The sequence below is a fragment of the Sceloporus occidentalis genome, unplaced genomic scaffold, assembly GCF_023333645.1.
Source record: "Sceloporus occidentalis isolate IW3139 unplaced genomic scaffold, rSceOcc1.0.p SCAF_4, whole genome shotgun sequence".
Lineage (NCBI taxonomy): Eukaryota > Metazoa > Chordata > Lepidosauria > Squamata > Phrynosomatidae > Sceloporus > Sceloporus occidentalis.
The window spans coordinates 93,994,864-94,139,042 of NW_028316984.1; the positions used below are offsets into that span (position 1 = coordinate 93,994,864).

Here is a 144,179-nt window from a genome sequence, read left to right on the forward strand (position 1 = left end):
TCATTGGCTAGGGGCTTGAAAGAAATTTAACTGAAATTGGATTATAAAATTAGACCTCTGCTTCAAGACTCATTCCCTTCTGTGAGACTTTAAGACAATTTAAATCTTTCTTCCTTAACCTGTCACTATCCAAGTGTGTTGGCCTATAGCTCTCATCATTCCCAACCAGCAGGGTTGTCTACCACCTGTGCTGTGTGCCTGGTTGGGAAAGGTTGGATTAGATGTTCATAACATAAAAATAATGACTCCCTTTGGCATACCAATTTAGACATTGAGGGGAAGAGGATAGAGTATCTTTCAAGGTGCCATGTGCCCCTGGAAGAGAACCAGTAGACACCTGATCAAACAGCCAAAGAACAAACAGGCTGCTCTTTTGTTAGGCAAGTCAGTTCAGAATCTGAAAGAAGAAAAGCCACCCAACCATTAAGAAAACAAAAATAATGAGCATGGCGAATTTACGTAAATTCATCCCAGATGACGAGGGAATTGAAACAAATATCCCCCATACCTCGGATCAATCACTGATCTGAAAGGAGATTACAGTCAAGACTGGGGAGGGCAGCTATGAAAGAACTAAAAAAGATCCTAAAGTGCAAAAATATAAAACTGAACACTAAAGTTAAGATCATCCAACCTATAGCATTTCCCATCACTGTGTAAGGATGCAAAAGCTGGACAGTGATGATGCTGATAGAAAGAAAATCAACTCTTGAAATATGGTGCTGGAAAAGAGTGCTGAGGATACTGTGTTCAGTGAAAAACACAATCAAATGGGTCCTAGAACAGATCAAGCCTGAGCTCTTCCTGAAAGCTAAAATGACTAAATTGAGGCTGCCATACTTCAGCCACATCATGAGAAAATATCACTCACTAGAAAAGACAATAATGCTAGGAAAATCACTGTAAAAAAAATCTCATTGTACTCTCATCCAGTAATGAGCCTGATTGCAAGAGGATGTATCTTTCTGCACTTATGAAAGCTTTATTGTTGTGTACCTTCAAGTTGTTTCCAACCTATGGTGACCCTAAAGCAACCTTATCATGGGATTTTCTTGGCAAGATATTGCCTTACTCTGATGCTGAGAGAGTGGGACTTGCAGAAATCACCCAATTCATTTTCATGGCTGAGTGGGATTCAAACTCTGTTTTTTCACAATCCAATACTCAAAACCAGATTGGCTCACCATGAAAGGTATGTTTAGTAAAATCTTAATTGCTACACAACTATTCAAGGCATGGGAGAGCCCCATGCTTTTGGATCTTGTTGTCCTACTTAGGATTGGGTGTATCAAAGAGGAAATTTAACAAATATACTAAACAACATACTAAACAACCAAGGTATCACTGGGGTTTTGCTGTTGTTCTTAACCACCCTCAAGTCAGTCTTGACCCATGGCAACCGTGTGAATGAGACATCTTCAAGACATCTTGTCCTCCACAGCTCAGCTTAGTTCATGAAAAGTCATACCTGTGACCTCGTTAATAGTATCCATCCATCTAGCCTGCGTCCTTCCTCTCTTTCTACTTCCCACCACCTTTTCTAGCATTATTGGGTGTTTTTTTCCAATGAGTCATGCCTTCTCATGATGACTCAGAAGTACAACAGCCTCAGTTTTGTCATCTTGGCTTCCAGGGATATTTCTGGCTTGATCTACTCTAGAAGAATCCTCAGCATTCTTCTCCAGCATCACATCCTGAATGAATTGATTTTCTTTTTTTTTCTTAACAGTCCAGCTCTCATATCCATACATGGTAACAGGGAATACAATGGCTTGTATGATTCGACCTTTGTGTAGATTCTCTGTGGTCATTATTTTTGTTTTCTTTATGTTCAACAGTCAGCCTGCCTTTGCACTTTTTTCTTTGATCTTCCTTAGCAGTTATTCCAGGTCTGGGAGGTTTTCTGCTAGTATTATGGTGTCATCTGCGTATCGTAGATTGTTGATATTCCTTCTTCCGATTGTCACTCCTCCTTCTTCTATGTCCAAACCTGCTTTACTTACAATATGTTCTGCATATAAATTGAACAGATAGGGTGATAAGATGCAGCCTTATGTGACTCCTATGCCAATTGGGAACCTTCTGTTTCTGTGTGTTCTGTTCTGGCAGTAGCCTCTTGTCCTGAGTACAGATTTCTCATCAGGACTATCAGATGTGTTGAAGCTCCCATGTCATTAAGGGCATTCCATAGTCTTTCATGCTCTATGCAATCAAAGGCTTTTCTATAGTCTATAATGCACATGCTGATTTTCTTTTGGAATTCCCTAGTGTGCTTCATTATCCATTGTATGTTTGCAATGTAGTCCCTAGTGCCTCTTCCTTTCCTGAACTCTGCTTGTACCTCTGAGATTTCTCACTCCATGTATGATTGGAGTCTATGGATGTTATCATACAGAGAAAGTTGGAGATGTAAACAGCGATTAACCCAGGCAAAACACGAATTCGCAATTAACATTTTCAGTCACATTGCTATCAAAGAGGCAATAAACAGCAACAAATCATTATCTGGATTTCCCTGTGAATGATTTGTTGCTGTTTATTGCCTTTTTATTACCTCTTTAAGAGTGACATCATCTGAAAATCTTAATTGCAAATTCACATTTTGTCTGGGATGATTGCTATTTAAATCCCTGATTTTGCCCAATTTTCCCTATGTTATAAAGTCCTATGTTGCAGAATTTTGAGCAGAATTTTACTTGTGTGGGAGATAACTGCTATGATCCTATACTTGCTGCAATCTTTTGTGTCTTCCTTTTTGTGGATAGGTATGTTAACAACAAAATAAGAGGACAAAGAGGGAAAGTATAGGGAGAGAAACTGGAACCTTTTAAGAGTAGCTGAAAACATGGGATGGCAGAGGATTAAATGGTGCTATTCTTGACAACTTGGGACAGTTGGAGAGTATGTAATAGCCTGTATGGTAGGAAATACCTTCCACCAGCTGTGATTTTGATAACACTTATGGATTTTTTTGTTATTCAGTTTGGGCAACTTCTTGAGGATTGGTGCCACAGATACACAAATGTACAGGAGTTAGGAAGTCTACAACTCCCCCTCTACCTATCCATTTACAATGTGAGAAAGGCCCTCATGCCTTCTAGGGACCATGTGTGGGGAGAGTTTTTGGCTGAGTTTCAGGTCCTCATGACAGATGTCATTTATAGGTTTGTAATAAATCTCCAGTTCAAGACTCCTCCACATAATGAATAAATATCCGAGGGTATGCTATTTTTCTGATTACACCAGGCCTCTAAACAAGTTTGACTTTTTGAGTTTCAGTAGCTTAAATTTATCCTCCCTGAGCCATGAAACCCACTGGGTGACCTAGAAGAAGTCACACACTCTCAGCCTCAGAGGAAGACAATGGCAAACATCCTATGAAGAATCTTGCCAAGAAAACTCTATGAAGGGTTCACCTTAGGGTTGCCCATAAATCAGAAATGACTTGAAGGCCACTACCCCAACAAGTGCTACCGGGGAGTCCTTCTAACACTGCATTTATGGCTTCCTTACTTTAATGAAAGGAATGCATCATGCCTGGGATTCTACTTGACTTATACTGGCAGTCCAGGAAGGCAAATGACTGTGCAAAAGCAGCTGGACTGTACCTAGGAACACTTCATAGCCAATCAGCTGTTGTTTGGGTCAGGAGGCCAAGCTTCACCTTGATACCCTCCAGTTCCTGTTTCAATGCTGAGGGTCAGGGTGGTGTATTGCGCAGGGAGCATCTGGATACCTTCTTGCACAGTATCTGAGAAAGAATAAATTATGCCAATGTAAATTGCCAAGAGGATTTCAGCCTTTGTTGTCAAAGACTCAGTTGTTCTCATGCTCCAGCATATATCCAGTGTGGGGGGAAAAAGAGTCTTTATGTTTAAGGATGTTTCAGTGATAATGGATAGGGAAAGCAGTTTACCTTCCCTTTGAAAGTACCTTCAGGTAGGTAAAATTAATACCAACTTTTCTGCCATGTTGAATTCCTCCTTTAAAAAACAGTTTTGCTCTCATTGAAGAAATTCTGAATAATGGCATTCTCTGATTCAGTTGCATTCACTCCTTAGTCTCCACTACTACAAAGCCAAGAGTCCTGTCTGTGATCCGTTGTAAGAAGTCAGGATAGCTGTCCTACCCAGACAAGTACCACCCTTCACTAATCTGGGTGCCTCATCAACAAGTCATTGTCATAGCAATGGCTCAGGATGATGGAATAACTAGGAGGGAGTTTTTGCCAATGTCCCCCTGAAGCCCCTCCTCTACATCTGAGGTGGCTCAATGCCCAATAATAGGTCTATCCTTAGGAAGGAGTTGCTTCTTGAGACAGTTTTGAGGGACGCTGCTCAGACTGTGCTTTGCTGTTAAACTCTTACAAAACATTTTCCTAAATGTACAACAAACGTTCTCAAATTAATTTCTCAAATGTTCAGTACTAACAAGGAAAGAAGGGTTCCCCCCCCCCCCTAGATAAAATGGGCATCATTTAACAATAACCAGAATTCTAAACAGTGACTTGTCTGTCACTCACAAAACCACATACTGACTCAAAAGATCCTTGACTAATTTTTTTCCAGGATCTTCAATGACTTTTTTGCTGGGGAAGAAATCTTACCTTTTTGCTATTCATTTCTAATTTCCTTTATTAGATGGAACCTTGACAAAAAAAAATACACCTCCCCAAAGACAAACATGCTTGGCTGCTCACCAAGGAACTGGAAGAGCATCCTCTATTTACCTCTGTATCGACGAAGATCCTCATAGCCCCACCTTGTTAGACCCTGTCAAACAAGCTAGGAAAACTGCCAAGATTGCCTGCTATATAAACCTCTGAAAGTCCAGGTGAGCTAATCCTTCTGGCCAGAATCTGGCTGAGCATTGTCCCACCAGACTCCATTCAAGATGGGGTTTGGCACAGAGCTGAGGGTCCCCTTGTGGGCCTTCGTATTAACCATCTGCTGTATCCAACAGAAAGGTAAAATCTCCCTTGTTCTTTTGTTTGATTTCTAACAACCAATCAATTAGATGTCTTAATTCACTTTCAAAAATATAACTCATTCTATATGCTGCAAGTCATACAAATGTTTGGATTTTAATTACTTCTGTCCTCCAACCCTGGAAGCTTTTCTATTCTTTCAGCTAAATATGTAAATTTTCTGCCTTGACTGGGTTGTTTTAATTTTGTACTGCCTGGAGCCAAAAACAATTAGTGACATCTTGAAGGTGATAGTTTTGAGGAGTGTGTAAGAATATATAATAACCCTTTTCCTTGAAAAATTGCTAGTCTACTAGAAACATAAGCTTCTTAACAAAATAATTTGTTTGCACTATAGAAATACATGTATCCTATTCAGAAGTCTGTCAGAACAAAAACTAGATTGTGTTCAATTATTACACTGTCATCTCAGGTTTTAAAATATTGTATTGTACATCCAAAGGAGACACAATGCAATATCCAGTGTCTGTATGATGTCAGCAAGTGCCACAAACCAATGCATAGTGCTGCAACTGTAGGAGAAGTCGGATGTCATCATGCTGTTATAGTCTTTTTTTTTTTAAATCTGGTAAATAAATGTTCACTTTTGTAGCTGCGTAGAAGATAAACGTTGTGGTTATTCACAGCTATAAAGCTCCACAAGATGGGGAGAGTGCCATTTTGGGGTGTATCAATACTATAGCATTATAACAATTTTATATCATTTTCATTGTAATCCATCCATCCCATGGAATCCTGGAAGTTATAGACTTGAGCTGTTGAACAGAAACTATGAAGCACTTCATTCAGCTGCAAATGCAAGGATTCTACAAGACATCACCATGCTATTAAAATGGCATCAAACTAGTATAATTGTGTAGTGCACATGTAGCTATAGTTCTTGATAACATGCTACTGTAATTTTCATTCTATTTCTTTTAATACATTGGCCAAGAGAAAGTAGAGGAAAGACACACAAAAGCCTTCCATATTATAGACCATGACAGAAGAATGTGATCCCTTGCTCAGCCCCCAACGTTCTCCATACTACTGTATTTTGAAAGATTCTTGTAGGGCTGGCCCAGGTTAGCTAGATGCCTGATGAAGAATACTAAAAGACACCTTTACCCTCGCTCAGTTAAATTAAGCTGTAATATTCTTGGTGGACAAGATCCTGCATCATGCAGGCAGAGCCTAACTCTCTTCTAACATGTTTACTTGAATTGGCACAGAAGGTGGAAGCTGATCTCTCTGCCAGACTACTTCTCCAGATGCACAATAACAACTAAAGAGAGGACTGCCAGACAGAGCTCTGTCTCCCCAACTGCTTTAATCACCAGTGGCTGGTGAGGGGACACAGAGAGTTGTGACTGGCGCGCGCATACACACACTCACACACGGCTGTTGTTGAGTGGCAGAGAGAGGACCTTGTCAAAAGGGTTACTAGGTACTTTCTCCAGCAAGGTCTGCAAAAGTATACATGCAGATTTAATCACCCCTAGTTATGCCTGCATATGTCACCAACAGGACACTGACCAAAGCCAGTTAAATTATTTTGGCAGGTGAAGCAGGAAATTCCATAAGTACTTTTCCCTATCCTAGCAGTAAAAAGGCAATAATAGCAACGTATATAATTAACCGCTAATTACGCATCTGTGGTACTCATATTGCTTCTGGAGGTGGCTGGCTCACCCTACCAAACCCCCGAGCTGGCCAGGGGTACTAGGCCCGCATTTTGATCAGAAACTGTTAATGATGTATGCAGAATTCTCATAAGTGCATGAGAGGTAAGAAAAGTCCTTTTGTTACTAATCTAAAATGATTCCTCAACAACACTTTTTCCAAAGTAGGTTTCATTAAAATTGATGTGACTTCTTCTCAGTAGGGTTGTGCCTGCTTCACTTTTGTTGTGTGACTTCAAATAATTTTCCTTGACACTAAAGTGTTTTAGAAGGTTTAGCATTTACTTTTAATATTTACTTTTTCTTTTGTTTGAGAAATACAATACATATAATATTTCCCTTAAACAACTGGTTGGCTATAGTGGTTGGGGAAATGGCAGAGAGGACTGGGTAAATAATGGAAACAGAATGCTAGACTATATAGTCCTTTCTATGTTTTTATGCTCTTTTTACTTGAAATCACGCAGAACAAAATTGTGTTAGATCCTGTTAGCATTTTGAAAGATGCTCATCTTTCCCCATTCATATCAGAGCTAGTATAAAATGCTTAACTTGAGCTGGATTGTTATGATTAAAAATGCCTGTTTACTGAAATATAGGCTGAAGGGGAAAGTATATTGACAGTTCCATTACATTAACTCAGGAAGAAGCAATCAGTGAGCTCAAATCATATAGAGGCTTGGAAGATCACCCATATTTCGAGAGAAATTAGTTAATACAGATAAATGTACAAATAAACATCCTTACAATCTTTATTTATTTTTTTTATTCTCCCTTTGTTTGTAGTCTCTAGCGCAAAAGGCATATCTGGAAAGGTGACCATCATTCCACAACTTACACAAACACCAATTATCACATGTAAGTTAATAAAATGAACTATTTCATTTATTCCCTCATATCCATCAAATAGACCTATAAGAACAGCAAAAAGGATAAAGCCATATCATCATCACTGGGTGCCTCATTCTGACCTCAAAGTGAAGCACCCACAGTGGTGGTGGAGTGCGAACAGTCACCTGGCATCAGAACAGAAGGCCTTTGCAATGAGGGAGGATTGAGGCCACTCTGGGACAAAGATAATCCAAACTGTCCCTGGAGTATCCTGTCCAGAGCAGACAGGACCTAGATTATTTTGAAGAGCATAGGTTTTTGTTTTGTTTTTTGTGATAATACTGGTAGAGTTGGGATGTGACCACAAGCATGTAGATCAAGCATGCTCTATTCTTTCCAATTCTGGAGGCCTTTTATATTGAACACATTGTCACAATAAGTAGGATTGTCATTTTTATTTTTATTTTTTGCCTTTACACATTTCAGTCCCCTCTGGGTATTAATCAGCACACCCCACCGTTTTATGTTGTATAATCTGCATTAACATGTTCTATAGCACAATTAAATCTCATTCCAGAGGATACAGGTCTTTCCAAGAGGAAAGATAATAGCAGATTTGGTGTGATTTTAAGCTGAATGCACAGAAAATAGAAGCCTATTATTAATACAACAAATAATACTACTTCACACACAAGTGTATGAGATGGCCCTAATAAATCAAGCCTACAAAAAACAAAACAAAAAAGATGTAGGTGATGGTTTTCGCATCAGAACAGGACATGTACAACATACCTTACAATCTCTTGTGAATTCACAGCCTTCAATAAAGCTCACAATGGGCAAGTGTGTAGCACATGGGGCAACTTCCATTTCAAGACATTTGATGGAGACATCTTTCATTTCCCTGGGCTCTGCAACTATATCTTTGCCTCCCATTGCAACACCGCCTTTGAGGACTTCAACATTCAGATAAGGCGCACAGTGGCAGGGGAAACCGTGTCTGTCACTTATGTAACCATGAGGCTGGATGGAGTAGATGTTCAATTGGAACCAGATGCCATTATGGTGAATGGTGAAAGGTAACTACATAGCACTGTGTACCAAACCTTAAATTAAATACTTTGGAGGGTCACACCCAGGATTTACACCTTTGCATTTGTCTCTTGCATTTTGTGTGTGTGTACAAAATGTTTACAAAGCTAATGCAATCAAAAGGCCAAACAGACATATTCATTTATTTCTGTATTGTCAGAAAAAGCCCAAATGAATCCAAGTCGTCTCCCATCTTGGGAGAAAGGTGGGATATAAATTCAATCCATCAATCAATAAAATAAATAAATATCACTAGTCAGAGAAATGGTATGAGTGTAAAATCACTGTGACATGGACGACATTCAATATTTCTTATGTTTTCTCATTAGGATTGAACTGCCTTACAGTGGAGCTGGATTCATTATTGAAAAATCTGCCATCTACACTAAAGTTTCTGTCAAGCTGGGCCTAAACTTAATGTGGAATGAAAAAGACAATCTAATGGTAAGTGTTAGGTGATAAAAGAACTGACAAGAATCTGCAGTAAAATGTTGCAAAATGGAGTGCTGATGTTCAATGTTCCATCCAAATATGCCTTCCTTTATTATTCTCCATAGTTTTCTTATCTATCTATTTTCCATTCCTCAGCCCCAGCTAAATCCATAGAGCATGCTAAGTCCCTTTTTTCTATGACCTTCTACATTCTTTAGCATTATTGTCTTTTCTAATGAATTGTGTCTTCTTGCGATGTGGGCAAAGCATGATAGCCTCAGTTTCATCACCTTGGCTTCCACGGAGAGTTCAGGCTTGAGCTGCTCTCTGATGCATTTGTTTGTCTTTTTGGCTGTCCACAGTATCCTTCTCCAGCACCACATCTCAAATGAGTTGTTTTTCCTCCCATCCACTTTTTTCACTGAGCAGCTCTCACATCCATAGGTGGTGATGAGGAATGAAATGGTTTGGATGATTCTAACTTTACTGTTTAGTTGTATGTTTTTACACTTTAGGATCTTATCTAGTTGTCTCATGGCAGCCCTTACCATTCCTAGTCTTCATATTTCTTGACTGCAATCTCTTTTCTGACTAATGGCTGATCCAAGGTATGGGAACTCTTATACTGTTTTGATTCTCTCATTATGTGGGTTGGACTTTTGTAGATCCTCCATGAGCATTATTTTGTTTTCTTTATCTTCAGCAGCAATCCTGCTTTTACAATTTCTTCTTTTGTCTTCCTTAGTAAATTTTCCATTTCCTCATTCCCTTCTAAATATTTTGTGTGCTTTTGCAAATCATTAATTTTATCCATGCCGCCTGCCCCTCCCATTAATTCTTCCAAATGAGATGGTACTTCTTAACTATTTCACTGAGAGCAAGGAAGCTTTAGTCCACCAGATGTTTTGGACTATGGCTCTCTTAATCTTATACTAGTGGCAAAAGCTTGATGTGGCTGATAAGAATTGTAGTCCACAACAGACAGGTGGGGTGATGTTTTCCCTCCTCTGTATTATAAAATTCTTTGGTTTCTTGGATCAGGATGTTTGCACTATATTCTATAAGATCACTTTCTTCATGGAAGATGGCATAGGCCATAATGCTCCATAACCACTGAACTGAAACAGAAATGTTCTAGGTAACTGCTTCTAATTTGAAATCCCCAGACTCAGCATGAAGATGTGAAAAGTTCCTTAGTATGCTAGTTCCTGTTACACTGTGTGTGCATTGTATGGGTTGCATAAGTGAAGTCACTCATATGTGTCATTTGTTTTTTATTCTCAATAAAGTGCCTATTTCCAACAGATAACTTATTTGTAGCTGGGATATAAGTGAAGATGGCTACCAAGATATGTGTCCCTCCCCCCTTTGACATTTGACCTCCATTTTTAAGGATGAAAACACATTTGGATTACATATTTAACATATTCATGTGGTTTTTTTTGCTGAAGGTGCCACTTGTTATCTCAATTTCTCACTTTCTCATAAAAATTCTATTTTATAAGCAATAACCTTATTATAGATTTGCAGTGTTTTGCTCTTTCTAAAGAACAGAAAGTGCAAGGCAAAGAGAGGCTGATGCTTCTGTTTTGAATATTACAGTGAAAACAAGGTTGTTATGAATAGCATATAGGTAGTGACTCACAAACAAAACCCCAATTTTCTGTCCACCAAGTTTTACATTAAGTTATTAAAACACAACACTGATGGAAACTATTTTGATGTCTCTAGTGCAGCTGTTGTCTTAGATTTTCAATATATATTGTGGTGTGCCTATCTATTAACTTTTATCAACTGTCTTCTATATAATTTCAGCTGGAACTGGATGAAAAATATATCAATCAAACCTGTGGGCTTTGTGGGGATTTTAATGGCATTCGAACTTACAATGAATTCATTTCAAATGGTAAGTATAAAAAACATTGTTTATTGAATTTGGTTAGCCATGGTTTGGGGGGCATTATTCACTGAGACCTGTGGAAGCACAGTTTCTTCAGCATTTCAGTTCTTCAGCCACTGAGGGGGGGCTTTAAAAAACAGGATAGTTCAAGCATTGTTGTTGTTGTTGTTGCTGTTGTTTTAAAGAAAAGGAAAGCAAGTAGTTTTGCTTCATGTGTGTCATTTTTTACTTTTTAAAACTCCTTTCTCCTGAATATTTCAATCTCTGGCTCTCCAGATTGTGCTGGACTATAGTATGTCTCCACATCCCTGATCTTAAGCCATGTTGGCTGAGGCTTATGGGAGTCAGAGTCCAACATTGCCAGGAGGGCCACACATTCACCACCTGTAGAATATTTAAAAATTTGGTGACTTTCCATTTCTATGTTTATCAGCAATAGACCTAGTCCAATACCCTTTGCCGCCTGTAGCAGAACTGGAAACAGCCCCTTAATGTTCAGAATACCCATGGAATTCTTGAAAAGAAACCTCTGTACTTTCTCTATACAAATCTCTTGATAACTTGTTGCTTCCTCTTAACAAATATCTTCTGCCTTGATTTATAACAGGTGCCCACTTAACCAACCTAGAGTTTGGGAATATGCAGAAGCTGAATGGGCCAACAGAAGACTGTGAGGATCCTATACCATTTCCTCTGAACAACTGCACTGATGTATACGTAAGAACTTAAATACTTATTTTTGTGTTTTAGATTCTTTTGCTTTCCAAATTAGGCTAGAAGCATAAGGAAGGGTTACCAAATATCATATCAGGGGAAAACAACTGTGTCTTTCCCACACAGAGAGTATCACACTGAGTATTATGTTCCAAAGAGCAATACATGCTGTCCTCCAAGACAAATATATGAGCATTCAGAATAGGCCTTCTTGAAGTTACAGAATGTATTGGCTTAATGAAGTTTTTTGCTTTTGTTTTTCCAACTAGGATTTCTGCCGAGAAGTACTAACTGGCTCTGCATTCTCTCAATGTAATGAAATTGTGTGGGTGGAGGACTACATTGATATCTGTGTACAGGACCTGTGCTTCTGCAATGAGTCTAATTCCTTTTCCTGTGCCTGTGATACTTTTGCTGAATACTCCCGGCAGTGTGATCATGCTGGTGGGCACCCTGAAAACTGGAGAACCCCAGAACTGTGTCGTAAGTACTGTAAATCATAATTATTCAGTAGCCAAAGTGGATATATCCACATATAATTGGTCTTGACTTCAGCACGTCAGTTTCCACTGATGTTCAGTTAAGTCATCATGTGGTAAAATAAGAATTACATGATAATAGAAACAGTGCAAAACACACACAATGGGTTGCAAAGTTGCAAGGTTGTGTGTAAATTATAAATTGATAGATTAGTGCTTGACTGTATAGAGCTGATGTTGTGTCCCACAGGTCCCTGTTCTGTATCTATCATGTTAATCAGCTTCATTCATGGTTTCCATGAACAGGTATGGAAAATACAGTACGTTTTACAACTGCATTAAATCAGGATAGGCAATCTGATGCCTTTCAGGTTGGCTCTTCCTACTGGAATGGAATTGCGTTGTCATTTTTTGAGGCTAAAACTCCTAAGAGCCCAAGCCAGCATGGATCAGGGATTATAGGAGTTGTAACTTGTAGCATCTGGAAAGCACCAGCTTGTGTACCTCTGGTGTAGGTGATATAATCATAGGAATAAATCTGAGCATTGCCTCTTAATCTGTAAAGTAAAATAAAGAGTTTAATAAACTGGGACATTTGGGGTGTTTGGATATGCATCCCTGTTCAGCTAAGACTGATCCTTTACTTATCTGTTATGGACACCAGCTAAGCAAAGAACAGGAGCTGTGATCAGACAGAGGAATGAAGTTGATGCAGAGAGATCCCATCTCATATTCTCCCTGCATTTGAAAAGATGACTTTCTGAAGTTCCAGTTGAAATGACTCAAAGAAAAGCGAGAAAATGGCACTGATATACATTTATTATAAGTTTTGTTAAAGAAGGCTGACAGTCTGTAAATTAATTATCTTTTATTTAGTTTACATAGTTTGGAATTAAAAGTAGTTTGCTGAAAATAAAAGACTATTTGGCATGCCCCAGCTAAATCTCAGAATATTTCTCCTCTCATCAATGTTGTTAGTATTTCACAAATGAAAAATGGGACACTTGTAGCTGAGCAACATCATAGTGTGTTCAAAATGGCAAGCATTATCAGTGGTGAAGAACAGACTGCAGTAGTTTGCTTTTGCCTGATCCTGCAGGGAAGGGCAAGATTTTGTCCTATCCTGTCCTTTCCTCTACTTTCCTTCTAAACGTTGCATACTGAGATGCAAAATATGCATTTTTGCAGTAATTGAAGTAAGCTGAGGTTAAAGGGGGGAGTGGGAGAAGAAGAGGAAGAGAGAGACTGGGACATTTTAAAAGCATCTGAAAAAGTGGAGCAACAGAGAATTAACTGGGACTGTCCCTGTCAAATCCAGAAAATTGGAGGGTATGTAAGTGTAACTGGGTGTAAATGCCTGGGATCAGACTGTTACTTTCACTGAAAATGTAAGGCTGAATATAGGCTCACACATGGAGATTTTTATGCTACTTTGTATTTTGTATACACATGTGCACAGAGGGAGCCTAGTTTGGGAACCCCAACTACTTTGATCTAGCTGTGGGCAGGATTTAAATGTAATTAATTAGAGAATAACTGATAAAGGCAAATAACATTTAAGGTAGCACGTTATTGGTATTTAACAATTAATAATAATAATATTTATATTTCCCCACCTCTCCCTGCGGATCGAGGTGGGGTTACAACCCGATAAAAACATACAAAGGCAACCAATAAAATCCAATGCAGTACATTATCTCAGCAATAATAGTATCCAATAAAAGCTAATTTATCATAGTGCGACAGTTTTATAACAGTAGAATTGTTCATTATATAGCTTTATTTACCTAAAGCAGATTATGCTGCATGCATCCAAAGTAGAACTCAGTTTGAATTTTCTCCCTGTTAGCAATGACATGTCCTTTCAACATGCAATACCAAGAGTGTGGATTACCCTGTATGGACACTTGCACCAACCCTGAAAGATCTCAGCTCTGTGAAGAACACTGTGTGGATGGTTGCTTCTGTCCACCAGGTAAGTTTTCTTCCTCAGGTGTTTCCAAATGATGAGTGGGAGGCTTCCACTTATCTCCACCTCTGCCATCATTGTGTGTGCTTCCTCCTGTACCAGTGCTGAGACTACCAACTGTGGGGGCTCCTACATATAGAGTTGGTAAGGGCTGTCTGACAGTGGAACACACTACCTCATAGTTTAGTGGAGTGTCCTTCCTTGGAGGTCTTTAAACAGAGGCTGGATGGTCATCTGTTGGGGATGGTTCGATTGAGAGTGCCTGCATGGCAGAGGGTTGGACTGGATGGCCCTTGTGGTCTCTTCCAACTCTACAATTTTATGATTCTATGTCTTCATGGTTCCTGCACAAGACCTTATTCACTTCATCCTTACCAAACACCACCACCCTTGATTAACTGCTGCCACCACAGACACTGCGGGTTTGAATTTAAACTTTCCAACTTCCCTTTTGTAGCATTCTCAGAGACAGTGTAATGTTAGAGCATTGGGCTATGACTCTGGAGAATAGGGTTTGAATGCTTTGTTGTTGTTGCTGTTGACCTTGGGCAAGTCACACTCTCTCAGTCACAAAGGATGGCAATGACAAACCCGTTCTGAAGAAACTTACTAAGAAAACCCCTTGATAGATTTGCCTTAGGGTTGCCATAAGTCAGAAATGATTTGAAGGCATACAACAACAACAACAACAACAACAACAACAACAACCGGCCATGGTCACCTTAGTCGATGACCTCCGTCTGGGCATCAACAGGGGAAGTGTAACCCTGTTGGTGCTCTTGGACATCTCAGCGACCTTCAATACCATAGACCATTGTATCCTTCTGGAATGCCTGAGGGAGTTAGGTATCGGGGGCACTGCGCTCCAGTGGTTCCGATCCTTCTTCTTGGGTAGATTCCCTCAGGGCGCCATCCTGTCCCCCATGCTGTTTAACATTTACATGAAACCGCTGGGAGAGATCATATGCTGATGACACCCAAGTATACTTCTCTATGTGTCCGATGGATGTAGTGACTAGGGATGGCATCTCTCCTCTGGATGCCTGCCTTGGGTCGCTAATAGGCTGGATGAGGGGGAAAAAAACTCAAATTGAATCCAGGGAAAATGGAGGTACTAGTGATAGGTTCCCCAAGTCCAGGGACGGAGATTTGTCAACCAGTCCTGGACGGGGTCACACTTCCTCTAAAGGACGAAGTTCACAGTTTGGGGGTACTTCTGGATCCATCTCTACAGTTATCATCTCAAGTAGATGCGATGGCCAGAAGTGCCTGGTATCAACTTCTGCTGATATGCCAACTGAGTCCCTACCTGGACTGAAAGGACCTTGAAGCACTGGTACATGACCTGGTAATCTTTCGTCTTGATTTCTGTAATGCGCTCTACATGGGGCTATCTCTGTAACAAGTTCAGAAGCTTCAACTGGTGCAAAATGCAGCAGCCAGATTGGTCACAGGAACACCTAGGTCAGGAACACCTGTACTAAAATCTCTTCACTGGCTACCAATTAGCTTCCAGGCGCAGTTCAAAGTGGTGGTTATTACCTTTAAAGCCCTACATGGCTTGGGCCCGAGTTACTTGAAGGAACACCTCTCCCTACATAATCCTCCTCGCACTCTCAGAACATATGGGAAGAATCTATTGGATTATCCAAATACCAGATTGATATCAACTTCCCACAAAGCATTCACTGTCATGGCCCCTAAATTGTGGAATAGCCTATCGAAAGAGATCTGACTTATCACTACCTTAGAAGCCTTTAGGAAAGTGATTAAGACAGATCTCTTCTGGCGGGCTTATCCCCCAGATCTTTTGTAAATAAATATAAAGGGAATCTCACTCTGAGCATGTTAAGTGGACCAGATGATGATATACTGATTTTAATGTGATGTCATGATTTTATGCTGTATTTTATATGAAATTGTATTTTTATTTTTATAATTGTAAGCCCGCCTCGATCCGTAGGGAGAGGCGGGAAATACAAATAAACTATATTATTATTATTATTATTATTATTATTAAAGTATTCTCAGAGGCAAAGAGTATAATAATAAGAAGAGGAAGAAGAAGAAGAAGAAAGATTTGTTAAGCAGAAATTAAGCATAGCATCAGATTATTTATTCAATACATCCAAATCACATCTCTCATTCTCTCACACACTGATATCCTAACTAACTCTGACCCTGACTCTATCTCTGACCCTGACTACCTGCCAGGAGAGACCAGCAAAAAGAGCTGGCTTCCTTGTGGTTTGGGAGCATGGCGTACTCATGACGCATGCTATCAAGATGCCGAGAACATGCTATGAACCCACCCCATGCAACCACATGGCGGTGGCATGAGGCGGCACAGCGTTTAGATTCTGCATACTGCCAAAATAGAGGAAAACCACCACCACAGCAGCAAGGGCACCTTTTTTTCAGGTGCAAAAAGGAGCGGCTTTCTGCCACTTCTTTCTGCATTGGGAAAATGACGGATTGTGGCTGCAGCATGCAGTTGCCACAGCAATGATCCGGTCCTCAAAAGGTCGGCTAGAAGCCGCTCCTTTGGGGTGGACTGTTTCGCCCCTAACTCTCCTAACCACTCAGACTTCTAAACCCAACTCTCAGAGAATCAACTCTCACTCTAACTGCCATACACATCTGCCCTTTTAAAATCCCCTCTGACATTCAGCCTGTATCGGGTCAGTCCAAACATTCTGTGCTCTTGCCCCTCCGAACAGATCCTAACCCTTAGTACATCTACTATATATTATTTACATTACCATACTGGGTGTAATTAATGGAACAACATTTCCATCCAAAACGTCCGTAACATAGCATTGGGCTCTTATCCTATCACTACCAATCAAAAAGCATTGGGCAACTAGTCCATTTTTTCTTCTTTAACTAGTATTGTCTAATGAGAGGAAAAACCACACTGGAAGTGAAAGAAAAACGTGAAAGGTTGACACCAGATATCCCATAAGCATCTTTGAATGAGACTGTGTGATCGTGTTATAAAAATTTAGCCTGGAAATACCCAATTTCTCTAAGTCTTTGATTGCTAAATGATTGCAATGGTAGAAACTTTTCATATCACATGCTTCCTCCAGAGTAAATGTCATTCATCTCACTGGGGCACTTGTATTATGGCAAAAATTTCAACAGTGGAAGAGGATCAGGAATCTGTGTTAATTTTTTGCAGTTAAAACAACAGAGTTCTGCACCACCTTAAGGACTAAAACATTTAATTTGGTATATGCATTCACAGTTTTCAACTAAATTCATCAGATGCACAAATCTGTTGAAATTAGCTGGAGTCTATGAAAGTTTATGCAAGATAAAACTTGTTAGTCTATAAAAGGCCAGAAAGCTGATGTTCCCCTCTTATGGTATTCACTATATGGGCAAGAAAATATTTTGCAGAAAGTGTGTGCCCTTTAAAATAAAAAAGAGTGTAGAATTAGCTACTGGCTCAGGGAAGTTGTGCACATTTTCTATCACCTGCAAAGCAAGAGAGGTGAAGAAGATCTATATCATGCTTGTTTCCCACAACTGAGACTGAAAGTATCTTATCAAATTTAAAAGCATGTAAAATGTAGGCGTGGAGATACAAAAAAAAACCCCACGTATTGTAAAAACATATTGTCCACTTCCTACTCTGAGATTTTCATGTGAGCTATTTTCTGTTGTAATACATTAAATATCCAGTAAGCTCTGTTTTCTCGTCAGAAGACATAAATCTATTACCTTTTACTAAAAATATATAATGTGCATATTTTTCATTCCTTTAGGAACTGTGCATGATGACATCAGCGGCTCTGGCTGTGTCCCCCTTGAACAGTGTTCCTGCATTTACAATGGCAAATCCTATGCTCCAGGGGCCACCTATTCAGAACCTTGCCGATCCTGGTAATATATGTGTGTGTGTGTGTGTGTGTGTGTGTGTGTGCACGCGTCTTCAAGTCGCCTGTTGATTTATGGTGAATCCATGAATTTCATAGGATTTTCTTAGGCAAGGAATAATCAGGGTGGTTTTGCCAGTTTCTTCCTCTGAGATATATAGCCTACAGCACCTGCTATTCCTTGGAAGTCTCCCATCCAAGTACTAACCAGAGTTGACCCTGCTTAGCTTCCAAAATCAGATGGAATATGGTGTTTTTAGGGTATTTAGGCCTTCCAAGTAATTTACCTCCTTTGATAAGATGAACCTCCTGTTTTCATCTATGATTTCAGTATTTGAAAGTGTTGGCAGGTCTTTCAAATCTTCTGTTACCTAATCATTTTCAACAGAGGTTCCAAACATGGAAGGGGGGAACCTGCTCACTTTACAATGGTCCCTTCCTTAACTGTCTTGTGGCAAAATGCTGATTTACTAAATTGAACAAAAGGATTTATGTCTTTACTTTTAAAATGTTTGTATCAACATACGATATAAATCACAGAGATGTAGCAAAAAATAGAACTTAATATTAGTCAAAATTGTTGTCTTACAAATGCACACATTTTCATTTGATTTTTTGCCAGTTCCTGCACTGGAGGCCAATGGGACTGCACAGATGTTCCATGTCCTGGCATTTGCTCAGTAGAAGGTGGATCACACATCTCCACTTATGATGAAAAACATTATGATGTCCATGGAGACTGTACTTATGTTCTGTCTAAGGCAAGTTTGCTATTGATAATATTAGCAAAGAATGTCTATCTGCTTCCTCTCTCTCACTTTCTCATATACACATATACTTACATTTACGGATCACACCTTCTTTTTCTAAGATTATAAAATCAGAGTCTTTGTTGCTCGGGCAAATCCCTGGCTTGGATATCTTATTACATTGTTTATATAGTTCTTTCTTTCTGAGTTTTAAATCCATCTCATGTGAAGTAGTGGCATTCTTGTAAATTTGCAAAGACATGGGCTCAGAAGTGACATGGTGCTGGTGGGGGTGAAGAGAGAAGAATATATGCAGTAAGTTTTCCATTTTGCCCTGATTTAATTAAACACTCCATTGAATATTTTTTTTAAAAAAATGAATAGAGCACTCTGACTACAACACCCTGTCACCTGGGATGATTTGACAATGAAAGCAAAATTAGGCACTATTAGGAGGATTCCAGACTTCAAACTGAAGATCTATGGGACTACTTCAAAAGAACTAGGTTTGCTTGCTTCCCCATATTTAAGAAGCCTGGCATGTTCAGTATTCTCAAAATGGAGATATGCAAGAAGTGTCATCCTTCTGACAATTTTGATTCAAAGTAGTCCCAGTCTCCATAAAAAGATCCAAATTTTGTTTCTATATCCAAAACAATCTCTGGTAGATGTTAAGCCAAATCCTAAATCCTCAATACTTCTGATTTAAGGAAGATTAGTTGGTATATCTACAATAACCTCTCAACACAATTGTACATTTCATAACCACTTGAAATAAATTAATGATACAGAAGGTAATTCCTATTTTCACCCCTTAGACTTGTGATGACAACCTATTTACTGTTCTTGGAGAACTCCGCAGATGTGGCCTAACAGAGAGTGAAACATGCTTAAAGATGGTAACCCTCAACATCAATGGAGGAGAAACTGTAAGTATTCAAATCAATTTGTGGAGAGTACCTAGTAAGCCAATATGACTCTAATGATGACAGTAATATAGAAATCTGTGTGTAAAATAAACATTTTTATTCCATTTTGTGGAAGAAATATCTCCTGTGGCCCATAGGACCACAGGACATCCTTCTTTTCCAGGACATGTCCTACATTTCACCCTTCTGTCCAGGAGGAATTTCAAAATATCCTCCATTTTGAGCATGACTAAGAAGCATGAATTTATATTGATACGGGTGTTTTGAGGTTTCATTTTGTAATATCCTATGTTTTTCTTGGATGTCCTACATTTTGTGGTGTCTTGTCCTTTGAGGTTAGGACATCTATTCACCCTGCTGTGGCCAGATACAGGCCCAATACAGCACGGCCACGACAATGATCCACCCCCAAAAGGAGCTCCAAGATGGAGCTCCTTGCCATAACACTGCCAAGGTGTCATTTGTGCCCTGGGGCATCGCAGTGATGTCATGCATGCACCATGCTGTTTGGACGTGGCATGCGCATCACATCATCAATACGCGTGCTGTGTGGATGGCACTGCGTAACAATGGTGCTGTCCACATGAACTGGGGCTTGGGAGTGTGCGGTTACTGTGCATTCCTAAGCCCTAGTTTTGGCCCAAGGGCACAACAAATCGAGCCATAGTTACCTTTATCTAATCTCAGGTAAAAAAGGCAATAGGCTGGAGCAGAGGTTCAGTTTGTTTGTTTGTTTGTTTGTTTGTTTGTTTGTTTGTTTATAGCACACACACACACTGCCCATGGCTTAAAAATCATTAATTTGCCCTCAGCCTTGCAATAACACATAAGGAAACCGGGATGGCAATAGGGGAGGGAATTAAGTCCAGCAGATGCTGGCTGCTCTTCTCTCACTCAGAAGTCAAAGAAGTTGCAACTGGGATGGCAGGAGGGCTTCTCACCAGCCCCTTGAACTATGCTTGTCTCTCCTTCAAAGGCCACAGGGGGGACATTTGGTATGGAGGGAGAGCTTCTCACCAGCCACTCTGTGATGTGGCCGATGGAGCTGTGCCTGGCTGCTGTTCTCTCCTTCAAAAGTCAGAGCAGGGTCGGCTGGAATGAAGGGAGAGCCTCCCATCAGATTCTGGGACTAAGGCATGATATTTTCCCCCTTAGAGGCCACCACAGTGTTTGTTCCATGTGTGGAACTTTGCCATCCTTCTATACCCTTCAGTACCACCTTAATTCTGTTCCACAGTTCTGGCAGATCCATTTGGACAGCACAAAAAATGGCTCAGGAGGCTGTGAAAGCTATAGGTGACAATTTCTGCCCCTCATTCCTTCTATGACTGGAAGTCTTCCACTGAGTGGAAGGGCCATGTGTTGATCTATTCAAACTAAAGATATTCACATGCCAGAGGACACCATACCTAATAAGGATATACATTCACATCTGGATCTAGGAGCATATGTAATGGGGGAAATGAATTACCCTGTAGAAGATAACATTAACATAACAGAAATAAAACAAGAGATGAAAGCTTGGAAACATGATTGCATTGTAGAAGACAGGAAATATGAAGTGACACATATTAAGGGGAACACTTTAGAAGTGTACTTTCTCTTTGGGATCAGTTAAAAGCAGTGCTGGGAAATGTTACTTTTTGGACTATAAGTCCCATAAACTTCTAGCCACAATAGCCACTGATAGTTCTGGGAGTTGTAGTGCAAAAAGGTAGCTTTTCCAAGCTCTGTTTGAAAGCGTCAAAGAGTTAAGACAATTATTTATTTATATTACCAGTTTGTATTCTCTCTGATCTTTTAACATCAAAGTACAGGGATGTTATTAGAATTATTTTAGACAGCAGAATAAATTACCCTGCTGTGGAGACTGTTGTTATATAAAAGTCTGTAAACAAACAAAAAGTTGCCATCTTTGGCTGAAGAGTCTGCAAAGACAAGTCTTTATAAGGGGTCAGGGGGAGGAAGAGATAAAAGGCTGAGGCTTTAAAAACAAACATTGACAGTGGAATTGTTCAGAACCGAAATGAGGATATCATATTTCTGTCTTTAATGGTTTATGAGTGTATGATGTAATTTCTAATCACCCTGATGAGTATGCTTTTTCTCTTTCTCACCAGACGGTTGTAATCAAGCCTAATGGTGATGTATTCCTAAACTGGATCTATACCCAACTACCTATCTCAGCAGGTACGTTGCATACCAGAAATGATTAGCTTTCACCAAATGTTCCACTCTCAGAGACAAACTCAGAAGAGTAGCTCACTATTACCACAAGCTAGCAAGATTTGATTTAGTTATCATTTACTGATCACTTTTCCCCAACTAAACTGGGTCTTCTGATAATGGAACTTAGGACTGGAGAAGAGAAGGATTACTTTTTTATGGAGAAAAAAATCTTGTTATGCTTTGGGAATGTCCAGCCTAAGTTGCTATAATGAACTGTTTGAAAGACTGACTAAAATCTTTGTAACTTTTAACTAGTTCAGACTGGAGAGGCAAGTTAACTTGGACTCACTATAATAAGTATTGTATATTTCACCTAATTTGAACTGGAGTAGTTCCTTTCCAGCTATAGTCTACTAGTGTAAGACAGTCTTGAGAGCAGTGTATGAGAAAAACTGTGATCTTCCATATGAAATTGCTTAGACTTAATGTCTTTTTTTGAAGCTCTTCACTAGGTGAGGTTATGTAAGTGACCGCCAGATACAAAAAAAATTTCTTTTGTGCAATCTATTTGTGAGACTCACACCTGAGAGATCCCTGGTACCGTCTATGTCACTTTTAGGTGCCACACAAAGTCTGTTGTGACCTCTCAAGCTTTCAGTGGTTAAACCATTCCAAAGGACATTGCCAGTTGTGTACTGTATATTTCTTATAAGGAAGCAAATAACAAATGATTTGCCAGATGCGTGCAATATATGACTGTAGCAGCTCACAGCACAGGAATATCAAAAGTGGAATGGGAAGCAGGATGGTCAGTGTGGATTGATATGATGACTAAGTCCACACTGAAAGTAATCATACAGATATTGCACCTTATACCAAGCCCTGTGCACATTCTCAATACATCTATGAATTTGTATGAATTAGTCTTCACAGAATGTGGCCCCTCCTCTTCTGAGGATCTGGCAGTAATTGCAGCTATGAACCTCAAAAAATATGTGCATTTGTTTAAATCCATAGCCAATGTGACCATCTTCAGACCTTCATCTTTCTTCATCATGGTGAAAACCAGCTTTGGCGTTCAGGTAGACATCCAACTCATACCCATAATGCAATTGTACATTCATCTGGATCCATCTTTTAAAGAGAGGATGTGTGGTAAGAATTATTTATAAACTTTTTTTTTACATATTTGGTTCCAAATGTGTTGTGAATTTCCTGAGTCATTCAAATGCTTTGGTTTTCTTTTAAAGGCCTGTGTGGAAACTTTGACAACCGCGAGACAGATGACTTCAGAGTCCTAAGTGGAGTGGTAGAAGGAACAGCCGCTGCATTTGCTAACACCTGGAAAACACAGTCTTCATGCCCTGACATCAAACATAAATTTGAGGATCCTTGCTCACTTAGCATAGAAAATGGTATGCGTATGTTGAGAGCTGTAAGAAAAATACACAAATTTTGTTACACTATAATTTTCAATTATAGGGGGCTTTTTATTTTTAAGAGTGAAAGATGCTATACTGAAATGGGTATCCCTCATTCTTTTTAAGATTGTACCTGTAACTTTTGCTAATAATCATAAACTGCCACATCTATGCAGAATTATTTGTCTCTGTGTACACATATGTAGACTATTTTCAATACTTAACCAGGTCCTTCCATCAAATTAGGCAAATACTGCCTATTGTTGTAGCACATTGTTCAAGTACCGAAATATCCCAATTAAAGTCAGGGATATAAGCTGTGTTAACATTTGTATCTACAACAGTTTTCAAAGTGATATGAATGGGTTTCTTCTCTTTATAGAGAGATATGCCAATCACTGGTGTGGACTGCTGACTGACAGTAATGGACCTTTTGCTAAATGTCATTCCTCAGTGAATCCAGCTCCCTATCATAAGGTATAATGCTAGCTATTTCATCCAGTTTAAAAAGATTCTATGAGAAATCTATGTATTTATCAGGAAAAGATTGTTACACAGTCAAAAAGATGGATCTAAACAGGTATGTTTTAAAAGGCCTTGGTTTAGCAGACTTCTTACCTTTGCTCTATTCAGGGAGGGGACAAGGTATGCTTATAATCCCAAAGAATCTTTTGCTGAATATTGTGTAAAACAAGAAACTTTCTTATCTCTACAGAAGCCCAAATATGAGACTATCTGTGGGGAAAACCAGAGATCAGTGTCATGAGAGGCTGTTAGAAGGGAGGATAAGTGTGGCAAATGAAAGAGTGCTAAGTGGTAGACAAGAAGAATAGTCCTATTGAGACAGATGTCCTATCTTGCTGGTCAGAGATGATTAAAATAAGGCCCAAGAGTGAGACTGACATGAAAATATTTAGATAGGGCTTCCAGATATTTTGAAGGCTGGCAACATAGCCAATCACAGTTTGAGCAGAAAACAGAAGGTAGTTCTAAGCATTAGCTCACACATGTGTGTTTATCACTTGGATGACTACAGTAGCTCATAAAGGCCTCTACAGGTATGAATGGGTCATCACCGATCAAACACTATAGGCAGGGATTTCTTTCCCTGACTCTTTTTCCGTGACACTGTTCAATAAAGTCAGTTCACATATTCCCCAGCAAATTGTCAACAGGTGATAAATTATGCTATGTATCCATGTGTGAACTGGTTCAAAGTTTTCAGTGCTAGATGAATATTCGAAACATCAGCTTCTGCACCTGAAGACAAATAAACTTTTCTGTTTTCTGATATACAGCATGAGACCTAGTTTCGTTTTCCTGATTAATGTTTATAATCCCAAATTCTTTATTCTGAACATTAGACAATGCAAGAAATCTATTTTAGTTTCTCTAATGAAACTCAAAGACAAGAGTATCAATAGGGATAATCAAGACATAGAAACATATTTGCATCATCAATTGTGACACTCTCTAAATGGTTTGAAGGTACATAATATGGTCCTACTGATGGAGCCAAGTATGCTTGTTGGATGGGAAACCATACTTTGCTGAGCTACACAAGGATGCAATTGAATTCTAGTGAAAGACTTTAGTCTGAATAGTAGGCAAACTTTTAAAAGAGATTATTTGGAATTAATACATTTTAACAAGAACATTTTCCTTCTTTCTTAGAATTGCATGTTTGACACTTGCAACTGTGAGAAAAGTGAAGACTGCATGTGTGCTGCTCTCTCTTCTTATGTAAGGGCCTGTGCAGCCAAGGACATTGAACTTCCAGGATGGAGAACCACCGTATGTTGTAAGTGCTTTGAACAGCTAATCCAGGACTTTCCCAGAAGAAATCATTCTGCCAGTGTTTTCTATCAATTTCTGCACCCTGCAAGTTTCCTCCAGTGTAGGGTTGCCATATTCCCTTTATCTGAACATCTAATTTGCATATTATACAAATTATTATAACCATGCATGTTAATAATTTGCATTGCCACAGAAACAATCACCACACAACACAAGGCCATCTCTGCTTGCCTCATTTCCTTTCCCTCCTTCTGGCCTGTCAGGGGAAGCAGGGAGAGAATGGAAAGATAAGGTGGCAATGCTACACCTGTGCAGTAGCAACTGGAGCCTGCAAGGCAGGATGAGGCTCTTGCCAGTGCCCACCTTTTGCATGGTTTTCTGCTTCATCACCACTGCCACAATTTAACCTACTCATTGGCTTGTGGTGAGGGAGAAATTCTGAATTTGCTGCTTCAGCTGGCCCTGCTGGCTGAGACATTTTTTTAGTCTCTTCAATCTGGTATTTTCCAGGGTTTTTGAGACAAATAGCAACCCCACTCTAGTGGCACTTCAAAGGAATGGATTACATGACCCATATTTCAATAATAATTTCCAGTAATCCTTATTCTTTGAAAAAGACATACCTAGGAGCTTATCACTTGGTGTTTTAAATCGGCTCCAGCTTCCTGAGCTGCAGCAGGATGGAGGCGGGGATTATCACACACTAAATCACCACAGAATCACCAGCTGCCATCAGCCCAGGTCCAAGCCACACTCTGCCAGCACTTTTTAGAAGTTGGAAAGCTTTCTGACATCTAAAAAGTGCTGGCGGAGCATGGCTTGGCCCTGGCTGGGATCCGCGCTGATGGCAGCCGGTGATTTGGTGGGGATTTAGTGTGAGATAATCCCCACCTCCATCCCGTGTTCTGGCTGCAGCCCAGGAGTCTGGAGTTGATTTAAAATGCCAAGTGATAAGCTCCCTAGTCGTAGACATTCATGCTAGATTTTAGCCATGTACTGTGTATGTTGAATATGTATCTCATGAGAAGCACCCCAAAGCTGCAAATGTTTGGCAGCAGCCATATTATTAACCAGGACACATTATGGAACGCATCATTGATTTATTCTGTTTTCAATAGATGTCCATTTACTTCTGATCTCACTTCAAAGTTCTGGTCTTAAATCGTCAGAGATTTTGATAATGATCACTATTCACCATGCATTGAGATCAGGGCTGGACAACTTCAGAGGGCAATTTCCCACATCCTGGACCCAGCACAGCATACTGCACCCCAAAACTGCAATGGAAATGATTGGAAGTCCATTTCTGGTTTCATGAAAATGGTGTTTGGGAACAAAGCAAGGCACATGAGGAAGCTGTGCATTGTTTTAATGAAGAACAGTTGCTCCTTGAAGGGTTCAGAACCATACATTCTCTGTGTGTGTTTTTTTTATACCAGCCATGGGAAGTCTAGGTGGGTAGAAGGAGGCACAAAATTAACAGGAGAGTATTTGATCCATGTGGTATCTTTTGCCCACCCTGATTCAGTTTAACAACTGAAGCACTTCTCTGAGGCAGGCAAATGCTAAGGATAGAGTCTTAGGAGTCATGGTACTTTAATGCTTCTCTGAGGCAGTACTGCTTGCATTCTTAGGTTTTGCTTTATCAGGTATTTGGCTGACATTGGGTGTGCTGGAAGTAATAGTGCCACTCTATTCTGCTTTGGTCAGGTTTCACCTGAAATACTGTGTCCAGTTCTGGACACCACAATTTAAAAAGGATGTTGAGAAGCTGGAGTATGTCCAGAGGAGAGCAACCAAAATGATGAAGGGTCTAGAAACCATGCTTTATGAAGAGAGACTTAGGCCTGTTACAGACTGCCAAAGTAAAGCTGCTTCGGGTCTCTTTGGAGGTATGCTGTTTAAATGATGCATGCATCCTAAGAATCCGGAAGCTGCACCAAATCTCCACTCCAGTGCTTAGGAATGGAGCGTGGCTTTGGTGCGACCTCCGGACTCTTAGGACCCATGCATCATTTAAATAGCATACCTCCAAAGAGACCCGAAGCAGCTTTATTTTGGCAGTCTGTAACAGGCCTTAGGGAGCTGGACATGTTTAGCCTGGAGAAGAGATGGTTAAGAGGTGATATGATAGCCTTGCTTAAGTATTTGAAGATGGAGCAAGCTTGTTTAACAATGGATGCAAGCTACAGGAAAAGAAATTCCACCTAAAAATTACGAAGAACCCCCTGACAGTATGCTGTTCAACAGTGCAAAACACTCCCTCAGAGAGTGGTGGAGTCTCCTTCTTTGGAGGTTTTTAAACAGATACTGGATGGCCATCTTTCGGGGGTGCTTTGATAGTGAGTTCCTGCATGGCAGGGGGTTGGACTGGATGGCCCTTGTGGTCTCTTCCAGCTCTATGATTCTATGGTTTACACTACAGTTATATCAGTTTGATAAACTTTTAAATGTCATGGCTCTGTCTTAAGGAATCCTGAGATTTGTAGTTAGTCGGGGTACCTTTAAATCTTCTCCTATATTTCAAGGGATTGTTCTTGAGCTCTCTAGCAGAGAATTCTAAAGATCTTGCCAAATTGCAAGTCCTAGAATTCTTTGGGACAGAACTACAACTGTTGAACATGTATCAAATTGAAATAACTGTGTAGCACAAATATGCCCATTTACCTAATTCTCTTGTTGTATTCTTACTTTGCTATTTTAAGTGATTGTTTCTATCAGCTACCTTGAGTGTAGGGTCTTAAGGCCAAACCATCACAGGTATGTATGTTAATTAAATAAATAATTGCATTTTATTTCTTTTCCTCCTTCAAGCCAAATACATCACTTCCTGCCCCCAATCCCAGAATTACAGCTATGTCATCAGTACCTGTCAACCTACCTGCCGATCACTGAGTGAACCTGATGTCACCTGCAATGTCAAGTTTGTGCCAGTTGATGGATGCACATGCCAAAGTGGCACCTACTTGGATGATTCTAGAAAGTGTGTGCCTGCTAACAAATGCCCCTGTTATTACAAAGGAAATCCTATACCCTCTGGCGAAGTTCTCCATGATCTTGGTGCTGTATGGTAAGAAAAAAAAAACCATCATAGTCTAAATATCAGTATTTAAATATATCATACATCATGTTAGACCTGAAAATGCAGGCAGGTCGCAATTTGCATCAGGGTTATGTTCCTGGACATGTGATGTAAATTGAGAATAATGGGGGAAGCCAATTCCATAAGGAATCACTGGAAAGTAGGGGGATGTGTTCTAGTACACTAAGCCACAAGACTAGTGAAAAATCAGAACTCATCCTAGAGAAATTGTGCAGATGCTCTTCAAAAGGACAAGAAGGGACAGAAGCTGCTGATCTCAAGACTATTTGGCTAGCATAAACTGGCTTGCTGTTAGACAATACAGGCCTTGTATCTGCTGAGATTTGGTTCCAGGACCCCATGTAGATACTGAAATCTGTGGATACTCAAGTCCTTTTAAATATAATGGCATAGTAAAATGGTATCCATTGTGTAAAATGGCAAGAAACAAGGTTTGCCTTTTGGAACATATATAAAGAGAGAGAGAGAATGTTTTCAAACTGTGGGTGTTTGAATCTGTGGATAAAAAATCAGTGGATATGGAGGGCTGACTGTAGTTTTTATTTTAGAGGAGCACACAGACAGAGAGTGACTGTGGTCTGCTGTGCCTTCTCCACCAAAGTTACCGTGTTGAGAAGGCACATCAGGAGAGACAGATGCAGCACATCTCTACACTTCTGTTCTGCTGCATTAAAAAAAAAAAAGGAGGGGGGGGTCCTTAGATAAAATGCCAGTGATTCCTCCCTTCCCAATGAGTCCTTGATGATAAGCAGGCCACAAAGTTCTTTGCCATTTTTACTGCATCACACTTAGCAGAGTACACCTTTCTGCACTGGTACGCTTACTCACTTACTCTCTCTCCACCATGGCTTTCCTACCTAAGCAGGCAGAGGAAACCCTTCTCTCCAGCCACACCAAAAATCCTAGATTCAAATTTCTTCCTCCCTATCACATACCCCTTTCTAAGCAGGCAAAGGAAACCCTTTCCTTTTGGGAACACCAAGACTGCACTTGCGTTCTTCTCTTCCTCACTCCTCCAATCTAGGTAAGTAAACCCAATCTAGGCTGCATCCATACTGCAGAAATAATCCAGTTTGACACCACTTTAACTTCCATGGCTCAATGCTATAGAATTCTGGGAATTGTGGTTTTGTGAGGGACCTCTAGTGCCAAAACAAACTATGATTCCCAGAATTCCATACTATTGAGCCACGGCAGTTAAAGTGGAGTCAATTTGAATTATTTCTCCAGTGCTGATGCAGCCTAGATTGAGTTTGCCTGCCTTCTACGGTGTGGATGAAGCCCTGGTCAGTTTTTCTTATGGCAAAACACACACTCCTCATCCTCTTGGCCTTTTTGTCCGTCCACCACACTCAACTGCACAGCCATGCTGGGAGAGAGATGCATTGTGCGAGATATATTTATTTATTTATTTATTTATTTATTTATTTCTGGAGAATTGTAAATGTCATCTGTTTTAAACAGTGGTAATGTAAATTGAGACTTGCCTGTAGTTGCATTGTAGCCGAGTGATTGCTTTTTCCACATTCTAGTAATGTAAACTAAAATGCCTATATATGTATAAGTACCAGAATTTTTGTGGGGGGAAGGGGGATTAGAATTAGTAACAGATAAGGTCCCATTTTCAGATTCTAAATGTCCCTAAATCATAGGTATAGCTGCATTACAAGCTATACTATGCTATCAGCTACTCTTTTGTACTGATTTTTTTTCATGGTTAGATTATAAATTTTCAACTTCTAGGTCCAGGATTTCAAATCACAAGATTATTATTATTATTATTATTATTATTATTATTATTTAAATGATAATTAAAAAACATACTCCCTTTTTATTCCATGCAGTACTTGTAGCAAAGGAAAGCTGAATTGCATTGGTGGAGGAGATTCAAAGCCAGGTAAGAAATATATATGTATCTGTATACAGGCAGCCTACATATTACATGAGGGGTCCATTTCTGGACCCTTCACGTTATATGATTTTCACATAAAATCTAGAACCCTTTTTTTTTACCCAAAATGAACAACAAAGTGTTCTCTCTAGGCATTTTGTGGGTCCTCCAGCATGACCCTGTGGTCATCTTCCAGTGGAAGCATACCACAGAATCGTGCTGGAAGATCTAGAAAATATGCAGAGAGAACATATCTTTTCCAGTGTGTTTGCTTGAACCTGTGTTATATGAGCCCGCATAATACACAGCCCAGTTGTATTTATATACTTTAAATCCATTTTGCTCTTTAATTCTAACCTACTGAGTCCAGTTAAAAACTATGAAAAAAAGTCAGTTCTTTACAATAAATAAATTAATAAAAACATCAGTCTGAAATCTTGTACTCAGTTCCATTGAACAATGTAGATTTACTTTTCAATAAAGATGAATAGAACCAGGCTATAGAATTATTTATTTATTTTGGATCCACGCACTTTATTGTGTCGACAGGTATGAAAAGACCAAAAATCCCAAACTCTATAGTGGAAATATTGTACCTGTATTTATTATAGAAAACCATATCGCACATTGATGGAGAGTACACTGCAGGCCATTAAAGATAGTTCCAGAAACCACAGCACCCCGAGTTCACCCCATTTCTTTTTCCCGTTGTAGTCAATGCTTGCAATTTCACCCCTTATTTATGGCATGTTTTATCTCTCTCCCTTCCAGCATGTGCTGCCCCCATGGTATACTTTGACTGCAAAAATGCCACTGCAGGCATCACTGGAGCTGAATGTCAGAAGAGTTGTCAGACACTTGATATGCACTGTGTAAGTATGCAGGACCTAGACTTTAACATGGTTGTGCAGTAAGTCTGCAAGCCTTTCATGTGAATCCATTAGATAAGTTTTTTGCATCCACTCTCTAACAGCCCTGCCCCATTCCCACAACTTACAGGATTCTGTATCAGGGAACCGTTGTTGTTGCTGTTGTTGTGTTATTTATTGTTGCTGTGTGCCTTCAAGTTGTTTCTGATTTATGGAGAGCCTAAGGCAAACATATCGTGGGGTTTTCTTGGCAGGTGTGTTCAAGGGATTGCCAATCTCTAGGGCTGAGATAGTGTGACTTGCCCAAGGTCACCCAGTGGGTTTCCATGGCTGAGTTCGGATTCAAACCCTGGTCTTCAGAGTCATAGTCCAGTGCTCAAATCACTGAGCCACACTGGCTCTTCATGCTGGCTGTGAGGGGACTATCTGCCTTCATTAATGAACCTGCCATTGGTCATCCCAATTAATAGATCAACCATTGGTCATTCAGATCTTTGTATATACATTACCCATCCCCCTACCCAGGAACCCTCTAACATTACATAAATATAGCGCTTGTTATTCAATTTTAAATGCCTTGGTACTGGCTTATAAAATCCTGGGACCTGTAGTTTTGTGCAGTACTTAGTATTCTCTGCCAGAAAGCTCTAGTTTTGCACCAAACTACAAATCCCAAGATTCCATAGGATGTAGTCGTGGCAATTAAAATGGAACGGTAATATTATAATTTGAAGTTGGAAATGGACCTCGAATCTCTTAGGTATACATTGGAACTGCTGAATTAAGTAGACATTCATTATTTAACAGTTCCAGGCTCAATCATTTGAGCCAACTCAATTTTGGTTGGATTAGAAAGGAGTAAAACCATATGGTTAGGGGTATTATTATCTCTCTTCTGAAGCTGTGTTTTGTTCTTGACTCTTACAGTACAGCACACAATGTGTCTCTGGCTGCATGTGCCCTAGTGGGCTAGTGTCAGATGGCAAAGGTGACTGTATCCCTATGGACGAGTGTCCATGCATCCACAATGATGTCGCTTATAAGGCAGGAGAAAAGATCAAAATTGACTGTAACACCTGGTAAGTATTCACCCAGAAAGATCTAGATGTTTGTGAGCATTTTCTTAAAAATAGATGGCCTACATTACAAAAGAAGATTATCAAGTTGGATAACAGTTAGAAGATAAAATGGGGCCATCCCCATTACTTTTTTTCATGTTGATTTACTCTTCCGCTCCAATAAATACCTAAAAATCTGTCCATATTCAGTCACATATAAGCATTTAACACTATAATGTAAATGTGATACTCTGTGTGTGTGCGTGAGAGAAAGAGAGAGAGAGAGAGAGATACAGCCTACAGTAGCTGGTTCCTGGTATTTATTGCTGATCTGACATACAAGAATTAACAAGGGCTGACTCTGCTTAGCTTCCAAGATCAGACAGGATCTGATGCCTTTAGAGTGTTCAGGCAGATAGACTATAGTGTGTGTGTGTGTGTTAATAAATATATTTCCCATTCTTCAAATAAAAATTTCCAAGATGATGCAAATAAAAACCATATCAAATAATTAACAATAGAAAATACAACAGACGAACAACAGTATTACCCTTTAGGAATTGCAGAAAACTAGGAAATTCAAAGGTATTCCAAGATGATGCAAATAAAATCTGTATCACATAATTAACATTATAACATAACAATAGAAGGACAACAATATTGCTCTTTAGGAACAGCAGAAAACCAGGAAATTCAGAGGTGTTCTTTGAAAGTTATGGTAAAATAAATTTCTCCCTATTGTACACTGTTATTTTTGTCTAATAACTTCTGTAACAATTTTCTTTATAAAGATAAATTCAAATATCCCTCTGGTTTAAAATGACAATAAATGATAGTGTCCTAGATTTAGAAAACAGTGCCCCGTCATTTCAGAACAAATCAGGGAAGTGTTATGAAAGGATATTTTGGCCATTCCACAATAGAAGTTTCAGAAGCTTTAATATGCCTGAATGGCCTAAACATTACATTGTCTGTGGTAGAAACAATAAAATTAATTGGTTTGGATTTCTGGTTTTCCAGCTGTCCCAAAATTATGAAAAAGAATGCTACAACCTGGGCTTTTTCCTACACTTCTTTTTCCTCACACACAACCCCATATTATTTCTTTCTTCTTGTCTGCATATGTTATCTATATATCTGTTCTAGATATATTTCATTTAACCATGTTTCACAAGGCTACAACATGCTGTGTTAAATGTATATATGGCAGTTTATAGTTGAGCAAACACTTTCAAATGCCATTTTTTTTCTCTCTCTTTTTTTAGTGTATGTAAGAACAGAATGTGGAAATGCACCAAAAACAAGTGCTTAGGTACCTGTGCTGTTTATGGAGATGGGCATTATATCACTTTTGATGACAAGCGTTACATTTTCAATGGGAAGTGTGAATATACCTTAGTCCAGGTACTATGAAACTGACTTGGTATTATCATTAGTGAAATTATCTTTATCCACTACAGAAAAAAAAAATCAACTGTTCCTTCATGTCCTCTCCCCCAACCAAACCTGTTTTTTCTTAGGATCACTGTGGACAGAACAGCTCCACTCCAGGAACTTTCCGAATCATCACTGAAAATGTTCCTTGTGGCACAACTGGAACTACTTGCTCTAAGACTATTAAAATCTTTTTGGGGGTAAGTAGCATTCCTGGTTTGCTAAGACTAAGAGAGCACTATCAACAATTCGTTTCTGAAAGGGGATATTATTTCCTCTGCACATTAAGCTCCAAAGAACACTCTACCAAACAAACAACTCTGGAACAGGCAACTTAAGTAAGTGTACGTTGTGACCTTTGTTAAGGATTCAAAAATCCATGCAGCTTGTTTCACCCACCTCATGGCAGAGTGCTTGTGATTCTCAAACAAGAGTGCAATGTGAGAGATAGTAACGCAATTTGAAAGCAGAGTAATTAGTATTCTAAAGAATAAGGTGAACAACAACCAGTCCCACATCATTGTGGAAAAGAGATTCAAGAAAAGAGATTTCCTGCATCATTACAGGAAAAGAGATTCCACTTCAGCATTAGGAGGAACTTCCTGACAGTAAGGGCTGTTCGACAGTGGAGCACACTTCCTCAGAGAGTGGAGGAGTTCCTTTCTTGGAAATCTTTAAACAGAGGCTGGATGGCCATCTGTCGGGGATGCTTTGATTGAGAATTCCTGCATGGCAGGGGGTTGGACTGGATGGCCCTTGTGGTCTCTTCCCTCCAACTCTATGAAGTTTATCGCACTGGGGTAAAAACGTTCCCCAGTGCATTCTAACGGGCACGAGCGGGGCCGTGCACGGAACGTGATGAGAACCAGATGGGGCCCAGAACACGAGTTCACCGCACAGGGAACGCCGCTGCCGCCGCGCATTCCCATCACGTTCCAATCAGGTTCCAGAGGGCGCCATTTCTGGGAATGCTTTGAAACAGTTCCCAGAAATGGCGCCCTCTGGAACCCGATTGGAACCCAATGGGAACGTGGGGCGGCGGCGGCGGCCCCCGTGTGGTAAACTCGCGTTCTGGGCCCCATCCGGTTCTCATCACATTCCGTGCACGGCCTCGCTCGTGCCCGTTAGAACACACTGGGGAACGTTTTTACCCCAGTGCGATAAAGTCCTATGATTCTGTGATTGCTATCTATGCATCTGGAGTTCGAAACACTGCAGAAATAGTCCAGCTTGAGGCCACTTTAACTGCCCTGGGTCAGTGCTAGGGAATCCTGTGAATTGTAGTTTATTGTGCCACCAGAGCTTTCTGACAGAGAAAGCTAAATGTCTTAGATAACTACAGTTCCCAGAATTCCCTAGCATTGAGCCAGGGCAGTTGAAGTAGTCTCAAACTGGATTATTTCTACAATGTGTTTTGGACTGAGTTCAGCAGAGAAAATAAAGGTGGTTTCATCTTCTCTATAAAAACATATGAAATAGGTTTGCTTACATATATTAAAAGTTTCACATTATCTCATGGTGAGAATCTCGAACATGCTCTTCAGACTCAAGGGAGAAAAGTGCAGACTACAAAATACAAGGCAAACAAATTCAGGCTAGCTGATGTAGGAAGAAAGAGAATGAAGGTGACCAAAGTGCCCGTTCAGCCACAGATTTCAGGTACTTTACAATCCACATATAAGACCAACAAACAGGAGAGGGCATGAATACAAGCTATGCCTAAATTCTTAGAGAGATGTGCAAACTAGCAATTACAGAGTAAAGGCATGTTAAGGCTGTTACTTCAAAGACTCCTGTTCCAAGCTGTTTTTTTACATGAATGTTTAAAAATATATATATTAATGTTAATATTTCCATAGATAAACATGTTTCAAGTTTTTTGTCAAGACAGATTAACTAATAAAGTGGGGAATGGTACACTTGAAATGATTCTTGTTTACATGTTGTTGTTTTAAAACTCATCATACTTCAGTTTTTAATATTGTAATTGTTTTCCCATTATTTGTTTTCCTTGCCAGACCTTTGAGCTGATACTCAGTGAGGAACACCATGAACTGATACAAAGGGGAGAAGGAGGTCATCCACCCTACAGGATTCGCTACATGGGCATCTACTTGGTTATTGAAGCCTACAATGGGCTGATTATCTTATGGGACAGGGAAACAAGCATTTTTATCAAACTAAGTGCTGATTTTAAGGTGAGACATCCTTTATAACAGGGATGAGAAAGTGTGGCCTATAGGGATCGTGTGCCCCAAATGCTGTTTTTCAGGCCTTCTGCTGGGGGAAATGGGAAAATGTTTTTTCTATGTTTTTGCTCGCTCCCCTCTCCAGCTGATTTAGGCGTCTGGTTGATCTCCAGGTTTGAAGAAGGTCTCTTCCTGGTTTAAATAAGGCCTTATCTGTAATTAAAACTGATAGGGCAGAAATAATAATAATAATAATAATAATAATAATAATAATAATAGCAAATTGCTCACACACTTGCTAGATGGTGGGGGGTAAGTTTTTAAAAGAGATGTTCAGAAAGATTATAAATAGTTAAGAATTGTTGGGGAACATGGCTGGGGTATGCAGCCCTCAGATTTCAGGTACTTGTCCATCCTATTTTACAGTCCACATATATTATTGCCCAGTATTGTACATTGTTTACTTCCAGATCTCTTTCTTTTACATCTTGATTTTTAAGGCCCAGTAATTGGGCTATAAATCCATGTTCATCTTGTAAGTTGGCTTGGGTCGCTTACTGGGAGAAAGACAGCATAGAAATGAAATGAAATGAAATGAAATGAAATGAAATGAAATGAAATGATAGATAAATAAATAAATAAATAAATAAATAAATAAATAAATAGTTCTGTTGGAAATTGTCACTATGTAAATGAGTTTAGGATCATAGCGGGTCTAGGAGATCCATGGGCCTTCATTGTAATGACAATAGTTTTATTTCCTCCTCTATACAGGGCCAAGTCTGTGGCTTATGTGGGAACTATGATGGCAATGGAATTAATGATTTTACAACTCGAAGTCAGTCTGTAGTAGGTGATGTGCTGGAGTTTGGAAACAGTTGGAAGGTATCACCCACATGTCCAGATGCCAAATGCACAAAGAATCCCTGCTCCAAGAACCCATACAGAAAGTCATGGTCCCAGAAACAATGCAGCATCATCAACAGCAAGGTCTTTGCTGCCTGCCACTCTCAGGTACATCAGACTTCTTGGACAGAATATTCCTGAAGATCAGAATTCATTCAAGTGCTCCTGAGAATTTCCAGGTCTAGTAGCTTGTGGTGGTATCACTGGATTTTTATGCTTAGTTGATTTCAGCCAGGGCCAGGAAAAATTGCTGTTTTGGACTACAGTTCTCAGAATCTTCCAGCAATCATATCTGTGTATTCTAGGAAATACATTCCCTAAAAGTAACTTTTTCAAGTTTTAATTCCAGTATGGTCATTATAAACCAAGTTACTTTCAAGATGATATCCAACCTGACATTCATCCTTGCCTAGTAGCGGGTGTTATCACAAGGAGCCGTGGCTGGGTGAATGCAACTCTTATGCAGCCCAGACCCCAGTCACACTCATCCAGTAGCTTTTCAAAAATGGGAGCTTGCGGTTTTTGAAAAGCTGCAGATTAAGCATGGCTAGGGTCCAGGCTGCATATAGGTAGCACTCGTCCAGCCGTGGCTGTGTTCAATAATGCCTGTGTTTGACTTTTGAATCCCACGTCTGTCTTGGCAGGATTTCTGGGTGCGATAATCTCCTATGTGCTCACTCATCATTCAATAGATGGTTCACTCTAGTTGTGATTGACCAACAGACCAGCCAAAGACTTACACAGATCTTCCACCTTGCCACTCTAATAATGTGTAAATAAAGACCACTTTATATAAAGCAGTTAGTTGCCTTCCCACCTGCCATTATCAGATTAGTTAAATTTGTCAACTTTACAGCCAGTGTTTCATGCCTCGTATATCTATCTCTTATTTTTACACTTATTATTATTATTATCATTATTATTATGTTTATTTATATCCTACCTTCCTCCCTGTACAGGGACACAATTGAAGAAATTGTCACTAGTAAAATATGCTTAGGAAATACATATAGCAGCTCCTTTAATTTTTTAATAGGTCGACCCAGCTAAATATTATGAAGCTTGTGTGACTGACTCCTGTGCTTGTGACGCTGGAGGAGATTGTGAATGCTTCTGTACAGCAGTAGCTGCCTATGCTCAAGCATGTAGTGAATTTGGAGTGTGCATATCCTGGAGGTCTCCATCCATCTGTCGTGAGTACTTCTCTCATACCTCAATGGACAGTGAAAATAGAATGAACAAGTAGCTTCAAGATCACCACCAATTGTTGGCACCAACTGGATATAAAACTCTTTTGATATCTTGCCTTACAATGAATGGCACCTTGAAGAAAACTGTGCCAATTACATTGCTGTGAGCTCATTTTGAATCAGTAATTGCCCAATACAGGATTCCAAATGGATGGTAGATATCACTCCATCACAGTGATTGGAAATAGCAATAGCAATAGCATTTACATTACTATACTGCTTAATAATTAACTCAAATATTTGTACAGATTTGTATATTAAGAATCTTCTTGTTAAAAGAATTTTCTTGTTAAAAGATAAGCAGTTAAAGATAACGAGAATGAAACGGCTAGGGTTTGAACCAAGGAAGTCATGTTTTTGTTTGTTAGTATGTAAGATAGAAGAATGAATGAGAAGACTGAAGATAAAAGTATAGAAAAAAGGTTTTTATGTTACTTGGTAGTGTTTTGGGGTTGGGAGGGAGGGGAGGGGGGTATATGGCTTGTGTTTGTTATTATTATTGGTATGGTTGTTTGTAATTGTTTCATATAAAAAATAAAAATAAATAAAATAAAATAAAATAAAAAGATCACCACCAATTGTTGCCACCAACTGGATATAAAACTATTTTGATATCTTGCCTTACAATGAATGACACCTTGAAGAAAACTGTGCCAATTACATTGCTGTGAGCTCATTTTGAATCAGCAATTGCCCAATACAGGATTCCAAATGGATGGTAGATATCACTCCATCACAGTGATTGGAAATAGCAATAGCAATAGCATTTACATTACTATACTGCTTAATAGTGAACTCAGCACTGTCTAAGTGGTTTACAATCTGTAAGCCATTTGCCCCCAACAAGCAGGTTATTGATTTTACCGACCTACGAAAGGATGGAAGGTTGAGTCAACCTTGGAGCCCTGGGATCAAAACCACAACATTGTGCCTGCAGTACCGGCATTTAACAACTGTGCCACGAGGGCTCCATACTTTACCATTTGAATACTCTCTACCATTTGAATCATGTTGAATTTATGTACAGGCACATGTCATAGAATCCACAGTTATTTTAATGACAAAAGCATTAAATTGTTCACTGTTTCACATTGTTTTACATTGATGTTATGCATACACAGCTCTAGGAGCTTGTGATATAGGTTAGGATGTAGATATTTTGTTTGCTTGTTTGTTTGCTTATGTGTATCCATACAAGAATATTTGGTTTTTAATCATTTCTCTATCCTGTTTCTTTTAGCACTGTTCTGTGACTATTACAATGCTGATGGTGAATGTGACTGGCACTACAAGCCTTGTGGAGCCCCATGCATGAAGACATGTAGAAACCCAAGTGGGAGATGCCTTCATCATTTACCAGGCTTGGAGGGTAAGGTGGCCACTGAATTATCCCACTGACTACACCAGATGCAATAGGTTGAAGGTTTCTCACACACACACGCAAACAGTAGTATACAACTCATCATTTGACTCATTATGCAACCCATCAAAGTGGTACACAACTCATCATCAGGGGAAATGGAACTCATGGGCTGCATGTGACTCCCAAACCCCACTCATGCTTTCTATTTGTCAGTTAGTTTCAAAGATGCTACAAGATCCCTTTATATACTGATCTTCCAGACTAACACAGCTATGTCTTTGTATCTAAAGTACATTGGGAACAGAAAAAGAGAAGAAAAAGAGCAGATTCCAAGAAAAGTATAAAATCCACGAGTTTCTGATGCCATTAAGTACCAGAAAGCAAACAGTACTTTTTATGCATTATCTACAAGTAGCTGCTAGATATGGAAAGAGAGATACAGAAATGGCAACCCACCATACAAAAGTCCCTGTTTCTGATAGCCATACACAATAAGGCTGCCAGAACCCACTCTATGCCTCAGTGGATGGCAATGGCAACCCCTCTCTGAAGAAACTTGCCAAGAAAACTCAATGATAGATTTGCCTCAGGGTCACCATAAATTGGAAATGACTTGAAGGCACACAACAACAACAAACCAGAATCCCCATGGCTATTGGCCATGTATGCATTCCACTTCTCTCCCTCAACTAACTTTTCCTTTCTCTTAGGCTGCTACCCATACTGTCCTCGTGATAAGCCCTATTTCAGTGAGGATGAAATGCGTTGTGTTGACGTTTGTGGCTGCTATGATGATCAGGGTCACTATCACCCACCAGGAAAAATTTTTCACTCAAGGGAGACTTGTCAGTCATGGTAAGTAATGTATATAGAGTTTGACTATATTGGGAGCAAATAATTTTACCAGAGTTTGGCAGCCAAATGCTTCCATTCATTTATTATATTTACTCATTCTTATTGATTAAAAAATGGCACTTTATGCCAACTATCAGGTACCTACCACAATGTGATAGAGTTCAGCAAGAGCAAACTCAAGTGGGCAGAATATAGAGTTCAAATTTGGTATGGACTATGCAAAAAAACCCTGGAGATTAAAAACATGGAAAATGTTAAATTATTCTTATTTACAGTTCTCTATCAGGGCAGTCAGTGTGGTAACCTTTGTTGTGCCCAAACATATTTGGTACTAAAAATAACTATTCATATGTACAGTATACTTATTTAGCATACAAGGTATGCAGGCCTCCTTTTCCCCTGAAGATCAGAAAAGCAATAATGAAACTTATATATTGTGTTCCTGCAAATTGTCATGTACAGATGATTCATTCCAGTTGAGGCAATGAAAAAAGTTGGTATTACAGCAGAGGGAGAACACCCACTCACAACATTGAACAACAACAGCAAGAGTGAATTCTAAGTCTAGCACCTACTGAGTCCAGCTAGTATAAAAAGAAGAACAATGAAAAAGAGCAAAAGGAGAAAGAAGAGGAAGAGGCTGGATGAACCATGATAGGAAGATTCCAAATCTTCATTAGTTGACTAGGGAATGCATTAACAGCAATACTGTATGAGAACTAGATGAGAAAATAGTTCAGCTGTGATTACAGGTTGAGTATCCTTTATCCAAAAATGCTTGGGACCAGAAGTGTTTTGGATTTTTTGGATTTTGGAATGTCTGTGTTTGCATATACATACTTAATGTAATATCTTGGAGATGGGACCTAAGTCTAAACCCAAATTCATTTATGTTTGTATACACCTTATACATATAGCATGAATGTAATTTTATACAAGATTTCAATAAATTACACATTAAACAACGTGTGTGTACATTAAACCATCAGAAACTATATTAACTATTTTAGCCACCCATGAAAAACATTTTGATATTTGAAGTACGATATTTCAGACTGGAATTCTGGATAAGGGACACTCAATCTGTAATATATACTACTTTTCCTTGCTTTCTATCTCTCTATAACTATCTATCCATATAGCAAATGTTGCAAGCTAAAAATGTTGGAGAGGCATTTAAAAATAAATCTGTTCAAATAAATTGCCTTCAGCTATGTGCAGCATTAAAGGGAGGATGTTCAGGTTCTAAAGTTGGAAACACAAGTGTTACAGAGGCATCAGCACTCACCTATGAAGTGTTGAGAAGTATGTTCTGTAAAAATTATTTATCAGCTAATATTATTTTTGTATCATATATTATTTTTAATCAAAATTAACATTTAGGTACAAGTAAATAGAAAATAAGCATCAATATATGAAGTTATGAAATTTTATTCTTACATTTTACTGTTGTTTCTTTCAGTCAGTGCACCAATAGAGGCATAGAGTGTAGCTACAACCCTAAAGGTACAGTATAGAGATTTGTGATAGACATTTTAAGAACTATTTCATATGACTTTGCTTAACCACAAGTCATTCTTATTCCAAATTTCAGCATGCTACTGCTATTATGAAGGAAAGACCTATGACTACAAGGATGTCATCTACAATACCACAGATGGCTTGGGCTGGTGCATGATTGCAACCTGTGATGTCAATGGAACCATCAACAGAGAGCTTTACAAATGTGCAGGATCTACGCCAACAACACCATTTACATTTACCACTGTTTCAGCTACAACACAAAGTGAAGCAGGTATACCAACTGGGGCTGAAGGGATGGGTACATGGGATTAAGCACCAGTCAATTCAGTCGCAGACCTTCTTCAAAGTAAATTTGAGTAAGGTTGTGTGTATATATATATATATATATATGTGTGTATATATATATATATATATATATATATATATATATATATATATAGTTCTAATAAATCCTTTAGTCTAGCTTCAGATCTTCATCCCAAAGTAGTTTAATAAATACTGAGGTGAGTGGGGAAACAACTTCCTCTCAAAAGGACAAATGGCATAATGGTGGACTTCGTAGAACCTATTGGATATTCTTCTGAACAGTAAGTAGTCAAGAGTTACCAGTGAAAACTGAAAATCAGTGGTTGGTCATAAAGCATAGGAGTAGCTATCTTTCAGATAAGATGGTGAGTGGTGGCTTCCAAGTCAGTAGGATAATAGATTCACTCTGGTTTTTAATCTAAATTTTAAAGGTGTTTTTCTACTTACTGAACTTATTTTATGGATATGTTTTAGCACCCTTGGTGCTCTTCTCAAATTTAGATTAAAATCCAGAATAGATTCACCACTTCACCATCATGGAAACTGTCAGCTGCTACAAGCAAAATGCCACAAAAACAAGGAAATCTTATTCATTTCTTTTCACTTCTTCAGAGCATGGAAGGAGCATGATACAAATAACAATATCAAGTGTAAATAGTACACTTTCTTCTTTCTCAGAATGCTATAAAGATAGTCATTTTCCAAAATAGAATAACAATTGCCAAAGTTGTTGGGTTTTCCCTTCTGATGAATAGTGCTTTTACTTACTTCAAATTTTGGAGGGATGCTGTGCAGATTTGATCTTTTACTTTAATGATACAAAATGCTTGGAGTTCATTGGGGGATATTTTGTTTGTTTAATGTTTATATCATCATCATCATCACCATCATCATTCTATGCTTGGAAAAATATAAGACCCTAATTCATCAACTTGTTGTTTCTGCATTTCAAATCCATAGGCAGAACAATCATAGAATCATAGAGTTGGAAGAGATCCAGCCCAGTCCCCTGCCTTACAGGAATTCACAATCAAAGCACCCCTGACAGATGGCCATTCAGCCTCTGTTTAAAAACCTCCAAAGGAGGAGACTCCACCATACTCTGAGGGAGTGTGTTCCAACTGTTGAACTGCAGAGATGGAGAACATAATGGCTGGGTGCCAGCAATTCTTCTTGAAGAATCTAGTGCAGTAATGGGAAAGCTATGGACCCAAAGCTATTTCTTAGAGCCCTAAGACCCCAAAGTATTGTTATTGTTAAGTGCCATCAAGTTGACACCTACTCATGGCGAGCCCATAAATGTGACATCTCCAAGACCCCCTACTGTCTGGCTCTGCAAACTCAGGCCTGTGACCTCCCTCACTGGGTCTGTCTATCTGGTGTGTGATCTTCCTATCTGCTATCCTCTACCTTTTCTAGAATTATTGCCTTTTTTAATGAAACGTGCCTTCTCATAATGTGGCCAAAGTACAACAGCTTCTGTTTGATCATCTTTGCTTCCAGGGAGATTTCAGGCTTAATCTGTTCAAGGACCCGTTTGTTTGTCTTGTTGGCTGTTCATGGTATCCTAAGCACTCTTTGCCAGCACCACATCTCAAATTATCTGATTTTTTTTTCTAATCTGCTTTCTTCACTGTCCAGCTCTCCAATCTGTACATGGTGGTGAGGCATAAAATGCTTGTACAGTTCTAACTTTAGTGTTCAGTTGCATATCTTTACATTTTGGAATATTGTCTAGTACTTTCATAGCAGCCCTTCTCATTTCTAAACTTCAGAATGTTTGGCTGCAGTTTCCATTCTAATCCAAATTATGGGAACTCTTTAACTATTTTGATTTTCTTATTGTCTAGGTTGAATTTCTGTACTTCCTCTATGATCATTTTTTTCTTCTTTATGTTCTGCCTTTACATTTTCTTCTTTAACTTTCCTTAATATTTGTTCCAAATCTGTGATGTGGGGACGCTGCCCCGTTCTGCCCTGGAGGATGTGGCAACCACACAGCATGGCCTGTGCATAGCAGAAAAAGAAGCCCCAAAAAGGGGCTTCTTTTTGCAGTGCAGAACAGGCATCATTGGGGCACTCGAGTGCCATGATGATATCCATTGTGTGCCATACCATTTGGATGCGGCGCATGAACGACGTCATTTGCACACATGCCATATGGATGTGTGCGTGCCAAGATGGCGTCCAGGCAGTGTAGTAGTGCTCAGGAGTGTGCAGATGCTCTGCTCTCCCAAGCCCTAATTTTGGCTCCAGGCCAGCACATGGTGCCAGTCTGTACTGGGCCAAAGTCTCTTGGAGAAACCAAGGTAGGATCCTAACCTTGGAAGTTGAACACTTAGAATTACACCATGATTTCATTTACACAAACTAAGGAATTTAGCAGCCAAATATCTGAAGACATAGATTGGGTGTTTTTTTGATACTGTTCTCCAAAACATAACATATACTGTGCCAGAATACTATTTTATTTTTTAAAATCAAGTAAACAATTTTGTTTTGAAATACCAGGAAAGAAAACTACCAAACCTTTCAACTTATCAGTGACTTGATTAAGGAATGGAAGGCATGTTTATCAAATTTGCAGATGACACTGAATCAGGAGGATGAGTTAATACACCAGAGGACAGTATTAAAATTCAAAATGATCTTAATAGATTAGAAAGCTGGGCCAGAACCAATAAAATGAATTTCAGCAGGGAGAAATGTAAGGTACTATACTTAGGCAACAAAAATGAAGTGGACAGCTATAGGATAGGAGACCCATGGCTTGTCAACATTACATGTGAAAGGAATCAAGAAGACCTAGTAGACTACAAATTGAAATTCAGTCAACAGTGTGATGTGGTAGCTAAAAAAGCTTATGCAATTCTAGCCTGCATCAATAGAAGTATAGTGTCTAGACTGAGGAAAGTAATAATACCACTCTGTTCTGCTTTGGTCGGGCTTCACCTAAAATACTGTGTCCAGTTCTGGACACCACAAATCAAACCAGACATTGAAGGGCTGGACCATGTCCATAGGAGGGTAACCAAAGTAGGCACTGGAAACCATGCCTTATGAGGGGTGACTTAGGGAGCTGGGTATGATTAGCCTGGAGAAGAAAAGGCTAAGGAGTGATATGATAGCTTGATTTAAATATTTAAAGGGACATCATATTAAGGATGAAGCAAGCTTGATTTTGGCATCTCCAGACATTAGGACTTAGAGCAATGGATTCAAACTACAGGAAAACAGATTCCACCTAAACATGAGGAAGACGTTTCTGACAGTGAGAGCTATTTGAAACTGGAACACACTACCTTGGAGTGTGGTGGAGTCTGCTTCCTTAGAGGTTTTTAAACAGCCATCTGCCAGGAGTGCTTTCATTGTGTATTCCTACATGGCATAGGATTTGACTGAATGGTCCTTATGGTCTCTTGCAATTTTATGACTTTATGATTCTTGGAAAACAAACTAGCAAAGGCAGACTGAAATAATTACATCTTTTTGACAGGAGGAACTACACCAACAACAACGTCATGTGTGCACAGAGTATGTGAATGGACAGATTGGTATGATGTGAGCTACCCAAGATTTGGAACAAACAATGGTGATTATGAAACACCAGAAAACATAAGAGCCAGAGGACACAATCTTTGTAAAATTCCAGATCAAGTGGAGTGCAGGGCACAAAGATTCCCCAATGAAAAACTGGAGTCATTAAATCAAAAGATAACTTGCACCAAAACTGGTGGTTTGATCTGTAATAACAAAGACCAGGTTCCACCAATATGCCAAAATTATGAAACCAGGTTCTTATGCTGTGAATATACACCATGTGGTATACCAACATCCTTACCTATAACATCAACAGCTGCAGAAACAACAGCTATATCTAAAACAACGCTGCCAGCATCCTCAACAGGGTCCACAAAAGCAGAGACCCCCGGGGTTCCCGGAAGCACGGCCACCACCCTTCTGCCGCCCACTTCCTCACCCGGCTGCCAGCCCCGATGCCAGTGGACCGCTTGGTTCGATAACTACTATCCAAGCTCGGACATAGATGACGGTGATGTGGAGAACGAGGAGACAATCCGAGCAGCGGGAGGCAAGGTCTGCGAAAACCCTGTGGACATCCAGTGCCGGTCAGAGGAACACCCCCATCTTAGTCTGGAGGAGCTTGGTAAGAAGGTGACCTGCAACCTTCAGGATGGAATGGCGTGCCTGAATGCAGAACAGTCAGGAAAGATGAAAATATGTCCCAACATACAGACTAGATACCAATGCTGCGACTACAGCCACTGCAAACCGGGAACCACTGCACCGGGTTTCACGACGGCCGCCACCACAACCATAGAGGGCAGCACCCCGGGAAAGAGCACGCCGCCAGCATCCTCCACGGGCTCGACCCCAGCTCCCCCGGTACCCACCACGACCCAGAGCACCACAGTTGTCTCCACCGCCCCAGGAGTAACAGGCTCGGTAAGCACACCTGCAGTCACCCCCGGAAAAGGCTCTACTGTGACAGCCACGTCCCTGCAGTCCACCCCCGTTTCCAAGCCTACGGCCTCAATCCCAACTGGAGCAGAGACCCCCGGGGTACCCGGAAGCACGGCCACCACCCTTCTCCCGCCCACTTCCTCACCCGGCTGCCAGCCCCGATGCCAGTGGACCGCTTGGTTCGATAACTACTATCCAAGCTCGTACATAGATGACGGTGATGTGGAGAACGAGGAGACAATCCGAGCAGCGGGAGGCAAGGTCTGCAAAAACCCTGTGGACATCCAGTGCCGGTCAGAGGAACACCCCCATCTTAGTCTGGAGGAGCTTGGTAAGAAGGTGACCTGCAACCTTCAGGATGGAATGACGTGCCTGAATGCAGAACAGTCAGGAAAGATGAAAATATGTCCCAACATACAGACTAGATACCAATGCTGCGACTACAGCCACTGCAAACCGGGAACCACTGCACCGGGTTTCACGACGGCCACCACCACAACCATAGAGGGCAGCACCCCGGGAAAGAGCACGCCGCCAGCATCCTCCACGGGCTCGACCCCAGCTCCCCCGGTACCCACCACGACCCAGAGCACCACAGTTGTCTCCACCGCCCCAGGAGTAACAGGCTCGGTAAGCACACCTGCAGTCACCCCCGGAAAAGGCTCTACTGTGACAGCCACGTCCCTGCAGTCCACCCCCGTTTCCAAGCCTACGGCCTCAATCCCAACTGGAGCAGAGACCCCCGGGGTACCCGGAAGCACGGCCACCACTCTTCTCCCGCCCACTTCCTCACCCGGCTGCCAGCCCCGATGCCAGTGGACCGCTTGGTTCGATAACTACTATCCAAGCTCGTACATAGATGACGGTGATGTGGAGAACGAGGAGACAATCCGAGCAGCGGGAGGCAAGGTCTGCAAAAACCCTGTGGACATCCAGTGCCGGTCAGAGGAACACCCCCATCTTAGTCTGGAGGAGCTTGGTAAGAAGGTGACCTGCAACCTTCAGGATGGAATGACGTGCCTGAATGCAGAACAGTCAGGAAAGATGAAAATATGTCCCAACATACAGACTAGATACCAATGCTGCGACTACAGCCACTGCAAACCGGGAACCACTGCACCGGGTTTCACGACGGCCACCACCACAACCATAGAGGGCAGCACCCCGGGAAAGAGCACGCCGCCAGCATCCTCCACGGGCTCGACCCCAGCTCCCCCGGTACCCACCACGACCCAGAGCACCACAGTTGTCTCCACCGCCCCAGGAGTAACAGGCTCGGTAAGCACACCTGCAGTCACCCCCGGAAAAGGCTCTACTGTGACAGCCACGTCCCTGCAGTCCACCCCCGTTTCCAAGCCTACGGCCTCAATCCCAACTGGAGCAGAGACCCCCGGGGTACCCGGAAGCACGGCCACCACCCTTCTCCCGCCCACTTCCTCACCCGGCTGCCAGCCCCGATGCCAGTGGACCGCTTGGTTCGATAACTACTATCCAAGCTCGTACATAGATGACGGTGATGTGGAGAACGAGGAGACAATCCGAGCAGCGGGAGGCAAGGTCTGCAAAAACCCTGTGGACATCCAGTGCCGGTCAGAGGAACACCCCCATCTTAGTCTGGAGGAGCTTGGTAAGAAGGTGACCTGCAACCTTCAGGATGGAATGACGTGCCTGAATGCAGAACAGTCAGGAAAGATGAAAATATGTCCCAACATACAGACTAGATACCAATGCTGCGACTACAGCCACTGCAAACCGGGAACCACTGCACCGGGTTTCACGACGGCCACCACCACAACCATAGAGGGCAGCACCCCGGGAAAGAGCACGCCGCCAGCATCCTCCACGGGCTCGACCCCAGCTCCCCCGGTACCCACCACGACCCAGAGCACCACAGTTGTCTCCACCGCCCCAGGAGTAACAGGCTCGGTAAGCACACCTGGAGTCACCCCCGGAAAAGGCTCTACTGTGACAGCCACGTCCCTGCAGTCCACCCCCGTTTCCAAGCCTACGGCGTCAATCCCAACTGGAGCAGGGACCCCCGGGGTACCCGGAAGCATGGCCACCACCCTTCTCCCGCCCACTTCCTCACCCGGCTGCCAGCCCCGATGCCAGTGGACCGCTTGGTTTGATAACTACTATCCAAGCTCGGACATAGATGACGGTGATGTGGAGAACGAGGAGACAATCCGAGCAGCGGGAGGCAAGGTCTGCAAAAACCCTGTGGACATCCAGTGCCGGTCAGAGGAACACCCGCATCTTAGTCTGGAGGAGCTTGGTAAGAAGGTGACCTGCAACCTTCAGGATGGAATGACGTGCCTGAATGCAGAACAGTCAGGAAAGATGAAAATATGTCCCAACATACAGACTAGATACCAATGCTGCGACTACAGCCACTGCAAACCGGGAACAACTGCACCGGGTTTCACGACGGCCGCCACCACAACCATAGAGGGCAGCACCCCGGGAAAGAGCACGCCGCCAGCATCCTCCACGGGCTCGACCCCAGCTCCCCCGGTACCCACCACGACCCAGAGCACCACAGTTGTCTCCACCGCCCCAAGAGTAACAGGCTCGGTAAGCACACCTGGAGTCACCCCCGGAAAAGGCTCTACTGTGACAGCCACGTCCCTGCAGTCCACCCCCGTTTCCAAGCCTACGGCGTCAATCCCAACTGGAGCAGAGACCCCCGGGGTACCCGGAAGCACGGCCACCACCCTTCTCCCGCCCACTTCCTCAACCGGCTGCCAGCCCCGATGCCAGTGGACCGCTTGGTTCGATAACTACTATCCAAGCTCGGACATAGATGACGGTGATGTGGAGAACGAGGAGACAATCCGAGCAGCGGGAGGCAAGGTCTGCGAAAACCCTGTGGACATCCAGTGCCGGTCAGAGGAACACCCCCATCTTAGTCTGGAGGAGCTTGGTAAGAAGGTGACCTGCAACCTTCAGGATGGAATGACGTGCCTGAATGCAGAACAGTCAGGAAAGATGAAAATATGTCCCAACATACAGACTAGATACCAATGCTGCGACTACAGCCACTGCAAACCAGGAACCACTGCACCGGGTTTCACAACGGCCGCCACCACAACCATAGAGGGCAGCACCCCGGGAAAGAGCACGCCACCAGCATCCTCCACGGGCTCGACCCCAGCTCCCCCGGTACCCACCACGACCCAGAGCACCACAGTTGTCTCCACCGCCCCAGGAGTAACAGGCTCGGTAAGCACACCTGCAGTCACCCCCGGAAAAGGCTCTACTGTGACAGCCACGTCCCTGCAGTCCACCCCTGTTTCCAAGCCTACGGCGTCAATCCCAACTGGAGCAGAGACCCCCGGGGTACCTGGAAGCACGGCCACCACCCTTCTCCCGCCCACTTCCTCACCCGGCTGCCAGCCCCGATGCCAGTGGACCACTTGGTTCGATACCCACTATCCAAGCTCGGACATAGATGACGGTGATGTGGAGAACGAGGAGACAATCCGAGCAGCGGGAGGCAAGGTCTGCAAAAACCCTGTGGACATCCAGTGCCGGTCAGAGGAACACCCCCATCTTAGTCTGGAGGAGCTTGGTAAGAAGGTGACCTGCAACCTTCAGGATGGAATGACATGCCTGAATGCAGAACAGTCAGGAAAGATGAAAATATGTCCCAACATACAGACTAGATACCAATGCTGCGACTACAGCCACTGCAAACCGGGAACCACTGCACCGGGTTTCACGACAGCCGCCACCACAACCATAGAGGGCAGCACCCCGGGAAAGAGCACGCCGCCAGCATCCTCCACGGGCTCGACCCCAGCTCCCCCGGTACCCACCACGACCCAGAGCACCACAGTTGTCTCCACCACCCCAGGAGTAACAGGCTCGGTAAGCACACCTGCAGTCACCCCCGGAAAAGGCTCTACTGTGACAGCCACGTCCCTGCAGTCCACCCCCGTTTCCAAGCCTACGGCGTCAATCCCAACTGGAGCAGAGACCCCCGGGGTACCCGGAAGCACGGCCACCACCCTTCTCCCGCCCACTTCCTCACCCGGCTGCCAGCCCCGATGCCAGTGGACCGCTTGGTTCGATAACTACTATCCAAGCTCGGACATAGATGACGGTGATGTGGAGAACGAGGAGACAATCCGAGCAGCGGGAGGCAAGGTCTGCAAAAACCCTGTGGACATCCAGTGCCGGTCAGAGGAACACCCCCATCTTAGTCTGGAGGAGCTTGGTAAGAAGGTGACCTGCAACCTTCAGGATGGAATGGCGTGCCTGAATGCAGAACAGTCAGGAAAGATGAAAATATGTCCCAACATACAGACTAGATACCAATGCTGCGACTACAGCCACTGCAAACCGGGAACCACTGCACCGGGTTTCACGACGGCCGCCACCACAACCATAGAGGGCAGCACCCCGGGAAAGAGCACGCCGCCAGCATCCTCCACGGGCTCGACCCCAGCTCCCCCGGTACCCACCACGACCCAGAGCACCACAGTTGTCTCCACCGCCCCAGGAGTAACAGGCTCGGTAAGCACACCTGCAGTCACCCCCGGAAAAGGCTCTACTGTGACAGCCACGTCCCTGCAGTCCACCCCCGTTTCCAAGCCTACGGCGTCAATCCCAACTGGAGCAGAGACCCCCGGGGTACCCGGAAGCACGGCCACCACCCTTCTCCCGCCCACTTCCTCACCCGGCTGCCAGCCCCGATGCCAGTGGACCGCTTGGTTCGATAACTACTATCCAAGCTCGGACATAGATGACGGTGATGTGGAGAACGAGGAGACAATCCGAGCAGCGGGAGGCAAGGTCTGCAAAAACCCTGTGGACATCCAGTGCCGGTCAGAGGAACACCCCCATCTTAGTCTGGAGGAGCTTGGTAAGAAGGTGACCTGCAACCTTCAGGATGGAATGACGTGCCTGAATGCAGAACAGTCAGGAAAGATGAAAATATGTCCCAACATACAGACTAGATACCAATGCTGCGACTACAGCCACTGCAAACCGGGAACCACTGCACCGGGTTTCACGACGGCCGCCACCACAACCATAGAGGGCAGCACCCCGGGAAAGAGCACGCCGCCAGCATCCTCCACGGGCTCGACCCCAGCTCCCCCGGTACCCACCACGACCCAGAGCACCACAGTTGTCTCCACCGCCCCAGGAGTAACAGGCTCGGTAAGCACACCTGGAGTCACCCCCGGAAAAGGCTCTACTGTGACAGCCATGTCCCTGCAGTCCACCCCTGTTTCCAAGCCTACGGCGTCAATCCCAACTGGAGCAGAGACCCCCGGGGTACCTGGAAGCACGGCCACCACCCTTCTCCCGCCCACTTCCTCACCCGGCTGCCAGCCCCGATGCCAGTGGACCGCTTGGTTCGATACCCACTATCCAAGCTCGGACATAGATGACGGTGATGTGGAGAACGAGGAGACAATCCGAGCAGCGGGAGGCAATGTCTGCAAAAACCCTGTGGACATCCAGTGCCGGTCAGAGGTACACCCCCATCTTAGTCTGGAGGAGCTTGGTAAGAAGGTGACCTGCAACCTTCAGGATGGAATGACGTGCCTGAATGCAGAACAGTCAGGAAAGATGAAAATATGTCCCAACATACAGACTAGATACCAATGCTGCGACTACAGCCACTGCAAACCGGGAACCACTGCACCGGGTTTCACGACGGCCGCCACCACAACCATAGAGGGCAGCACCCCGGGAAAGAGCACGCCGCCAGCATCCTCCACGGGCTCGACCCCAGCTCCCCCGGTACCCACCACGACCCAGAGCACCACAGTTGTCTCCACCGCCCCAGGAGTAACAGGCTCGGTAAGCACACCTGCAGTCACCCCCGGAAAAGGCTCTACTGTGACAGCCACGTCCCTGCAGTCCACCCCCGTTTCCAAGCCTACGGCGTCAATCCCAACTGGAGCAGAGACCCCCGGGGTACCCGGAAGCACGGCCACCACCCTTCTCCCGCCCACTTCCTCACCCGGCTGCCAGCCCCGATGCCAGTGGACCGCTTGGTTCGATAACTACTATCCAAGCTCGGACATAGATGACGGTGATGTGGAGAACGAGGAGACAATCCGAGCAGCGGGAGGCAAGGTCTGCAAAAACCCTGTGGACATCCAGTGCCGGTCAGAGGAACACCCCCATCTTAGTCTGGAGGAGCTTGGTAAGAAGGTGACCTGCAACCTTCAGGATGGAATGACGTGCCTGAATGCAGAACAGTCAGGAAAGATGAAAATATGTCCCAACATACAGACTAGATACCAATGCTGCGACTACAGCCACTGCAAACCGGGAACCACTGCACCGGGTTTCACGACGGCCGCCACCACAACCATAGAGGGCAGCACCCCGGGAAAGAGCACGCCGCCAGCATCCTCCACGGGCTCGACCCCAGCTCCCCCGGTACCCACCACGACCCAGAGCACCACAGTTGTCTCCACCGCCCCAGGAGTAACAGGCTCGGTAAGCACACCTGCAGTCACCCCCGGAAAAGGCTCTACTGTGACAGCCACGTCCCTGCAGTCCACCCCCGTTTCCAAGCCTACGGCCTCAATCCCAACTGGAGCAGAGACCCCCGGGGTACCCGGAAGCACGGCCACCACCCTTCTCCCGCCCACTTCCTCACCCGGCTGCCAGCCCCGATGCCAGTGGACCGCTTGGTTCGATAACTACTATCCAAGCTCGGACATAGATGACGGTGATGTGGAGAACGAGGAGACAATCCGAGCAGCGGGAGGCAAGGTCTGCAAAAACCCTGTGGACATCCAGTGCCGGTCAGAGGAACACCCCCATCTTAGTCTGGAGGAGCTTGGTAAGAAGGTGACCTGCAACCTTCAGGATGGAATGACGTGCCTGAATGCAGAACAGTCAGGAAAGATGAAAATATGTCCCAACATACAGACTAGATACCAATGCTGCGACTACAGCCACTGCAAACCGGGAACCACTGCACCGGGTTTCACGACGGCCGCCACCACAACCATAGAGGGCAGCACCCCGGGAAAGAGCACGCCGCCAGCATCCTCCACGGGCTCGACCCCAGCTCCCCCGGTACCCACCACGACCCAGAGCACCACAGTTGTCTCCACCGCCCCAGGAGTAACAGGCTCGGTAAGCACACCTGGAGTCACCCCCGGAAAAGGCTCTACTGTGACAGCCATGTCCCTGCAGTCCACCCCTGTTTCCAAGCCTACGGCGTCAATCCCAACTGGAGCAGAGACCCCCGGGGTACCTGGAAGCACGGCCACCACCCTTCTCCCGCCCACTTCCTCACCCGGCTGCCAGCCCCAATGCCAGTGGACCGCTTGGTTCGATACCCACTATCCAAGCTCGGACATAGATGACGGTGATGTGGAGAACGAGGAGACAATCCGAGCAGCGGGAGGCAATGTCTGCAAAAACCCTGTGGACATCCAGTGCCGGTCAGAGGTACACCCCCATCTTAGTCTGGAGGAGCTTGGTAAGAAGGTGACCTGCAACCTTCAGGATGGAATGACGTGCCTGAATGCAGAACAGTCAGGAAAGATGAAAATATGTCCCAACATACAGACTAGATACCAATGCTGCGACTACAGCCACTGCAAACCGGGAACCACTGCACCGGGTTTCACGACGGCCGCCACCACAACCATAGAGGGCAGCACCCCGGGAAAGAGCACGCCGCCAGCATCCTCCACGGGCTCGACCCCAGCTCCCCCGGTACCCACCACGACCCAGAGCACCACAGTTGTCTCCACCGCCCCAGGAGTAACAGGCTCGGTAAGCACACCTGCAGTCACCCCCGGAAAAGGCTCTACTGTGACAGCCACGTCCCTGCAGTCCACCCCCGTTTCCAAGCCTACGGCGTCAATCCCAACTGGAGCAGAGACCCCCGGGGTACCCGGAAGCACGGCCACCACCCTTCTCCCGCCCACTTCCTCACCCGGCTGCCAGCCCCGATGCCAGTGGACCGCTTGGTTCGATAACTACTATCCAAGCTCGGACATAGATGACGGTGATGTGGAGAACGAGGAGACAATCCGAGCAGCGGGAGGCAAGGTCTGCAAAAACCCTGTGGACATCCAGTGCCGGTCAGAGGAACACCCCCATCTTAGTCTGGAGGAGCTTGGTAAGAAGGTGACCTGCAACCTTCAGGATGGAATGACGTGCCTGAATGCAGAACAGTCAGGAAAGATGAAAATATGTCCCAACATACAGACTAGATACCAATGCTGCGACTACAGCCACTGCAAACCGGGAACCACTGCACCGGGTTTCACGACGGCCGCCACCACAACCATAGAGGGCAGCACCCCGGGAAAGAGCACGCCGCCAGCATCCTCCACGGGCTCGACCCCAGCTCCCCCGGTACCCACCACGACCCAGAGCACCACAGTTGTCTCCACCGCCCCAGGAGTAACAGGCTCGGTAAGCACACCTGCAGTCACCCCCGGAAAAGGCTCTACTGTGACAGCCACGTCCCTGCAGTCCACCCCCGTTTCCAAGCCTACGGCCTCAATCCCAACTGGAGCAGAGACCCCCGGGGTACCCGGAAGCACGGCCACCACCCTTCTCCCGCCCACTTCCTCACCCGGCTGCCAGCCCCGATGCCAGTGGACCGCTTGGTTCGATAACTACTATCCAAGCTCGGACATAGATGACGGTGATGTGGAGAACGAGGAGACAATCCGAGCAGCGGGAGGCAAGGTCTGCAAAAACCCTGTGGACATCCAGTGCCGGTCAGAGGAACACCCCCATCTTAGTCTGGAGGAGCTTGGTAAGAAGGTGACCTGCAACCTTCAGGATGGAATGACGTGCCTGAATGCAGAACAGTCAGGAAAGATGAAAATATGTCCCAACATACAGACTAGATACCAATGCTGCGACTACAGCCACTGCAAACCGGGAACCACTGCACCGGGTTTCACGACGGCCGCCACCACAACCATAGAGGGCAGCACCCCGGGAAAGAGCACGCCGCCAGCATCCTCCACGGGCTCGACCCCAGCTCCCCCGGTACCCACCACGACCCAGAGCACCACAGTTGTCTCCACCGCCCCAGGAGTAACAGGCTCGGTAAGCACACCTGCAGTCACCCCCGGAAAAGGCTCTACTGTGACAGCCACGTCCCTGCAGTCCACCCCCGTTTCCAAGCCTACGGCCTCAATCCCAACTGGAGCAGAGACCCCCGGGGTACCCGGAAGCACGGCCACCACCCTTCTCCCGCCCACTTCCTCACCCGGCTGCCAGCCCCGATGCCAGTGGACCGCTTGGTTCGATAACTACTATCCAAGCTCGGACATAGATGACGGTGATGTGGAGAACGAGGAGACAATCCGAGCAGCGGGAGGCAAGGTCTGCAAAAACCCTGTGGACATCCAGTGCCGGTCAGAGGAACACCCCCATCTTAGTCTGGAGGAGCTTGGTAAGAAGGTGACCTGCAACCTTCAGGATGGAATGACGTGCCTGAATGCAGAACAGTCAGGAAAGATGAAAATATGTCCCAACATACAGACTAGATACCAATGCTGCGACTACAGCCACTGCAAACCGGGAACCACTGCACCGGGTTTCACGACGGCCGCCACCACAACCATAGAGGGCAGCACCCCGGGAAAGAGCACGCCGCCAGCATCCTCCACGGGCTCGACCCCAGCTCCCCCGGTACCCACCACGACCCAGAGCACCACAGTTGTCTCCACCGCCCCAGGAGTAACAGGCTCGGTAAGCACACCTGCAGTCACCCCCGGAAAAGGCTCTACTGTGACAGCCACGTCCCTGCAGTCCACCCCTGTTTCCAAGCCTACGGCGTCAATCCCAACTGGAGCAGAGACCCCCGGGGTACCTGGAAGCACGGCCACCACCCTTCTCCCGCCCACTTCCTCACCCGGCTGCCAGCCCCGATGCCAGTGGACCGCTTGGTTCGATACCCACTATCCAAGCTCAGATAGACAGGACGGTGATGTGGAGAACGAGGAGACAATCCGAGCAGCGGGAGGCAAGGTCTGCGAGAACCCCGTGGACGTCCAGTGCCGGGCCGAGGACTTCCCCGATGTCAGCCTGGATGAGCTCGGTCAGAAAATGACCTGCAACCTTCAGGTTGGATTGTCGTGCCGGAATGCCGAACAAAAAGGAAAGATGGGAATGTGTCGCAACTTTCAACTTAGATATAAATGCTGTGACTACAGCCACTGCAAACCGGGAACCACTGCACCGGGTTTCACGACGGCCGCCACCACAACCATAGAGGGCAGCACCCCGGGAAAGAGCACGCCGCCAGCATCCTCCACGGGCTCGACCCCAGCTCCCCCGGTACCCACCACGACCCAGAGCACCACAGTTGTCTCCACTGCCCCAGGAGTAACAGTCTCAATCAGCACACCTGGAGTCACCCCTGCAAAAGGCTCTACTGTGACAGCCACGTCCCTGCAGTCCACCCCTGTTTCCAAGCCTACAGAGAGTACTAAGCCTTTTGTCACAGTTTCCATAGCTTCCTCCAGTCCTACTGTCACCACAGGTATGTTACTGATGAATTCAGCAATATTACTTTCCAATTTGTGGAATATTTTCATTCTGTTTATCAAATATCACAATTTCTTTAAGTACCATCTTTCATGAGTTTTGGTTTTGCTGATAATATTCTTTAAATATTTTTTTTTCTTTATTAGAATGCTAACATTATGCTCAGTATTACTTGCATTTTTCTCATATTTTTAAGGTGACATATGTCTCTTTTTTACAAAATGTTATCATGGCATCCTATTTAACCTTAGAATGTAAATGACATTCTTTTCTACTTTCCAAGTATATTGTTGTTTACATATTGTCACTGTGTACCATGTTTTTCACAGTGAAGAAAGAGTTTTTCTTTTTCCTGTTTTATTTGTGCCGTTTCTATTAAAGTTTGATGTAGCCTTGCAGTTACACATAAAATGTAAATACTGGTTTATTTTGTTCTTGAATGCAAGGAGAATGTGTGCTGGCACTTTCTGCTAGTCTTTGACAATATAAGGGTTTCTGTGGAATTTCCTAGCAGTACTTGTACTCTTGGAACTTGTATATTTGGGAACTTTCATATGTGTTAAAATCCACATGCCTTTCACACAGAACCCCCTCCCCAAAGTATTTTTCACAAAATAGATTAATTCCTTGGTTTTTGTACAGGAATTATTTACAAGAAAATTCCACCTTTTTTTTGTGGAAAAAAGGCCTGGTGGACTCCATGGTTCAGAAGGTCTAGCACCAGATTTTCCTGAAAGGGATAACTTAGCCACAGTAGTCCATGCTCTCGTTTTAACTTGTCAAGCTGTTTGATGTTATTTTAATTTTTCTAATCTGTTTGTATGTGGTGGAAATATTCCTTGTTGAAATAAAAAACTATAGAAAGATGGAGTCACCTTTGTCAGCCAGAGAGATGGTTTTTGAAATAAAGGCTTGGAGTTTAGGAAAACTAGAGCAAAGGAATAATGAGTGCATCTTGACCTGGATGGAAGCTGGCACCAGTAAAAAGACATAACATAAACTACTGAGATAAGGATACATAGTTGACATTCAGAAGCAAGGTTAGGAGGAAGGCTACAGGAGGGGGTAAGGAGTGATGATGCAGTTTTAATGTATGCATGTATTTCTGTTCTGATTGTAAGAATTCTGTATGTTTAAATTGTAATTAGCCTATCAGGTGTATTGAAGAAGCTTCTTTGTCTTCAATAATATAAAAAGAGCCATTTTGTCTTGTTCGGGGTCTCAGCTTTTGGAACTTGAATTCCACTGAGTTCATTGTTTTCCTTTGTCGACAATTGGAAATAAACTTATGGATTTTCAATTACTAGATCCTCTTGCCAATCCTATTGCTCTGCCAATCCTAGAAATTTAAGTTTCCTGACATTTCTGTTACAGTATTGTTTTCAATTATTTTAATTTTATTTATTTATTTATTTATTATTTATTCAATTTATATTCTGCTTTTCTCTCACCAAGAGATGCAAGAATGCTTACAAAGTTTAAAATAACAGTTTAGCTAAATATGTCCTAGTACAAAATATATTAATACTATTAAACCTCTGTGCTATAAAACTACATAGTTTAAAAGTTTAAAATACATTTTAAAATACATTTAATATATAATTAAAACACAGAAAGCTTTTTAAAAAAGCACACCACTTTCAGTTGTTTTTGAACTGTTTAACTGTTTTACTGAACACTGCCCTGGGATCCTTGGATATTGGGTAGGTTATAAATACAGTCAGCCCTCCATTTTTAAAGGATCCATTCCAGACTCTTCCCCCCCTCACCATGAAAACAAAAACTCACAAATATTCAAGCCCCATAGGCTTGAATGGGGTTACGAGCCCATAAGTGGCATGCCTTGGGTGTGTGCCCCATTTTAAACCCCTCAGTTTGCTCCTCATGGGTAAGCGAGGGTCCCAGATCTGAAGTCCATGAAAATGGAAGGGCAACTGTATGTTCATAAATAAATAAATATAGTGTTCTGTGATTTCCATTCTGATATCCATTGTGTGACATCTATTTCTTTTCTTCCTATACCTTCAACAGCATCAAGTAGTTCCATTACATCTACCATAGGAATTACAACGGTCACTTTAAGCAGATCAACTCCTTGTTTCTGTCATGTGTCTGGAATTACAGATTCTTTATATTCTCCTGGTGAGTATCTCTTAATATATTTGAGAAGAAACTGAAGTAATAGTAATCCATATATTGCTTTGTACAGTGCACCCTTCCCATCCCTGTGGATCGGGAAAAATACAGATGCCAAGCTCCATATTCAATGGATGGCGACATGCATGTGCCACCATTGAATAATATGTGGCATGGTGATCTGTAGGTAGTCAGATCTGTGGATCTCTGACCTGCCAATACAATGGGCCCCATTGTATATATAGTTCAAAAATGTCCTTTATAATTCTACCTCCATAGTGAATTGCTCTAGCTAGGAAAGTTTCTATATTGTATTGTTTTAGATGGTTAGTGAAAACACATGTATGTAAGCGTTTAGGCGTTTTAAATCAATGCTACTTGAAATGATGGTCAATGGAGTGATGGTGGTCTAGGAGCCATCAGCTCCTGGTCTCAGGAGAGTTTCCAGGAAAGAAAGAAACAACTGCAGCCTATGAGCCTGTTTGTGCCTCTGAGCACAAATACAATCCTGGTTCCTAACACATATCTGGGGAGAAACTGTCGGTCACCCCACATTGGATGGTTTAAGAAGCTCTGTTTTCAATCATTTTGTTCATCTTCTTTTACCTGGCTCCTGGCAGCTTTTGGTCTACTGTTTTCAATGTGGGTTTTTTATTTTACAGGTTTCATTCATTCATTTATGAATGAATGATGTGTGTTATGATAGAGCACAGGCAGAAATTCTGATTAAATAAACAAAAAACTCCAATGGCTAAAGAAACCAGCTAAGGCTTTATTGTAAGAAAGATAGGGGAAAGTGTTCTAAGGGTGCAAAGCTAGCACTCAGCTAAACTAGTTTTACTGTATTTGATATAATTTGCTATATGGCCAACCTGGCTATCCCTGAATATGTTTTTCACTGTTGTAGAAGTGTGTGAACGATGGGCTGCGAAGAGAAGGCATAAAGATCCCTAAATGTGTCAGTTTACATATCCAAGAGTCTAGAATAAGTGGATAAGAGATGAGGAGTAACATAACTCTATCAATATCACTCACTCTAAGATATCTTTAACCCTTTAAATGCTGTGTGTTGTTTTATTTCCAATAATTTATATGTCAAACATCCATCTGAGTGTTTTCTAGAAATGCAGTATAAAGCTTTGAGCATGAATTCATTCTGTCATAGCAGCAGGTTACTTTGTCTGAGTGTGGAAAATTGACATAAGCATCAGAGCATCTATCCTTTCTCTCGTCTCCCTTTCCACCTGGCCTTTATCCTTTACATCTACTACTATGTGCTAATAGTTAGTTTGTATCTGTTAACTATTTAAAAATTGTTATTTATGTAAGTTACATGTATAATATGATCTAGTTCACACTAAGCAAGGAGTTTATGCAGCCATCAAGAAAATATATTTTAATAGCACACAATATATAGATTAAGCCAACATGGTGTAGTGGTTTGTGTGTTGAACCAGTTGTACAAAGATAATTCTGATATAGGCAACAGGAGCTGATAGAAATACACTGTTGGGTTCTAGCCAGTTTTGTAAATTTTGCAATTTTAAAAACTTGCACTAACTATTAAGCAGTAAGAGACTGGACATATTTCTCTACTTTTAAGCTAGTAGCATTTTTGCAGATATATACCAAATCATCTCCAAAAATTGGTACAGTATTACAAAATGTGATTAAACCCATTTTACTCAACCTGTACACCTTTACCTGGGAATACGTATCATTGAACTCAGTGAGGCTTATGTATGAGTAGACATTTTAGGATTCTATATCAGTATAATCCTATGCATGTGTTCTTAGATTTACTTAAAGGTAAATGGGATAAGCATTCCATTGAACATAGGTAAACATATAAATTTGATGCATACATATATTCTTAAATTGTCAAATTATTTTGGTTTGTAAATACTGCTTTACAATTAATTTATTTTTCTTTCCTTTTTAATTAGGGGAAATAATATATAATAGAACTGATAGTGCTGGATGTAGTTTTTATGCCATTTGTAACCAGCACTGTGAAATTGAAAGGCACCAGGGACCATGTCCTTCAACAACTCCTCCCCGTCCACCAACTTCACCAGTTACAACTGCTGAAACATCTTCAGCATCAAAACCCACTGTTTTTGTTCCCTCAACTGAATCATACACTTCTTCACCGGTATCGACCACACCAGGCATCCCAGGTTGCCTTGATATTAATCCAACTAGAAAGGTAAACCAATTTTAATGCTATTATTTTTATTGTTATTATATTTATTTGTATCCTGTTTTTCTGCCAAAATTGAGATTCAAAATGGCTTACAGTTTAATAACAACACAACACTATTAAAAACATACAAAAAGTGAACATTAAAACAGGATTAAACTATTCACAGTATTAAAACAATTTGAGCCTCCAGCAAAATGCAATTTTTAAAAAAGATAAAAAGCTTTTTAAAATGGTTTAAACAATACACTACCCCCTAGCCTTTTCTTTAAAAACCATGGGGCATTACTGATGGGTGGTGGGACACTGCCCTTTTTGCCCCAGATTGGTGCCATATCAGCCTCACGCAGCGGCACCACTCCACTCCCTGTAGGGAGCAAAAAGAAGTCGCTCTAAACAGCTTTCTGGAAGGGGTGTCATAAGCATTGAGTTGTGGCATCGTGATGTCCCTTCCGTGCAGCACTGTTTGGGCACTGTGCCCAATGTGCTTCATCATGGCGTGCATCCTGTGGACCATAATAGTGGCCAGGCAGCACGGTAAGGCTTTGAGTGTGCAGACGCTCAGCCCTCACCACGCATGTACAGCCCGTCTTCTTTAAAAGCTTGTCAGAATAAAAAGGTTTTGCCTGTCCATAAGGACATCAAGAAGGAGGGCGTTGTGGCTTCCCTGTAAAGCAAGCTCCAGAGACTAGGTGCAGCCACTGAGATGGCTTCTAGTTATAACTAAAACCATTTTTGTCACAGGTTTTCCAGGAACGTATTCTTGAATTCTGTACAGTGGAAGGGGAACTCAGCAGCCCTCCAGACATTTTTGGAAGGCAACTCCCAGCATTCTTCAGCTTTGGCTGCACTGATTGGGATTGCTGGGACTTGCAGTCCAGGAATATACTGAGGCATATGATTCCCACCACTAGTGAGAATTTAAACATAACATTGTTATTTGGTAAGAGCTTGGAAAAGTTACTGTTTAAAAATACAAATCCTAGAATCCCCAAGCCAGCATGTCCATTGACCAAGTAAACTGGGTGATATTGGGAGCTGTAGTAAAAAAAGAAAAAGAAAAAGGGGGTGGGGACTTTTTCCAATATATATGTTCTGTAATCACACTAAGTGTGTGCTGTCAATAAAATCATTTTATCAACACCATTCCCAAGAAATTGAAGAGTTAAGCTCCAGGTAAATTGCAACTATATCATTATATTTCCATTGAAATATTAATATACAATATCAATCTGTATTTATCACAATCCTTCTGCCTAATTATCCAGAAAGAAACAATACTTTTAAATGGATACTATTATGGATTAATTCAGCAATTTTTGTTTTTGAAATCTGCAAAATAGCTTGTCTTTTTTTCAATCTGATCCATATGTCACAGACTTTTAATACCTGAGAATGAAATAGATTATTTGCATCTGAAACTGAATTGAATAAATATCTGTTTTCTCTGTGTTGTATGAGTTTATAGACTTTGATGATTTTTCATATTTCATTTTTTTTTTTTTTTGTATGTGCAAAAGCAATGAATTTTGCACAAAAGACAATGTGGATAACATTGCTTGTTGTGTAGAATACACTTTGGTGTATTTTAATTTTAATTTTAATTTTTGAAAACTACTAAGGCATGAATCCTCTCAATAGTCACAAGTTGAGTAGACCCAATCAATCACTGGCATTGACCTAACTGTTGTTATTACCAGTAACAGTTGATTTAATAATTCTGTTTGGGGCAGGGAGCATCAATAGAATTCAGGCCAATGCTTTTCTGGAAAGACAAAACGACAGTGAAAATGGGATGAGGAGAGAGTACCAGTCATTTTTGTCCCCTTTTGGTGACAGTTACTTATATTCTTTCTAGAGTAATGTGATTTCATTTGTCTCAATAGTACACCAAATGCACAATATTTTAACAATGGTATACTGAAATCCAAATGCAAAATCAGCATCTCCAGCGATGTAAGTGAGGTCTGATATTGGTAATAGAGCAGATATACCTGCACCTAGATTCAACTCAGAGGTGTGCTTCAGAAGAGTATATATGAATGACTGTGAATCAGAATGGGCACATTTATTTGACTGGGCATCTTGTAGTGTCAAATGGATAAATGAAGTCTACACTCAGATGTGCATGTGATTTAAGTGATCTAAAAAGGAATGCACATGCAGGATGTCTTTAGCTGAATAAATGAAGCAGGTGTGCTGCAGTGGATACTGGGGTGAATTTGGAGCCCAAAGACTGAGGGCCCTTTCATACTACATAGTTATAACACTGTGACTCTACTTTAACTGCCATGACAACATCCTATAGAATCTTGCAATCTGCAGTTTAGAAGTGACCATTTAGAATTTTCAGCCAGAGAGCTCTAGTGCCTCACTGCACTACAAAGCCCAGATTTCCATAAGATGCAGCCATGGCAGTTAAAGTGGAATCATAGTGCTATAACTGTATGATGTGAATAGGCCCCAAGACTCAAATCTCCTGTCCCTTAGGGAGCTCACAGAATGATTTTAGAGTAGTCACAATCTTTCACCTAATTTATCTTGCAGAGATGTTATTATGATAAAAGCGGGAGTATCATGTGTGTTGCCTCAAGCTCTTTGGATAGCTAGTATATAAATGTAATAAATAATTACAGCATATTTGATTTCCACAATTTAATTACTTATATCCTGGTGTTCACAAAGCAGAAGTCTGCTCCCGAGTCATATAGCAAATATGAACAGATGCAAAGGCAACATATACTGTGCAGTCAATGCAACAGGATTTCCATTTTCAGGATGGAGGACATCTGACTGTATTTTTAAGTCCTGAAGGGAAAGTAAGAAAGGCATTGTTGCATGTAGTGTGTAACTCATCCAGCTGTTGCCTCTGGTAAATGGTATCTAAATCCAATTGTTAGTTCCAGCTAAAGTAGATGCACTGAAACATTGGGACCTTGGCCAATCAGCATTTACATATGTTCCATTGATTCAGTGGTTCTATCCTAGTTGGCACTAACAGTTGGATTTAGGCTCAAGTTTTGAAGGTTTCTGATGTGTTTCAGAAAACTGAAAATCTCCTTAGCAGATACAGAAGACCCAAAGATAACAGCAGTATAAACCGAAGGAAGTAACATCTCCCTTGCCATTTTTAGCTCTCTTAAAAACAGACATCTGACCAGACTTGGTCCAGGGTGAAGTGGTATGGTGAAAAGATATTGGATTTTTTCTAGGGCTTTCCCACAGTTCTTGGTTTTTCAGCATTGTTGCACTGGAGATCTGCCTTGTACTCACTTGGGATTGAATTAACAATATATATATATATATAGTCTTTGACCCTCACCACAGGGATGAGGGTGGGGAAATAACTTATTTCTAATAAGCACAGTCATTCTAAAACAAATTTCCTGTGGATCACTTCTAGATCAATGAAACTTGGATGTTAAGCAACTGCACTATGGCAACTTGTGAAGGAAATAACAGAATTGTTGTGGTGCCTCTACCACCTCCAGAAAAGATAGAATGTGCAAGTGGACTTGAACCAGTCAAAATAGAAGATATAGATGGCTGCTTCCACTATGAGTGTGAATGTAAGTACAATAATTTATAGTGCTGTTCTATGCATATCAACACAAAAAGAAGTCATGTTGAGTCAAAATGGACTAACTCCCAGAAAGCTGAGTATAGGATTGCAGCCTTAGCAAGCAAGAAGAGAAATTATGCATGTTTTGATTTTATGGTATGAGATTATGAGATAACACAAAAGTGCATTATTCATTATATTCCTACCCCCTTTAGTAATAATGGACAGTTACTAATGGGTGTATAAGAGCGGTACCTGATCCTTTCAATTTAATCAGTGGAACAGCTAATGATCCTACACTATTAATTTCCTTTTATTTACATTTATTGAAGATTTCATTCCAGCAATGAATACTTTTATCTTTTGGTTTTTCCATTCTAGGTATTTGTACTGGTTGGGATGATTCTAACTACATGACTTTTGATGGTGCTTATTACACTTTCCATGACAATTGCACTTACATCCTGGTGAAAGAGATTGTAAATAAACATGGAAACTTCAGTGTTTTGGTTGACAATTACTTCTGTGATCCAGCTAATGATCAGTCCTGTTCCAGAGCCATTATTGTAAATTACAACTCTATGGCGATAGTGCTAAGCAGTCAGATGCACAATGGAGTGAGAACTTCTCAGGTATTGTGTTGTTGCTTTTATATTTATATGTCTAGATAGATAGATAGATAGATAGATAGATAGATAGATAGATATGTGCATGCGTGCACACACACATGCACACTAATACTATCTGAGCAAAACAAAACAAAATAAAAAGCCATACTAACAGCAAGATCATATAATCCAATCAGTGGTTTGAGACTTCACCCAATTTCCTCTGACTGCAAAGTTTCCATTCAGAGGAAAGTCCTTCTCCTTGAATGATTCAGTGATGCTGGTGGGGAGTCAACGATTCCCTGATGTTGAAAAGTGCACCAGGCTTTCATACGCGTGCACTTCCTCAATGTTTTAGAGGAACATTGCATAAGCGCTGGTGTGATAATCTTTGGAGTAACATACAGTGGTAGTGTCAAGTGGCACAGTGAAACCTGTGCATAGACAGTGGCCCAGTGTCCTTACAGAGTGCTCCACATTTTCCTGCAAAATCTGGAGCAAAAGGTAAGATTTTCTACACTGGATTAGGGGAGGGATAATGCAGATTCATTGTGGAACTGGCCTCAAGTTGTGAAGATAGTCCTCACTCAAAATAGCGTTGTGTAGACAGGTCACAATGAGGGTGGGGAGAAACCAGTTTATATAGCCTAAGTAGACATGCCCTTCTTAAAACCTAATCTTTGGTCACAATATTTCATTGTGAGGTGTATTTTCAGTGTATAGCTACAATACGCCTCCTGGTGCACTCATTCCTTCCTCCCCCATCCATCTGCGACAGATATTCTCAGGGAATTTCTGAGGGTCCCAAGAATGATGATACTATTCTATGTCCAACTAAGAGAAAATAACTGGAAGTGTCTCTGCTGCTCTTCTGGTTCTCCACTGACATAGAAATGTCTGGGATTGGGGAAAGCTGCCACACAAGGTGTGATTTTGGGGGGGGGGGGGGGGGGGGCTGGTTGTTATCTGGTCAGAGCAGAAATCCAGCCTCCATGATGACCAAAAAAGGAGGGTTACAATGGCATAGATGGCCTTATGCTGTCATAGCTCACTAAGACAATACCAACTTTTATTTCTATTTTTCTGTTCCTCTTCATTCTCCTTTTTCTTTCCTTTTTCTCTCCCCTTTCCATCAAAAATTGAATTGTAACAAGCATATTACAGGATATAAAAACATGCTGCTGTAAAATATGAAGTTGGCATGTGATGGATGAGGGTTGGTAATTTGTATTTGAAAGCTAAATTCTCTGGTTAATGTTTAAAAAACAACACCCAAACTTGTATTGTAAATGCAGTCTATTCTATTAGAAATATTTGTATTCCAATGTTTATTTTTTTAAAAAAAAAAAATTACCTGAGCTTTGTGTGTGTTTTCACACGCACATGCCTACAAAACCACCACCCACAAAAAATCTCACTATAAACCAAGCAGCTAACAGTTTATTTATTTATTTACTGTATTTATACCTTGTTCTTCAGCCACAAAGGCTCTCAGAGCTGCTTACAGAAGGGAAGCTAACAAGTGTCAGCATTAACAAGGCAAATCAATCTAAACTGCTGTAAGAGAAATTGTTCTGATTGACATTTGATCCCCATCTTAGGGGTTGTTCACACTATTTTATAAACCAGTTTGCGAACCAGTTTAAAAGGGGGGTTGTTCACACTTGTGTTAGTTTTTCCCAACCCGAATTCTGGGGGGGGGGGTGCAAATCCCCCTTAACCTGGTTCTTTTGGAACTAGGGGTTTCAGTGTGTTTTATCAAAAGAACCGGCCCTTTTTTTACCAGCTGCCGATAGGAACTTGCTGTTGATTCAGTTCGGAGCACAGGAAGAGAGAGGTTAATGTGCAGGGGACAGAGCATGCCCACCCCTTTGCTCTCTCCTTACCAGCCAAAGCGAAAGCCAGGGAGGAGGTTCTCCTGGCAACATCATTAGATGGTGTACTTTTTAAATAAAATAAAATAAAATTTGATATCTTATGCACATCTTTGCTATTGCATGGCTGTAGTAGACAGTACCTTTAAATACTCACATCATTGGTATGACAAAGGTGCACATGATTTGCTTGACTTTTTTAAAAAATCCCTATCAGTGTAGCTGGGGGTTAGGGGTTATTTTTTTCCTCTTTCCCAAGAAATAAAAGCACAACAGACTCTGCTCCCAAGTTGGTGCAAACTAAATCTCTTGCGCACACATATTATATCCCATTTATACCCCACATTTAAACCCGCAGGAGTTTCATGGCTGAGAAAGTGTGACTCCCCCTAAATGGGCTAACCTAGTTCAGGGTTGTTCTAAGGGGCTTGCCATTGTTGGGGGGTGGGGGGGTCGCCCAAATAGTGTGACATAGATGTGCATAATTTGATTGACAGTTTTTTAAAAAAACGAGAACGATTGAAATTTGGCTCATTTTTAAATCGATACAAATGGTAATGTGAACTTCAACAGGGTTAAATTGCCATGGAGAGATTCAATCGGAGTAAATGTAGTGGGAACTTTGATTCGGTATTGCATCGTCGAATCTCTCCTGATCTACTTGGCACAAAAACGCTAGTGTGAATGCAACCTTAAGCTTGTTTTTTCTACTGCTGCTTTTAGGTTCTTTTCAATAATAAGCCAGTCAATGGGCATTTCACAGTAAATGGCATTATAGTTACCAGTACCAAAACTACCATGACAGTTGAAATCCCTGCCATCAATGCATATATTGTCTTCAATGGACTCACCTTCTCAGTAAAACTACCATATTCCCTATTTGAACACAACACAGAGGGGCAGTGTGGTAAGTAAAATAAATAAATCCCAGCTTTTTAAAACCATTTTCACAAGCCCATTTCTTCAAAACCATGCATTGAGCATGCACCAATCACCAGTCTAACAATAAGAGCATATGTTCATTGTGTATAGAGGAGACCCCAGTTCAGTTTCTGAGATATCCATTTCAGAAGATCTCAAGGCCAAGAAAGAGCAGGTGCCAGTTGGCGTAGAAAGGACTGGGCTAGATGGATGAAATGTCTGGATTAGTATATGGCAATGTGCTGTTCCTATGTGCCTTCAGGCCAACCGTAACCCTATCCTATGGTTTTCTTGGCAAGAATTACACAGTAGATGTTTCCCATTGCCTTCTTCTTAGGCTGAGCGAGTGTGATTTGTTCAGAGTCACCCACTGAATTTCTGTGGCTGAGCAAGAGTTCCTATGGCTGAGCACCATTGCCTTCCAGAATCCTGGGCTGCATCCACACTGCAGAAATAATCCAGTTTGACACTACTTTAGCATGCTATGGAATTCTGGGAATTGTAGTTTGGTGTGGTCCCAGAGTTCTCTGAGAGAGAAGGCTAAATGTCTCACAAAACTACAAATCCCAGAATTCCATAGCATTGAACCATGACAAAGCGGTGTCAAGCTGCCTTGAATCCCATTATGGGACAAAGGTGGGATATAAATCCTTGAAATAAAAATAATAATTAGTATAAAGACGGATTATTTCTGCAGTGCAGTTGCAGGCCATGCTCAACACTCAAATCACTACACTGTACTAGCTCTTCATTTAAACATATCTAAGAATAGAAGCTTAGAATGCAAATTATTATATATATATTTTAATAGACCAAAAATAAAGTTGAAAATTTAATTTAGGAAATCGGGTTTGTGATGCTGATGATATTCAAAGTAAATATGCACTCATGCACTCTGTATATTTAACTCTTCCTGCTTCCCAGGAACTTGTTCAAATGACCGGTCAGATGATTGCCGCTTGCCCAGTGGCCATGAAGCTAATTCATGCGTTGAGATGGCTGTTGAATGGCAGGTTTATGACAAAAATAAGCCTTATTGTGAAGGAGTTACCCCGACACCAACACCGACACCTGTGTTGCCCACACCAACCAGCTGCACAACTCCTTCTCCTCTGTGTGAGCTGATTGTGAGCGAGTAAGTTAAATCCAGTTTTTACGAGCATTTCAGCCTTTTCCTCTTGCAGAACAAATATTTAATAAAGCCTCTGATGCACAGATAGTACAAAACAACAACCCTATCATTGCCAATATATGGGGAATCAAAAATGTGTTCGTTGGTTTCTTAAAGGGAAAGAGCATCTCTTTCTTTGTTGCTCTTATAATATACATTTGTGTTAGTAGACATCTAGACTATTTTCCATTCAGTTGTATATCAAAAAGAAGAGTGACATTGCAAAAATCCAGGATCAATACTTCAGTGGTGGTAGCATACCAGTTGAAAGACCCCTTTTAGCAGTGAGACACAAAGGAATCTTTCTAGAATTAATACATTCATGAAACTGACATTCTTGCCAAACAGAATACTATCCTTTTTGCTGTGCTTCCATTTTGAAACAGTTTGGCTCCAGATGATGTGTGCAAGCCATGGCTCAACCACATCTTCTCTGCTTATAGTATCTTTGTAGATTGCCATAGAGTTCTGCCTCCCAAAGTGTTCTATGAAGACTGCCTCCTTGAAGCCTGTCAGTCTGCCAATGATTCCCTGAGCTGCCACTATGTAGAGATGTATGCTTCCCTTTGTGCAGCTAAAGGTGCTTGTACTGACTGGAGGAGCAAGACCCAAGGAAAATGCCGTAAGTAGAACACACGTGTTTAATTATTCTAAAGTAAATAACCATTGAACTGACCAAATGAGGTGATACCAACAAATGCTTACTGACCAATGCAAACAGCAAGTTGGCTGGTGTTAACTTTATTTGTATGTCATATTCTGATTTTATTGCCATGCTTCTCATTTTTGACAAAATTGAGAAGGCAAAGCAGCAAGAGAAATGAAAGGCAGAGAGAGTAAAGATGCCAAGCACTAGGGGAAGAGAGGTGTTGTCCAGATTCCTCCTGTGTTTTGAACTTTATAATGCCTTTGTAACATCTTCCATAATCCCCCATGGATCAAGATTACTGATGAAACAATCCCCCCAAAATTCAAGTCACTGACAGCAATGATAAGAAAACATTTGTTCTTCCACCAAGTGCCTGCAGGAGTTGGCTTGGAACATTCTGGATCTGCTTTTAGATTTAAGGTGGATTTTGCCAGGTTTTAGTTAGTGAAGAGAGTTGAAATCAATTTGAGAAGTAATTGTTTACTCACTAAAATGTCATTATTCTTCTTTAATTGTGGCGAGATTTGCAAAAACATTCCTGAAAAATGGACAGAAAATGAATTTTGCTGAAAAACCTGTAAGAAGAGTAAAATTATTCCCAAAAATGTTCTCAGTAAAAACAGGGGTACAAATATTCTGGAGAGCAAACAAAACAACCCTAAATACATTATTTCCCTAAAAAGACTTATCTTTATTTTCTTGTATATCTAAGAGTAAATTCATTAACATTTGCAATTTTAGCAAGAGGCTGAGTATTTTCCTAACACCAAGAACTAAATAGAACAGAAGAATATGGGTTGAATCCAGAACTGACCCTTCAGCAATGGAAGGACATTGGTGAAAGGATCCAGTAGAAACTTCCATTAGAGAAAGGGGTGGCTTATTATGTATGGGGTAAAATTCTCCTTCCACTTACAGACCTTAATGCTACCTCACACACTGTTCAAGAGAGGTCCCTCAACACTGAGCAGATTACCTGGCACCTTGAGTGGGTACAGATGGAGAGGGAATAGCCCAAAACTGCTTCCCCTATTTCCACTTGTGAGATCATGTAGTTTGCAGAGTTGCATTCCATTCTGGTCTGACTTCAGTCCTATGAATATTTAAATCTGAGGGTTCCTCCAGATGTTCCTTTAGTCTTTACTTTTTCTGGGTTGTTTTTTTTTCCAAAAAAAATATTCAAACAATATTTCTCTGGTCCTTGATGATTTTCTGGAAATTCCTGAAACCACTTGTAGTAATTTATCTCCACCTCAGGTAAGTTTCTTTTTAATCATGAGACCTATTGGAACAATATGTTTCCTTCTATTCTCCTTGTTTCTCTTCTTTTTAATTTTTGTAAAATTCTTATAGTGTTATCATGCATCAGTGAAATGCCATGTTTGCTTTATAACACTTTAAAAAATTAGATTCAGAGAGGAGAAAATTTGCCCTTCAAACCATAGGACCACCTCAGCAGTTTTATAAAATATCTTGAAGAGCTCTAAACCCAAAAACTCACTACACACGCACACATGTCTAGAATGAATCTAATAGATACAGAGGTAATAGCTACAAGCAAAACACCCCCAGACCTAAAGAGTTGCTCGGCAAGAACCCCTGCTTCTTTAGACCAATATGGAAGAGGCTTCAGTCATCAAAACCCAACAGTGAACAATCAAGATGGAATTACACTGTGCCTTGTGTCTCTTTTCCTCTTTGGGGTAGAGATGTTGGTTGGGCAGAAGCATTAGATTAATGTTTCTTCTCCAGATAGGTTCAGTCGAAAGCCCTCGTGACTGATTTACCTGTTGTTTTAAAAGCCTTTGAGGAAAATATCCTATAGAGTTACATGTAGGATATAGTTCTGCCTTCAGAAGTCATTGTCTTTGTTTCTTAATTATGTGATTTATTATCTTCTCTACAGCATACCATTGCCCCAAAGGCAAGGTATACAGTGCCTGTGGTCTTGTTCCTGCTCCCACTTGCATTGATGGGTAAGAATAAACTGTTTCCTTGGGCCCTTACTGATTAGTTTTAATGGCTGTTCTTATCCTTATTTGGTGTTTTTATTTCCTGAGTGTGGCAGCAGTGGACAGTTGTTTAGCTAATACAGGAATATTCTGTGAATTAAAACAAATGAGCAGATAAAGTCTTAACTACTTGTTATTATTAATTCCATCTAAGGCTTCATAAATCCCAACTTTAGCTAGTATCTAATTTCAGGTTTCGGATAAGTGAACTATTACTGGTACCTCCTTCAGACTTCCTTGTTTGGCTTTAAATGTAAAGCATCGTCTCTCATTCTCAAACATCAGATGCAATAATCTTCATGCCTCATATTCCAGATCATTACAGAATATAAAAAGTAATGGCTGGCATACTGTTAGGGCACTATACTAACATTAAAATAGTTGCATAAGCAGCCAGCTGTTTGTACAAGCACACACACACAGCCCTCTTCCTCACTTTAGATGTGGTAGGTGGGGAGATAGTTAACTGTCACTCAGTAGGTGAAGCTATGGCATCATTGCACAATTGTGGGATCTAACATAGATACACTGACATATGCTTATATTGCAATAAACATTTATAGGATCTGGGTCTTATTTCTAACATCACTGTTCCAGAGTATTCCTTAATAGATAGAAGGTACTGATCATGCAAATAATATCTCTTGGACACCTTTCACTGTTACAGCGATACATATCCCATAATTAGAAGAGATCTGCACCAGAATGGAGAGATAAAATGGCCCCGTGTCACTAAACTGATGGAAGTAGATTTGGTAGCAGATAAACATAGTATTGCATGGATAGGATTTCTACCCCAAACACAAACTGGTAAAATTAACAGGTTGCCTTTGTTGTATCTTCTACAGTAGCAGAGACTGAGGCACGGTACATACCACCAACAAGCAGCGTACCTGTGCCGATTTTAGGGTTAGGGACCATGTGGCAACTGCACAGTCCCTAACCCTAATACATGCCGGCAGCGTTACAATGGCAGCACCCTGTATACATGGGCGCCACCATTGTGATGTAATGGACGCATAGCATCCGCACGTCACACCACGCCAGTTACGTCATGAGTGTGTCACTGGCGCACTCATGACATAACTATGGTGGTGGAGAAAGAACCTGGTTTTTCCAGGTTCTTTGTCCTCCAGAGTGAAGCCACACAGTTTAGCACCTGCGGCTTCCCTTTGGAGGAAATTAGGCCGCCACCAGCCCAGACTTACCAAGAGGTATTTACCGGGCCTAAGCTGTTTATCATGCTCATCAAAACCATTCATAAATTGAATACTCTTAAATGATTGTTTTTTTATGCTTGTGCCAATTTTTCTTCAGATCACGGCATATGTGAGTAAAATGTGAGTAAATGTTTGATTACAAAATTAGAAATACTTATATCCATTCCTGTTTGCCTTGCAGGCCAACTGAAAATGATAATGCCCATGTTTCTGAAGGATGTATATGCTCAGAGGGCAAAATCCTGTTCAATTCATACTCTGACATCTGTGTCTCAGAGTGTGGTAAGTTTCTCCTTTCATAGTTAAACAGTCATAACAAGTTAAACCATAGACAGGTACAGAAGTAAAGGGCTGTGTAGAATCTTTGTTCATGTCTGGCAGCCAAATAGAGCCAGTGTAGTGTAATGGTTTGAGTGATGGACCAGGGTTCAAATCGCTCTTCAACCATGGAAACTAGCTGGATGACTGTAGCCAAGTTATACTCTCTCAGTCTCAGAGAAATGTGAAAGCAAATCCCCTGTGAACAAATCTTGCTAAGAAACTCCCGTGATAAGTCTGCCTTAGGGTCACCATAAGTTGGAAACAACTTGAGGGAATTGTTTTTTGTGGAGTTTTTGGGCTATGTGGCCATGTTCCAAAATATCTCCCCTTCCATCCTAACAGCTGTTTTTGAGGACTATGCAATCCCTACCTGCACATCCAAATTCCAGGGGGCAGCACAGAATTGTAGGCAGTGGTCTCCCCCACCACTAGTTCTGCATTAAAACAAGGCACAAGTAAAAACCATTAGGAAGTATAGTTCTCCTCTTAAACAAAGTATGGCTCCCCAATGAGCCTCGTTTTACTACAAAACTTTTCAGAAACCACAGGTGGGATTTTCCAACTTTGAGCTGCTATTGATTTTCAATGGCAGCAGTTGAGAGAATGGAGATGGGGAGAAACAGTTTGTAATAGAATTAGCGACATCAACAGTTGCTGGAAAAATAAAATATAATAAAAGGCTAAATTAGTAAATATTTTGTACAGAAACAGAAATGATTATAGACATAGGGAACCAAAATGGGTATCAGCATCTTTTTAAATTGAAATCCCTTGTGTTTATGTTTGAGCCACTTTACATTTATATGAATTTTTGAAGAACTTATATGAATTCTTCTGCCTTCATTCCTTACAGGCTGTGTGGGACCAGATGGATTGCCCAAACTGGTAAGTATTTCCCTGAGATGGTTACATAGACTGTCGCCAAGTATGTTAGCAATACCAACAATAATTTAGGCTGCAAACATGAGCAGGAACCAATAATTGCCCCAATTTTCTTGGGTTGTGGATCAGAAATAGAGGCTCAAGACTGACATGATAAATAATTACATAGTTTTTACTTTCTTTTTTTAACAGCCGGGTAGCAAATGGAAGAGCAACTGTCAAGAATGTATCTGTGAACCATTGTCAGTGAGTGTACAGTGTAAGCCACTGACCTGTGAGACCTCAAAAACACCTGTTTGTGAGAAAGAAGGCTTCATACCTGTTCCTGTGCTAACTCCAGAAGACCCATGCTGTCCAGAAGTGCAATGCAGTATGTACTGTTCCTTCCTAGCCAAGACCAGTTGATTGCTTTGGCCCAAATTCTGCTCTGTTACACTTGCACACAGGTTGATCTATAGAATCAATTGCAATAAGACATGACACAGAGTCAGCAAAGAAAGATGAATCTTAATTCATAATGATAAGTCTGCCTTAAGGTGGGATTCACTCCATCACAACCACTAGTGAAAGGAAGCAATTTACATTATTATGGTTGCTATACATCTCACTTTCCAATATAGTAGCCTTTGTCTCTGAGACCACAGCCTCTTGGAATAAAAACATTTTCCTTACAGAAAACACAGATATTTAGTCATTGCACAATTGGCAGAAAACATCAGCAGGACCACTTTGTGGCCATTCATTATTGATATGGTATTACCATACCAAAGCCATTCCTAAAGCACATAGAGGGGAAAAACATGTTGATCACCACTGTGGGAACTGCAAGGAAGCTCAAGAAAAAGAACTGTTACTGAATTTTAACATTAGTAATACATATCTATATATCATGTCCCTATAGCTGACCAGGCAAGGTTTTCTTTCATGAGTTGATAGTAATGCTTTTCTCATTAGAGAGAATGCCTGACAAGTGATACAAAAAGACTCCTACTCAATAACAGCCAAGTCACCGTTTTAATCTACAGAAGCTGCACCCCACAGTCTTTCTGAGTTGGCACCTTCAATTTAACATGTACTAAGTGTTGGACTAAGACTCCAAGAGACCAGGGTTCAAATCCCTGCTCAGCCATAGAAACCCAATGTACAGCCTTGGGCAAATCACACACACACTCACTCAGGCTCACAGGAAGGCAAAGGCAACCTCACTCTGAACAAATCTGACCAAGAAAACCCTAGGGCCACCATAATTGGTGTAATGAGTTACAGTTTCTAGTTATTTCTCAAAGCTGTTTTTAACAGAATTGAAGAGTCATTTTGACATGAAACTTTCAAATTTTATGGTATTGTCTTATCAATCCTTAGTTTTCAAGAAAGTAACAAATGGAAATACAATGTGCAACAGGCTATGTAATGAGTTAACTTTTTTCATCATCATAATGATTAACAGGAACTACCATTTTCAATCACTGTAATAAATGACAGAAAACATTACTTTTGGAAAGTAGCTTCCAAGCTCTGATGATTCCCTTCCACTCAGGCCCCGAGCAGGCAGACCAAAGGAGCAGCTTCTGGTCACTTCAGGGGCATGATGTGCACATGCCCCCAGAGCAGCCAGAAGCTGCTCTGAGACCACGTAAGATGGCCCAAAGCCACTGGCAAAAGGCATGGTAATATTATTTTAATTTGTTATCTGCCTTATTTTATTAAATGTTAACATGTACTAATATGTATTATATTTAATTATTTTTGTAGAATGTATGCCATAGGCAGGTTTATTTTATCTATTTTAATTGATTATATGTACAGTACTGTGTACATTTACAGTGCTATATAAATAAAGTTTAATAATAATAATAATAATAATAATAATAATAATAATAATAAACCACTCCTGCTGGTGGCTCATTTGGGACCGCCACCGTGGCCCCTTTGTAAAGTAGGCCATGCAGTTTCTTCTGTCCCTAGCTCATCCCGGTCTGATTGCAGGTGGAGCAGCCAGAGGCCACTCCTTCATGCCCGTCTGCTTCATCTTCTGTGGATCTGACTATTTTATAAACATAATTAGCATTAGGGAGGGGGTTTCAAACCAGAGCTTGGAAAAATGTAGGGGGGCATATTCCCAGGATCCCTCAGTCTGGATATTTTGAGAGTTGTAATCCAAACTATAACTTTTCCAGGCTCTGGTTAATATTTTTTTACCATGCGTACAACCTGACCCCAACCTGTCACTCACTAATTGTGACATTATTCCAGCAAGGTAATAATTGTTTCCTAATATCATATGCCAATGGTGGCTTATTCAGCTCTTTCTTCATTCTGATTCTTTCACAGAATGCAATACTAGTGCTTGCTCAAATAAGAAGAAATCTTGTGATCCTGGATATGAATTAGCTTCTGTTCTTTTAGAAGGAGACTGCTGTGTTACCTTCACATGTGGTAAGCATTAACCTTCTGGTCCCAAAGAGGAGGCAGAGTTAAAAATAGATGAGAAGTATAAAATCAACCATTTAGGAGAATCCAAACGTAACAATCAAAATAGAGTGAAAACATTTTTTTCAGTACACCTTCACTTTCCTCAAAACATATGCTGGAAACAGAGGATGGTGTTCTGGGACAGTGCCCATCACAGTTACAATTTTCTATCTATTTGTTGATTAATTTACTGGAACAGCATTAAAGAAAATCAAATCTCTGCTTAGCCACAATGTTCACTGATGCTGCTATTCTGTAACCACTCAGCTTCTGTAAACCTAACAACACTTACTTCTGAGTCAATGTGCATAGGATTGCATTGTGGCTGATTTGAAGCCAACCATTTCTAGTCTCCCTCAAAGTGTCAATATGAAGAGAATATGTGGTTGGGAATGGGCTGGGGAACCATGCATGGTGCCATCTCAGTTTATTTATCTGATTTATACATAACATTACCATCCTTCTTTTTGGTCAAACAATGGCACTCTCCTTGGAGTTAGATGTTGCATATTAAACAAAATAAAAGTAAATTCAGTATAGATAGATTACATAAAAGATGCAGTATTTATGTATAAACTCTTTGACATTTTTAACTTAGCCATTTCCCTCCCAGGATATTTCTAAAGTAAAATATATTTCTCTTTTCAGAACCAATCCCAAATATCTGTCTGTTCAATGAAACAGTTTACAAGGTAAGACTATTACTTTACATATACATTGTGCATATGTGCATATGCACACCAGAAATAAACATATCCATATCCCATTTGTTTTTCAATCATAGACAGCTTTTGGTAACAGCAGCCACATTCAGGATTCAGTCTAGGAAACTCAGGATCCATGTTCTTGAACTCATTCAGATGACAACGGAAGCTAGTGCTGTTTCAGCATGATGATTTGTTTATGTATTTATTTATTTGCTTCTTTGCAAATACATTTGTATCCTACTCTTCAACCCTAAAAATTTCCAGGAGTAGCTAACAATTATCCAGAATAAATAATCAACAAGAGCATTATAATTGCAGAATGACAAAATTACAGCAATGGTTGATAAGATCACATTAAAGACAACAAAGGCATAAGGTTGGCTTCAGACTCTCTAGAGTGGTGTTCTGTATATGAGATGCTGCCACTGGTAAAACTGAGAAAGGCAAGTGTTTACTTCTGCATTGCTCACTATACCCTACTTAGGTGGGGAGAATATCAGACAAAAGTGATTTAATCAGTCAATCAAAGCATGTTTTGGTAGGAAAAACTTATTTTGTTACAGACTTACCAATGCTACTGTACATTTTATAAAACTCTCAGTTATATGAGTTTTGTACTGGTGGTACGCACATCTGAATTTTAAAGTTTAAAGTTTTCAGTTTTTACTTGAGGTCATATTCAAATACTACCCCGGGTTTCCTCATTCCCTCAGTAAGTAACATTAAGAGTGCAAATGAGACTAACCTACTTGAACCACCTACGTATAAGTCTCCAAGTGGGCAGATGATTAAATAACCATTTTAAAGGGATGACTGCTTCATTAACTCTGAAAAATGATTGATTATAGGCCATCTCTTGTGCCGCATAGAAAGCAGCTCTTTAAAGCAGCCCAAACTATTATTATTCCCTGCTTTAAAAAAAAAAAAACCAGGGGGAGTTTCAGCTTTCTTACAACATTTCTATAATGATGACTTGTCCACTGGCCATTTTGATGACTCCTTCTCTGTGCACTCCATTTTCTATAGATTTTTCTGCAGATGACAAGAGTACAATTCATTACATTTCTTGCAGGCCAATCTTCAACATACTTGCTTAGAAGCAAGTTTCATTAAGTTTGGAGGGTTTCATGCATGATGCCCTTTCTAAAAACTATCCTGCCAATCAGCTGTTTTAGGGGTAAATGAATATGGCCCTCCAGAGGTTGCTGGCCTAGAACTTCCATCAACCCCAGCCAGCATGGCTAATGGTGTGGGATTCTGGGAGCTACAATCCAAAAATGTTGGGCACAGTCACCCAACCCTGGACTATTTAGTAGGAAAAAGGAAGTATGTTTGTAGGTGGCTCTTTTTTGGAACCTTAACTAGTGGGGTTTCTTTTTCTAAAGGGGCACCTTCAGGGGTGGAAATTGTGTGACTCTCCAGATATCGTTGGACTGCAATTAATGCAACCCTAGCTTGCATAGCCAATGGTGAAAAACTCTGGGAGCTGGAATCAAATAACATCTCTTTGTTAGGAGGGGTGGAGAATTGATCTTAAAGTTAGGTGAAATCCATACCCTTCCAGTAATAAATATGGTCAGGATTGTAGCCTCAGGATCAAAGTAATTCCAAAATGTAGGGAGCAATTGTATTTATTTCATTTACATTTATGTTGCATCTGCATTTCCTACAGCAATCATGTAATGTGTGAAAGGCAGGTACATAGTCCAAACTTCCAAAGAGTGTTAACAGAAAGTTTAGGTTATGGCTGGCAACTATTATTATTAGTAGTAGTAGTAGTATGCTTTTCTCCAAAAAATTGAGACTCAAAGCAGTTCACAGGTTAAAAGAACAAGAGAAAATAGTCTGTCCTGCTCTTATGCTTTAAGAACAGTGTGGTTTGAAGAGATCAGCAGATGAAACTTTAACAACACAGAGATAAACAATATCACTTGTTGCCTCTGCAGATCTCACTGCTATTTAGCATGTACACCTGCCCTTGACACATTACATTTTTACTGAGGTATTAATAATCATGGTGACAATGATCAGAATTGCCACAGTTATCCATTCCCCTTTTGGACTATCACTGGAATTTTGGTAAAAATGAGATGAGACTAAGAATTGAAAACACTTCGTATGTGAGAAATGTTTAAGGAGCCTTTGGTGTATGATTTTTAACTAGCTGAGCACCCACAGTTTAGTTTATAATGAGACTGCTGTTCTTTTACTTTTGCCAGCCTGGAACAACAGTTCCTGGTAAGCCTTGTGAAACATGTGTGTGCGGTAATGAAATAGACCCAGCCTCCAAGAGAAATATTGTGGAATGTACTGAAGTTGCATGTGATACCTCTTGCCCAGTGGTAAGCAAGAATCCTTCTTTTCGTGTTACTGCTTAAGCTTTGTTTTGTTTTTTAAACCTGCATTATTACATTGTGAGCACAGATCCCACTGATGATTAAATATTATTATTTTCTACCCAACAGGGTCATGAGTACCAAGTAAAAGCTGGAGAATGTTGTGGAAAATGTGTCCAAGTAGCATGTGTCATCACCCTTAATGGCACTGTTGAGTTGCTCAAGGTAAGCATACACGTTCTCTTCTTCTTGAAATCTTTTCTTTGGCACAAGACTGTAAAGATTATAGGCAAGACCAAAACTTAGCAATCAAATCTCTTTCCTGCATTTTTGCTAGCTGACCTTTTCAAACTGGGACAGTTAGAGGCCTAATCTCTACACTGTCTACTCAAATGAATGCTGAGGCGATATGTCTGAGCCACTGAAATGTGGTTATGTGAATAGCTGAAGGCATGCTTCCCCAGCTGAGTGCAGTATAGAAATGCACAATACTGAATTTATCCGTTCAGTGAATACACACCAAGGAATCCCCAGCCAGTTTGGCCAGTGGCATGAAGCGTGGGAGGGCTGGGCTAAACTGAATACGCCATTCCACCGTCTTTGAATACACATGTTGTAGGGTTATCACATTAGCATCTGTCTGTCTCATATTTGACGACCTACAGTATTCAAACCTGAAGCAGGAGCCTTCAAAGAAGTTCTGTGGAGCAAGAATGTAGTGTTTTGATAGCTCAAGTAAGCAAATACAGAAACAATGTACCAGGAAGATGAGGAGTCAACTGTGGAAAAGGATGTCTCATCCTATCCAAAAAAGAAAGAAAAAAATCTATAAAATTTTGGGACACAATCATGAAAATAAAAGGCAGATAGAGAAAATGATGGACTCTTCTCCATCCTGGCCACCCTCTGTTTTTGAAATATGAGACATAGACTGATTAGGAGCCTGAAAAGGACCAAGCCCAGGCCTGTTCTAAATCTCCTTATGAGAGTTTTCTGAGGGCTTGTTGACATGGGTTATTTACTCAGAATTCCCTCCAGGCTAACTATGTCCTGTTTACAAGTTGTAGGGACAAAACCTCAGATCGGGTGCAGACTGTCTTAATCATGTCTGCACCTGACTGAACCTTTCCTCCCTTAACCCAAATTTTAAACCTTACCTTTTACTATAAGTTTTTGTCTCTCTCTGCAGCAACAGTGAGTGGCTGCCTTCCCACACAGTCCTTGCAAGCCAATTGGTGCTGCCACTGCAGCCATGACTAGCTTTGGGGTCAGAATGAGCCATTCAGCCTGAATAACATGGCTGGGCACTTCACAGTGTACCAGGTGACAAATAGGGAATCACATGGGAATGCAGCTTCCATCATCACTGCGGAGAAACACAATTAAAGTGGGAATTCAAGATCAGAATACTCTGGATGCAGCCAACAGTATTCTGACGAGTGAAGACAAGCCTTGAGTCACAGATCCATAGTCCCTCAAGCCCATTTATGCGGTCACTTTGTGCTTAAGAAACACTTACTCTGAATAGGGTTCACTAAGACAAAGATAGTCAAAATAACTGCAGTCAGAGCTTAAATGAAAGCTGGGAATCACACAGCCTTCTAGATGTGGTTAGTCTGCATGTTCCAGCAGCCCTTGCCAAGATAGCTGGGGGTTGCAGTTAAACAACATCTAAATGGCCATGTAGGACAAAGTAAATTTTCCCGTTGCTACATGCCACACACACACACACACACCTTGATTTTTGAATTGATCTAGTAGTTATGCTAAAGTATGTTGTAAAGTCTGGCCATAGATGCTGTAATCTCTGATCATTTCTCTCTGAAGATGAAGATGCACAGCTAGGATAAATGGTAATATGCACTGAGGTATACATGAGTGGGTGGAGAGACATTTCCTCTCAATAAAACATTTAGAATGCATTTGCTGTGATGTAGCTTGCAAGTAAAAATAATGCTATCTTTTGTCTCTTTTTATTTCTAACAGCCTGGTGAGATTTGGCACCCAATAACTAATAACTGCACTCTTTATGAATGTGAGGAAATTAGCGACTCATTAGTTTTAGTCAATACCGTAAGAAAATGTCCCATGTTTGACCAAGAGGAGTGTGAGCCTGTAAGTTTTATTTAATGCTTTCTTTCTAATTACAGTCTGTCTTCCTCCAACCTCAGCAGGTGTCATGCCCCAGGCGGGGTCTTTATTGCTTTATTGTTGCTTTCCGGTGGTGAGGGCAGGGAGGGGGAGGCAGTTCAGAGTAGGAAAATGTGGCCGGTTCCAGTTCCAAGAGAAAGAAGTGCAGTCCACCTAGAAGATCATTTTTGTTTCTTCACCATTTGGAGCTGGGACCAGCTGCATAGAATCATAGATCTGGAAGAGACCTCAAGGAACTTCCAGTCCGACCCCCTTCCATGCAGGAACTCACAATCAAAGTCCCCCTCCCTCAAGAGATGGCCATCCAGCCTCTTGTTTAAAGACCTCCAAGGAAGGAGACTCTACCACTCTCCGAGGGAGTGTCTTCCACTGTCAAACAGCTCTTACTGTCAGGAATTTCTTCCTAATGTTGAGCTGGAATCTCTTTTCCATTGCTTCGGGTCCTAGTCTCTGGAACAGCAGGAAACAAACTTCATCCTCTGCATTGTATCCCTCTCTTCAGTGGTAAACAGCAACGCCCCCTATCCAAAGGGCTTGACAGCTGCCTGGAAAGGCAGGTTCAGTTGAGGCTGAAAGGGCTAGAGAAGAGTGATGATTTTAAAAAAGGAGAATACAACCATAATGAATATGGGATTCTGAGACCTGTAGTCCAAAAAGTTACTTTTCAAGGCTTGCAAATATTTTGCCTCCAATCATTTACAGCTTTGAAGATTTCACTGAGATTAGACTCCATAAATGGACTTGTTATTATTATTATTTCCTTTTCTCTCAAGATTGAGACCCAAAGTGGCTTACAATTTAAAAAACACAGTACAATTAAAAACTTACAGAATTGACAATTAAAATGGTATTAAACTATTACGATATTAAAAAGATCATTCATTTAAAAATAGAATATATTTTTTTTAAAAAAAATCACTTTAAAAACCATAAACTTTAAAAACAATACACCACTCCCAGCACATCCTTTTCAAAATTTCCATTTTAAACGTCTGTCTAAATAAAAAGGATCTTAGTCTGCCGGTAGATGAAGGGGCCATTATGGCCTCCCTGAGAAGGAATGGCCTTCTAAAAATAATATTTAAGCATTTCTATTATGTTTCCATTGGTAGTTTTAAGACTAAGTATATGTTGCAAAGCCACAACTAGAATATTCCTGCCATTGCATTTTAGTAACAATATCCCCCCCTACACAAACACACACGCACACACTGACTTCATTTCTTTTCCAAAGGATGAAGTGGAGCTGACTGATGATGGCTGCTGTAAAAGATGCAAACCTCAAGAACGTAAGTGATTGTTCTTTGCTTACCTTAAAATAAAGGAGTTGCAACTGGATGACTGGGACTTGTTTTGAGGAATGGCTGTGTAAAATTCTCTGCCTAATTCCACGAAGTCTATATGCAGGCTAGGATCCATCCTCTTTCAGCCATCCCTTGTATAATAAGATAGAGGCAAAGTGACACTGGAGGTTCTCAACCTTCTTTTGCTCAGTTTCCCAGTATTGAATCATTCAGACTGTATTGACTCTCCCCAAGCATGACTATGGTTGCTTTAAACCACATGTACCTGACTCAGCTAACACATAGGTGAAATGTTACCTTTTACTGAAGAGGGAACAGTAAGAAATTAACATTACATACATTGTGATGTAGTAGTTTGAGCGCTGGACTATGGCTCTGGAGATCAGGGTTTGATTTCGCACTTGGCTATGGAAACCCACTGGGTAACCTTTCAGACCCAGAAAACTCCATTATAGCGTCACCTTAGGGTCTCCATAAGTTGAAAACAACTTGAAGGCACATAACAACAACCCACCTGTATAGCTCTTTTTGTTTTTAGCTTATCTGTGGTGTATCCACAGCAGTGAATATGAGGACAACATGTGAGGTTTTTTTCCCCTTCTCTTCCTTTCTAGAAAAATCCTGCAAGGTTCATAAGAACCAAACACTTATCCGGTCAAATGACTGTATATCCACCGATGTTATAGAAATGACATACTGTGAAGGGGCCTGTCCGAGTTCTTCAGTGTAAGTGACAAGAAATCTTTCTATCCATTCATCTATTTCCTAATGAGACATTGAAGTGATCTCTCTCTGGCTTTGCTTCGCGAATGAAGATTCAGGAAGGACTCATCCCGCGCTTTGTACAAGTGCGTTGGTGACTAAAAAGGCCAATCAAACAGGTCCGGTTGCAGAAAGCACAGCAGAAAGTCTCCTTGGGTGATGTTTCCAGGTTGCGGTTCTTTCTGCGTTGTTTCTCTTCGAGGCTCGTTCGGCGTGAGCTTTCGAAGGAGGCTGCAGCGTCATGGATAGTGTGTCTCCATGCCTCCCAATGCGAGGCCAGGGAGGACCATTGTTGGTGATCTATCTGGCCAAGCCTGAGATGTTGTTTCAGGGAGTCCTTGTATCTCTTCTTTGGGGCGCCCCTCTTACGCTGACCCGTGGCGAGTTCACCGTAGAATACTATTTTGGGGAGGCGACGGTCCTTCATCCTAGAAACGTGTCCTGCCCAGCGCAGCTGCATCCTCAGTAGCATGGCCTCAATGCTGGTGATCCCTGCTTGCTCGAGGACAGCAACATTTGTCACATAGTCAGTCCAGTGTATATTTAGAATTGTGTGGCAGTATAAGTATTCCACTCTAGCATACTCCTTGATACAAAATGTAGCATGGCATTCCTAATGCCAGAGGTCATTTAAAAAAAAAGAAAGAAAGAAACATTGCTAGAGATACAAAACAAAATATAATGCATGCAGTTTATGCCCTTGTCTATTCAGTGCAAAGGGATATGATTTTGATACTAAACTTGGCACAAAGATATACAGAAGTATTGCTGAAGTCTCACTTCTCTTCTAGATCTTAGTATTCACTATAAGGGTTGTGTGGTGCAACTCTGCCAGCAGATATTTACAGTATACTGAGACAATGTAGGATCTCTGCTACCACAGGTATATCCTCTGTTATACTAAGACACAGGTGGACAAAATGTGGCTGTGGGAGCTCTCCAAACAGCCCTTTTCCTGGCCAAAACAGGTGAACTGTTGGGTTTTTTGGCAGGATCCAGTTTGGAGACCCATTTTGGTAGATACAAATAGATGGTTTGGAAATGTGTGCTAATAAGATCAGAACTCTCTTTTGAAACCAGGATATCATCCGCTCCTGTTTTCACTAGGATTTCAAATAGAAAGATTTTTGCCTGTGAGATCACTAGAATCTAGCAAATTTAAGCTGGGAATAGAGATCTGCCAGTGAGCCTGTATAATACAATTGCATTTTATGGAATATGTCTCATTTAATGTCTTTCATTTGGACAGGTATTCCGATGAGGCAAGGGCAATGCAGCACAAGTGTACTTGTTGCCAGGAGCTCAAGAGCCATAGGAGAGAGGTGACCTTGACATGCCGGGATGGCAGAAGTATCAATTATGACTACATCTACGTGGATGAATGTCAGTGTATGACAGCATGCATCCCACAAGCCACCATTAGTTAGAGAAAAAGAAGAATATGCATTTGTCCCAGGATAAAGAAACGAGCATGTTCCAAAGCAGCTAAAGTTAGCATTAGTTGCCATCTAGTGCTACTTCATCTCTCTGTATTCCCAAAATAATATCTGCCTTTTTCTTGGTCAGATGCCATATTAAATTAATGTACTCTTTCTTGCATGAGAATTTACAGCCATCTGGCTAGTTGTTCACAGAATGGGTACATTTGGAAAACTCTCCAAGCATCCCTAAAAAGAGAGTAAAATGGTGATATACATGTGTAACATTTTAATGCAGAAAACTGAACTCTTATACTTGACAGGTTTGTCCTGTGCTGTGCTGTTTATTTTTGGCTACAGTTCTTTACGTTACTAAGCATTTTTTTTTTGATGAGCACAATCTTTTGTATAGTATTAACAGGCATCTGACTGTGGTGAAAATAAATATGCTTCCCATTTATTTCTGTATCTCAAGGTTAATTAAAAATAAGCATGTTTCAACTTTGACAGCTGCTGTTTTTATTAATTCAGTACTGACATCCCTTAAATGAAATTATTGCAGTGCAAGACAGAGACCCTTACCACTTGCATTTCCTTATGATATTTTATCCCTAACACAGATAGTTTTTCTAACTAGTAGCAAAGTGTAGCATGCTACTAAATAGAAGCACCTTATACCTTGTGCATCACATGAAACCTAATTGTGAAGGAAGAATGTAAAACTCAATTTTTTATAGGCTGGATCCAGACTCACAGAAAATCCACTGAAATAAATGGGACTTAAGTTAGTCATGATTTCAATGGGTCTCCTCTTCAAGGGATGACCAAGTTTGGGTCCAACTATATGGGTCTTTTCTATACCACCCTTCGAATCATATTCCAACACCAATTTAGAAGAATGAATTAAAACTGAAATTAAAATAATTGAAACCGTTGAACCACCAAGCACAATCAAATGGTCAGCAAAATTACATTTTTATTTCAAAAATTGGCTGCTAAAAAGACAATAAGGTAGCAGAGTCTTGTGGAGTGTTTTACAACTGGAAAACCATCTCTGACAAGTCTCCACCATTCTTACTTCAGGAGGCCTGTCACTGAAGACCTTAACAGGTCTCTAACTAGTTTGTGTTCTGACAAATGAAATAAGGATTTACAGTGGTATGTGAAGCTCACCAAAGTTGAGCAGCTACCACAAGGAATAACTTCAAGGAACTTGCAAAGGATATTATGGGTCCTCCCCCTCCACCTCCACTTTTCTCATACCCTTTTTTGAGAGAGAGATGGAGAATGGGGAATGGCAATCTCTAAAACTCCATGAATTTTGCCTCCATGTTTTCCATGATGTCCCTTATTTGTTAATCTTCTCAATAAAACAGCATAGATAAAATGGTGCATAATCTGGTCATAGAGATCTAAAGATTTTCATGCTACACTTCTGCCTTCACCACAGCACTAAAAGCAGCTTCTTATTCATATTGGAGGTCCAGTGACATATAACACTGCACTGAATGAAATATGGGGTTCTCATAAAGCAATCTAAACCACCCCAACAAAATGAGTATAACCACATTGGGCTTTTTACAAGGCTGGCATGGCCCAGTCTCTTAACCATTGCCCCATCTCTGAAATATGGGTACAATAATTAGGGATTTTATACTCAAATTACTTGTGCAAATGTATATAACACTGGGTATTCATTGCATTTCTTACATCTCCTTATCTGGTAAAACCTTGCCAAAACACCATCATTAGATCAGAACAAGTCACATTTATCTCAGCTGCTTGCTGGCCCAGGAAAGTTCTCCAAAACAATACATTGAGTCCAGGTTTGGCAGATTTTCATTATGAGTGTCCTCAGACTGCACTTTAAGCCTCTTGTTCACTAGATGGAAGTGCATATATATAATAAGGGGTGAAGGAAACACTGTTAAATCCTCCTCACATCCATGGGAAAAACTGAATTAGAAATAGATAATATAAAATATGGAGATGGAACATCTCTTCTGTCATTTGCACCTGTCTAAAAGTAGAAAGGTGATGATGCTTTACAGACCTCCAGTGTAATTCTAGACATGTTACTCTGCCAAAATTCCATTCAAGGCCAGTGAGTTTTGCTCCTCAATAAATATACATAATGAGCCATAATGAAGTTAGATTCTGCAAAATGCATACCCTTTGTCCATTTTACTGGGTCTCAGTTATTTAACAAAGGAAAGATAAGGGCCACAACAATGCAAATGGAATCAAAACTCCACAGAAACGTGAGATATCTGTCAGTAATTTGCAATATCCCATGCGTCATCTGAGAACAATTGAAAGCCACACTGCATCTCCTCTGAAAAAAAGCTACACAGAAAATCAAATTAACTACTATTTCATGTCATCTTCTGCCACACTAGCTTCGTACTACCCCCTTTTGACAAAGGGTACAAAACAGACATTCTTCTTGAAAACACCAATGCACCAAAAGATGCTCTATTCAAACATCCTGTATTGTTGCAAGCTGGGGGTTGTTTTTATAGAGATACAGGCATAATGGACCCCTTGTGGAGCACGCTACTACCTCATGCCCAACTGGTATTGTTTCATTACACTAATTAAGCCTTCTTGGTTTTCTCAGCTGATATGCCATTTGTCTAGTGAGAGGTGGTGCTAGCAGCAAAACCTTCAATCTGAGAATGTAATCCTAGTGTCCAGTCATAGAGTAAGCCAATCTGTTCTATCGTTCCTTCAATATCAGTGGGAGGAGAAGTTTTCCCACTTAATGGGAAAATATATAGGCTTCCTCCTAGTCCCAACAGAGCATCTAAGCTATGTTCCCCAAGACTATATATTGAAGTTTGCAACAAGGAATGTTGCTTATTCTTTCTGTCTCTCCCATTATCATGGTGACTAACACTGCTAAAAGATATAGTCACAGAAATCATGCTTCCTTTTCTTGGGAAGCAAAACAACCCCTAGAAAGAAGGTAACAGACACTATTTTGAGTTGATTTTCTGCATGTTCCAATTATTCTCAACAAAGAACGAGACAAACATTAAGTATTTTAGACAGAATTCAATCTCCTTCCTACATAGGTCATTTTCTAAAGAGCATGTTTTATTGGAGTCAATCTCAAATTATTTCCTGAATAGATAAATTTTGTTTTGACCACATGGAAACAAACAGGTCCACATAAACTGCAGTTATGGTAAAATTGCCAAGGTTACCTATTTTCCCTCAGGCCATAAGCAAATGTGTCACTCCAGCTGCCAAATAATTCACTCAAGAAGATGCACTGAGGATTTTTCCTGTCATTTTTATTATATCTTTGAAGCAGGACAAAAAGCAATTGCAGCTTAAGCTATTATTCTTTACCTGTAGAGGAATCCATTTGATTTTAGTTTGTTTATATTTTACAACGGGCAGAGGATTTAGTTTGTTTATATGTAACAATGGTCAGACAAACTGGATGAGACAAAGAGATAAGGAATGAGTATCACTTTCAGAATGTAGTTGATAATTGAAGGGATCTTGTAGCGTCTTTGAGACCAAGTGAACAAAAGAGGTTGTAGCATAAGCTTTCATAGCTTTGGCCTACTTCCTCAGTGCAGATCAAGTCTACCAAAGCTTATGCTACAACTTCTTTCAGTCACTTAGTTCCAGTGCTATAAGATCCCTTTGCATAGTAATACAGCTATGTCTCTGAATTTTGCACTGATGATTGAAGAAGTCCATTGTCTGTCGGAATGTATTGTAAAGATACTGTCACCATACTTTAGGCCCAGGACTGGAAAAGCCATGTGAACATTGAATAATAAAACAGAAAGATGAGTTGCACCACCAGATGTGTAACATTTCTGTTGCTGCTTACACTACATCGAGGTAGTGCAGATGAGCAATTCAACAAATTCTGATAATGGCATATATTAACATGAGCAAGAGAACAAAGATAAACCTATAATCAAAAGCAGGGATGGGGCAGGCCAGTGTTGGTAATAAAACACTTAAGTGGACTGTTTCATTATATTGGAAGATGCAACTGGCACATTATTATTTTTTCTGGTGAGTTTTTTTTTTTTATTTGGGAATGATGCGTTGTATTTAGGATGACTTAGCCAACATTTGATAACATTCCTCCCTCTGTAAATGATGCATAGCCAAAGAATGGAGAAGGGGAGTGTGTCCTGCAAAGTGTGTGTGTGTGTGCCTTCGTCACCTGTCAAAATGATGGCCTCACGAACTTCATACGGTTTTCTTAGGCAAGGGATACTCAGAAGTGGTTTTGGCAGAACCAGGGCTGATGCTGCTTAGAGAACAGTGTTGAAAAAAATGAGAGAATAAAGAGCGCCATGCTGTCAGTCCCATGTCTGAGAAACCTCCAACAATGTAATCTACAGTTGGCCTTCCACAGTTGTGACTTTGACTTTTGCAGATTTGATTATTCATGGTTTTGATTGATATGCTCTCTCTAGGAATGTCTAGGTTCTCCAGTGTGACTCTGTTGTCAACTTCTGCCAAGTCATGCTGGAGGGACCTAGAGATCCCTAAAGAAACACTTCTCTAGGCATTTAGAAGTCCTCCAGCACACTTCTATCATCAACTTCTAACAGATGTTAACCAAAGAGTTGCCCTGGAGGACCTAGAGATTCCTAGAGAAATGTTCTCTCAGGCTGAAAAGAATAGTATTTTTTTATTGCAGTTCTTTCACTTTCATGGTGGTCCTATGCCCTTACCCCAGTGAATGTGGAGGATCCACTATATTTGAAAACCATTACTTAGGTTCTCTATTAACTTCCAAGAGTTTGCATTATCAACACATTTGATACCTCGATAAGTCTTAGAAAAACACAGTTTCTCAATAACAATTCTAGTGCATACTCCAAATCCATTTGTCAAGATGTCTGTTGATAACAAGATTTATACAGTCGATGATGCTGTGAACAGGTCCAACATGAACTGTTTAGAGAGATTTCCAGTGCATTGGACTCCTCCCCGAAGTATCCAGTGACCCTGAATTTTAAGGCCAGCAAAGCATGTGATCACCAGTGCTATTAGTCAAGCCTCTATCTCATTATGAGATTATACTTCTCAGAGGATAGAAAACATACGTACAAATTACTAGTGAGGTCAATAGTGCCCATCCTTCAGTCTCAGTCTATATAAAGCTGTATCTATATACTCATTTTTTCCTTAACATTTTTGGTTGTTGAAAATATAATTTGAAACATGGATATGTAACTAATGTAAAAATTATCTCCTTTCCTCTTGTTTACCATGAATCCATCCTTGTTTGCTAAAGAAGTTTTACTCCAAAATCTGTAATTACTGTATGTACAACAGATGGCAAATTCTTCTCACCAAGAGAAGACAACAAAATCGTTTATGCACCATTTGCATTCTATGCTATTAATCAATCCTGACATGATACTGTGTCATCTACTGCAACCACTTCAGACTTAATTAGAGCAAAATCAACTACTTTCCCCCTCTAAACACAAGGAGGAAAATAGCCTTCTTCCTGTCTACTAAGCTTCTAACTCACCAATGATGCTTTTCCAGGCCTCTTAGTATTATAGTATAGCACTGGTGATTTCACAGACCTGTCACCACACTGAAGCTTTACAAAGGCTTCAGTTCAGCTGATACCATTGAATTACCATGTGTAATGACTGTCGCCAAATTATGCCACCATCAATAGATCCACCCAAGTAATATAAACTATCTATACAAGAAGAATATAGTTGATGCAGTTTCTTCAGAGTTGCTTATTTCTCAATAGAAGAAAAGTAAAGTACAACTTTGCTTTCAAAACAGAAATTTCAAATAGAAATGATTGAGACTGCCCTTGTCTAAGTGCTAGTGAGAGGGACAGCCACCTGGAAAGGCCACAGGACAGTTGAGCAGTTTAATGATTACAGCATAGCATGGCCAAGCAATCCAAACTAGAGATAGGAGGAACAATGGGGATTGTGAAAGATTAACCAGAACTGTGGAAACTTGCCAGGAAGGCAGGAAGACAGGAATGAGCCAATAAACTGGTTCTGGGGAATTATTAAGAAATGTTAAAAACTAACCCAAAAAGAGATGTTGCTTAAGCTATGCTTGCATTTTTAGAATGTATAAAAGGTTTGAAGAAAGACAATTCGGTGTGACAGTCTTGGAATCGCCATTTAGGCGGCTGTCACCCCATACGGAAAATAAAGGTGTGCTTATTTTGGACCACAGTTCGGACTCTTGACTCTCTTTGTTGCTGGGTGCTCCAAGGACCTTTCCGGCATAGGTTGGGAGGGCTTGCAACCCTCCCCCTTCACTAGCTCATAGTAGTTTCACCATGTGGTTGCTTACTCGAGTGTATGATCCTGGAACTGGGGTGGGGGGAGCATGCCCTGCATTTGCATTAATTGTCCACTAGGTTAGAGACATAATACTTAATTTAGCCATGTAATTCATTGCATAATTGTACCACAACTCCCGCCCCCCATCTTCTTCTTAAAAGCACAAGCTATTGAAATAATTTTTCCTGAAAGGAGATATTTTCGCTGACAAAGTGGGTTAAAAAGTAATCCTGATTTCACCTGATATCCTAACTAATTCACAATGAACCATTAAATGCAGCCAAGATCCAAGGGAGTGCTTCCACAAAATGGAACGTTGGACTTACCTGAAAGACGTCCCTTTACAGCAGAGAAGGTACGAGCATCCTGACTTCGGGTGGCTCCGCCCACTTGGCTCCTGGTAGGCAGGTAGGAAACAAAGAACAAAGGAAGTGACCGGGGCCCTGGCCCCCTCGCCCTTGCGGGCGGAGCTACCCAGGAACCCCAGTCAATTTTAAGCCGAGAGCATAATATTAATGTGGTATTGAAGAACTCAAATCCGCCCACCCGCGCCAGTAGGCCAGTAGGGTGGGGAGGATGCTCGTACCTTCTCTGCTGTAAAGGGACGTCTTTCAGGTAAGTCCAACGTTCCATTTAGCAGCAGAGAAGGGGCCGAGCATCCTGACTTCGGGATTTAGAAAAGCAGACCAGTTATTAGGGAGGGCTGGCTGGCGCGGAGGGCGGATCCGAAACCACCTGTTGCAACACCCTCCGGCCAAAGGCCGCCTCTGCCGATTGGAAGAGGTCAAGTTTATAGTGTCTGGTGAATGTCGACGGGGACTTCCAAGTGGCCGCCCTGCAGATTTCAGCCAACGGAGCATTGGTGGATAAGGCCGCAGATGTAGCCGCACTTCTCGTCGAGTGAGCGGTGATGTCAGCCGGAGGTTGAAGCTTAAGTGACTTGTAGCACTGGACGATACACTGTTTGATCCACCTTGCTAAGGTAGAGTCTGACACCTTCTTGCCCTTGGAGTTAGGACGAAAGGATACGAATAGTGCCTCCGATCTCCTGAAAGTGGCCGTTCTCTTGAGGTAAACTTTTATGGCTCTGCGAACATCGAGAGTATGCCAGCACCTTTCTAGGTCTTCAGTGGGTCGGGGCAGAAGGACGGGAGGACGATGTCCTGGGAGGTGTGGAACACGGAGTTAACCTTAGGGACAAAGGTTGGGTCAGGCCTCAGGAGAACAGAGTCCGGCCTGATGATGCACAATTCTTTGCGGACGGATAGGGCACCGATTTCGGAGATGCGCCTCGCTGATGTGAGTGCCGTCAGTATCAGTGTCTTGAAGGTCAGGAACTTGAGGGGTACTTCCCTCAGAGGCTCGAAAGGCGGGATGGTCAAGGCCTTGAGGACTTTATGCAGGTCCCAGGACGGAAATCGATGCTTTGTTGGGGGCGCCTTGTTGGCGACCCCTTTGAGCAGCCTGCGGATATGGGGGTGTTGGGAAATCCTGGCTGCAACCTTATGGGGCAGTATGGAGGTGATGGCTGCCACTTGTCTCTTGATGGTGTTGGGCCGCAGGCCCTGGAGGAATCCATCCTGTAAGAACTGGAGCACTGTCGGAACAGAGATCTTGATGAAGTCCTTGTTTTTGACCTTGCACCACCTTTTGAATGCCCTAAAGGTGTATTCATAGATCCTATTTGTAGATTAGCATCTCGAAGCGAGAATGGAGTCAACCACTTCTGGAGAGTAGCCATATCCGCTCAGCATGTGGCGTTCAATTTCCAGGCGTGAAGCCGTAGCCAGGCTGGGTCCGGGTGATGGATCTGCCCTTGTGCGAGGAGGTCCGGCCTGAGCGGGAGGGCGAATCCTTGAGTTGCCATGGCAAGAATCTCTGAGAACCAGGGTCGCCGCAGCCACGCTGGGGCCACGAGGATAACCTGTGCGTTGGTCCTGCGTATCCTGGCTAGGAGCTTCGTGAGCAACCGAGTCGGCGGGAAGGCATAGAGGAGGCCTGGTGGCCAGGGGCAGTTGAGGGCGTCCATTCCTTCAGCCCCTTCCGTTTGGAACCTTGAGAGGAACCTGGGAGTTTTGGCGTTGGCGGGGGAGGCGAACAGGTCCAGTACGGGTTGGCCGAGTCTGTCTGTGATGATCTGGAAGGTCTGAGGGTGGAGGCTCCACTCCCCTTGGTCGATATCTATTCTGCTCAGCCAGTCGGCCTTTGAGTTTAGGGATCCTTGAAGGTGTTCGGCCTCCAGGGTTATGAGATTGGCCTCTGCCCATGTTAGAAGGAATCGAGCCTCGCTCATCAGGGACCTGGATCTGGTTCCCCCTTGACGATTGACATGTGCCTTGGCTGTGGTGTTGTCCGTCCTGACCAGGACTGACCTCTGGTGAATCGTCTGACTGAAGGCGAGGAGAGAAAGGCGGATTGCCCGGAGCTCCAACCAATTGATGCTGTGTGTTCGTTCCTCTGGGCTCCATTTGCCCTGGGCCAGCTGTGTTCTGCATAACGCTCCCCAGCCCCGGAGGCTGGCATCCGTGGTGACCTGAACACTCGGGGGCCTCCAAATTTGGCGACCTCGGTGGACTGCCTTGGACATCCACCAACGAAATGACTGTCTTACTTCGCTGGAGAGCCGTATTTTCTTGTGTCTCCTGAGGATAATGGCCCGTTGGTGAGGGAGAAGGAGCCATTGCAGGGGCCTGGCGTGGAATCTCGCCCAGGGAAGGCACTGGATGGCTGCGATCATGAGGCCCTGGAGGTGGGCCAAGAGCTGGAGGCTGGGACGCGTGGTCTGCAGGACCTTCGAGATGGCGTTCTGTATGGACTGGATGCGGTCTGGAGGTAGGCGTACCATCCCCGCCTGGGTGTCTATTATGGCTCCCAGATGGTGGATCTGTTGACCTGGAGTCAGCGAGCTCTTCTCGAGATTCAGGAGGAAGCCGTGATCCTGGAGGGACCTGAGGATGTGATTGATGTTGAGAACGCCTTGGAGTCTGGAGGATGACCGGATTAGCAGGTCGTCGAGGTAGGGATAGACGTGCAATCGCTGGGTTCTCCATCGGGCGACAAGTGCCACCATGATCTTGGTGAACACTCTGGGGGAAGAGGCTAGCCCAAAGGGAAGGGCTCTGTATTGGTAGTGGCGCTTGCCATATCTGAATCTGAGGAATCTTCTTGAGGAAGGGTGAATCAAAATATGAAGATAAGCATCTTGTAGGTCCAGCGAGGAGAGGTAGTCTTCTGGCTGGAGACTGTCTAGGATGGACTTGAGTGTCTCCATTCTGAATCTTTTCTTTAGGACGAACCGGTTGACCCCTCTGAGGTTCAATATGGCTCTCCAAGATCCGTTTTTCTTGGGAACAAGGAAGAAGGTGGAATAGCAACCTTGTCCCCTCTCTTGCCTCGGGACGGGCTTGATGGCCTTGATGTGTAGTAGGCGCTCGATGGCCTCCAGTAGGAGGCGGTGTTTGTTGGGATCGGCTGATCTGGGAGACGGTATAAACTTGTCGGGGGGCGTACGATGGAATATTATCTTGTAGCCCTGACGGATGGTATCTAGGACCCATTTGTCTGAGGTGGATGTCTCCCAAATGTGGCCGAACCCCTGCAGCCTGCCTCCTACTGGGGGAACGCCGTCATTGTGAACTATTTTTGCGGGGTTGTTTGGGCCCCGCTCCTTCTTTGGAGGGGAAGGGAGGTTTAGCCTGTTTGCTAAATCTTGAATCTCCCCAATGCGATCTGTTGGGCCTGGACTCCCTGGCTCGAAAGGAATTGGAGGAAGAGGGGTAGGAGGATTGGTTGGGGCAAAAGGAAGAGCGGTTCCTATACTGCCTCTTATCGTCCCTTTTCTTGGCAGTGGGAAGAGCCTTTCTCTTGTCCTTTCCCTCTACTAGCACTGGCTCTAGGGATTCTCCAAACAGCTTGGAACCAAGGAATGGGGAAAAGGCCAGGTTCTGCTTGGACTTGGAATCCACGTTCCAGTTCTTAAGCCAGAACTGCCTGCGGACTGCCACAGCTGCTGCCTGGGCTCGAGCACACTGTTGGATGGCGTCAAGGGTGCCATCGGCAGCGAAGGCTGCCGCTTTGGCAATCTTGTTAATGGTTTGCTTAACCTTGGTATCTGGGCTGGGCAGGAGGTCCAGAAGCTGGCGGGACCACTGGAGACTGGCCCGCATCACCATGGATACAGTGGACGCGGCCCTGATGGCGATGGATAGGGCCTCATGGGCCTTTTTAAGTGCCCCCTCGGCCCTACGGTCCTCTGGGTTTCTGAGGGTGTCCTCCCCATCCCTAGAGAAGACGGCTGATGAGACGAGCGCCGACACAGGGGCGTCCACGGCTGGAATCTTGAGTTTGTCCATGACGGCTGGCTGCAGTATGTAGTACTTGCGGGTGATGCCGTGATTGGATCTGGCGGAGGCTGGCTTCGCCCACTCGTCCCTGATAATCTGCATGATGTTAAGCGGGCAGGGAATCTGCTGGACTGGAGAGACCGACACTGGGAACAAATCCTCGCTCATCTTGGGGAGGTCTGAATCGGGGGAGGGGGTGGTCTGTCCTGTGGGTGGGGTAATGCCCAGGGTCTTAGTTGTCTTTTTAATGAGTGGCACATAGTCCTCCGGTTTAAACAGGCGCGAGGACAGTTGTGCGTCTGTTTTGGGCTCTCCTTCATCTTGTGACAGTTCGCCCTCCTCTGCCTCTGAGGCTGAAGGGCTGTGAGAGTCCTCCGAGATTTCATCGTCAGAGGGAAGCGTGGTGCGAGGGCGCTTGCGGCTAGAGGTCCTATCGTGGCGGGGGCGCTTGGTTGGCGGGAGGTAGGAGCGCTCTGAGTCGGAGGAAGAGCATGAAGCCCCTTCCTCTTCCTCTTCTGAACAGTGGGCCCCTGTCTGGCTTAGGGGGGGTGTGACTGGGGGAGGACTCCCTGGTGCCTAACCCTCGTGCCGGGGAGCTCCGCTTTCTGGACGCTTTGCGTCCTTGTCGCTCACTGGGCTGGCCCGTGAGCTGAGGCTCGCTGGCGGCGGGGGGGACCTCCCCAACCCCCCCGGTGGCACCACTCTCCCGCGCTGCTGCATCCGGCCCCGCCGCCGCGTGCCCGCGGTGGCGGTGGCCGTTGGCCTCTGACTGGCCAAGATGGCGGCGCCCATGGGCGGCCGCATGGTCAAGATGGCGGCGCCCATGAGCGGCCACGTGGTGCCGCCAGGGCACTTCCGGGTCCTCCGGAAGTGGGCGGGGCGCGGGCCGGCGAGCATGGCGGCCGCCATGAGCCCCCGGAGCGAAGTCCGCGTTGGCCTGGGGGAAGCCCGGCGCCATCCCCCACCCCCCTGGGAAGGAGTCGCTGGGGAGAAAGGCCTGTGGGAGCATGGCCCCTGGCCACATCAGGAGTGGTCCCCCCCCTGGGAAGGCAGCAGTCCCCCAAGCTGGCGTGCTGGCCTCGCGGGATCGCGAGCCTGCGCCTTCGTTCCCTCCCTGGAGTGCCCTGGTGGTGGAGGGAGCTTCCTGCTCCAGGAAGGCCCTGAACCACCTCAAGATCTGTGGCGGCGGGGGAGAGTTACTCACGTCCTCGCCGGTGTTGGAAGGTGAGGGCTCTCCCTCTTCTGACCACACCTGGGTCGCTTGGGAGTCCCTTGACCCGACAGCGGAAGGGAGGGCTTCCTTCGGTCGCTGCGGCCGCGCTTTCACTTCCAGGGGCGCTGATAGAGATGCCGCTCGGCGAGCAGCCGGCAAAGCCGGGGCTGGCCCGGGCAGAGTGGAAGCGAGCTCCCCTGTGGCTCTGGCATCCCTGTCGGTAGCCATGTCTCCCGCGGTGGGGGGGGGAGGAGAAGGGGGGGAAGAAACAAAGTCGGGAGGTAGAAAAGGAGATGGCTGTTTTTTTTTGTTTTTTTTTTTTTTAGAGGAGCTTGAGAGAGGAAAGAGAGAGAGCTGAGGAAGAGAGAGAAAGGAGCCAGGCGGGTCCGGGGAGCGATGAGCTGAGAACTCTGGAGCTGGATGAGAAACGTCCTACCAGGTGCAAGGCAGGAAGAAGACTGGGGTTCCTGGGTAGCTCCGCCCGCAAGGGCGAGGGGGCCAGGGCCCCGGTCACTTCCTTTGTTCTTTGTTTCCTACCTGTCTACCAGGAGCCAAGTGGGCGGAGCCACCCGAAGTCAGGATGCTCGGCCCCTTCTCTGCTGCTAAATGCACTGCTTCTACTACCAGCAAAGTTGCAACTCTCACACCTGCACTTCAGCCCTGTGGCTCTCCAGAGGGCTGAGAAACACTCTGAGCATGTTTTTGATGGCACAGAGGGCTGCATGAGGGAAGAAGAAGGAAAAAGTGCCAATTTTGGTGGCAAAAGCAGAAGATCCAATGGAAGTATAGTGGGCCCTTAGTATCTGTAGATACCAAAATCCATGGATGCTCATGTCCCATTAAATACAATGGTGTAGTAAAATGGTGTCCCTTACATAAAATAGCAAAATCAAGGTTTGTTTTTTGGAATTTATATTTATTTCTTAATCTTTTCAAGCCATGGATGCTTGAATCTGTGGATATGTAAGGCTGACTATACACCCTTGCATCCTGGCCTTAACTAAAATATTTTTTTAGAAACACCCCCTTGGCTCTTATCTCAAGAGTCAGCCTTTTTTTTGAGAAAACTCATTTTGCTGCCCAATCCTAGCCATAAAGAAAAGTGCAACTTGCTTCAACATATCTTACTTGCTAATTATGGATCCTGGAGACAGAAGTCTAACTTATACCCACAACTGAAAAAAAAAAGATCAGCTCTACTGATGACCTGGGATATCAGGAAAAGCTTCTTCAAGCACAGAATGAAACAATTTTGCAACTCTCCTTAAATGAACGAAAGATACAAAATTGGTATTATCAACCACTCCAGCTTGTTAGGAGCAAAACAATACAAGATCCTTGGAGAGATGAGAACCATCTCATGGGTACTGGACATGTGCCCTTGCTGGCTTATGCAAACAGCCAGAAGGGACTGGATAAGTGGGTAAGAGGAGAGAGGTGGGGGATGCCTCACTGTAGCAAGGTAGAGTTCCATTTTTGCCAAAGAGATTGTGGGAAATAATCCAACCACACTAGTTAACTACCAGTATGCAAAGGGATCTTGTAGCACCTTTGAGACTAAGGTCCCAAACACACAGCAGAAATAATCCAGTTGGAGATGGTTTTAATTGCCCTGGCTCAGTGCTAGGGAATCCTGGGAATTGTAGTTTATTGTGGCACCAGAGCTCTTTGACAGAGAAGGCCAAATGGTCTCACAAAACCTTACTGAAAGATAGAAGGTGGTAGCATACCTCAGATGCACTGAGGAAGTAGGCTCAAATCTATGAAAGCTCAAGCTACCAACTTTTCTTTCTGTTAGTCTCAAAGGTGTTACAAAATCCATTTGTTTACTGATTTTCCAGACCAACACACCTGTTTTTGAATAGTTAACTTCCTGACAGTCTCCAATATCCTTTTTGTGTCTCAAGGTTTTGGAGCATATGGTGACCTCTCAGCTCCAAGAGTTCCTGGATGAAACACATTATCTGGATCCATTTCAGGAGCTTATCACTTGGCTTATTAATTCGGCTTCCCTATCACAGTTTAAATTTTAATTCAGGCTGCATCCTGATCTTATCAGGTTTTTGCTGCAGAATTTGCAACCTGAATACAGCCCAGGTGCATCCTTGCTTCCCGGAGCACTCTGCACTGCTCTTTCTGGATCCAGGAGTATTCCAGCTTAAGAAAACAGCCACCAGAGCGCTCCTGGAAGCGGTGATGCACCTGGGCTGTATTTAGGCAGCAAACTTGGTAGCAAAAATTTTCTGATAAGATCAGGATGCAACCCGATTTGAAATTTAAACCAGGAGAGGTAAGCCAAATTAATAAACCAAGCAATAAGCTCTTCAGTTTGGATCAAGTCCAGCATATACCACGGTTCTTCTCTCTCTCCAAAACCAGGGTAGTAGCAGTTAAGATGGAGGGAGGGCCTTTAACATAACTCTGGCTCTAGGTAGAGTAGAGATGTGCCTGCCTCTCCTTCTATCCCTCCAAGGCCAGGATAGATGATTACATTCCAGGTAGATTACTGCAAAACGCTTTTTGTGGGTCTGCCTTTGGAAACTATTCTGCAGGTCCAAAATGCTGTAGCCAGGCTGCTGACTAGGACATTACAGGGCGCATATAACTTTCTTGTTGAAATAGCTTCACCAACTACCTGATGGTTTTCAGACAGAAATCAAAGAGCTGGCTATGACCTTTAAAGGTCTAAATGTCTTGGTTCCAGACTACATGAAAGACCATCTCTCCCTATTTGAGACTGGCAGGATTTTAAGATCTTCACAGAAAGGCTTCTGTCATTCCCATCCCATCGCCCACAGGCACATTTGGTAAAGAAACAGGCAAGAGCACACAGGTTAGGTTCGCCCCCTCATTGCTCTCTTTCTGTTGCTAGTCAAAGGACTTTTGATTTAAGATAGGTTGTTGACTCTCAATTAATGGGACAGAAGGGGTTTTAATGGTATATAGTATGCTTTTTTTAAAAAAAAATTAAATGTGTCTTAAACTGTTTTTACTTGTGCTCTTCATAAAATTGTTGTGTTTTAAAAAAAACAAAAGAAAAACCTTCTGTGCTAACAGTGTTTAGCTATATTTTGTTTTAATTGGTGGGAAGCAACCTAGGTGTTTCCTGTGCTGGGAAGAACAGCAGGATATAAAGAAATGAAATACATACATACATACACACTCATGAGACAGTGGATGGCCAATGCAGTGAAACTTTCTAGCATAGACAAATGGTGGCTTTACAGGTTATATAAATTTAATGTAATCATTATTAGATAGAAGAAATAAAATAAATTTGTAGTTCTTAGCAGGACCTTGTACAAAGGCCTGATATTGGCCTTTGAAGCAGTCCTATGAAGCAGATCAGCATTATTCCTGCTGTATTAATTGGCAAGACTGCAGGAAAGGGTATGCAACTGTGATCAAGAATGGATTCAAACCCAGTCTGTTTCAAGTGCAACAGAACAGCCGGTGGCTCTCACATGACACACCTTATCCTTCTAATAAGCCAACCTTTCATTAAGAGTAAGCAGATTGAAAAGAGCCCTTTGTAGCTGAGGAAAGTCTTTTTGTATTTAAGTACAAACTACTAATGCTGCACTAAAATTGTCTACATTTTACTAACTGCAAATTTATTATTCATTTTTAGACTCTGGAATTACCATGTTGAAAGTATGTTCACCATAACAGACCACAGTTCATCATTATTTGGTATACATTTATTAAATTAGAATGAGAAAGAAAGAACTTACAATGCAAGAGACAAACATACAGACCTCAATACAGTAAAAAAAAACAATGTCTTCAGAATTATTACAGCAAAACATCCTCTATACAGTATTACAGGTCAGCCAAGACAAGCAATTATATCAGTAAAGGGAACACTTGGAACCATCAGCACACACTCAAATGGCAGTAAAGAAGGTAGCAAGCATCTAGCTAGACAAAAATATTCCTGCACTTTACAATTCACAGGCTCTTGGCAGGTTTGAAATTAATACCAACACCAGCACAAACCTCAGCTGAACTGTGGAGGGAGGCAGTAAGGGATGTACAAAGCTGAAGATGACATTTTGTTAAACGGAGCATATGAAAAAACAGTATTAAGAGTTGTGCACTGCACAACATTTACTTTAACTGACAGGTGTCTAGCGCGTTTTCTGTTCTGCGCATCAGAAATATGTGCCCCAGTGTTATTCACAATTAACTGGATGCAAGTGTTTTTGAAATTCATAGGGATAACTTCCAAAACTGTTTGCAGGTTCAGGCTTCATCTGGGCAGCTATCAAGACATGCATACAACTAGTCATGCTTGCAATTACCCCTTTTCCTTTTTAATGACAAATACACAGTAGTCATTAAAATTGAATACTAATTTAATATCGATAGTGCATTGCTATTATGACAGAAAAATATTAATAGTGAAATAATATTAACAGTGAAATATTTTATTATAGTAGCTACTAGTAATCTATGAAAGCTCTTTCAATTTTAAAATATAAAAATGAAGAACTACTATTTATACGCCTGGGGTCTTCTACAAGCTCGGTATTGTTGGGACCTTCAGGAAATGGAATTTAGTTTGAATTTTCCTGTTTCTAGGTCTATCTTACATGAAAGGGCATCCTCAATGGTTTTCGGTTGGATCCAACTTAACCTCCTGTTAATGTAAAGGCTACTTGAGCTTTCCACACAATACATGCTTTGGAAAGTTGAAGGTCCAGTCAGAATAGAGAGGCAGATTACACTAGGGGCTACTTCAGTTTTTAAAAAAATCACCTGCTGTGATTTCCACTACTGGGAGTATTTTGAGCCAAACATTGCTTGGGGTTACTGCTGCCAGGGGAATAAACTCCAGATATCACTAATCATGTTTATAATTGAGCTCCAAAAGCATCACATGTACAATTAAATGCCATCCCTAAGCTATAAGAAAGCCTTTAAAATCATGTCTGATGGTTACTTCAGAATAAACTCAAATATCTAGAAATGTGTGCACAGTAATGCAGCTCACTGTATTCCAGCAAAATGGTCCATCTTTTTCTAAATAATCAATTGCCATTTTCACTGAACACTTCTGAGCAACATTACGTTTAAAGATCTAACGTTCACATATATCACAGGAATTAACTGTGCTATGATGCTACTTACAAAGGTCTAATATTCATTAACATGCCAATCTGGAAGTACTGCAAGGTATGAAAAAGAATCCAAAATAATCTAATTTTCTGATGGACAAAGATTGGTTCTGGAACAGCTGTAGGGAATATATAGCCCTCCAGATGGTTTTGGATTGCAACTCAGAATAGCTCTAGCCAGCACAGCCAATGGTGAGATATCATGGGAATCACATTCCAACAGTAAGCTGAGTGCCATGTGCTCACCATCTGTGTTCTAGAGTATACTCTAAAAAAATACATTGCTATGTATTGTTATCTATGAATTTTAAAAGAAACAGGAGAGGAGAGGGGAGAGGAAAAACTAGCACTTGCAGGTCTGCTAACCCAAGTAGGACAGTTATATTTTAAGTAACAAATGGTAGAAGGAAAACACATACTTTTTGGTACAGTATTTAAAAATTATTTTCCTACCTATACTTTAATTATTAAAAAAATAAATATTTTAACTATAGCTGGCTATGCCAGGAATATTTATGAGGATATGATAAAAGTAATTTTAGTGGACTAAATTTTTTAGTGGAGTACTTTTTAAAATGCTTCAGAGAAAGGAGCAAAAATAAATGAAGATGAAAAAACATGAGCGCTTCCTTTCAAAATAATAAAATTCACAGCCAATTTGAAAGCCTATACTGTGTTCAAACACCTGAGGAAGGACAAAGTACGGCTAACAATTATACAAGATATTTAAAATGTTTTAAAATGATCAAAATGCCAAACTGCACATAGTAAGAAAAATGTGCATATTAAAGTGCATTACTTTACTTTTTAAAAAACAAAGAAAAACAAACTGATTAAACAAATATAAAATGTATTATGTTCCAAAGTTCTACAGATCTAACAATACACAATGAATATGTACAATGCTTATCTTCTTATCTATTGGGATTGTATTTAAGTTTGGTTTGTCTCATTTGGAACAATGGATTGTTTTGTAAGGTTCAGCTCTGATGGAAAGAAGTCACTGGGCATGCAATGAATTACAGTGTATATTCTACTAAAAAATTGAAAATCGTGCCTAAAAAAAAAAAATGAAGCCAATTTCTTCTCAAAACATTATTTTATGATGACTGATAACCATGAAGCATGATTATTAAATCAAGATGTCAAGTTTTTCAGTATGTCATACCTCTGTTTTCACTTTTTTAAACAGCTCACCTATATAGAAGCAAGACCAATACAGGTAAACAAAAGAGCACAACAAGCTACAATTTTGTCTCTCAAGAGTATGCTGCTCTATCCTGAGAAATAAGTGACTGTAGATTTCAGAAGCAGAACAACATCTCAGACAAGAACCACTATCTCATCATCAAAAGAACCAAACAAATATATTGCATTCATGCCCAATTAATAAAGATGATAAAAAGAAACTTTCTCTAGAATGATTGCAAGAATTAGAAAAACACCAGTTTGTCTACCTTAGGAAGTTTTATGAACTGCTGCACTGTCCAAAGTTTACTAAAAAAAAGGTACTGTGGAATAACTCCTTGTGTCTCACAGAAAGGGGCAGAAATTACTTCTCTTAAAAACACTCTATGGAACAGCAGTCACCCATCATCCCACTACCTACATCCTCCCCTTTATCTGCAAAATGCATAGTGCTGAAAACTAGATGTATATGCTTGTGTGTTTCCCAGAAACACAAAAAATGGGGAGCAGCAAAGAAACCCCAACTCCGCCTCTCACAGAAATGCAGCCATACATGGCAGAACTAATATTTCATAAAAAGGGCTGAGGTTTTCATAAATCATATGTAAAAACAGATGTGCAAGTGTCCCAACAACCACCATCACCATCAAAGAAAAAAAACAAACTCTTCAGATACTTTCTCAGGAAGTTCTTCCTCTAGCTAAATCCCTGGCTTGGCAAAATCAAAAGTAAAGATAACAGTGAACATGGGGAATGTGCAGAAGGATCTAGGATTCTTCTGCAATTTGAAGCAAGGAATTGATAGCAGCATCCTTGTTCCCTCTCTGGGCTTCTAGTACTGAACGGATTACTTCTCTGTCCATGTTGGGGAACATGTCCTGGATAGATTTTAGATCCTCTTCATTACAGACATGCTGAGGGTTGACTGCGGGAGGCGGAATTGTCACAGGGACCATACCTGGGTTACAAACAGCAGGCATTCCTGGGGGAAAAAAAGACAGATAGTTGAAGAAGACTGACAAGTCTTGAGGTCTAGCACATCAAAACTAATAATTAGTATAAAGTATTGGTCAGAAGCTTCCAGTTGAGAATGTAACTGTGTTGTAGGTGTAAAAGCAAAGATACATAAGAATTGGTTTAATCAAATTCTACAATTGGTCTTGATGGTCTTTTGGAAGAGCAGGGTAATATCCAACTGAGTCCACATACAGAATAAAAGACCCACGGCAGATAAGGTTTCTCCCTCTGCTGTACTTCCACTCCACACATACCACATATGCCTCTGAGGTTTTGAGAACCCTTCAGAGCTGTCTGGGATATATGGGAAATCACACTGTGAGAGCATGAAGTCCACAAATTCAACACTGAATGGTATTTACAAGGCTGTAAAACTCCAAGTATCTAAAAGAAAATGGCTACTATGGCCAACAATCTGAAATACTTCTTCTGAAGTATTTCAGAAATACTTCAGAAGTATTTCAGAAATTCAGAAGTACTGAAATACTTCAGAAATAATCTACCATGTAGCCTCCTAAACAATTAAGAGTTGCACCTATACCTGTGTTTTTCATAGCCTTCAAAGTATGTGTGTAATCAAAGCAGATAGCCTAGATTAAAGGCTGGATCATGATATCAATGATATAGGAGAAATATGGCAAGCAATGTGTGTAACTAGTTTAGGAAACCAAGGTTGTCTGGCTGCACTCACACCTCACATACCTTTCTATCTTAAAGTACACTGGACCTATATGATAGAACAAAGGAAGTTTGTTTAGAAATGATAATAAATAAAAGTGTAAGAGCTATGGATCCAACTTCTCATGATGATTAACTTGATACTTCCCCGAGAACTGAAGTCATGTGAGAATCTGGCCCTATGATCAGCCTCCTATTTTACTAGAGTAAAAGGATGAAAAGGGAATTTATTGCTGCTCTGGACTCCTGAATCCCTGGGAATAAATAATGGTGTCTAAGGAAGGAACCAGAGCATTGAAAAGGAAGTGGAGAGAAAGAGCAGGTTTCTCAGCAATTATTTTTCTGAAGCAAATGTAAAATGCCCATTTGTAAGTAGCAAATATTCTCATTTCATCCTGAGAGATGTAGCAGATAATTTAGAATACATTATCAAGAAGAAATCAACAGACTCACTTAATAGCCACAGTTTTCACGGCTCAAATGTTATGAAGTATATCAATTAAGCCAAAAGTATTAATGCCTTCACAAATTTACCCAATTACTATTGCTGGTAAAAGGCATTAGTAAAAGGCCAAAATTAAAACAAGTATATTCTGAGCTGAAATGGCATCTATGCTGCTTTTAATTTGCTTTAATTTAATGCAGAGCAGGGGCTTTTAACTTTAGGTCTATGGATGTGCTTTATTATTTTTTTCGTTAAAAACTTTTAGGTTAAAAATTAAGTTTTTTAAACTGTTCATTCAAATTTTCATTCAATACTTGTCTATGTAAAGGAAATCCACTTAATCTGATAAAATACGTTGCAAAAATTTGTCTCTGTGTATCTATGTGAATTTTTTTCTAGGGAAAGGGTCTATAGTTTGCATCAGATTCGCAAAGGGGTGCTTCACACTCACACACACACAACAAATAAGACTGAGAATTGAGATATACCTTTACAAATACATAGGGGAAATGTATGATCATCGTAATGACTGGGGGAGGCTAAAGAACTCATCGAGAATATTAGTTTAGAGAAACTTGTAATGGCAGAAGATGTTTGAATATAATATTCTAACTGATAACATACATGGCAATCCAATCAGCCACAAAGCCAAAAGTAAATTCTGTAGAACATTCTGCAAAACCTAAGTTGCATGATGCTAGATTTGCTTTCCTCCACTTGGTACCTTTCAGATGTCTTGGACTGCAACTTCCATTGGCGGGTTCCAGACGGGCAGGGGAAGACGTCTTAGAGGTGTATTCTGCTGAATACGAAGCCTCCAGACCGCCCGCCCCGGGGGCGTGGCTCAGGTGTATGGGGCTTCCACACTGGGGGTAGTGAAGACGCCTCACCTGGGGCCGTTTCTGACCCGCAGTTTCCATACCGTCGCCTCGGAGGACGCTGCAAAGAGAGAGGCAGCTTCTGCACGGGCAGCCAAAAACGGGGCTTTTTTTTTCTTTTGCCGGCTGGCGGATGCGCAGCTGCGGCGCTCAGCACCGGCAGCAGAAAGCCTATGTGCACATTTAAAGCGCCCAGGCCCCTTTAAACTTTTTCTCTCGCCCTGCCCAAGAACAATGGTGGTCTCCTGCCAGCTGGTGATCAGCTGGTGTTGGCATACTTGTCCGCTTCCACGTTGGTAGTGTCACCAGCATCATGGATGCCTCCTCTCCTTTGGTCCCCACGCTCTTGCTGAATCTGCAATGCACAGCCACAGCTGTTGCCGCTGCCACCGCTGTCCCCCTGCCATCCCCCATCACCTCCCTTGTACATATGTAAATAATTAAAGTTTTAGGGGTTTTTTATTGTTAGGTGAAAATGGCACAAGAATGTGTGTAGGGGTTCACTTTAAATTCCAAACTTTCCCCAATTCTAGCAGCGCATGCGTACATGTTGCTCTAGGGTTAGGGTTAGGGTTAGGGTTACGAGCATTAAAATAGAGTGCAGCTGTGCTGCAGCTTCCACATCTGCATGGCATCTGACGCTCTAATTAGAGCCTCGGTGCAAACTGCGCATGTTCCAGGACCCCGACTCATTATGCAACGCAGCAGACACGGAGCTTTTAAATGGGCAACTTAAATTAGTGGCGTAACAATTCTGGCGTACCGGTGCAGCAGCTTATAGACGGAGCTGCGCAGCTGCGCAGCATATAGAAAGAAGCGGGGAAAAGCAGCACCTTTTTAATGCTGCTTCTTCCCGCTTGGGGCGTGCGGGCGGCGTGTTCATGGCGGCATTCAGGTAAGGGCCGTCTGAAGGCTATACCTTCATGACATCATGAACACACCCCTTTTTGCCCGTCTGTAACCCGCCATTAGCTCCTGCAGTCAATTTAACATATTACAATAGACAAAGGAAGTTGTGAGCCAAAAAAATCTGAAGCGTGCCAGGTTGAGGAGAGCTGCTATGGACAGTTGTGTACTTCTACACAGAAGGAGCAGAACTGGGATTACAGAATTTTACAAGCAACCTTCTGGAGTACAATCAGAACATGAAGAGTACTTTGATCGGATGTAGCACATTTTCTTTTAGAAAACTTGGCCCAGGGATTTACAGAGTATTAAAAGTGCTAAAATTAACATTTCAGCATTTTTTGTTGGGCCACCTTAAAAAAAATGTTCACATTTGTTCTGTGTCTCATGTGTGAGGGAAACAGCTAGAAATAATCTGAAATATTAATATTGCCAGTTAAGAAAAACAGTTATTAAAATGTCATTTTCATCATGGTAGTCACTTGAGTTATTCACCAAATAGTCTCCCTGAATCAAAACAGGTAAGTACTAGTATTGAATAATCAATGCTTGTACACAGATTGTTGGTGGCCTGTTTTTTCCTCCTGTTTACAAAGAATGTACTTTAAATTTTAGAAAGCAGACTTGGTTTCCAATGCAATAGCACGGCTGCAGCCAAAAATCAAAACAAAACAAAACATTCAAGCATAAGCAATGGCACTCAATGAAACATACATATAAAATAGCAGTGTGTTTTATAGCCAGTGAACCCTATTTATGGACAAGCAGTGCAAAAGGGGTACAAAATAAACTCATTCACGTGGTACAGAAAATATTACTGAATTTAAAAACAATATTCAAGCACAGTCAAGTGCCTTCCCAGTCCTACACCTTTTTGCCCTGCAATTCCCTAAGTGAAACCATGCTATGAATATTTTATCTGTACAATATCTTCTAATGCCACAAACAGGAAAAGAAAAGCTAACTTTCATTACCATCTCAGTATCTCATCTGAATGCTACTGATTTTTTTTCCCTTTAGATTTTCTTCTGCCAAGACCATGCTATGCTAGAGATTAAAAACATTACATAGCAAGATAAAAATTCTAAGTATCATATTATTTCATCATCTTCTCTCCTCATCCAAAATACTGGACACTGGATATTTTACTCAACGAGCACTTTCTCAAGGCACTTGACTGGGCATTTTGTACTGCAGTTAACAGTGAGGATGTCACAATACTCACTTTCTGATGGTGAGTCCAATAATGTGTTGTACTACAATCAACACTGGAACATTACAAAGGAGAATAAGGAAACGCAGCACAAGTAATTTCCATTCCTCTCTCCTCATTTTTACCATAACATGATACATGGAGCTTGCAAAACACATTGCTGCAGTAATCAGAGGGCTATGAAGCTGATGATAACTACTTTATTTTCTGGCATATAAGACTACTTTTTAACCAAGGAAAATCTTCTCAAAAGTCGGGGGTTGTCTTATATGCTGGGTGTCGTCTTAAAGGGTGGGTGCAGAAACTTCCGAACCGAACTGGAGAATCTGCGGTCGCCGTATATGGTGGGGTAAGCTCAAAAACGGCCACAGCCACATTCCCACTGCATGCAACAACCGTATGAAAGCAGCAAGGGTGGCACTGTACAAGTACAGTAGAAGAAAATCCACTCACCAGGATTTGTGGGAAAAAGTGACTTAACGCGGTCCTAATGACAAGGTGAGGGGGTGCCTCACCAGGAAGGTGTAAGTGAAGGGAGGAGCAAGCTGCAAGCGTCTGGGACGCCTGAGGTCTGGACAAAAGAGCAGTGTTTGTACTACCGGCTCTGATAGTCTTGGAGACAGGGAGGGCTGAGCAGGCAGGGAGAGCTGACCAATCCAAGCAGGCTTTGTATACAACAAGTTTTCCTGCTACGTACCTGCATGTCATAAGTATTTGAATTAAAATTACCATATTGAAATCAAATCTGATGTTTTTTAAATTTTTATTTGATGTGCGTTGGAAGAGAGGTAGTCTTATACGGTGAGTATATCCCAAACTCTATATTTTAACTGGAAAAGTTGGGGGTTGTCGTATATGCCCATTTGTCTTATACACCGGAAAATATGGTACTAGGGAAACTAACAAGTTCCATGTTACCACAGCAGCCCTGAGAAGAGTAACAAACATGTAGCTGTTTTAAAAAAGAAGCACATTAGCAGGCATATGCACCACTGATATAATATAAACTTTTAATGAAGTGTGTTCACCAGTTAGGTGCAGTTTGCATTCCAGTTCAAGCACTGGGTACCTATCAAAAGCTTCACATTTGCAAATAAACTGAAAGGTGATAACAAGAAGATACTGTGAGTAATTTGTTTCTGGGTCTAGGAATTAGGTAAACAGCCTGTTCCAAGTAGGTCAGCACTTCCCTTGACAAAGCAGATACATACTCTGGCAATATTCTTCAATTCAAAGTTGTCACTGGAGAGCCAGGTGATTTCAATAATGACAAGGTGGTTATGGCTGTGCATGACTTGCCTGACAGCTATGATAATTCTAGCCACATGTAGCCTTTCACCTCATTTCTGGAACTATATGGAGATTTGGTTGCCACCCTGCTGTCATTTATTTGGGTAACACGTTTATTTGGGCAAGCTTCCAGGAAATAGGTGTCAAGTTTGTTCCATCGTATATTATTATCTTACAATGAGCATTTGAGCAATGCTTGTATTATAATGTGTTTTATGGAAGTTGTTAACTACCCTGGGCTCTTGGTGAGAACCCCAAACCAAAAAGATCTTTCTGGTTTATGGGATGGGGGGTGAGCAAATTAGTAATGCCTACAAACTTAACATGATCAAAAGCTAAGAGGCAAGTAGATGACATAAAATCCAAGTGACAAACAAATCAACAAAATGGTTTGTTGATATGTTCCCAAAACCCATGTCACACACAATTTTCTCCTTACTAAAAATATTCAACAACCAATCATTAGATTGTTCTGTGCTACAAGCACCTTACTCAGCACAATTTCCCCCCATAAACCAAGAAAAATGGTTGCAAGTGGAAACAGTATAAGCTTATACAGTGGACCCTTGTTTTCCGCTGGGGTTTGGTTCCTGGAACCCCCCATGAATAACAAAATCCATGTACGCTCAAGTCCCATTAAATACAATAGCATAGCAAAATAGTGTCCCTTATTTAAAATGGGAAAATCAAGGTTTGATACTTGAAATTTATACTTTTATAAAAATATTTTCAAGCCGTGGATGCTTGAATCCGTGGATAAAAAATCCGTGGATAAGGAAGGCCAACTGTATGGCAAAGGTCACATTCACACTTTTAATTATGATTAGTGATATAAGATATAAGCCCATGACTTGTTGTGCTGCTTGACAACTCTGGCAATATCATGCTTGTTTTTGGAAATGCTTTTCTGTACTGAACACACAAGTCCCCTCAGAAGCAACACAACAAGGGACCAGCCCCTAAAATGTGCACAGAAATATAATGAAAATGCCAGAGGAAAACAGGTATAATTTGGCACTGTAGTGCTTTTGGCATGATGAGATTAGACATGAATATATATCTAGCAAGGTTCTACTGGTAATGCAGGATTTGTTCAATGATAAAATTCTTTTTCAGTGATATGACAATGAACATTCAAACACCACCTCCCCTTTCAAAGAATGACAGTGAAATAGAAGTATCTAATACCACATATTTCAAAAATTATTTGAACTGTGTATCCTCAAGAAAGGCAGGTATCTTTCTTGTGAAGAAGCTGTTCTGCCATCACCATCCTTTTGTACAGGTTTATGTATAGGCCACAACCCCTTTAATCACCCTAAAAACATAAAGGTAGGTCAAATTCACATCACAAGAGCTAAATATCTTCTAACCTCAGTTGATTCCACACCTTTTACTAAAACGAGTTATTTTATCATACAAAATATATGAGTTAAATCAATCAAATGATGAAATGTTAAATGAGTATGAAAGGAACTCTAAATGCTAGCAGAAAGGATGCATAAGCTAATACAGCGCGCCCACGTCATACACAGGCGCGCTTTACGCAGCTTGAGCATACACACTCAAGCCGCGGGCCAGCGCATCCCATTCAATTGAATGGGTGCATGCGCCCGTTGTGCCCCGTGCGCCGCCGTGCACGAGCCCCATTGTTTACAATGGGGCTTGAGCATAGGCGGAATTCGCCTTACGCAGAGGGATCCGGAACGGATCCCCGCATAAGGCGAGGGCCCACTGTACTATTGTTTATGGTATAGTGGTGAGAACTAGGTATATTATTGTCAGGAACACTGAGGGAAAAGACTGGAAGAATTATTCATATACATTTAATGGGTAAACAAATATTCTGTAATATTTGTGGGTGTGAGATCATTTCTTCGATGAATTGTCATAAGGTTTTTCTTTTTAAAAAAAATACAACTTGTTTCCTATTCAGACGAAATAGATTAAAATACTGTATAAAATTCCTAGACTCTGTGTATTGTGACATCCACCTGCAGTGTCCTGTATTGGAACATACTGCATACAAATAAAAAGCAGTTTGCACAACCTCATGCAGCATTCTTGTTCCAGTGGCATGGAATGCAAAAAGGAATTAAAAGGACTTACCCAGAGCAAAGTATTCAAGCCCTGAGGACAGATGAAAGTGTGGGAAAGGAATAAGACATGGAAAACAGATATTATTCTACTTTGAACTAGAAAATATCCTTGAAGGAAGACAGTGGGTAAAATTCACACACACTTCAGATCTTAAATTCCATGATTTTGCCACATATAACACTATGGATCATTAACTCACTAAACACGTTAAGTGATCCTCACTTGCCAATGGCAATATATGCTGTGAAATGATTAGGTAATGTCCAATTTTCCATGGTATGGATAATGTATTTCCCAAAACTTTGTACCTGCCTTTTTTGTAATGCCAGTCTCCCCTCCACCCTTCTTCCCATCCACATCTGGATCTATTTTTTGACATTCATCAACTGACTTTCCTTTAGACTAAAGTAACTCCATATAATCTCGTGTATATCCTTGACATCCTTATCTCTTGATTCTATTTGTCCCTTTCTACTCTTTCCTTTCCCAGTTGAGAAATATCTTGCAGTGCTAAGTTTCTCCTCCTGCAAAAACTTACCTCAAAATAAGAACAGAGACAAAACAGAATAACAACAATCTCCAAACTGAGCTGTAGATGGGGAAGTCCTGAACTGAATGTCATTCACTGTGTCAGTCTGAAAGGGTTTTCTAAGTGTGTTCCAAATCACACCAAGGGGCTTAGGTCTGATATGCTCATTGCACTTACCACACCTTTTTTTAAGATCTGAGTTCTGAATGCAACAGTTTATAGATGAACCCACAATCCTAAGGACACTGGATGCAGGGCTTGCCTGTGCACTGCTGCTCTCTACATAATAATCTACCATATTCTGGCAAAATCTGATCCATACTGAACCTGAGAGATAATATTCTAACATTAGTATTGACTAGATTGCACAAAATATTTTCTTCCTGAGAATATTTCAATTCCCTATAATTTTCGAAAGTATCAAATGCAGCCATGGCAAATTCTAATTCCCATGGCAAAGTTCAAACCTCCATGACCTTCACCTCATCATAGCATTCTTTTAAATAATCCAAATGTGTTATTGGAAAAAATAAGTTAACCATTATTCCACAACTTATAGACAAATAAAATAAACCTACTCTCACTAAGATTATCCACCAGCCCGTGATGACTTTAACTTTTACTAACTGCCTAGTATATAAACTATACAATAATATTTTAATCTTAGAAATTAGTTTTAGCTGAGATCAAGAGGCTCAATGTCTTTAAGATGCTACTTCAAACTATCAATATTTCTCATTTGTAGCCACAAAATATCAACAGATCATGGAAAAGCTGAATGACATTGAATAGTTAGATGATGTTAGCAGACAGCAACTGAAACTAAGCAGCAGAGCAGATAAAGTAACTACTCCCTAGTGCTAAATCTGGTGCCTTTGTAGCAATTTCCTTATCTAGACTTTTTACATTTCCTTCTAAGCTTTCTGCTTACAGTTCACGCCTACTTCCACATGCATGTATATAATTATCTGCTAACTCAGGATCAGAAATGCAAAGACCTGGGAGGAAAAGAAAAAACCTAGGCCTGGGGCTTTTTTGTGGCCTACACTCATTTTCTTCCCTTTAGAAAAACAATTCTGCGAAATACTGAAGACATGGTCTCCCCTGGAAGTTAGCTTTTAAATACAAGATTTCATTTACTCAGGATGTGCAGACTTTTATATATATAGGGGAGGGTACCAGGGATTTTATATGTTTTGTATTTTTAACTTTGTTAGCCGCCCCGATTGTTCTGAGGGGCGGGATACAAATAAATTTTATTATACACACACACACACACACACACACACAATTTATCAAGTTACAGGCTAAATTCCTGATTATACTTGCAGAGATAGCAAACAGTCAAAAGTTGTTGATGTTTTTACAAAGTTTTAACTTTTAACTTTCAATATCCAAACAGGTTGATAGCCCTTAATATTGTGACTGTATGAGACATTTGCTGTACAAATAATTGTTTATTACTAGAGTTTTGCCTCCCAGCTTTTTTAAAACTACTTTTCAGATCGCAAAAGTCAAGATACAGATTCTTAGGAAGGACGGGGTGCAGCAGTTTAGTTTACTCTCTATGTTATGCTGCAAAATGTGCCATTTTGCTTGCAAAAAACTAAGGGGCTAAACAGACTGGATTGAAGCATCTGTGTGGGGGCAGTGTGGGGGTGTGGTGTTTATAATAATAATAATAATATATAATATATTTATTTGTATACCGCCCTGTGGCAAACCAATCCGGGCGGTTGACAACAGTAAATATCACAGAGTAAAATATAAAATTAAAAACATTATAATCCCTCCCCTCCTTATGAAAGTATTAAAAAATATGACAGATTAAAAACACAATATCAAAACATAAAGCATAATTAAAACAGACTAAAAACCCTGGTGTCCCTCTGGAGATCCTCAACCATCACTAAAGATAGGGCCACGAGAGGAAAGAGGGGATCAGGGAGCCCGGGCCGGGATGGTTAATCTGGAAAGGCCTGCCGGAAGAGATCCGTCTTGACCGCTTTTTAAAAGCTGTCTAATGATGTCAACTGACGGATCTCATTTGGCAGGTCGTTCCAGAGTTTGGGGGCGACAGCAGAGAACGCCCTCTGGGAGGTCGCCGCAAGCCTAGATTTTAAAGGCTGTAGTAAGTTCCTCCCAGAGGAGCGGAGAGCGCGGGGAGGATTGTATGGGAGGAGGCGGTCCCTGAGATAGCTTGGACCCAAGCCATTTAGGGCTTTAAAGGTGATAACCAACACCTTGTACTGGGCCCGGAAGCTGATAGGCAGCCAGTGGAGGGACCTCAAAACCGGAGTAATGTGGTCCCTCCTAGATGTACCAGAAATAAGCCTGGCTGCCATATTTTGTACCAGCTGAAGCTTCCGAACCAAGCACAAGGGTAGCCCCAAGTAGAGTGCATTACAGAAGTCCAGGCGTGAGGTTACCAGTGCGTGCACTACAGTTTCAAGGTCCCTTACTTTCAGAAAAGGGCGCAGCTGGCGTATCAGCCGAAGCTGATAGCAGGCGCTCCTGACCGTCGCATTAACCTGATTTGTCATCAGGAGCGACTAGTCAAGGAGCACCCCCAGACTGCGAACACAGTCACTGGAGGAGAGTGTGACCCCATCCAGGACTGGACGAAACATGCCCTGACACCACCACCACATCAGCGTCATCCCACCCACCTAATCTCACAGTGGGTAGTGTCACAATGCTCCTTTGGCATGGTGCTGCCGCAGCAAAGACACCCTTTTTGCCAGCTCTAAAAGGGGTGGCATTTTGCTGCCTCTTTTTGAGCCAGCAAACTGCCTAATTGGGGTCATGGCATGCAGTTGCCACGGTCCCAATCTAACGCTGAAAGGGGCGGTGGGACACTTCTCTATCAGGGGTGTCTGTTTTGCTCCTATGGCACTTATACTGCAATCTATGCATGCATGCTCATTTCAGAATAAGCTTCAATAAACAAAGGGGGTTTTTCTACTAAATAAAACCACAAAGGACTGTGCTATAATTTTTTAAAGTACAGTATACTAGCTAGTGTATTTTATATACTAACTAGAAAATATGTGATGCACACTTTTGTTATGAAGGCAAAGTAAGTTTAAGGCCTGTTACAGACAGCCAAAATAAAGCTGCTTCGAGTCACAGTGGAGCTATGCTGTTTCAATGATGCATGCGTCCTAAGTAGGGTTGCCATAAGTCAGGACCTCCAAACCGGGACAAATGTAGGGCAAATGTAGGACAACCTTTTCAAATGTAGGGCACATTTTATAAAAATGGAGGACATGCGGAAAAAATTGATGCTTTTTAAAAATGTTAATATAAATGCATGTTTCTTAGGCATGATCAAAATGGAGGACATTTGGGCGTTATTCCTAGTCAGATGGCAGAAATGGACTTCCTTTTCTGCCCAAACCACCCCCCTCCATTCCAAAACACACACAACAGCACATTTGGGCACTTCCCGTGGCTTTACTTAACATGGCCTCTTGCATAGTTCAGAGGCTTATTCCATAATCAAACCCCTTGAGTTTAACACTTAGCATGGTTTAACATGGCTATGCATATTGAACATGTCAAGGTGGTTTCACAAGAAGTGGATTTGCCGTTTCAGGTTTCTTGCACCAACTCTACTTCTCAGAAGTGTGTACTTAGTCAAGGGACTTTGATTTTTTTTCACTGCACATGAGTTTGTAAAAATCAGAGCAGCTAACATTGGCCATGCCTGAGAGGCTTGCTGATATCAATATCACCATCACCATCATCACCATCATTGTCACAACAAGGGAGACTTGTTAGCATTAAAAACACAAAAAATACACCAAAACCACACTTTGGAAGGTGACACTCTCTCAACTTCAGAAGCTGACTCAAATCACATCATCACCACACTATCCTTGTCGAAGCAAGGGACAATTGTTAGCATTAAAAGCATCAAAAATACACAGAAAAGGCACTTTAAAATGCACTTTAAAAATACAGTTTAAAAAATACAGCTTTAAAATGCACTTTAAAAATACAGTGTAAAAAACACATACAGTACTTCCTCCTTCTCCTTCTCCTTCTCCTTCTCTTCCTCCTCCTCCTCCTCCTCCCTGGCACCAAAAAAGGGCAAAGGAAATGGCCCTTTCCTTTCCCCTCTGGCTGCAGCCCAGCCCAACAGAGGAGGAACTCCTCCTCCTGAGTCTGGCTGGCCAATGGGGGCAGACTGGGGCTGGAACAGCCCCGCCCCCTGCCAGCCCTCACAGGCTGAGGCCTGGAGAACCCAGCCTGAGGAGGAGGAAGTCCTCCTCATTAGCCCTGCGCGCAGCTCTGCAAGGGCCAGCAAAGGCAACCTCATCCACCCGGGACAAGGAGGAAACCGTGCAGGGACGCCCCCTAGTGGTCAAAACCCGGGATTGTCCCGCCCCCAGCCGGCTTATGGCAACCCTAGTCCTAAGAGTCCAGAAGCCGCACCAAAGCCACGCTCCAGTCCTTAGGGCTGGAGCGTGGCTTTGGTGCGACTTCTGGACTCTTAGGACGCATGCATCATTGAAACAGCATAGCTCCACTGTGACTCGAAGCAGCTTTATTTTGGCTGGCTGTAACAGGCCTAAGTTTCATAAGAAAGTGCATGCTGCATATACTTCATTCCCTCCAATTTTTCTGGCTTTTTTTGTCAGAAAAAAAATTTAGTGGGTGGTGGCAACACTGATTTTCTAAGGTACATTTATACAGTCTGCCCTTCCTTTACGCGGGGGATCCGTTCCCGACTCCCCTATGTAAAGGGAATTCCGCCTATGCTCGAGCCCCATTTAAATGAATGGGGCTTGTGTATGCGGTGGCGCGTGCACTCCCCATGCAAACGCCCCATTATTCCTTATGGGACGCCCCGCTCCTTCACCCAGAATGGCTTTCAGCATATGCTGAAAGCCGCATATGACACAGGCCCACTGTACATCCCTGATAGCTCTTTGGTTCTTTCATTACAGTGAAAATGCAGTTCATATCTTCTGTTTTTAAACTGAAAAGGCTGGGGTTTTTTAGTATGTTTTGTTTACTAAGTTCTATATAATAATTGAAAATACAGTCCATATCTGAGGGAAATGGTTAAATACTATATAATAATTAACCATTTTCCTCAGATATGGACTGTATTTTCACTGTAACCAGTGATCCAAAGATGAGATACCAGTGACGTATAAACTAAATTAAAAGACCAACTGACAAAGGGAACATCTTAATCTCATTCATAAGAGAGGCTTAAGTAAATATGCTATTGAAGCTCAGTGGATATCATTAAATACCTACTGCTGGCAATATAATATTTATTCACTCACTGAAGAAACCCTACATACACATACAAGACTTTGGAAGTAATTGCAGAATTAAGTTGTTTAACAAAGAGTAATTCCATGTTGAACACTATGAAGTTATATCTTCCCTTTTTAGAACAGAACTGAATTTGCTAAATGACAGACAGGAAGGAACATTTTCCATATTTGGCACACTGAATAGTCCAATTTTACTTTAGTTAAATCAAAATATAAAAGCACAGTTTATTGGTAATCTCCCACCTCCCGTTCAACTCTAACAATTGGAATCATTATTTGGAGTTTTTAAATACAACATGAAATGCACCACAAATTGTTCAAAAACTTATTCTCAAACTTCAGATAGCTCAATCCTTTGCTGTTTGTACTATATGCTATAACTGAAAATTTCTTCTGAAAACAATTGTACTTGACCTGGAGGATCAAGTTGACAATCTGGAATTAACATACCACTGCAGGCCCAGGTAGACTTGTTGGCTAAGAGTGACTTTTACCAATTCCAGGTAACGTGATATCTATCATCCAGAATCTTACTCGCCCAAAACTGGAAATCATCTCAACAATAGATTAGTGGTTAATAAAGTTGTTGGACGCTATCAAAATGGCCAAACTGATGAATTGGATAAATGGTAAATCATCAGGAAAACCAGAGATAGAATGGAATAAAATAATAGAATATTGTAATAAAAGTGGAGCACTTAATATTCTTAACAAAGGAAATTACAAAACAGAGAATACTAAATCTAAGATTAGACTAAGATTAGTGCATGCTGTATCAGTAAATACAACAAATAAGGATAAAGAAGTGGGGAAAAATAAAGAAGGGGTTTCATGAATTGGCAATATAGGTACACAAGGCAAGCTAAAGAAGTTAAAGAAGAAGATAACTCCATCAACTCAAGTATGGAAGATAAGATGAAAGAATTAAGAGCAGAACAATTCTCATAAAACAAAATGCATCATGTAAACAAGAAAGAGACTAATTAATAATGGGTTGAATTTAGAGCAAAGAGAATATAAAATCAGGAAGAATTCAATATAACTGTTGCAGAGCAAATTTAAATATATTTAGAAAATATAATATTTTCTTTGTAATATGTATTAATTTGTGAACTCCTAAATATACAAAATAAAGTACCCCTCCACCTAAAAAGTAACATGACATCTGTAGCAGTTCTTGAATAAGAACAGTCTGAACATGGTTACCCATGCACTGATATCCTCAAGATTGGATATTTGCAATACACTTCCCTTGAGTATGCTCTGAAAATAGCACCTAGTACAGAATTTAGAGGCCATGTTGCTACTTGAGCATGTTACAACTTTGCTAAAAGAATTGCTTTTGCTACCAATATGTTACTGCAACAGGTCCAAGGTGATGCCATTAACGTAACGCACATAACAAGTGGGCTCCAAGTTTTACTTAAAAAAATTATGCAGTACTTATGCAGTTGTAATGAATCTTGTACACTATACAGGAATTTTGACAAAGAACGGTAGCATATTGAACAAAACACAATAAAATATTTATTCTTGTGTAGAATAACATTATATAAGCATAGTGGAAAAAGAACGAGAAGAATTTTGCAGGTGGAAGTCACCAAAGCCCACATAAAATAATTTCTGAAGAAAAACTGGAGAAACTTTTAGCATGGTGGTACAGAGCTCAATTCAGCATAGGGAGCCCAAGAGTTATAGAAAAATAATGGAAGAAGTGGTGATCTATGGTAAGCAAGAGATGGGAAATTTATTCAGTTTCCTTGTCCTGTCATCTAGACCTAAAGAAATTAACAAAGTAATGAAAATGAATAGATTACAGAGACTTTGTATAATCCATTTCATTATTAAAGGAAGATTTCTTTCCCTTCATAAGAGAGAAAAACTGTTTCCCTGATCAAAACTAATTTTACGTGTACAAATTGGAGCTATTTGGAGAAACTTTCCTTTTCCTATACAAATACCTGAAGCATTTTTTAAAGCAACTATAAAACTATACCAAGTACAGTCAGACTTTTCATGGACACAAGCCAACATGTCTACAAGAGTCACAGAAAAAATATACATACTCTACTTCTGTTGGAAGTATGCTGGTTGCATGGACAGGAAGTGTATTTGCCTATTATTGGGCATAGTTTGAACCTGTGAAACCAGTTTTAAGAGTAAAGCAAAACAAAAAACATGGTACATTAAGTGCACCATTTAGTGCCTGGTTGGACACAATGCTTAAGTTAGCACTACAAGAACAAGATGTAATGAGTTTCAGAACTACAGGCCTCTCCACTAGTGCAGCCACAAAGGGGAATCCAAAAACTTTCACTTCTCCTTTCAGTTAGCCATAGCTTGCCACATAAACTTAACACAGATAAATTGTGATTGATCTAAATTAAGATTAATTAAGATTAGTGGAAAACTAACTGTGGTTTGAAGCCGGCTTGTTTCTACTAACATACCATATATATTTGTGTACAAGTCGACCTCACGTATAAGTCGAGGGAAGGTTTTAGGGCCAAAATAATGGATTTTGATATGACTCATAGATAAGTTGAGGGTAGAATTTAGGAGACAGAAAGTTTTAAGACCGGGTTGGAAGTGCAGGAAAAAAAAGAGAAGTTCGGTTGTCAGAGGAAACACAAGAAGGAGGAACAAGAGGAAAAGCAAGGGTTTGAAGATTGGGCTGCAATTGGATGGAAAATGGGGAAATGCAAGGAGGAGGAAGAGGGAAAGTGTGAGATTGGATTAAAGTTGAAGAAAAATGGAGAAATGCAAGGAGGCGGAGGAGCAAAGGTTTGGAAATCAGGCTGCAAGTGGATGGAAAATGGGGAAATGCAAGGAGAAGGAGGAGAAGAAAAGGTATGGAGATTGGGCTGCAAATGGAGGGGAAAGGGGAAATGCAAGGAGAAGGAAAGATTTTAAAATTGGCTTGAAAGTGGAAGGGAAATGGGGAAATGGAAGGAGAAAGAGGAGGAGACGCAAAGGTTTGGAGATCATCTTAAACTGGAGGGGAAATGGGGAAATGCAAGGATGAGGAAGTGGAAAGGACTGGAGATCAGATTGAGAAAGGAATCCCCTCCCCCTCCAAACCCATGCCATGCAGGTCTTTCAGCAGTCACTGCCGAGGCACTGAGAGTGAGGCATCGTGTCTGCTTTTTAAAGGACCTTTATGAGCAATATTACAGTTTGTTGTTGTTGTTGTTGTTAACTGCCCTCCAGTTGATCTCAACCCATGGCAACTGTATTGACCTGTATAAATCGACCCCAGATTTTAGGGTCAATTTTTGGCATAAATTTCTCAACTTATACGGTAGTTAAACCTTAACACTGTCAGACTTCAGACAACACTGCAAGCAGCAGTTAATCACTGAATGCTTCTAAGCTCATCCTGGCATCTGCACTGACAAAGGAACAAGGATGGGAGAGTGAAAACTGTGGCTCTTGCTCATAATGCTGCACCCACATACTGTAATCTATTCATGACACTCTCCAATTCCCAGAAAATCCATAAAAAACAAAAGTATGCAAATATCCATTTATCCTGCAAATTATACTTTCATACTGAATACTACATTTTATATGCAGGGTACTTTGGTGAATAGAGCTTGTTTATCTCTGTAATTTAGCAGTGTTCAAGAGCTTGTTTTTACTGCTCATATTCAAAAAGAGAAAGCTGGGGAAACATACCTGTTATAGGTACATATCCAACTCCTTGCTGATACACTGTGGGCATCAGGACCACTGGCTGGGGCTGCATCATCATGGCAGCTGGTAAGGACTGCACATTAAAAAGTTAATAGAAATGCCTGTTTTAGAAATTATTCTAGGAACAAAAATAAAGCAGCAAGATAATGTATTTGCAGAAAAACACTTCAGGATGTATCAGTTACTGCATTACTAAGCAACACACTGGTACCAGTCAATAATTACCACCACTTTAAAGGAAATTTAACTGTAAATACCCCTGAATTAATTAACATTTGAAAGAAACTCTAAAGAGACACCTCCATTTCCTCAAATCAAGCTAATTTTTTGTGACAAAACTGTAAGGAAATTTTAGCACAGTTTCACTTTGGAATGCATTTTTAAGAAGGGAAGAATTCAGATCTCCTACTATGGTTATGTGCATAAGACAGTCTGACAGAGGTGCTGTTTTGTAAATTCAGTTAACAAATATCATTGGGCAATGTTTTACAAGACACCAAACAACACTGTGCACAATTAGTAACACACTTCTGGACTTGAATTTTCCCTTCTTGCATAAGGTACTAAGCAAAAGGCTTTCCATCTAAAAAGGTCTCAGACATGTGGACTGGCACTGGATACACGTTCTCTAAACAGAGCCACCTTGAATCCCATTTTGGATAAAGGGGGCAAATAAAACCAATAAACCAATAAACAAACTCACAAAGTAACAAGAAAAGTAAAGGGTAAACACTGCAACAAATAAGCTTCATTTACAAATTCTGCAGATTTTACCGCTGGGGAAAACATTTGAAGCTATGTTGTTGTTGTTAACTGGCCTCCAGACAATTCCGACTCACAGCAACCCTGTGGATGAGACATCTCCAAGACCCCTGATCCTCCACTGCTCTGCTTAGGTTCTGCATGCTCAGGTCATGACCTCCCTGATTCAATCTAGCCACCTTCCTTTCGTTCTCCTACCTTCTACCTTTCCTAGCATGGGTGTGGTCCAAACAGCACTTTGCACCGGCCTGGCCACGTACTATGGTTGCAGAGCAACCACACACCCCACAACCCTAGTGTATGGCGGCAGCATAATAATGGCAGCACCCTGTTTACATGGGTGCCGCCATTGTTATGTAAGCACCACGCACTGTCAGCACGTGGCTGTGCAGCGCTTACATAATGTGTGGCAGTGGTGCACTTGTTACGCCACCCATGCGGCTTTAAAAGAACCTGATTTTCACAGGTTCTTTTTCCGCTAGGGGGAAGCCACATGGTTTGGCGGCTGCAGCTTCCTTCTGGGGGGGAAAGGCCACCACTGCTCCGGACATTCTCTAAGGTATGTACCGGGCCATGATTGTCTTTTCTAACAAATCATGCCTTCTCATGATGTGACCAAAGTACAACACCCTCAGTTTCATCTTCTTGGCTTCCAGGGAGATTTCAGGCTTGATCTGTTCTAGGATCCATTTGTTTGTCTTCTTCTGAGTCTAAAACTGCTCTTAGAATAACAGAATCATTATATGATACTTTCTTTGTACAAGAAAACAAACACAGTGATAAAATGCACCCTCGCCTTTGACAACTGGGAAACATCCTGTTTCTCCATAATTGTAACCTCTTGTCCTAAGTACAGATTCCTTATCAGGACTATCAGATGTAGTGGCAGTCCCATTTCTTTAAGAGCATTTCATAGTTTTTTGTGATCTATGTAAACGGTTTTGCTCTAATTTATAAAGCACATAGAGGCGGGGTACAGACGGGCAGGGGAAGACGTCTTGGAGGTGTATTCTGCTGAATACGGAGCCTCCAGACCACCCGCCCCGGGGGCGTGGCTCAGGTGTATGGGGCTTCCACATGGGGGGCAGTGAAGACACCTCACCTGGGGCCGTTTCTGACCCGCACTGACCATGTGCACTAAGTGCACTGATAAGCGGTGTGGAAATGTACTTGCTATTGCTATTGCTAACCATTACTGGGGATGAATAGTACAGTAACATCAAAGATCCACAAAACAGTGATGCCTTTACTGGGCCAAACAAAATGCACAATACACATGTTGCAAGCTTTTGAAGCTCCACTGGGTTCCTCGGTTCAGATGATATGGGAAGGAATTCATAGAGGCAGGCCCCTCCTCTTTCTGAAGAAATCCAGGTAAAAAGGTTACGTTCCATTAGCCAGACAAAGTAGCCAGAAGGAGGAACTGCTTGCATAAATACAATAGTCACAACATCTTGACAAACTGCAGGGTCTTGACTAACATGCCACCCTTTCCCCCTTTTTCCTGTATGGTTTTTAACACCTTTTGCCTGTTGAAGAAGCCAATGGAGCGTCAAAAGCTTGCGACAAGCATTGGGTCTTAGTGCATTTATACAGAACATATTAACTAAGGGTTGTCACCTGGAGCTACTTAACATGATGCAATTCTTATTGTGAGCCTTTGCATAATTTCAAATGCTGTGATTTAACAATCTCACTCGTTTCAATCATACAAAATATTTTTATAACCAGTTTAAAAAAACATTGCTTCCAACACCCCTAACCCCCGCAAATGTGGAGGGCCAACTGTAATTGTTATTTTATACACATTTATGTTTATCAGTTAATTACATATTTACACATATGTTTAGCTTACCGTATATGACATAACCAAATTAATCATTCCTTCTTTGTCATCTCCCTGCTTTCCGCTCAGACTATACCACTCATCTTCTACTTTCCCTTGTTTCAGTGATTCAGGAATAGTAATGTGAGTCCAAGCAATACGATCATCCATTGAAAAGGCTCTCTGAAAAGCAATACAAATATTTAAATAATTAAGCAAGAAAAACATATTTAAAGGACATAAATAATCCAACTATCACTATTATGAAATTTTGCCACTTTAAAATTACACTAAATCAGGTAACAGTGATATAAAAATCAAACTGCCCTTATATTACGATTATGTGCTCCTCAGAAGGGAGGTTATGTCTATTCCTAAATGGAAACATGTTAATGGACAAGAAAGTTTACTGTGGTGAACAAGAAAGTAACTTATTTTTTTAAAATGACCTTCTTGGTGGTTGCATCCACACTTTGGAACTCCTTCCCTAGAGGCCAGGATGGCCCTGTTCTTGCTTTCCTTCTGTTGGCAGGTCAACATTTTTGTGCCATCAGACTTTCACAAAATGACTAGAGTTGGGCTTGTAATGCTGTGCAGTGCTATTTTTTTAATTTGTATACAGACTTTTAATGGATAGTATTTTCAATATTGAATGTTTTAACTTTAAAAATTGTTTAATTCCTTTTTGAATCTTACCTTTATACTTTTGTTAATGTTTTTGTATTTTTAAAGATGTTGTTAGTTGCCTTCAGTCCCATTATTGGGGAAATATGGGATAAAAACTAATAAAATAATAAAATCATCAGGATTTCTTCAAAGTTTTAGGATGTATTGTAAGATTAAAAACACTGGAGTAAACCATTTTTCTACCGCTATTATAAGTTACATCAACTGGCTTCATTTAATAAGACTTGAAAATAAGCAGCTGCAACAAAATACTATCGAAATATTACCTAGATGAGGCCTGATTGATGTCTTTGGAACAATCTGATTTAGTAATTATCCATTCCCCATAGAGGCTTATAAACATAATGAAAAGGGGTGTTCAAAGTCTCTGATGAAGCATTTCAAAAGTTAAGAAATGGTAAAAGGGACAAAAAAAAATCACATGTACACTCAAGACAGAAGTCAAGCCCCAAAGTACAACTTGAAACTTATTATGAAGCATGGTCAAAGCCCTGTGAGAGATATGACACCTGATTTTTTTTGTTGTTGTTGAAAAAAATGTACTTATTCATTATCTTCAGTGGAAGAGACTATCAGTTCATGTTTTGTCAACACCTCTTCTAAGTGGAATTTTATCATTACCAGAAGAATGGGGAATTTTTATCCTACTGGACAGATTTAGCCTATGATGCCTATGGAGTTTTGCCTCCAGGTCTTGTCTATCTTTACTTTTCAAGAGAAAGAAGTGGCTATTTGAGAAGATGGGACTCTCCTTTCTATTTCCATAACCAGATAAGCAGCCAACCTGATCAAATTAATGCTTATTAGGAGAAAGAAAGAGCAAGGATAGTAGTAGTACAATATGCTGATTAAATGTACTGAACGTACAGTAGTCAGAATCTCACAGAAAGAAGATTCTTTCCATCAGTGTAGCTCTTTAGCATTTTCAATAGCACCACTAATGAAGAACATACTTAGGATCAAACGATTCCCCTGTACAGCATCTTTTGTCTATGTAAACTGACAGAACTGCAGATTAATGTAAATTTTATATCGGACACTAGGTTGTCAAAGAAATAAAATCAAGTTTAGCATCAGTAAATTTCACAGGACTCTTTTTAATCATTCCTTTCCCTACACATACAAACTCATGTAAATGCCTACACCATGCTATTCTAATATTTCAGTTGGCATGTGCAAAGATCCTCTTTGCTGATATATAAAAGAAATTAGAACACTTTATACTAATGCTCAAATAAGAATTCCACATACTAGAATTTTACTTAATAAATTACAAACCCTGGAAAGTAGCTTTTAACATAAAAATATTTCTTTTAATTTATGTGCATAAAAAAAACTACATGCAAACACGTAACAATATCACTATTAATCAACTGCAGGAGGCCATCTGTATTTCTAGTGCTAGATCTTGCATTCCGTGAGAGTGTGCAATAACTATATATTCAGAAAAGAAGGGGGGAAATAGCTGTACTATTTTAATGTCACTGCTGAGGGAAGATCAAGTTCTTTGTATATGCAAAAGGACTCAGAAGGAATAAGTGATACAATAGTGTGTGACCTTTCTAACAGGCTTTTTCTCGTATATCAACCTGGGATAATGAGAATATTAAGATTGCAATGTATATCCTGAGAAGCAACAAACTGCAGCTATTACTGGTGAAGCAACTCACCCCCTCAGCTTTATGTTTCCATTCTCTTCCAAAGTTGTCTAAGCAATTTTTGCTTGTGGATACATTCTCCAGTAGTGCCATCCAAAAATCTGATTGAAAAGGCTCTAGCCCTCTCTAGCAGATATTAAGGACCTGCAGATTTTGATGCACCATAGCATACTCCCCATATCATTAAGGGAAGCAGTTCTATCATCAGGACTTGCCCACACACAACTCTATGCAATAAAGCTAATTATTAGTTTCAATTGGCAAGTCAATTCACCTTTTTCATAAAGATGAACAAAATGCAACATATATTAGGGAAACATCCTCTTGAATTATGAAGAGACACAAAATTCTAAGACCTTGTTTAACAAGCAGATGTACATATGTGTTGACTATTCAGCTCTAGAATGTTCCAAAGGTGTTCTGTGTGTGAGGCACAGAGACCAAGATGAAGAACCACTGAATCATGGTCAGCACACACGTATATCCCTTTGTTAAACAAGGCCTTGAAATTTTGTGTTGCTTAACTCAAGAGAATGTCTCCCTAGCATGTGTATTACATTTTGTCTTTCTGATGTTCATCTTTATGAAAAAGATGAATTGAATTGCCATAAAATCTGCATATATATTTAACAAGTCTACTCTAGTTGGAACTTACAACTGGACTGAAGCCTTGATACTTTGCACCAACCTTTTAAAAATACATAGCACTGGATTCAGACCAAACTTGTTGAATTAAGTCCCCCTGGGGTCAGCAAGACTTAAGTCACAACTTATTTGATCAGTCAGCATAAAACAGCAAACTTTTCAACACATACGTGAATGAAATGGTGCCCAAAGCTACTTTTATATGCAAATCACTTAATTTTATGGCAATTCAATTCACCCTTTTCACTAAGATAAATATAACAAAGACAAAATTTAACACACATGCTAGGGAGACATCCTCTTGAATTAAGAAGTGACACCAGATTCAAAGACAAAGGCTACAGTCCTAAATACAGTTTGGCTAACTCCTCTGAAATCAGCATGTTTTCATACAGCCTTGTTTTAAACCATTCATGTAGTTGCCATAGGCAACAAAGGAGTGAGTGAAAAAAAACAGTGAGTGAACAGTCTAATGGTAGAAGGGTGGAACAGTTACACTCTTGCTCTGGCAGTCAGCCATGCCTTTATGCTAGATATGGAAGAAGGCACTTCCCCTCTTCCGTTTCCTCTTTGGTCAGTACAAAAGGCAACAGACTGCCTAGGGAGAGACAGAACACTCTATGATGCTATATTAATAATAGAGATGGTTCAGGTGCATCCTACACATGCAGAACACAAACCAAGGCCCTGTACAGATGGGCCCTTTGCGGCATCATGGTGACGTGCTAGGGTTGCCTCTGGGCAGCGCGTGCACAGGTCCTGCAACCCTAGCTTGTCACCATGGTGCCATAGCTGTGCGGCACCATCCAGACAGCACGCACAGCTATGATGTCACTGCTGCACGGTGTGCAGATGGAGCCGTGTGGGAGTAACATGCTCACGCACGCCGCCAGCTGTTTACGGCGGCGCAAAAAGGAGCTGCTTTTCAGTGCTCCTTTTTTTACACAACTGCACCACGCAATCTGGTTGCTGAGGTGCAACCATGCAAAAAAGAGAGGCGGCTCCTGACTACTTCTTTCTGACAGTCTGTACCCCGCCCAAGATAGCCAGAGGTGCTGTGGAGGTGCAGGGGTGACACAGAGTAATTCCCCAGCCATCATCTCATTCCATGTCTCTGCTAATGCTCAATCTCTCTCTAGTGTATTCAGCACAAAACCCAAGATGAATAACAGAGGAGACGAAGATACATCCAATCCTCTGTTGCCACCAGTACATTGCTTTTTACACAACCCCAGGGTAGAAAGGCAGACTAGAAACTTTTGGGATTTGGTTCACAAACATGTGTTCATAAGCTTAAACATATGTAGGACTCGAGTCATGTCATTTTATTAACCTGAAAATGGCATACTTCTGCTGCTTGCGCAAGTAATTTCCAAGAACATAACTAGGAGGTGATTCTACCTCCCTCATAAAGCCCCTTGCCCCATCAGCCCCAAAAACTTGTTTCAGGGGACTGAGACACCCTTCAAAGAAAATTTTCAGAACCAGGGAGGGCTGTGAGCAGGAAGAGCTCAACATTGCCACAAGAATGCCATTGACGTTAGCTCCATGTCAGTGTTCAAACGTTTGGATATTTATCAGTTGAAGACTGGAGGCTACCAGGTTTACAGAAAAAGTCTGACTTATGTCTGTAAGCACAAAGAAATCTGGGAGGTTTCTGATACTTAAGAATACTATCATATTATATGGTTAATCTATTAAATAGGAATTACACAGGAAATTATAGTTTTATTCTTGTTAACTATTGGGGATTCTTCTGGGTATTGGAAAAATATTATTAAGCTTTGATTTATGTTTTAAAATTAGTCATTAATCTATTCTCATTTACAGAAAAAGCTGATAGTTTATTGAGGAATGACTTTGCTGTGGGTACTAATGTTAATGGAATACAAATGGTAAATAGTGCCACAAACTGATTGTGAAGTGGCCCTAAACTGCAAATAGCAAAAAGTGTTCCATCAGGATGTCATGTCCTGCTGCCAGGCTCTTTTCTATGATGAAGTGAAACTAAACAGTAGTTGGTACAAAAAGCATCCTTTATCCCTAAGCCATATCTTGGCAAATCAATTAGAAGACAGGAATTGCTCAAACCTCATCAAATATTTCAAGGTAGAAAGAATCCACTCCAGGGGGAACAGTGCACTGAATAACTTTGTTCCATCGGGGATTTTTGGCTCCATTGTGAGCTGTGGGAGTTTCATAGACAGCATAGCCAAGTCGTATTCTGCAGTATGGATCCATGCGTGTCATACCATAGTTCTTTGCTAATTTTGCCTGTGAAAACACAAACACATGGGGAAATTGATCAGTTTGACATCACTTTTCATGCAGGTTCTTAGACTTAAAGATGTACATTTGCCATAAGCAACATATTAATCATTATATCAACCAATAAGAAGTTCAGTTTTAGAAGAAAAGTTAATAAAAAGATGAAAACAAGCCATGTTGCCAATTGATTTACAACATCTCATTTTAAATTAAGTCCACCTACTCACAGCACTCTAGGTCACATTCAAAATCTTCATGAAGGAATGCATTTATGCCCACTCAGCTGCACATGTTTTAATTCATAAAGCTCCCAGATAATTATAGTTTAAATTTACGTCTGGTGTGTAATGCTGTCAGTGACAAAACTGAGAGCAGAAGAGCTGAGCATGAAAAGATTTTACAGAGAAAACGCAAGACAGGGCAAAGAAATCAGGACACAGAGAGATGAAAGCCATGCCTTGAAACCTGAAAAGATTAACTGAAACTGCCCTCCCAGAAAAGGCAAAAAGTGGGCAGTGGGAGAGTATAATCGAATATTAAGGTTCTAATCATGATGTTTATATTGCCTGTTTCAACAAGATGATCTGAAACAAGAGATGCAAGACAATATCAAAACAAGCTTTTTCTATGCTAATATGTAAAGGGGTTAATCTATTCCCTCACCAATAAACAAGGCTGATAACAGAGAATGCTTTCAATAATTTTGTGGTTAAAGTTTTCTTTGACTAATTACATCTCTAGATTGGGTGCTTACATGTACTGGGGAGCGGGGGCATGTAATCATGGAACAAAGATTCTAAAGGAGGAAGCAAAGGAAACTTACAAAATCCCAGCATACATAACTGTGCTCACCCTAAAAGCTGAATAGATGAGAGAATAGAGAGGGGAGGTTGAGTGCTTCCAGGAGAATTGTGTTCTTAACTTTTACCAGGAGATGGTTCCTTTTTCAAGAAGTTAAAGTACAGTAATTATATTGACTCAAGGAAAAGTCACCTCACATTTTGTGGGTCATTTTTTTAACTAAAATTTTCGAGACTTATACATGGGTACATATAAAGTCCAATAACAGCCAAAATCCACCAAACAGTGATATGTTTCTTGGATCAATCAAAATGCACCAGAGAGAGTTGCAAGCTTTCAAAGCTACACTTGCTTCCTCACTAGGCAAGGTGTCAAAACCCATGAAGGTGAAAAAAAATTGAAGAAATGAGTCATGGGGCTGCATTCTGTTGTGGTTCTTAGTTCAGATGATACAGAGGGGTATTTTTTGCAGTTTGGCCCCTTTTCCTTCTAGCTATGAGGTACCTGGGAGATTCCTAAAGTCCAGGAAATTTAACTTCCATTTGCAACACAAAAAGGTACTTTCTTTGCAATCCAGTATGTCTCCATCCTTTATGAAGCTGCAGGCCTTTTGGTAGGCAGAGAACTGAGAACAACAAAATACAGGTGTATGACTAACATCTTCATTTTTTTCCTCCTCTTCCTCCTCTATTGTTTGTAACACCTTGCCTGATGAAGAAGCCTGTGAAGCTTTGAAAGCTTGCAACATGTATATTGTACATTTTGGTTGGGCAAATAAAGGTAACCACTGTTTGAGGAAGTTTGGATGTTAATGGAATTTGCTATTTGGCCAACATGACCAACCCTGGATATAAGTATATACAGTAACTTTGAATATTTATTCATATCATTATTATTATTATTATTAAGCTTTATTTTTATAGCATTGTAAATTTACACAGCACTGTATACACAATCTTCTTAATTAGACAGTTCCCTGCCCTCAGGGTTACAATCTAAAAAGACACAACACAAAAGGAGAAGGGAATTGTGGTGGGGAAGGGGATCAGGTCCTGGAGGTCATCTCCCCCTAAGAGGCCTGGACCAAGGCAGGTGGACTGAAGGGAGGGCTCTGTTTCTTCAGGGTAAGCCCATTTCATGCATCTTTTAAAGTTTAGGACTAATGAGAGCTAGGTTGGAGAAAGGTGTAAAATCCACACTTGACTACAGATTGATTCTTAGAAATGGGTCCCCCAGCTGGGCCAAAACATGCTCATGCTTCTCTTTGCAACTGGAGTCAGTTCTTCTTATCCTCTACTTCACTTGTCTGTTCAGAGTGCCAATTTGGAGGGTGTTGTTACCATAGGGACAAGCTGCATGCTAGTTATCTGTGAGTTTTGAAAATAGGTATATTTGAAGCATCTTGATTACAAATTCAGTAGCCTGTCACAGATTTTTAAAGCATTGCACAAGCACTATTCTCAAATATTTCCACAGAATATTATATATAATACAGTGCGCCCGCGTCATACGCGGGTACGCTTTACGTGGTATTGAGCGTATGCACTCAAGCTGCGGGGTGCGCACGGCGGTGCATCCCATTCAAATGAATGGGTGCGCGCTCGCGGCACCCGAGCCTCATTGTTTCCAATGGGGCTCGAGCATAGGCAGACTTCACCTTATGCGGCGGGGTCTGGAACGGATCCCCCGCATAAGGCAAGGGCCTACTGTACACACATACTGCTATCCATACACATACATACTGCTATCCATTAAAAAGATTTCCAGTTATGCATTAATTTACACAAATGTTAATTTTGTTTTTTTGTAATCCAGTAGCAACTGACTTCAGGGGTGATTAGATATACAGGCATACCTCAGTTCAAAACTTCTGAGAAAAAAGCTCCTTTTCACAAAATCTTTTGACAGGTGCACACATCACACCATCCTTTCCTCTGTTTTATCTACCTGAATGTTTTCCCCCATCATTGGCATTGGGAGAATGGTGAAGGAGGGCTGGAGAAAGACAGACAGTATTGGGTTGCAGCAACTTGTCTGCAATAAACAATGCCATAAAGGTTGGCCTGAAAAGACTGGAAATCTACTGCAGGTGATCCTACTGCAGTTGTTTGGACTTATGTCCAACAGGCAAAGTAAACAGCCACCTCCAGAATCACTTAGTGAGCATGTGGGAAAAGCAAAACAAAAAGAAAAGGGGAAAGCAGATTAGCCTGTCTCACCAACTATCCTGCAATGTTGAAAAAGGATAGACCTATACATTCCGTCACCTTAATGGAAATCATTGTGGAGAAAAGATGGATTGCTTAGCAACAGCTGCAGCCAATCACGAGCCAGCTGCTGCCCTCAGCCAATGAGATGCTGGCAGGGAGAGATTGACAGTACCGTTGTGACAGTTAAGAACTTCAGATAGGGTTCTGTTGAGTCCAGTGAGTGGACACAGTTTTATGAGTTCCAGAGGAGAACTGAGGTTCAAGTCCAGTGTGAGAGGCTTACAACCTGACAGATACTCCGAGTTAGGGAGATATCTTAAAGGAATAACCTGCGGGTTATATTTTGCCTGAGTGGCAGGATAGAGCTTAGAGAAACTAAACAAGAGAAAAGGGCAGTGTTTTGTCGTCTCATTTCCTTTGACTGTTTTGTCCCAAGAGCGATGCTATGGACTTTGGGTGTAGTAAGGCCTCTGGCTCTCGGGATCACAGCCAGAACAAAAGACTTGTCCACAAATTTCTTAAGTTTCCAAAGTTTTACTGGTTATAAACACAAATAACATGAAACTGATTTCTTCTTTCTCAATAGTCCTTCCTAAATACCTTGCTCTCTTCTTGATGGATTCTATCTTTCTTCTTCTGAGGACTATCTTTCTTCTTTTGTGGGCTTATCTTTTTGTCAAAGGAAAATACTCTCTCCAGGTCTGACTTGGCTGAAATCTTACTACACACTGAAACTAACTAGAGGGAGATAGCATAAGACCCTGGGATTTCCCACAATCCTTGTCTTTCTTAAAGCTGTAGATCTCTATTTTCCCTTCTAAACTAATACATAGAAAAGCTAATATAATCTGAACTAAATATATGTCTCAAGAGCATCAAAGATGCTCTGGAGGCATGACAGGCAGGGTGAATGTCCTTGAAAACAGTAACTTTGACAATGTAAAGAGTTGACTGGTTGAGTTGCAGTTATATCCTGAGGGATTTCGTATCCTGGGTGGCTGAGTTAATAATAAGAATACAAAGATACATCTGGAACCAAGTGCCCAAGAAAGACTAAATTAACAATTTCATATCACTGATACTTTATACAATTCTATTTTTAAACAAACTTTTATTATTGTTTAAAAAACCACTTGGCCTGAGTTTTAAAACACAGAAACATACTACTAAACACTAAGAGGAGTCTAGAGTGGGTTGTCACATAATTTGGTGGCAGCAGTGGGAGAAGAACTCCCAGGTGCCTGCCATCATAGGAAAGGACTGTGGGTGAGCATCACAATCATAAGAAAAGTGGAGACTACTGAAGGAAAAGAAATTATCCTGGAATGCATGTTGAAGGAAACTTTTAAGTAGTCTCTAGAAGATTCAACAGTTTTTGCTTAGTTACAGAAGGCTTACCTGACCTGGTTGTTTCATTTCACATGAGCATGTCAGTCCTTAATAAAAATTCTGTTGAAATATGCTGAACGACCATATCCAACCTTTTTTGGGCCAGACACTGGAACATGTGGTGGTTTCCCAACTCCAGGGTTTCTGGATGAAATGGATTATCTAGATCCATTTCAATCGGGTTTCAGACCTGGCTATGGAACAGAGACAGCCTTGGTAGATTACCTACACAGGGAACTGGACAGGGGGAGTGCATCCCTGTTGGTTATCCTGGATCTCTCAGTGGCTTTCGATACCATCAAACATGGTATCCTTCTGGGCCACCTCTCTAGGATGGAACTTGGAGGTACTGTTTTAAAGTGGCTCCATTCCTTCCTGGAGGGGCAAACTCAGGGGTGGTGCTGGGGGACTCCTGCTCAACTCTCTGGCCATTCACCTGTGGAGTCCCCTATGCTATTTAGCATATACATGAAACTGCTAGGAGAGGTCATTTGGGGTGCAGAGTCATTAATATGCAGATGAGACCCAACTCTATTACTCCTTTCCACCTCAATCCAAGGAGGCTGTCCTGTCCTAAACCAGTGTCTGTCATCAGTAATGCACTGTATGATAACTCTATAATGAAGTTACAGAATTCTGAGTCTTGATACTGCGAACTGTTTGCTTTACCCAGTAACATCAAAACACAATGCTTATTAAGAAACCTATGGCATTCTTTTAAAGATACTGTCAGTATCTGCTAACATATTTATAACATCAACATCATCTTCAACACAAAAATTTAGACATCCAAAAATATGGCTAATTTAAATGTGTACTTTTACAAAATTACCTGCACTACAGTGATACTCAGCCTCCCAACAGTACCCATTGCGCCGCCATATTGTAATTGTTGAGCTGCTTGAGCATCCATTTGGATCTGTTGTTGCTGTTGTGTTGGGGTAATGCGAAGAAAATCCTGAGGAAGTTCACCAATATATACCTATAGAGGAAGCACATAAGCCAATATGATAATTGCTTCTGCTTCACCTTGCGTTCTTTTTACAAATCTATGTATTTCATACCATTGAACCCAAATGCTATTGAACTTAACTAGGGTTGCCATAAGTCAGAACCTCCAAACCGGGACAAATGTAGGACAAAATTTTCAAATGTAGGACACTTTTAAAAAATGGAGGACACGCGAAAGAAAATGATTTTTTTTTTTAAATGTTAATATAAATGCCTGTTTCTTAGGCATGATCAAAATGGAGGACATTTGGGCATTATTTCTAGACAGATGGCAGAAATGGACTTCCCTTTCTGGCAAAACACCCCCGACCTCCATTCCAAAAAACACACAACAGCACATTTGGGCATTTCACATGGCTTTGCTGAACATGGCCTCTTGCATCAGAGGCGTATTCCATAACCAAACCCCTTGAGTTTAACACTTAGCATGGTTTAACATGGCTATGCATATTGAACGTGTCAAGGTGGTTTCACCGTTCTTGCACCAAGTGTACTTCTCAGAAGTGTGTGTCAAGGGACTTTGGTTTTTCTTCACTGCGGATGAGTTTGTAAAAATCACAGCAATTTACATTGACCAGGCCTCAGAACCAAAAACACACAGAAAAGGCACTTTGGAAAGTCACACTCTCTCGGCTTCTGAAACAGTGCCTGCATGCCTCTCAAGCTGACTCACTCATATCATCTTCATCCTCATCATCACCACCACACTATCACTGTCAAAGTAAGGGAGACTTGTTACCATTAAAAGCACCCCCAAAAAACTCACCTTGAGGCCTCTCTGGCCACTCATTCACCCCCTCCTCCTTCTCCTTCTCCCCCTCCTCCATTCGCCTGGGGGCTGGGGTGGACGGGGCGGAGGAGGAGGGTGGCAAGCGGTTGCATGCAAGGTGGGGAGGGTGGCGCGCGGCTGAGCGCAGGAGGCGAACCGCCTCCAGCTTCGCCTCCTCCACACGGCCGTGCGGCCTGGGGAAGAGGGGGCGGAGGAGGAGAAGGTGAGTGGCACAGCCGTGCGGGGAGGCAAAGGCGGATGGAGCCAGCGCCTCTTGCGCACGGGCGCGCCACCCTCCCGCCTCCCCATGCGGCCACGCCACCTTCCCCGCCTCCTCTTCTCCTCCTCCCCGCGCGCAAGAGGCGCTGGCTCCGTCCGTCTTTGCCTCCTCCATGCGGGCGGGCGGGTGGGCGCGAAGCCTGGGGGCGAGGGAGCGGAAGAGGAGGGTGATGCAAGTGCACAGGGAGGTGCCTCCTCCACCCCAGGCAGGCCTCGCTGCCCTCCTCTTCCTCCCCACCTCCCCGAGGAGGAGGAGGAGGAGGGCAGCGAGACCCTGCAGGCCGCAGCAACTCGGCTGCAACCGGGGGGGGGGGTCCCGGTTTTTGGGCTGCACCCATGCCGGGAGGGGCCCGGGGCCCCCAAAATTGGAAAATTCCCGGGTGCAGCCAGGTTATGGCAACCCTAAACTTAACTATAATGAAAGGTGTACTATAATTATACTTGGCTTCTGGGTGCTACCATATACTAGATCTACTAAGACCTCCCTCATTCATAATTTGTTCACAAAAAAGCAAACCTAGCATGTATGAAGATGAGTGGCCAAATGGGAGTTTGGCGTGAGGAATTGCTATCAGTTGTTTCCATTTAAACTGTTGGTATAACAGCAGAACAGGCTTGATGTTGGGGCCTAAGTAAAAACATGACAAATGCCACTAATACTAATGACTGCTCAAAACTACTCAGTGATGTTATAAGCCATGGTACTTTCCATATTGGGAGGAGGGCAACATATATTAAATAAATAAATGCATAGAGTAATGAGACTTTCTTGATCATATTATATGATTGTTTAGGGAAGGTGGGAAGTATGCCTGCTAATACGCATTGACTTCTTGTTGGCGTTCAGTACCACTGATCATAGCAAGCTATGAAAACAACTGTACAATTTGAGCACATTGCTTTGCAGTCCTTTCACTGCTATCTCAAGTACCCTTTCCATAAGCATGGTGCTAGAGGAGTACTGTTCAGCCTTATGGAAGGTACTTGCAGGGTTTCCAAAGGGATCAATTCCATCCACAATGCTGTTTAAAACCTAAATGAAGTCAATGGATGAGAGCATCCAGATCTGTGTGTGCATGCACACATGTGAGTCTGCGCATTGTTACTAGTATGCCAGTAACATATTATACCACTTCTTCTTCATCTCAAGCAGGTGTGGGTGATGAGACAGATGGGCTGATGAGGTCTCTGTCTTCAGTAATAGACTAGACAGGAGTGAATAATCAAGATTCAGTCCTACTGAGCTCTACTCTGTCCTCAGCTCTGTTGCTAGGTAGTTGCTCTGGCTTGTTGAGGGACATGCAACTAGATCTAGAATATGTGATCACATTCCCTATAGAGCTTATAGATTTTCTTAAATTCATCACTGACATTGGAGGGTCAGATGACCTCTGTAGCAGAACACCTTCTACAAACACTGATTGATAGCTCACCTGTGATGCTATCTGACAAAGCTCTAGTAACCTCTAGTACAAATTACTGCAATGTATTTTTGACTTGGCTACCATCAGAGATGATCTGAAAACGACATCTACTACAGAACTGATAAGCCTGGTGCTAATTCACCTGTACTGTGTTTGTGAGCCAAAGTCAAAGCTCTGGTTTTAACCTATAAAAAGCCTTATATGATTTGAAGCCTGAATGCCTCAAGGACGGCCTTTTCCCATGTGAACCTAGTACATATTTGAGGACAGCATCAAAGGTTGGTTCTCTGACAGAAGTTTGAAAAATGGAAACAAGCCTTTTGTGAGACCTACACATATGGAACATTCTCCTAAAAGACACTTACCTTGTCCCATCACCATTTTGGTACCAGACACAGATATTTGGATATCAGTAACAGCCCAAATGTTGTAGGCTACTTCTGTGTTTATTTTAGATTGTGACAGAGGGAATGGTTGGTATTGTATTGTTTATAGATTATGTTTTTACAATGTGTATTTTTATCTACTGTGTTGGTAATGGTTTCTATTTATTGTCTCTCCTCTTTTATATTAGTTATGAATTCCCATATCTGTGTGGAGTGCAGACTGTAAATTACTTCAAGAATACTTTTTTTACAGAAGAAAGTGATACACACATTAGTAGCACTAGCTGTAGATTATATGAAAAGCCTGGTTTAACTTTTTACCAACCTTCCTCTATACAAAATAAGGTGATATGTTATAGATTTTAATAGGAGTAATACCTCAGTGTTCAACCTTGCCAATCTTGCAAATACTTGTCTTCATAGTTCCAGGAAATATAAAGGCTGTAGGCTACAGTTTTTGAAGATGGCACAGAGCTACTCATGTCCTGCTAGATACTATCTTTCAGGTGTAGGAGTTAACATAAAATTTAATTAGTGGAAGCAGCAGCTCCTGAGTAAGAGCCTCAGGATTCAACAAGATTAAATGTAGCTAGTCAAGGCTGAAATACACTGAGGAAGTTTGAAGAGGAGGAATATTGTCACCCTAAATGCTGTCAGATCAAAGACCAGCTTAGTGCTTCTTCAAAAACCACTCAGTTGAATATGGAAAACCTTCTAGAATGCAAAAGCAATATGGTATGCAGTTGAATCCACTTTATAAAACATTCCTGGCATTAAGTATCTGAGAAAATGAAAGAGTAGAAATGTCGTGGATCTCCTTCGGCAGGCCATTCCATAGCTTTGGAGCTGCGATGGAAAAGGCCCTCTGGGTGACTGAAGTTAGCCTAGATTTTATTGGGTGAACTAGATTCTTCCACGAGGACCTTAGAGTGCAGGACAGACAGTACGGAAGAAGGTGCTCCCTTAAGTATTCTGGACCCAGGCTGTGTAGGGCTTTAAAGGTAATCACCAACACCTTGTACCTTGCCCGGAAACTAATTGGCAGCCAGTGAAGGGATTTCAAAACCAGTGTTATGTGATGGTTATGACGAGAACCAGTAATTAGAATCATAGAATCGTAGAGTTGGAAGAGACCACTAGGGCCATCCAGTCCAACCCCCTACCATGCAGGAAATCCAAATCAAAGCATCCCTGACAGATGGCCATCCAGCCTCTGTTTAAAGACCTCCAAGGAAGGAGACTCTATCACCTTCCGAGGAAGTGCATTCCACTGCCGAACAGCCCTTACTGTCAGGAAGTTCCTCCTAATGTTCAGGTGGAATCTCTTTTCCTGTAGCTTGCATCCATTGTTCCGGGTCCTGTTCTCTGGAGCAGCAGAAAACAAGCTTGCTCCCTCCTCAATATGACATCCTTTCAAATATTTAAACAGGGCTATCATATCACCTCTTAACCTTCTTTTCTCCAGGCTAAACATCCCCAGCTCCCTAAGTCGTTCCTCATAGGGCACGGTCTCCAGACCCTTCACCATTTTAGTCGCCCTCCTTTGGACACGCTCCAGTTTCTCAATGTCCTTTTTGAATTGTGGCGCCCAGAACTGGACACAATATTCTAGGTGGGGCCTGACCAAAGCAGAATACAGTGACACTATTACTTCTCTTGATCTAGACACTATACTTCTATTGATGCAGCCTAAAATAGCATTGGCCTTTTTAGCTGCCGCATCACACTGTTCACTTATGTTCAACTTGTGGTCTACTTGGACTCCTAGATCCCTTTCACACGTAGTTTCATTCAGCCAGGTGTCACCCATCCTATATCTGTGCATTTTATTTTTCCGCCCTAAGTGCAATACCTTACATTTCTCTGTGTTGAATTTCATTTTGTTATCTTTGGCCCAGCTTTCTAGTCTATTCAGGTCATTTTGAATCTTGATCCTGTCCTCTGGGGTATTAGCTATTCCCCCTAATTTGGTGTCATCTGCAAATTTGATAAGTATGCTCCCAATTCTGTCATCCAGGTCATTGATAAAGATGTTGAATAGCACTGGGCCCAGGACAGAGCCCTGTGGGACCCCACTGGTCACTTCTCTCCAGGATGAAAAGGAGCCATTGTTGAGCACCCTTTGGGTTCGGCCGGTCAACCAATTACAGATCCATTTAACAGTTCCTTTGTCTAGCCCACATTTTACAAGCTTGTTTGCAAGAATGTCGTGGGAAACCTTGTCAAAGGCCTTACTGAAATCAAGATACACTATATCCACAGCATTCCCTTCATCTACCAAGCTGGTAATTTTGTCAAAGAAAGAGATTAGATTTGTCTGGCATGACTTGTTTCTCTGAAACCCATGTTGACTTTTTGTGATTATGGCATTGCCTTCTAGATGTTCACAAACTCTCTGTTTAATGATCTGCTCCAGAATCTTTCCTAGAACTGATGTCAGACTAACTGGACGATAATTGTTGGGATCCTCTTTCTTCCCTTTTTTGAAGATGGGGACAACGTTTGCCCTTCGCCAGTCTGCTGGGATCTCTCCTGTTCTCCAGGAGTTTTCAAATATGATTGCCAATGGCTCCAATATTACTTTTGCCAGTTCTTTTAATACCCTTGGATGGAGTTCATCTGGTCCCGGAGACTTAAATTCATTTAGATTAACAAGGTGTTCCTCTACTATCTCTTTACTTATTCTGTGCTGAAATTCCCCTATTCTGTCCTCTGCTCCATTATCCTCAGGTTGAGCACCCTTTGCCTTTTCTGAGAAGACTGAGGCAAAGAAGGTGTTGAGTAATTCTGCCTTTTCTCTATCTCCTGTTAGCATTTTGCCATCTTCTCCACGCAGTGGCCCTACCGTTTCCTTCTTCTTCCTCTTGCTGCGGACATATCCAAAAAAGCCCTTTTTATTGTTCTTAACCTCTCTAGCAAGCCTGAGTTCATTCTGCACTTTAGCTTTTCTGACTTTACCCCTACACATGCCTGCTATTTCTTTGAATTCCTTTTTCGTGATTTCCCCCTTTTTCCATTTCTTATACATGTTCCGTTTCAAACTTAGCTCGGTTGAAAGTTCCTTAGTCATCCATCCTGGTTTCTTGAGACACCTCCCGTTTTTCTTTCTCACTGGAACTGTTTGAAATTGTGCCTTCAGTATCTCCCTTTTGAGAAAGTCCCATCCGTCCTGAACTCCTTTATCTTTTAGTATTTCTGACCATGGAATCGCCCTCAATACTTCTCTAAGTTTACTGAAATCCGCTCTCCTAAAGTCTAGGATGCGTGTCTGACTCTGCCTGGCTTCTCCTCTCCATTGTATAACAAACTCCAGGAGAACATGGTCGCTTCCACCTAAGGATCCCACCACTTGTACCCCATTAACCAAGTCATCCTTGTTGATTAGGATCAGATCTAAAATAGCTGACCCCCTTGTTGCCTCTTCCACCTTTTGGACCATGAAATTGTCTTCCAGGCAAGTGAGGAATTTGCTAGACCTTGAGGATTTTGCTGAGTTTGACTTCCAGCAAATATCAGGATAGTTGAAGTCGCCCATCACTACTACATCTCTCTTTTCTGACTGTGTGGTCATCTGTTCTAGAAAGATATCATCCAATTCCTCAGTCTGACTTGGGGGTCTGTAGTAGACTCCCACCGTAACACCCTTGTTGTTTCCCTCCCCTTTGATTCTTATCCAGATGCTCTCCACCTGGCTTCCATGATTGATGTCCAGGATCTCTTCACTGGTGTAAATATCTCTGACATATAGTGCTATTCCTCCTCCTTTCCTGTTTGGCCTATTTCTCTTAATAAGGTTATACCCCTCCATTTCCACATTCCAATCATGAGACTCATCCCACCAGGTTTCAGTGATGCCTATTATATCATATTTGCTTTCTTGTACTAGGAGTTCGAGTTCATCTTGCTTATTTCCCATGCTCTGTGCATTAGTGTAGAGACATCGCAGACCATGGTTCCCTTTTACTTGCTGCCTGTGCAAGTTTTTTTTGCCTCCCACTGCTGGGTCCTTGCACTGTTTGCCTTGTTTCCTCTATGTCAGTTTGACTATTTTCGCCATCCCTTTCGCCTTCCTTAATATTGTCTCCCTTCCCCTCGGAACTCAGTTTAAAGCTCTCCTGATCAAGTTCTTGAGACTGTTGGCAAAAACATTTCTTCCAACTGGCGTGAGATGCAACCCGTCTGTTGCAAGAAGTCCCTCCTCATGGAACCGCAGCCCATGATCGAAGAATCCAAATCCTTCTCGGCGGCACCATCTGCGAAGCCAGTTGTTCACATCTGCTATTTTCCTCTCCCTTCCTGGACCATGCCCTTCAACTGGCAGAAGAGACGAGATGACAACCTGTACATCCATTCCTTTCAGCTTCCTACCAAGCGCCTCGTAATCCCTTTTGATGTTCTGAATGCTGTGTCTTGCAGTATCATTAGTTCCCACGTGGACCAAAAGGAAGGGGTATTGGTCAGTAGGCTTGACCAATCTTGTCAGCCTCTCTGTCACATCACGGATCTTTGCACCTGGAAGACAACACACCTCTCGAGACATCTTGTCAGGCCTACAAATCACTGCTTCTGTACCCCTCAGCAAGGAGTCCCCCACTACGACCACACGCCTCCTCCGAGGCTTAGCAGCGACTGTTCCCTCGGGTGGGACTCTCAGGCTCCCCTGCTCTTAACCTGTAATTAACCTGGCTGACATATTTTGTACAAGTTGAAGTTTCTGAACTTGGCACAAGGGTAGCCCCATGTACAGAGCGTTACAGAAGTCCAATCGAGAGGTGACCAGCGCATGTACAACTGTTTCAAGGTCTCCCTGCTCTAGGAAGGGGCGCAGCTGGCGTATCAGCTGAAGCTGATAACAAGTGCTCCTGACTGTCACATCCACCTGAGCTGTCAGGTGAAGAGACGAGTCAAGGAGCACCCCCAAGCTGCGGACAGTCTTTCAGGGGAAGTGTGAAACATGATATAAACAAACTTAAAAACTCAGTACTGCTGAAGTTGTACTAATCTGCAACCTCAAAACACTCTTCACTCCTCATTCATAGTAGACTACCCCTGAAGAGTGATTAAAAAAAAAAAAATCAAACCTCTTTTTATATAGCTGAATAAAGAGGCTGTAGCAGTTTGTCTTTGAAAAAAATAAAAACATTCTTATTGGCCTCAAACAGAAAGGCCAAAAGAAGTGGTTTCAGGTTGCTTTGGGGGTGTGGAGTTTGGATGATGCACCCTCAGGAAGCAGCCAGAAATCACGCTGACACCACTCTAAGGGAGGAAAGCCGGACTAAAAAGGAGCAGAAATAAACCATTCTAGCCTGGGAAAGGGTGCACCTTCAACAGTGCATATAAACATCCTGACTTGAGACCGATCCCAAAGGAGCGCTCCATCCTAAACCTAACCCAGCGTATACACACCAGTGCAGATGCACATTTAAAATGTACTGAGCTGGGGGTCAAGATGACAATACAAAAAAAGAAAAGTGTGACACCTCCAATGATTGTAATTACAACATACACAAACCACACAGTCCAAGATGGGGCATGGGGTGAAGGGGGGCATGATTGTGCATTGCCAGAGTCTTAATGGGCATAATTCTGCTGTGATGTTCTGTCCCAGTGGAGGGTCTCAGGTGCGACTGTGTGCACCATCAAAGAGGGCAACCATCCAATGGGATGGCATCTAGGCAGCAGGCTGTCTGTCACCAGAGGTGTGTTCGTGCAATGGTGTGCGGGGATGGTGGGGGCAAAATTAACAAAAAAATGGTGGTGCAGTTAGTGTGGACTTGGCCCACTCAGAAAAAGCAGCTTTAGGCTGCTCTTTCCTGCTCTTTTGCTTGAGGCCATTGTCCCCAAACTTTTGGGGTTATTTTGAGCACACCAATACTTTTGACTGAAGGCCCCCACCACCACTCCCTTTCCCCTCACCACCCCAACTCTTTCTACCTCCCCCAGAAGGGGCTTACCACCCACTCTGGGAATCACTGGTGTAAGTGATGAAAAATAGCTAAGGATTGACACACACTACAGCAAACCCAGAGAGCTGGGAACGTGTGGGGCCTTCAGGTAGCTTATGGCAACCACATAAATAAGACACCACTTGTATGGACCTGTATCTTAGGGTTCTTTGTTTGACAGTGAGCCACTGCAATTTCAATAAGGGAGCCTAAACAGCCTAAACACACTAGATTTAGAAGTTAAGCAGACTCAGCCCTGGTTAGTACTTGGATGGGAGAATGCCAACCAATAATAGGTGCTGTATGCTATATTTCAGAGGCAAGGACTGGCAAAAGCATCTCTGTGTACTTCTTTCCAAGAAAAAACTATGAAATGCATGGGGTTGTCATAAGTTGACAGGTAACTTCAATGCATACACACACAAACTTGTTCCTAA

The 144,179-nt window shown here is 41.9% G+C and overlaps 2 protein-coding genes across 4 annotated transcripts in view; one reads left to right on the top strand and one right to left on the bottom strand.

Annotated features, from left to right (window-relative positions):
- The first annotated feature begins 4,893 nt into the window (after positions 1-4,893).
- Positions 4,894-85,462, top strand: LOC149314355 (mucin-5B-like). Its single transcript, XM_089523095.1, has 50 exons — positions 4,894-4,966; positions 7,435-7,506; positions 8,297-8,558; positions 8,901-9,015; positions 10,819-10,909; positions 11,511-11,620; positions 11,887-12,100; positions 13,946-14,071; positions 17,839-17,956; positions 18,572-18,710; positions 19,517-19,627; positions 21,748-21,817; positions 22,814-22,951; positions 23,047-23,211; positions 23,600-23,694; positions 24,892-25,018; positions 27,829-28,084; positions 29,962-30,014; positions 30,780-30,880; positions 31,805-31,956; positions 33,201-33,339; positions 33,456-33,569; positions 35,388-35,567; positions 36,333-36,572; positions 37,501-37,657; positions 38,955-39,083; positions 39,788-39,932; positions 41,395-41,438; positions 41,527-41,699; positions 42,133-42,145; positions 45,259-56,739; positions 60,827-60,940; positions 61,019-61,089; positions 64,487-64,652; positions 65,027-65,211; positions 67,851-68,034; positions 68,973-69,183; positions 69,663-69,841; positions 71,775-71,844; positions 73,282-73,382; positions 74,275-74,306; positions 74,496-74,673; positions 76,635-76,739; positions 77,424-77,467; positions 79,702-79,824; positions 79,948-80,043; positions 81,805-81,933; positions 83,204-83,258; positions 83,888-83,999; positions 85,285-85,462. The coding sequence occupies exons 1-50, from the start codon at positions 4,894-4,896 to the stop codon at positions 85,460-85,462; spliced, it is 17,736 nt and encodes a 5,911-aa protein (XP_089379221.1).
- Positions 85,463-101,012: 15,550 nt separating this feature from the next.
- TOLLIP (toll interacting protein) overlaps positions 101,013-144,179 on the bottom strand; it is a 52,436-nt gene continuing 9,269 nt past the window's right edge. For 2 of the 3 annotated variants that reach the window (XM_089520934.1, XM_089520936.1), the window contains exons 2-7: positions 134,761-134,910; positions 129,352-129,534; positions 124,301-124,453; positions 121,666-121,756; positions 112,171-112,191; positions 101,013-104,616 (exon numbers count right to left, since the gene is read on the bottom strand). In XM_089520934.1, the coding sequence (XP_089377060.1) occupies positions 104,402-104,616; positions 112,171-112,191; positions 121,666-121,756; positions 124,301-124,453; positions 129,352-129,534; positions 134,761-134,910 (813 nt within the window). In that variant the 3' untranslated portion in view covers positions 101,013-104,401. The remainder of the gene's footprint in view (positions 104,617-112,170; positions 112,192-121,665; positions 121,757-124,300; positions 124,454-129,351; positions 129,535-134,760; positions 134,911-144,179) is intronic. The other variant, XM_089520935.1, reaches the window with a different exon arrangement.

Coding starts and splice junctions, on each gene's coding strand:
- LOC149314355 (XM_089523095.1), top strand. CDS start 4,894: ATGGGGTTTGGCACAGAGCTGAGGGTCCCCTTGTGGGCCTTCGTATTA. Junction 36,573..37,500: donor TTGCTGCCTGCCACTCTCAG/GTACATCAGACT, acceptor ATTTTTTAATAG/GTCGACCCAGCTAAATATTA. Junction 41,439..41,526: donor GTGTAGCTACAACCCTAAAG/GTACAGTATAGA, acceptor TCCAAATTTCAG/CATGCTACTGCTATTATGAA.